The sequence below is a fragment of the Blennius ocellaris genome (assembly GCF_963422515.1).
Source record: "Blennius ocellaris genome assembly, chromosome: 21".
NCBI classification, from domain to species: Eukaryota; Metazoa; Chordata; class Actinopteri; order Blenniiformes; family Blenniidae; genus Blennius; species Blennius ocellaris.
Window position 1 is genome coordinate 9,065,230 of NC_137670.1, and position 120,878 is coordinate 9,186,107.

At 39.9% G+C, this 120,878-nt stretch overlaps 3 protein-coding genes across 3 annotated transcripts; all 3 read right to left on the reverse strand.

Moving 5' to 3' along the window:
- Window positions 1–34,105: 34,105 nt before the first annotated feature.
- On the reverse strand, window positions 34,106–35,812 carry rasd1 (RAS, dexamethasone-induced 1). The gene is made up of 2 exons (XM_080517439.1): window positions 35,442–35,812; window positions 34,106–35,283 (listed from the first exon to the last, which is right to left on the reverse strand). Exons 1-2 carry the CDS (start codon window positions 35,710–35,712, stop codon window positions 34,754–34,756), a joined length of 801 nt encoding a protein of 266 aa, XP_080373565.1. The 5' UTR covers window positions 35,713–35,812; the 3' UTR covers window positions 34,106–34,753.
- Window positions 35,813–45,035: 9,223 nt separating this feature from the next.
- pemt (phosphatidylethanolamine N-methyltransferase) lies at window positions 45,036–111,033 on the reverse strand. Its single transcript, XM_080517237.1, has 7 exons — window positions 110,853–111,033; window positions 106,490–106,597; window positions 79,339–79,454; window positions 67,058–67,203; window positions 61,616–61,727; window positions 51,262–51,336; window positions 45,036–45,383 (listed from the first exon to the last, which is right to left on the reverse strand). Exons 1-7 carry the CDS (start codon window positions 110,949–110,951, stop codon window positions 45,329–45,331), a joined length of 711 nt encoding a protein of 236 aa, XP_080373363.1. The 5' UTR covers window positions 110,952–111,033; the 3' UTR covers window positions 45,036–45,328.
- On the reverse strand, window positions 89,661–98,417 carry LOC308146010 (uncharacterized protein; the record flags this gene model as incomplete). The annotated part of the gene is made up of 6 exons (XM_080517636.1): window positions 89,661–89,797; window positions 89,963–90,054; window positions 90,160–90,342; window positions 90,499–90,702; window positions 90,859–90,975; window positions 98,410–98,417. 6 exons carry the CDS (start codon window positions 98,415–98,417, stop codon window positions 89,712–89,714), a joined length of 690 nt encoding a protein of 229 aa, XP_080373762.1. The 3' UTR covers window positions 89,661–89,711.
- Window positions 111,034–120,878: the final 9,845 nt, after the last annotated feature.

The following is a 120,878-nucleotide window of genomic DNA, read 5'->3' on the forward strand; positions in this document are numbered from 1 at the left end:
ATTGCGGTTTTGACTTTTGCCTCCAGCTAACATGTGCTCTTTGTAATTTTGGAGTCCAAACTCCATCCACTTTAACTATTAAACTATTTTTACTCATGTCCTGCTGTCAAGTTCATTTCACAGGAGCTTGAGTGGACATAAACATTAACAATACTGCTGAAGCATGTCACTTCACTGGATGCGGATGGTCGTCAGTGGAGCTACTGCAAGTTTCATTCCAACCATGTTGTGCATGAAAAAGTTTTATTAGGTTGGACACAAACAGGAAAAAACCTGGGTTGATGGATGGGATTGACAATAATGGATAAGAATGGACTCTTGATGTCAAAAATAAAAATAAAATTGATTATATTTTTATTTAGCTTTTTTTGGGACAATCAAAATTATTTCCCAATACAAATGATGAGAATCAAGTCTCTATGAAAAACAGCTGTATTATCCACAGAAAAATAGAATTCGGTTTAGTATGGAGGAAATATTGTGTATTTATTAGTTGTTTGTTCCATTCAGGCACTTAAGTGTAAACAAAGCGATCTTACAGCCTTATATTAATAGGCACGTTTTGCACTAAAACATGACATTTTGAGAAATTCCCACAGTGGTTGAGGGACTTGGTCCCTGACTTGGTCTTCCAGTGAGACGACACTGCCAGAAGTCGCCCCCAGCTCATTAGAGAGCCCTGGTCTGCAGCATGAAGAGGCTGGCCAGTGCATTTTTTCTTTTTATTTCTCAGTTATAAATCCAGATGTTGGCTGTGTGCGTCATGTTAACTCCCAAAACAGCAGCTATTAGGACGAGAACTGTCATTTTATGCTAGAAAGAGGCTGCTGATAGTGGGTTTCTTTAGCTCCTCTATTTCATCTAAAGTCAGTTGTCAAGGAAATTGTTAGATCAGATTCACTCAAGTTCAAGAAAACTAAAGGGAAAATGTAAAATCGAGAACAAATCTGTTTGATTCGAGGTGATACACTCTAAAACAAACCTTTCTGAACAGTCAACTTGGGAATAAAGTTTTTTGCCAAAAAGGTTCATAGGGTCTTAGACAATCTTTGCTCTCACACTTGGGAAATGTTAGTCTTGGCTCAGATCTTGTCTCGTCTTGACTCGGGAGTTGAGAGTTGTTGATTTAGGGTCAGTGGTTAAAAACACTGCACTGTAAAATTACTCTTCCACTGCATTTGTACCACGATAGCCAGTAAAGTAGTCTTCACATCACAGTTTTCATCCACTTTTAGATTGAGCGGCACTTATTTTGACTTTATCTATAGTTTAATGATATATCAGCTTTGACTGCTGCAGCTTTTTTCAATGCAGGAATTGACTGGCTTTGTTGTCACTACAGTGCTCCATCTTTCTCTGGAACACAATAACAAAACAACAAAATTAACTGCTTATCAGGAAGAGCGGATATCAAAAATGTGCACAGCCTTGGGATAAAACGTGTGGCTGGGTCCGGACTACTCCGCTTTGTGCAGAAACAAAATCTGTCCTTAAGGGGCAAATGCGTCAGAGCACCGAGGAAATCCCTGAAGAGCAATAAAAACCAAATCTAGACAAGAATTTCTCGAGAAGATCAACACAGATTCCTTATAGAAGTCAGCTCATGTTTGACACAAGAAGGAAATGCCCCCGCCTTCGCTGTACAGTTTGTATTGTTTGCGCAGCGGAGATGTACAAGATGTCCTTTCTAGGACACTCCTGCAGTCAGCTCTTGTGGTTATAGCGTAAGAATCAGCGCAAATGTTTAGATTGGACTTAAGGTTAACTGCAAGCTGCTGATAGCCGAGGTTAATCATTACGAAGTGGCATGTTTCACTCCAGCGTCCGTGCCTGTGGAAGTCTTAACACATACCGGCGTGTTCGTTGATGCATGCAATTTCTCTAAAAAAATAACGTTTCTGCGAGAGGCATGGTGCCAAACTGCATGAGCGGAAAATAAGTGAAAGTCCAGCAGGAGTAAGATGATGGCATTAAACAACGGGGTCAGGTGGTCATCTTTTCCTGTTTGCTGAGTTTGTTTTTGTCCCTTCCATCGTGGAGCCCCAACAACAGCCGGCGATGGCCCCTCCTCTAACTCCTTCACACTCTGTTACCCTTTCTGTTTGTATTGCCGTCCTTCCGTTTGTGTAATTGCTTTATGGCGCAGGAAGGAAAGGTGTCTGCGCTGCACAATACATAACGTGTGTTTTGCTTCTGGAGTCTTGATTTGGTAACAGTGACAAAGATGCATTTTTCTCTGCATTAAAATCTGATCTGCAGATGTTAAAAAAAGAAAGAAAGAAAAAAAAAACTCATGGCACTTTATGTGCTCATGCAAGACTTGAATTATTCACTTTTGGTCAATAAGAGACTACAGAAATGTTTTATCTTTCAGGCATACTGAAGGGGCTCCAGGGCAAGAGGGTTTAAAGGTTAATTGGTTTTAATTCAGGCCCTGTTTACACGACAATGTTTAAAACACGCATCTTGGCTCGATACATAAGCCTTGGTGGTCTCGATTTTAAAAGCTTTGGGAAGCAGTTCTAAAACAGTCGAATTACACTACTGTTCAGTGGCTATTCTTTATTAGCTTTGTCATTGACAAAAAAAACATCTCAGTTGTTTTTAGCAATCAACGGACACAAAATCAGCATTCAAGTATGCAGGTGGTGGCCCATGCTGTGGTCAGATGAGAGGCCCCAAGAAAGCTATGCTACATTACTTAATCATCACTAAACTGCAGATGGACGCAGCGAGTGACTCACTATTGAACAAAGTGTTGCATTAAGCGTCTCGTGACAAAACCTGGGTTCATCCCAGATACTGATGAGTCGGTAGAGACTATGGCTTGCATATATATATATATATATACATATGTGTGTGTGTGTGTGTGTGTGTGTGTGTGTGTGTGTGTGTGTGTGTGTGTGTGTGTGTGTGTGTGTGTGTGTGTGTGTGTGTGTGTGTGTGTGTGTGTGTGTGTGTGTGTGTGTGTGTGTGTGTGTATTAAAGCTTTTAACCTGTTGCTGGGGTAAAGAAATCTGCCTGAGGCCTTCACATTCAATTCTGCAGGTGTCTGCAGCGTAAAACAAGTGTCGGTCATGCTGCTGCTTCAACTAATCAGATTTTGATATTGGCGAGTCTGGACCTTCTTGAAGGCCTAGCGTGATGTCGGTGTATCCAAGCCCTCTGATTGGATTGTCAGAGTTCACGCTTCAGTGTTAGCTGACTGCATCTGTAGCGAGCTGCACAAACAGAAATATAGTTGTGTTTATTTAATAGTGGTTTTGTCAATCTAGAATGCCTAAAGGAGAAGATAAAGACATTTGGTTGCAGAGGCAAAGGCTTTTAATACTGCATTTCTGCATGGTAACATGGTTTTTGTAACTATAAAGTCTTTGAGGGGTGGATTGATTCAAACCAGCATATATATACACATAGCATGCTATATAATCAATACATTTCATATATGTCATGAATTCCTGATTTGGGGATGAGGTCAAAACAACAAAGAAGATTTTAATTATTCCAAGAGTTTCTTTCTCTTCAGATGGCCACTCTAATGATTCTCTTGGTTCAATTTGCTATTTAGTGCAAAAAAAGGACATAATGGTGTGGAACACATCTCCAAACAATGTCAAACCAAATAAAGGTAAAGCAAAAAAAAAAAATCAGGCTTCAATTTTTTTCCTTGATTTTGCTTGTCTTTAATCATTCTAATTCTTGTTCAAGAATTTGACCCTTTGTTTGGGTTGATCATTAGCTCTGATAAAAACACGATGCCAGCTGCTCTGGTTTTGGAAAATCAGTTGGGTGAATGAAGGTTTGCGGTCATTCTGTCGTACGTGGTGAGACTGATTTGAAAAGAGAAGGCAGGTTGTGGATGGTGGGAGGATTGTGTTGTCTGTGCAGATCAAAAGAAATTCAGGAGTGTCGCTCTACCCAGTCAACATGACCGGGCCTGCTGATTTTCACGTACAGGACATTAATCGCCCATCGCTCATCCATGGCAGCGCCGACATTCTGGTTTGTTATTTCAACTCTCTTCTCTTTGATCTCCCACATTAACTTATTACCAGGATCCAACTGGCCCAGAACTCTGCTGCCTGTATCTTTATCACAACACCATAATTCATGTCCCGTCTCTTATTTATTACTGCATGGAGTTTTAATCTCTGCCTTATATAGTCCAGACCATTCCGCCAACCATAGGGACGATCCCACCGTTTGACACCCCTCATCCCTCCCTTGCTCTGAGCATTCTGTGGGTAAAAAAATGTGTGAGAGCATTTTACATGCCAGCCTTAGTGTGGCGTGTGTGTGTATGAATTATGTGACCAATGTGTCAATATCCACTGCCATTATTACTCTTCTGCTGTATTTCCTGCCATTTTCGTTTTCTTTTTGCCTTAAACATCCTGACAGGCACTTAAATAAAATGCATGACTATTAATAATAATAATGACAATAATTTTTGCTTCTTTTGTCAGTGTTGACACTGACAAACTTCATAATTAATGCTACTGTTGGGGAGTTCAAGAAATAATAACTATAAGTGGATTACTTTAACAACTCTGGACTCTTCATCAACAGGATTTTGAGCATAAAAAGAAAGCAATAAAGAAAAGTGAGATTGAAAGTGATTCATTCACACAAATTACTGCCTAATTTTAAAAATTATAATGGCTGAAAACCCAGAATAATAATACTAAAAGCAAATCAAATTGAGACTGAAAATAGGACTTTTCCAGAAAATGAACAGCATTGAACATGAATCATCTTGAAACAGGTTTGCCATTTACATGCTCAAGCTATTGAATATTTCTTACCTTACTGACTCTGTTTTTCAAGTCTTTAAAATAAATGGTGCTTTCAAAAAGGTCACGATCATAACCTAAAATCTTCAAATTTCCAGCAACATGTTGCCTTAAATGCAGGGATCTCATCAACTAGAGGTGCATCAACAAGAGTCATAAAGAACAATAACATACATGATTGGATATCAATGCCTTTGTGAGATTGGGTGGGTGACATCATATAAACCTGGTTTCCTCACTTTAATCACTGAACCTCATATGCAAATAACTAGAAAGTTGAGGGAAAGGTCATTTCTCATGTTATTCTTGGTAATTTTGTTGTTTTTTGCAGATCACATAGGGACAGCTTCATGAGCTCTTATGCATACATTTCCCATGCTTATGAGCGGTTCTCTGGGTGCTGCCATGGGGAATCTGAGTCAGTGAATCACAATGTTTTTTTATGGGACAGCCTGTTATTCTGGCTTATTGTCAGCTGATGCTTGTGCCTGCCTCTCCGCTGCAGCACCCATTCTTTCCAAGCGTGTGTGTGAGTGTGTGTGTGTGTGTTGCTAAAAGTACAGAACTCTTTGTTTTGATGAGCTGGTGTTACGGGTGGAAGTCAAACATTGGAGGTAATTACGGAAAAACACAGGCTCCCACAGCCACTGAGATTGCGGTAACACTGATAAGAGTGTTTTGTGTTGTTGGACATTTTTTTAATTCCCTTCCCCTTGATGTTTGCTACATGCGCTGTCTTTATTGACTTTGAATGCGTTTTCGTTTTCTTTGGTGGAACATTGCCCTTACTGTATTTCATGTCATCTTGTGCACAGAAACATGTTCCAAAAAATCTACAGTAGGAGCAATTTTCTGTCTTCTGTGTGATGGAGGTTAAGATCTGAGGGAGGAATGTTTTAACTGTAATCAGAAAAGGCTGTCAAGACACCGACTGCATAATGTGGGTTATGGGCACACGGCTTTCATGCAGCCTACCGAAATACATCCTCAGCGTGAGTCACTGTGAGGCTTTATTATGCTTCCTGCATGAGAGCTGGATTCCACAGAGCATTCCCATGTATTTACACATTTGCTTTGTACCAACACTGGTGCAGTGTGTCCCAAGCATGTATTTTCTGAGCACATGGGGGCAGTAGAGATAAGATAGGAATACTACTAAACTTGTCAGAAAAAGTTGGGGAATTTCAGCCAGGTTCAGGTGATAATCTATAGATTTCAAATATTGACAAATTTTGCTACCAAGCTAATCCTAGTCTTTGAGAAGTCCAAGATGTGCAAGTCACAAGAGTCCTCGTTATACAAAACTATTATAATACTGATCAAGGAGTCAGACAAAGGCACCACTCACGACAAAAGCAGTCCAAATAGATCCGTTCACCCTTGCGAAAAGATTGAAGAAGACACATGAGAGACCCCAATAAATAATAACCAAAACCAAAACAGATGAACTGACGACTCACAGGCCTGAAAAGGCATCTATGTATATAAAAACTGAGAAATAAGGCACAGATGACAGCAATAATGGGGTAATCATTTCAAGTGAAAATGCATAATTTTCACGTTCTCCGTGAGTTGACACTGTTGGGTTTTTTGGGGGGAGAATACCACACACATTCACATGGAGGACAAAACACTATAAACATTGCGAGTACACAGACATTCATATGGACAGTCGAAGAAGTTAGGGTTGGACTCTCAACCAGAAAACTGTCAAGTCCCAGGAGGATATGGGCTGGGAGTCATGCCTCCTTCAGTCATCATTGATCAAAGTGCACAAAAATTCCAATAAACATTTTACTTACAGGATGGAACATCAATGCTGACCGATCTTGTATTGACAGAACATTGATACCACCATATCCACTGAAAAGGCTGAGATAAAAAAAAATCCAAACTTTTCATATTGTGTGACGTCGAATCTAAACAACAAGCATGGCAACATTCAAATCTCATCAGTAACACCTTTATCTATTTTTGCGCTGGCCGAGAACAGATTGAAACCACTCACTGATCCAGATATAGATTAATGGGTCAGGCAATAAAGAGAACTACGCCGAATGAGGATGAATCCATCAACGTGGAGTAACTGTGAGTGGAGATTTTTATTGAATGGGCCTGTTAAATAACAACGTGTTCCTCTTCTTTTCCCCTCTGAGTCGGCAACGCTTTATAGCAGAGGCTTTTTTTTCCAGGAATAAAAAAGGTGCTGTGAAGAAACCATTAGCATGCTGACTTCTTACAAAAGATGGGCCCTGCATTGTCTCGTCAGAACCATACGGTACAGACTACTATGCAAAGTCTATCATTCCACTTTTTTTTTTCCTTTCTTCTGTTGAGACGGGAAAAACAGTCTCGCTGTCACACACTTCTAATTGCCAGCTGGCTTTGCTCTGAGTTACATCCCTGGAACTGTAATTCACTTCCCAGTAAGGCTTGATTAGTTCTGTAGAAAGGAGAAAAAAAAAATAAGTGCAGTATGTGTCCGAGAGCTTGGAGAGAATATCTGAGGCCAGTGTTATTTTTCAGTATTTTTAAAGTAAAAATAGGATTACAACAAGAAAGACTTCGAGCAGGAGTTGATCAGCTTTGTGTTTGTGTACCCTGCCTTTGTCGGTTTCAGAACTGAAAAAGAGAAGCGGGTGACTTTCCACGGTCGTGCTGCCACATTACTGAGCCATCCATCTTCACCCGGCACCGCAGATTTGCTGGCGATGGCTTTACTGAGGCACACGTCCCTTTATGGAGCGGCTTCACTTCCAGGTACAGGTCTGACCTGGAAAATTTTCACATCAGGCTTCTCACGTCACACACAGACCCACTCTTTAATTACGTTTTCATGTCTGAAGGACCTTCTTGTGGGTAACACACTAACCTTATTATTCCTAACAGCCGCTCACCGGCACACAGTCAGGCATTGTTTTGATATAAAGGGTGAAGCGAGACTACAGAGATTCAAGACAAAATCACAAAAGAGAGCTGCGAGGGTGAAGTCCACTGTAATCGGAAGTATTTCATCCTAAAAAAATAAAACGATTGAAGTAGCTCTCCTTCATGCATCACTACTAATCTTCAAGAAACTAAACCTCATTTGTTCATGTGGGTCAGTTTGAACTGTCTTCCCTAAAGATAATACTTCTTATAGCCAACCGCAGTCAGGTATTTTTTCACCCGATCAAACTGTTTCTTACTCAGAAAAAGGATCGGCTTTACTTCTCCAGGTTCTCCTTTAACCAGCACTGCACCTATTCCAGCAGTGGAACCGTCCCCCTGAACCACAAAGTGTTTTGTGAACTGTACAACACTGTTGAGATCCTGGGCAGAACAAGGAAGATGAAAGGCAGAGATGGAAGAAGCCCCTGACAACGGAGCAGAAGAACCTGAAACACCTGTGACTGAGAGAAAGAAGAAAAATGGCAGACTAAGGACGGAGAGGAGGTTTCCCCTTATTTTCATGACAAAACTACAGAACTGTGGCTCACTCACATGAGAGATTAATGTGTTTCTCTGGATTAAATGAGATATTTAAAATCCTCTTGTAGCAGCTACCGCAGACATACATGTGTGGTATTTAACAAGCATTAAAAAGCTGATTTTCATCAGCCAACTCTCTCCTGGCTTACAATATGAAGCATTAAGCAGCAGCTGAGAGCCTCTCGAGTTACAATATGATGGAGTTCAACAATCAGCCATCCATATCAGACCTTTTATTTGTATGATCTTTAATATCTAAGCTCAGGTTACATTTGCAGCGTGAATCAGCACACTGCTGTAAATATTTCCCAGCTTGTATTGAATAATAAAATGAATATTTCAGAAGGGGACTCCGGTAACAGGTTGTATGACTCAACAGGATGTCAAGAGGTTTCATTTGGTTTGAGTCAGGTTTCCCCCCCCAAGAGCGATAGCACTCTAATAGCCTCGCATCAGCTTTCGTTAATATCCATTTCCTTGACTTATTTGTTGGTTCAAACGTAAAGTTTTACTCCAATGTAAGATATCCAATCAAAATTTGAATGAGGTTAACTCAAATTGAAGCCAAATGTTGAGTAAATATAGATCTTCTCCACTGGTTTAACGGAAGGATTCAGGCTCTATGTGAAAACTTACACCATAAATAAGTTGCCAATCCATCATTTTGGGAACACAGTTAAACAATCACAATTTTGAGAGTAATTTATATAAGCTTAAGTTGGTTTATAAGATTACATGTGAGACTGTAGCTCTGCAACAGGCATCATCTATATATTATACTTTAACGATTGACTGTAAAAGTGGAACCAATTATGGTAAATTTTCATTTCAGATATGTTTCAGGCTCTGATAACAAGAGCAGTAATAGAAAACCCCCCCCACCAGAAACCCTGTAGTTTGCATGTCAGTCTACAAGATGATGTATTTCTTCATCCTTTTGGCCTGGTCATTATCCAGTGCATGTTAAAAAAAAAAAAAAAGCTTTTGATCTATTTTCACTTTTGCTGAAAAAGTATTGATGCGGATGTAAAAAACTGCGAGTTTCGGGAAAACGTACATTTTCGGAGGAAGCCGTTTTCACGTCGTCGTCATGGAAACGGACAGCGGAACCTCACTTGAAAATGTTGTTTGTACTGAGCCCAGGTCAAACTGCTACCAATTTCATGGTAGATTAGATACTCTGAAAAGATGCTCTCAAAAGAAGCGGCGTCACGGTAACTCATTACTTACTATAATGCAATATTCTGAAAGTCGCCCAGATGGTCCAGATGTGACGACAAAGCCTGTTCAATTGAAATGTCTTCAAACTGGGGGGCTCAGAGCAGTTCTACATTGAACAGAGCAAATCATTCATGGAGCTGTGAACCAGTGGAGACTCATAGAAGATGACGCAAGCAGCACACATTTCTGTGTGTGTGTGTGTCTGTGTGTGTGTGGTCCGCATAAGAATAAAGAAAGAACAATTTCTGCCTGCACGGCACACAGATTGACTCACGCAGTCTCTGGCTCTGTGTGTGTGTGTGTGTGTGTGTGTGTGTGTGTGTGTGTGTGTGTGTGTGTACGTGAGGATGAAAGCGAGTGAGCAAAGAAGAGGAGGGGGAGCTGCCAGCAGTAATCCTGAATCATGTGATCTGAAGTCAGGCAAAAGTGCCAAAACTGGCGGGAGAAAGCATTGGATAAAAATAAGTCACCGGAGGGGGGAAAAGATGATTAAAAATAACTATTTAAGATCATGAATCATGTTAAGTGTGAAAAAAAAAAGTTTATTGTTGGAGCTACTACTGAGTGGGTAGAATTTCACAGGAATGTCCCGTGGATTTTCAACTTGGGGAGGCGGGGGGTGTGCGGCGAGACAGGAATAGCAACTCGCGATAACTGCGTCTTCAGAGGATTTTAATTGTCAGTTAATTGGGTCTCATTGTTTTCTGCTGCTGGATTGATCTGACACGCTCCTGTGGGCTCATTAAAAAGAATAAAAGCTGCTGTATTTGTCTCATGTACACGTGCAGATTCTCTTTAATTATTCCTCATGTGACAAACCAAACAAAATATGTGGTAAAATCTCTTATGTTGTCTCGATTTTTAACGGCCTTTCGTAAAGTTATTTAAAAAGTTGATGTTAATTCCAATGAGAATTCTTCCATTCACCTGACTTTCACCTGTCATAATGAGTACAGCCACGGAAGGTTTTTACTTTTTTTTCAAAGCTCTATTTTGATGCTAATTGCTTTATTCTGATCTGGCTTCTTCCCACAATCGAGAAACATGGCCTGGGAGGCTAATTGGTAGATTGATATAAGACATTTGGGCGGCTCATTGTGCGTTTCTGTGTTTTGGCCTCAGAGGAACTGGCGAACCGTTCAGGATAAACGCAAATGGAATCTACCCACCTGTTACTGTAACCTCAATCGAACCAGTATAGATTGATCAATGAATATTTTGTTTTGATTACAGATCATCTTTCTGGGATAAATGCTTATTTGAAGCCAAAGAGTGAACAGCCAGATTAGTGATTTTGTGAGGTCTTTGGTTACAATGACTTGAGAGATGTTTTCAGATCTAACCAGGAACAAAGCAGATTTAGGACATTAAGACGTCGGCTCAGAAGAAGAAGAAGAAGAAGAAGAAAAAGAAGAAAGAGGCTCATTCCCCAACCATTGTTTCACAGAAATGCCATCCAACAAGTGGTTCATCCAACAAACAATCAGAAAAAACCCGAGCTCGGTAAGAAAATACAATGGCAGTTTCTGATTTGAGGAGACTTTGAAAAGGCATCAGCTGTGCCTTTAAATTCCAAGGTCTGCCATGGGAAAGCCCATCTTGTGTCCTTCAGAAGAATTAAACCAGTAGTGGCCTGCAATAGTATACAAGCACCTTGAAAGCCAGCTATTTTCATTGTTGCATGACTGTGTAATAGAATGAGTGGCTGTAACTGATAATATGAAGCACATTGAGACTGTTAGTAGAGTCAATTTATCACTTATCCATTTGGGTAAAGAAACCCGCTTTAGCCATTATGAAATGGGCCTGTTGACATGTTTATGTGTTTCAGCGGCTGTTCTTTGCGTCATCAATCAATCCATCAGTTTTCTAGGAATTGCTGCTTTATGCAATTCAAGGTTATGGGGTTGAGTCTATCACATGAGCGAACACAAAGTCAGATACAATCACAAACAGACCCGTGAGGAATTTGAAGTCTCCAACGGAATCTCAAAGAATCAAGAACACAAACCACAACACCACTGTGCCTTGCCCCGCTGGTGCAACCACCTCTATCAAAACAAACGGCCCATTGTGCCACGTAGGATCCGTGTCAATGGTTGTTGGGTACAGTCTGCACAAACCATCACTGAGGTCAGATCTCATGATACCTTGACGCATTTTAATCAACAACCAGGCAACAAGTAACACAATCTCACCCACTGTTGTTCTTAAATACATAGATCTACGACAACCGCCAAAGCAAAGAGTTGATTTCATGTAAAAAGTAAGGCATGCAACTTGAACCCAATCCAAGTTGGTTTCACTCGAGGGGAACCTTATACTTGAAATCTCCGACTCCATTTTGCCATTTGAACACTTCAAACCTCAGCCAACAAACTTTTAACTTGTCCATTTTCTTCACTTCACTTTAATCAGCAATACAGACATGACAAGCTGGAGTCTTTTCAACACTATTCAAGACAACACTTGGTGTGAAGCAGGGTAAACCCGAGAGTTTATCGGTCAAACAGGGCCAAGCATTTGAGAATAATAACAACAATGAAGCCTTTGAGTGACGATGGCGCTTGATCAATAAAGTCACCATAAAAAAATACAAGTTAATTTGATTTTCAATACTTTTCATGCAACATTAGGAAACCAATTCAATTGTCTTCAAAATGATTGACGATGAAACGAACTGTGTGGTTTCACCTCAAACAAACTATGGTGCAAAATGACATTGATGTACTTATCAAACGATGGAAATCAAATACATTATCACCAATACAAAGTTCTCAGGCAAAGATTCTCATGGCAGAAAGGACCCATTACCAGATGTCTGCAACCTCCATGATGATTTGAGCTTTTTTGTCAACTTTCCACAAAATAAATATATCTATAACTACAAAAATTCTTTACTTTTCAGCTTACAAACCTATGTGGAAGTTAATAAAGTATTTTCTACATACTCCAAACGAGAGATGAATGTGTATTTATGTAATGTGCAAACTGCAAATAACAAAGGCTGGGCCATTTTAGTAACTCTGGCAATTTCTGGTTTTAGTTTTCACTGCTTGGTTCTACATTATAACCATTTTAGCTGTTTAGGTAATTTTAGCCATCTCAGCTGGTTTGGCTTGTACGGCTGCGATAGCTGTTTTAGTTGCTTTAGCTGTTTGGCTGTTTTAGTTTGTTTTCCATTTTGGCCATTACAACTGTTTTAGACATGATAGCCACTTCAGTACCTCAACTTTTTTATTTTTTATTTTAGCTGTTGCAGTTGTTCTAGCGTTTAGCCATACTAATCTTTTCAGCTATCACTTAAACACTTACAAACATACAGACATATTAATGGTTTCCTTTGTTGTGTTGTTGTTGTATGTGTCTTGGATTTCTGTTTGAGCATTGTAAACCTAAGAACTACCAATAAAATCCTCACTTTACTCAAATGGACCAGGTGGTTGTTATTTCCCAAACCCACACTTTCTCCTCATAGAGCCGGGTCGTAACAATATGATATCCATTTTAGTTATTTTAGTATCTTGACTTTATTAGTAATTTTTGATTTTTTAGACTTAACCATTATTATCAGGCGTATCCATCAAAGCCACTTTAGATGTTTTAGCAATTTAGCTATTTAAACTGCTTAAGTGCTTTTTTGGCATATTACTGGTTGTCTTCATTTTAGCTGTTATAGCTGTTGTAATTGTGATAGCAATATTAGTTGTTTTAATTGTTTTAGTTCTTTTTGGAAATTAAACAATTTAAGTTTCAGTATTTATGTGTCAGTATCTTAACTGTTTTTGCTGTTTTAGCCATTTCAGATGTTAGCATAGAAGATAGAAGGTTAATGCTTTTGCTTTGTTGTGTTTTGTACTTATCTAGGTGTGGTGGGCAGATAGGGTTGCCAACTCCCTGAAAAATAAATAAGAGACACCTCAATGGCAGAGCCGGCCAACCTGATTGCTTACACCCTTCTTAGCAGAGTTAATTGTTTCTACCCGGTTTTTTCTGTGTGCGAAATTATTTTTTAACTATTAGAGTTGAGCGTGAATTTAGTTAGATGCATAGTTCTTCGGGTCATGGCCATGTTTCCATTTACTGTGGTTCTGCAGTGAAGTTCTCCTCAAGGCTGTTTGCAGTCACATACTCCTCATAAAGCTCATCCATCGGTATGTTCATTCTTCCAATAGAGATGAGAAGTTAACCTGAGTCATAATTGGCACACATGTAATTGACAATAGTATATACAATAAAATAAAAAATCATATTGTATATATTTATAATTTTGTACAGTATTTTAACTACCTGTGTAGTTGACCCTATTTTAAATTTATTTATTTATTTATTTATCCAACCATATATTAGGTATATATAGTATAGTTTGAATTTGTAAAAGTTGTAAAAAAGATTGCATATGTGTGTGTATACTATAAGGTAAGTTCATGATTATTGTATATAAGATTCTATATATTATCTATCAACTGTATTTATTTGGGTCTAACCATCGATAATAATGTCGGATCATCACAGATTGCACAGACTGAAATGTAGTGCTGCAATGCACCATAGGAATTTGGGTTGGTGGGGCTTTAAATGCCATTATTTCCGATTATGTTAAGCTGGCAGTGTTGTTAGTGATTGTGTTGTGTTTTTGTTTATTAGTTAGTGGAGTTAGTTAGTTGGTCTAGTTTAGTTTAGTTCTGTAGCATACCCTAAGTTTCCATAGGAAACGCCCTGATAATATTTCCATTGACATTTTGCAGACATCGTTTGATTTTCGCAATAATACGGGACATGTACATTTGTTTGTAAATACAGGACAATTCCCATTTTATCAAAGGACAGTTGGCAACCCTGCGCCAACACCAATAGCATCACTGTTGTCTGGGTTTACAAGTAAAACAGTACCGGCCTTTCATGCTTGGAGTTTGTTTATCCCCATTCAGCTGACCTCTTCAGTCTCGTCAGTATTTCATGCACACGGTCTCTGTGTGTACACTGTGCGCGCTTGTGGGTGGGAATGAGGAGCATCTTCGACAGCGGCTGCCAGGAAACTTCTCCCACTGACGTCTACACTCGACAGATTGAGGCTGCGAGGCTGGGGAAGGCTCACAACGTGATGTTGCCGAGCAATGCCAAGTTGTCAGTCTCCAGGTGCGTGCTCGTGTGTGTGTGTGTGTGTGTGTGCGTGTGTGTGTGTGTGTGTGTGTGTGTGAGAGCGAGAGAGAGTCCGCCATTGGTATGACAATCCCTCTGTTCCCCTGGTGTTTTGTCGTTTTTAGACTTGGATTGACGCCGAGTCTCGTCACGAGAAGATGAGAAAACCTATTGCGTCATAAAGTCAGAACACACCCTGGTCGTGTGTGCATGTGGATTATATGCTAATTGAGGTAAGTCTAGCGTAAATGCATCCAAACAAAAATAGCTTCCTTCTAATGCAACATTTAATCTGCTTCAGGCTAATCTGTGGGAGATCTTGTTTTGGATGTTAACTCTACTAATTCTTTGGTTATGTTACTTACCAAAGGTGCACAAGAACAGACATAACACCCATGGTGTAGTATTTACCAATGACTCAAAATCAAAGTGATAAAAAGGACTGAAACATTTTTTAACACTTTGCTCTCAGCATATATTAAAATCTCCCATATTACCTATCAAAACTCTGGAGAGGGCAGATGGTAGCAAAACAGGAAACTGGTAACATAAACCAAACCATATTAATTAGAGTAAACAAACATTAGCTCAAGGCGAGCTGTTTTCTTTGTTGTCATGGGCTGCACTGCGATATTCTTCCACATGCCACTGAGAATCGAACCAGGCAACTGACACCGGGTAAACACGACGAGGAGCAGACGTCAACAAACCACTTGCTTCTTCTGAATCAAGCAGGGTGGGGGAGGTAAAGATGAAACTAACAGCAGTGCAACACTCCATCAACAAAGTCGCGTATGACAACACATCAAACTATAAACACTTGGACCTTGGATTGACTATTTGAAAAACCTCAAACACCTTTCAGAATGACATTGTTGTGCCATGACTTGGTAGTTCTCAAGGAATTATTATAGAACCAGAATCTATGTCTTGCATTCAGCCAGTAAATGTCACCTTCTACTCGACTAAAGGGATCGGAGGAAAACATCAACGCTGACTGCTTCCAATGTTGGCACTCAGCACAACCTTTTCACAGTGTTTCGCTTTTGACTGGAAGTCATGTTGACCGTCACTCCTGCCGCTCTTTTATTTATTTTAGCGTGATGGATAGTTAGTTGCATACACTTACTGCCGCAAGTTTCATTGAATTTGATTAAAATTGGCCTTCAGATACCCACTTATTGGAAATATACTAATGGTGGAATAATTTACCTCACTTTCGTTGCCAGCCCTCCCACCAAACTGCTGTCTTTAGATGAGATAAGAGAGTCTGCAGGGAAGACAGCATTAATTCCTGGTTTTAAACCATCAATCATGATCTTCTTTTACATAATCGACAGTATACGCACCACCTGTATAGATACTGCAACTCTATTCAACGTTAACTCCCCTGCCAGTTTCTCCCCACACCTCTTGATTTGTTGAAGCTACGGGTCCCTCTGCAAAAACACAAAGTCCAATAAGTGATCCATTAGGATCACAGACATGCTCACGTGCACAAATCTCTCAGATATCGAACCAGAATCACGTGCACAGGTTGGATGTGCCCACTCCGTTTACTCCCACCTATTGACTGTCAAGATATGTGCACACATGCAGCGACCTGTTCAAAGAAAAACACGGATTTATTTTATTTGGTTTATTTTGCAAATGCTGCGCGGAATCTTCACTATTTGCGATTTTATATCTTATCAATTAAAGATTTGAGCATATAAAAAGAAGAACAGGCTAATCTACTGATGGGAAGCACTGAGGATCAAGTCGCACATTATCGATTTAGCGTATTTGCCTGCATGAATTATGGAATATCGGCCATATGTTCCAGATGGCATGAGTTTACTGTAATAGAATGGTGTGTAATGTGTTGTGTGTTTTACAATGTCATAAAGCATCATGTCAGGAACCTGGTTTCATTTGGGAAAAGGGGGCGAAAAATAAAAAACATTTCAAAATTGTTTATTTTCTTCTCTTCTAAACATAAAAGCGACACTTTCAGAACAATCATTCGTTAGCCTTGTCAAGGTCTCTGCATTCATTGTATTCGTGTTGGAGCTTTTATCTCTCTAATTTATTTTTCATTTTGCAATGCACTTAAATCTCATCCAAGAATTGGCTCTCATGAATTTATATCATCACAGGAAAATACATGATAATTAAAGATAAGCTAGAATTCCCCACATGCTTTTGAAATTGGCTTAAAGTTAGATAAGTAAAGCATGAGTCACACTTTGAAACAAAAAGATGGAAATTAAGGTCAGAGTGACTGAAACATCAAATCAAACATGATGTAAGATTATTACTTAACTCAAGAGCTCTTTTTTTCTCTCCATTAGGTTGAAGACAAGACAGCATAAAAATTATTTTTATCAGCGTAAACAAACGTCAGACATTATGATTTATGCAATGCGGCTTCAATGATAGGATCTGTGTTCCTCTCGGTTAAACAAGTACTTCATATCTTATGGAAGATGACACTGGAGGCAGTAAAAGTAAACACACTTAGTTTCAAACCGAGTAAAAAAATGGGACGCATGTGATTCCACTGCTTTATTGGATCAAGAGCCAACCGACACTTTGTGGTCTTTTGGTGACGGCTCAGCGACCCCTCGAACAGGCCCTTCATTGTTCTGAACCCACGTAACAAAAACAGTGTTCATCTCACCGGCTCACAGAGGGAAGTATAAAAGTTGCCGTGATATCAGTGTAGCTATGTGGCTGCGCAGCCTCGTGTTGCTGTCTGACGTAAACACCCGACTCCACAAACAAAACAAAAACCATGTTGGCAGGACCTCCAGTCAAGTGGATGGGCCGAGTGGAGGAAACCGGAGTGTCATCATGTCTGACATCGCAATCACTTACCTCGCTGCACCACTAACTAGGGTGATTTCCTCAAGTGCCTCAATGTTATTTCAAGCAACTGTTTGATGAAAAGAGGATGTCATCACCAGCCAGATTGTTTGACAGTATTGCCGTTTCCACCGAAAATGCTAAGCTCGGTTAAATATTTGGTCATTTAACGAACTACAAACACATTCCACGATTAACAGTCATGACAAACAAATCAAAATGCTTTGCTTCACAGTAACTAGCTTTTCCTGTAGCGAACATAATTGACTTTCATGCATGGACAAAAGTCTTCTGGTCAGCACTCTTCACGTGAAAAGAGATAATAAGGGTTCAGAGGACTTCCACTTAATTGAATTTATTCCATGAGCTCTTATAAATCCCTGCAGGACTCTGGCTGTTCTGGAGCTGCTGGGAGCTGTTTAGAATCTGGATCCTTCATCATGTCACAGCCTGCGCTGCCTTGGATGAGTAATACAGCTCTGAGCTGCTTGCTAAAAGACATAAAAAAAAATAGGCCTGCATAATTAAAAAGATTGTCACAACTGGAAAAATACAAAGGTCACTGTTCTGTGGCTTAGAGCAGTTACACATGCTGGAAATCAGTGTGGCAGGTGAAATGAAAGACACCAAAGAAATGAGGAAGAGTAGAAAAGGCATAAAGTTCACATTTGCAGAGCAGTGTCAATCCACATTTGCAATGGATATATCACACTTCAGTGACGATCATTGCCCTACTAACCTGCAAATCATCGTCAGAATGATGAGGGAAGATGAAAGTGTTGAAGCGAAGGAGATCAGTGAAAAAATTGAGTTCATGTGGGACGTCATACACGACACGTGATTATTATGAGCATGGTTCATTGCTCTTCCAGTCATGACAGCCATGAACTTTCACAGTGAATTGAAGGTTGGATTGATTTCCAAAATGTCCAAATTGAATTGCACATGTATATAATAAAACTTGGAACTTGAGAAAGTCTGCACACATGTTTGTGGAGGAGACAATTATAGGAATATTAACTCAAAGATATTCTCAGTGGTCGACATGGGATCCAAGTAGCATTGTTATTTCAGCATCACCTTTACAGGCTACGGGTGCAGGTGTCTGAGCAGGTGTCAGTCTAAACACACTTGATACTGCAACTTGATACCACACAAAACCAGGTTGATCAGCCTCTCAGGGCAAAACACAACACAAACTCTAAATATTGCAGCACAAGCACAAGAAATAGTCCATCTACAGAGCCAAGGTAAATCAAAAGTAAATCAAATTCTTCATCAAATAGGCATATTTCCAACCATGTTGTCTTTTGAAACTTGATGACAGATAACTCACACTTCACTTGGTGCCAATGGAGCTTCCAAACGTTTGTGACATGCAGATATTAATGTCTACAATACAATACATTGTAAAAGAGATTGCTGTTCCACCAGGAGACAGATACATAAAGTCGTGTTTCATTAACCGAGCTATTAAAAATGTTGCCATGAACACCACAACACATAGTTTCACCTTCTCATTTAAGTAAATCTGTGTGCAACCTAATTTCTGGGTGTTATACTGTCATTCTGGTTTAGATCATGGATGAAAAACTTTGATTATTGCAAGTGCGAGAAAAATTTTGTCAGCATTTGAGTTGTGTTTTTTTTTGGGGGGGGGGGGTTGTCCATCAAACTCCCATAACTTGTAAAATCAGTTATCATCAGTTATCATTTACGTTTGGGTAATAAAGCCACAAAGTGTGGGTACACAGTCGATGGCATGTCTGGAAGAGATGGAGGAGGTGGGGAGTTCATATGTTGATTGAGCACTTTTGGGATGCTGCGGCGGGTCCATCTAAAGCTACGATATATATCCTCATTCCACAAATGATTTATGCAGATATCCCCCCCAAAAAACACTTGTGCCTTGCTGAAATACCTGGAAGCTGTGCTAGTAAATTAGGCGTGAAGGCTTGCGTGTGAGCGTGTGTGTGCGTGCGTGTCAGTGGATGGCTCCATGCACTTGGTTAAAGTCTTTAACTGCGTAATCAGGCTCGTTGGGGCACAGCGTTCCCGACCTTGACTGTCAGCATGGTGACCTTCTCACTTTGTCCAACTTACCTCTCAGCTTCCCACAGCTGCACACATACACACACATAGACACACACACAGAGACAAGAGTTTGTTTGTTTTAGTTTGTTTATATGCGAAGACTCTCGGTGACATAACACTCACAACCACTGCAAACTAAACGCAATCCACCCCCCCCCCCCCCCCCCCCCCTGTCCTCCTACCCCACCTCAATACCTCCAGGAGTTCTGGTGAACATAAACCATATGGCACCAATCAATTATATAGCTACTCCTATCACATTAAACACACAGTATTCACAGCCACTGTGTAAACTCATGACTGGGCATGAAAGGTAATGAGTGTACACCCAAGTCTACTGGCTTATTATCCTGGACACATAAATGACTGGCAATAATTCAGAGTTTAATTGAAATCTGGCCGGTGCGAGCTGGAATTTTACCAGTTCGTTCGTGTTCCTCTTTCAATATTAGGTCCAGAAGGCACGGGCCTGGAGCTTTTTCAGTGTGTAGTAGAACTTAAACCGATGGAAGATCCCAGGCTAACCTGGGACAAACTGACAGCTGTTCAAAGGCAGCGCGGTGCGGACAGAAGAAAGAAGAACTTTTGAGTCTGCAAAAGCAAACAGCTCTTGATCAAGAACTTGTGCCATAATAAGGTGATGTAATAGATGTGACACTATCTTTATCACACACACACACACACACACACACACACACACACACACACACACACACACACACACACACACACACACACACACACACACACACACACACACACACACACACACACACACACACACACACACACAGAGGTAAACAGCTGGAAAAATACTGAACTTCTCACCTGGTAGCTCGTTTCACTTTTGTAATAAAGCCATTAAAATATCTATCAGAGACATGCTGAAACATTGTGTAACAATGTCATCCAACAAACATAACAATGCCAGGTATACAGCAGCAGACATCAGAATGGGATGTACTGTACATTATATTTGTTATTGACTCTGTAATTTAAAGATTTATGACCAGGAAGGTTACATGTCGCAGTGAGCTATTCATTCGTCTGCTTTATTGATTGGTTTTAACTCGGCTTTCATCTACACTCACTCTGTTTGTGAGCCACGTTGATCTTACACATGTTTTGCAAGTGTTCATGCAGGAACAAAAAAAAGGCTCTGAGACAATCCAACACTGCTGGACTGAGCTGCACTGTGGATGATTTGCTACACTAAGCCTAAACTTGTGCATTAAGGAAAGATATTTGGATCCTTTTGGGAGACCATGGACAAGTATTTAGCTTTGTTCTTCGCAGGCAAGTAGTTGTTAACAACATACAATTTAACATGCTTGAATAGGAGTAGGAAGGAGCATGACCTTATTAAATCCTAAAGCCTCCATTGAGACATGTCAAAGGTATGTCGTAAAAACCTACTTACCGGTAAAAAAGAAAGCAAAATACTTATGAACAACCTAAAGGCCTAATGAACTTAATTGAACTATGCACGAGACAACGTGGTTATATCAGAGGTTTCTGGTTTTTTTTGTTTGTTTGTTTGTCAAAAGATGCAAAGACATCCCAGGAGACATCACAATCAAACACTCATATGTAATAAACACTGTATATTTTGCACATGTAATGACTTTTTCTCTTAAAAATATGTCATGAAGATACATGAAGTTTTGAGGAAAGCTCCTCAAATGTAACATGAAGACAAAAAAATGACTTTTTCAAGATTATTGTAGTTTTTTGGTAATGTTGTTTACATTTAGTTTACTTAGACTAACTGAAACATCAAGATGACATGAAAAAAGTCTATGTCAGCAGACAAGCAGGGACTAATGTACAGATTTACTGACAACACAAGTCTGTTAACTTAAATCTTTTTTGTGTTTCTGTTGTGTTTTTTGTGGGGTACCTTTGGTTGTTTACATTAGATTTGCATTAGCGTTCATTTTGCAATTAATTGAAAACTGTAATGGTGTTGTCCCTGATACCACCATGATAACCAACCTCAATGCCCCAGATCATAAAGGAGATGTTGCAAATTTTCAAAATAAAACACAACAATAAGCTGTTAAACCACTGGTGGTACTCATAGACCCAAAATGTGTTTCTCACCCCTCCTAACCTAAAGTTTAGAATGTTTTTGCATTAATGACCACAGAAGTGTTGTGGGCATCTTCAAAACCAACTGTTCTAAATGATGACCTATTAAGGCAACAAATAGAGATGTATGATAATAGTGTAATTGTTATTAGTTACGTAATTAAATTTTTTTCCTGTTTTCACAGCACACAACTGACTTCATTTTAGACTTTAAATCACAACAAATGACAGTGCATGAATCATCAATTTGCAACCTTTGTGACGTCCTCACAGTGGCAGAGTGGAGACATTTCAAGCAAACATTTCTGGAGCCATAGAAGTTTAACAGTCCAGAAGATTGTACAGTCGTATCCCTCATGCAACTCATCGCACAATATTGTATTTATGCTGCACATGTGTGTCACTTCAAGTATTTCCTGAATGAGCACTTGCTGACCATCTCTCTGTGTTGGTGGTGCCGGTTTATTTTGACGATAACAAAGCATCAAGGCGGAAGCAGTGGCATGCGGGTTCGGCGTGCTGATCAGTGAGAAAAGATTAATGACAACATGCACCTCTGTAACCTCGCAATAGTGGGCCATGACTACCGGTAATATTTCCTGCCTCTTAAATGTCATGCAACAGGCCTTTTCTGATCTGTGTCCAAAACAAATCCAGGTATCAGTGAAGTATGGTGGTTTCCACCGCTGGGAGTGATTAACCAAATCCTGGATAAAAAGGACTTTTTTACTTGTGGAGTGGAGACATCTTCATACTGTCCACCTTTCCACCATCTCCTTGCTTGCTCATGTGGAATTGTCGGGTTTTTTCTCTGTGAAGGTGCTTTGAAATGACTGTGTTGCATTTGGAGCTCTACAAATAAAATAAGATTGAATAATGGTGATCTAAACATAAAATCAAATTGGAGAGCATTATTTTATTTGTATTCTTTTATTACTATTAATTGAAGAGCTATTGTAAGAACCCTAATCAAGTTCAGCTGGTGGGAAATAGATGTTCTAATCTGCTATATTCTGGATACTGGCATTTTCTGAAAGAAATGGACCCATGATGCAATCACAACAAAGACTCCACGAGGATATAAATTAAAGCTAATGCCACTTTGAAGGGTACGTGTGTCATGTTGCTATCAGGAGGACTGAATTCGATTAATCCAGTAAAAGGGTGTTTCATTTAGTGCTACTACAACTTTGTTTAAAACTAATAGTTAGCTCGTGAGCAGGATGTTTGTGCAGAATATTGGGAGATTGAAGCTCTACTATTGTTTTAGCAAAGAAAAAAAAATCAAGCAATAAACACATTAAACCATTATAATGGAGTTTTAGCCTGTAGGGCCACTCGTGAGTATGTATGTATGTATGTATTTCACGAAAACTATTCACCCGAACTGCATGAAATCTTTAGGTTTGATTTGTCTTCATCCAAGGACTAATCTATTAATCAACAAATGGAGCTGCTGTTTTCCTCTGTTTCAAAATGTGTTTCATCTTGGAAGTCGTTTTCAAAAAGTTGCATTCTCAATGACAACGCTGTCATGTAAACAGGCACTCAAAATACAATGAAAGTTTTCCGTTTTCACTTGGAAAACGTCACGTAGACGGGACATGAGATCCAAACTATCTTGTAATAATGAAGAGTAATGGACTCTGATCTGTTTCATACCTTCATTAACTCAGTATGTTGACTGGGAACCAACTCTTAAACTTGAGATAAGAGCAGAGGTGTGTCCGAGACAATCGCTCACCACATGCTTATGTTTGCTATCCGAAGGCAGAGCATGCCTGTGAATCGAAGCAGCCGGAATCTGAACGTAAACACACAGGCTTCTGCCTGCCTCCTCGCATTCTCACGCAGCATATTTCAAAACAGAGGATAACACGTATTTGATTATAGCAGGCCTTTGGTGACTGTTTTGTTATGTTGCTGCTGTTTAATACCAAAAATATAGAATTACTAAACATCCAAACAGACACAGGCCCAAGAGTCCAGGAATGTTCAAGAAATTACAACAAAATAGATGCAGAATGACTGAAAAACAACACAAGACAACTGCTAAAGGATAGAAAACTAAAACTAAAACTAAATAAAAGTATGAAAAGTGACCTAAAACATCAAAGATTCTTAAAGGGCAGCAAACATATGCAAACATAATGAGAAATACAAGTAAAAAAAATTATGCAATATGACAGAGAAATATAACAAAATACAGTCACCAAAGACCTGCTTTAATCAAATACATGTTATCTGTGGGAGCCCTGACTAAAGCACTTCATGCCACTCGTTTACTAGTATTCCAAGGGAACCTACTTTCAGCCTTTAAGATGAGTCACTGGCAGCTGCCAAGGAAATTTTGAGACAACACAAGAGCCGAGAGTTTGAAAGGAGGCGTCGGTGCAACCTGCAGTCAACAGCTTGCAACCATTTTCCTTTCACACATTAAATAACTGATTAGCCTGAACGGAGCTGGCGCTGCGGAAAAGGGAACGGCAGCATGTGTCTGGAGACGTAAACATTCGCACGTGGTTTGTAGGATATCCTGGCCCAGCCTGTGAAGCCATACACCCACAGGTATTTACTGAGGGAGGAAGGACAAACCAAAGGGTTACTCATTGATCACTGCCCATCGTTTAGCTATTGACTGGAGATAGAATAATGAAACATTTCAGGATGGAAGAAACACACACAGTTCAACACAGAGGCACTCGGGAAAAAAAGACAATACTTGCTTTTGTTCCTGGAGCTTTAATAATGCGCTTTATTTTAATTATGGTATGTGTTTTTTGATATTTGGCACAATTACTAAATTGTCCAAACATAACAAGATTCATTTAGATAAAATCTTAGTTTTAATTTTCATTTTAAGCTATAATCTTAAGGGAGTACTATTCCTCAACAGGTTGACAAGTTTCCAGAAATAAAATCATACATGAACATCACTTGAGCCAAATAGTCAAATTCAACAGGGGGAAGATACTTTACAACATTTAAATTGAAAACACTTGATTTTGGCATTTTTTTTCTAAAAAGTTTTGCATTTATATGCCAGTGTTTTGAAAACAATGTCCATTTGAACAGGATGTAGTAACTATACCAGGCCACAAGTTGGTGTGGTTGTGTGTCATTTTACAAACAGTTGTACAACTGAAAATGTTGTTTTCCCCTGTTTTCACCAATTTAGTTCCTTTAGGTCATGTTTATACGACATTTTCTCGCAAAAAATGTAATCTATTGAATAAGGCATTCATGTAAATAAAGCCATCGTTTTCGATGAGAAGGTTCACTCAGTGTCTTAGTGTTTTATTATTTTCCCCTATAAATACAGAGCGCCATCTCTTCCTCCGCCCGCATGTGGTAACCATGCCAACAAAGAACACTACCGTGGATAATTACAGAAGTTACAAAGCCTGTACAACAAAATCTTCTGCTGTTTCTGTATTACCATGATCACCAAGAGGAAATATAGAACAACACACGTCACATGTTACTAGATCCTGTTTTGACTTTCATGGAGTATATGTATCATGTCTTCTCTCTTTTTGGTATATTTCTATATTTCTGTCCCCTTAAATAACTACCACTATAAGTTCAATGGTTTATTATGGACAGGGTCTTGGACTAATCACAGTCACCCATTCACACACCAATGAAGGCGGCGGCCATGCAAGTCACATCCATTGTGAACAGTTGTGGGTTCAGTGTATTGCTCAAAGACACTGAAGCATAGACAGATGGCAGATTGAGAGACCGACGAAGGCAACTCAGCCGTCGCCGTCCATATTGATAAATAGGATAAGATCATACGATTTGAAATGTGGATTATGCCCAAGCTTCTGGCTTTATTTAAACTTCAAAGACGATCTAGTTCTTCCAAATCAAGATAATGCTTATTGCCTTGAGGTTTTGAGGTAAAACTGTGAATGCTTCCAGGTAAAAAAAAAAGTACTAAAATGAAAACTCATCAGTTCAACAATGGCCAACAGTGACAAATTAAGCCTATGAAATATGTCAACACATGTTTTCACAAACCAAACATATCATAAGATGAGCACTATAATTATAACTTGTGTCCATCAAGATACTTGCTATGTAAACATTTAAGTCAATGAAATACATAGAAATTGCATAAATCAAAGCTGACTGTGACTTCACATTTGTCTCAGTTTTACACTGAGAGGGCTGCACGTGTGAAAAAGCATGACTGTATCATCATACCGAAACCAAAGAAAAGGCTACAACATTCCCCGAATCACAAGTCTGAGCCGATTATCCATGCGCAAATTGTCATCAGTAGTGTCGTCAACACTTAAACTGACCAAAAAAAGGCCTGTTTTTCTCCGCACGTGAGGTAGTAACACCGTTCTTTTATTAGAAAGCTCGCCTGATTTGGTTTGCTAGACCCGGAGCACTCAGCTCTGATTGAGTTTTGTGGATGGAAAACAAGGAACAAGCCCGTGTACTCTGCATTGAAATCGCTCACTGAAAGGGCTCGTTTCCAAATCATTTAAATTTTCATTAAAAAAAAAACATTTCATGCTGGAAATATTTACCCAGAGACACTTAATTCAAAATGGGCTACTCCACTGAAGGGTATTCACAAGAGAGAGCTCAGTCGAAACCACAACCACTCGCCACGTCCAGACCAATCATTCAGTAGCATATCATATCGAAGCTAATATATTTGTGTAAAACATTGGGGGGGTTTTTTCCTGGGAAGATTGGCTGCAGAATAACAGCTTGCTGATTGCAGTTTTCTAAACCAGATAACGATCCTTGTACAAGCTTTTTCTGTATTATAATAAACATTGGAAGACATCACCAAAGAAGCCTTCAGAATCAATGAATGCACAAACGGAGCAAAGCCCTGTTGATTTATAATCCATTCACGGAGGCTGTTTGTGTTTAAAGTTGCACTGTGGACAGTGGAGGACGTCTGTTCCATTGTGGAATTAAGCTCCAATATAGACTCGACAATCTTGTATATCAGCGATGTGCGTCAGTGTGTCTGTATCTGACCCTGCGAACACACACTCCCCAACTCACATCAGAGGCCACTTTGATAAAAGCACCTTATGTCACTCTTAATTGAATTTTTCACTCCTGTGTCTTGTCTGCTTCGGTCCAAAACCTTTGAAGGAGAAGATTATTTTCCACATGGCATAAATCACCTGTTTCTAATAACAAGCCCTGTTGCTCTGCTGCTGTCGATGTGAGACGTGATAACGGCCTTATACCGGGTCGTCATGAATCACGTGTTATTTTTCTGAAGCCAAACAAGTTATTGATCGATTCTCACAATGTGCATGAGTTGCATGTCCATACAGTAGCAGTTAGCAGATGAAGCTTGAAGCTTCATACCCGATAACACCCCGGGTGGGGTGGGGGGTGGCAGGGTAGCGTTAGCAAGCGGCTCACAAGTTTATGAAGGTCCCCATGAATACTACGTCATAAGAATGATATCAATGTCAACAGCATTCACATCTGTCTTGTTAAATCTGGCTAAATCAATGGAATTCAAATATAAAGTGCAATTATTTTTAACAAAACGAATTAAAAATTAAGGCCGATTACGTGAAAATGGACTTGAGAATGAGAATGAACTTTTTAAAAACAACTCCCAAGGCGGAACTTTTTGATAACACTCTGACTCTGTGTCAGTGGGGGGAAAAATGCAACTTTTCGAAAATGCTGCTACAGCCCATGTGCTCCAGAGTAAATAGTCCATGCGTGAATAGATGGACAATAACAACAAAGATTTCCTCCAGTGTCATGACTCCCAGTCCATATTCTCCTGGGACTCGTGCCACGTGTGTAGCGTGGTTTCATTACAAAACCATCATTCAGCACAAACTGGTGATATGGTCTGCTAACTACATTGTTTCCAGCCTTCATGTCACTTCTGAAACGCAAACTCAAAAACTATGTGTTTTTTCCTAAATGCTAATTTGTATCAGTAGCACGTAAATCAATTAGAATTGCTAATATTTTGTCCTCTTTTCATGCATAAACCTCTAAATGTCTAAAAAGACATATACAATCATTCAATGCACACCAGTAAGACCTATGAGTTTTGACTCCGGCTCACAGAAAGTATGCACGCAGAATTCGAGAGCGCGACGCTTGTCGCTCTGTCCTCTGCTAAGTGCAGCTGAGAACACTATTTACGAGAGCATGTGAGGAGGTGAACGCGGTTAACTCGTGCTGAACGCCGGTCTGAATTGATTCTTTTGGCAGAACAATGTTAAATTTAGACGGACAGACACAAACAAGCGGTTAGCACACACACACACACACACACACACACACACACACACACACACACACACACACACACACACACACACACACACACACACACACACACACACACACACACACACACACACACACACACACGCGCACACACACACACACACGCGACTCTGAAATTACATGCATGAGCAATTTTCACATGTTCATGTACGCGTGTGTGTCTGAACATGTGATTCAGAGTATTTTTTTTTGTTGTTTTTCTTCCTGAGAGAGAAAGAGGAAAATAGGATGAAGCACCTTTCAAGCTCAGGCTCAATGTTCTCTTCTGTTTCTAGGTTATGGTTTGAACGGTTTCCTCAGAGTTTACCTTGAAAGTAGAAATATTCATTTTGTGACTTTCACATGTGTGATTCCAAATATCCATCTCAAAATAAATACAGTATTTTATATTCGACTATAAGTCACACTTTTTTTGCTTTTTTTTTTTTTTTTATTAAATGTATGGCAATCAAATATTTCTACATTTTTATGATAATAATGATTTCATTGAGTGATTTCTTGAAGTTTGGAATTGTTTCAAGCAGATTGAGAACATCTTCAATGTCATGCTGAATAAATCAGTTGTAGTATTGTCTTTTGTAGCCCCCAGAAACCCAGTGATGTACAGGTGAAGAATCAGGCCCCATTTTTATAATTTACACCGGTTTCACTTTGGAATCCTTTTTTTTGGAAAGTTGCATTTTCAGTGACTCTGACCACTATTGTTGTACAAACGGACACCAAAAACACAACAAATATTTTCTATTTTCACTTAAAATTGTTGTTGTGCAAAATGGACCTTAACCAGCACAAACTCCCCAAAAAAAGGTTTGTGAACGAATTATTCTGGAATAAGACTCCGCGACCAGAGGTTATCATCCCCATAGTGAAGTACGGAGGAGATGGCAATATGTTATGTGGCTGCTTTCTTTCCCCAACACCTGAACCTATTACCATTATTATGTTTTCTCGATATATGAACGTGATTTCCTGTGTGCAGCAGTGAAATAATTACACTTAACATGGAAAAATAGGAATTATTGACTACCGTAGAATTTTTTGAGTGGTACATTCAGAGCTCAGACCCTAATTAACAAGGTTTATCGACTGTGCCTTGAAATGTCATTTTGTTTGCATTCGGTTGAGAACACTCAGATCAAACCCGACTTACAGAAATCAATGACATGAATGAATACAGGTCCAGTGGATTGACGATTTTAAATGATTGCGTTTGATTCTGAACCAATATGGCAGGTGCAGTACCTTCCGGTCTCTGAAGTTGTCTGGACTGTATAACTTCTGCATACGAAAGCAAACATTAAAAGCAAGCAAACATTAAAAGCACGTCGGTGTTACAGTTTAACTGCGGACGACTTCCTGTGGCTCGGTTACAGCCTAACCAGAATCGACCACTCCATGTGTTTGCCGAGTCCGGAGGTGGACGTGGGCGACTGCACCAGCCTGCTTTACAATGAATCAGCAGCCAACATCCACGATTCAGCCATCACGCATTCATACAATGCAGCTGCACGTGCATTGAAGTCCAGGTTGAACGCGGAGATGGGCTGCACATATGTAAGGAGAGAAAGTCCATTAATGTGTAAACGCTTCCTTTTTCAGTTTAGCATTAGCCATTCATGAAATAGTTGCTTCAGAGGTGCAAAGTTTAATCGCAGGTCGTTGAACTAAATGTTTTCACACTCTGTTAACTCAGTGGAGCATGAGGAAACACCAACAGGATGGATGTCTCTGGTTCCAGTGGGGAACCGTGAGATCCGATGATCATGATTATGGCCATTATACACCTCCATTTCCGATGTGGTACTGTGCAATCAAGTTTCCATTTTTAGGTTTCTTTTTTTAGGGTATTCTTGTATTGTAAAGTCCAACGCTGGATGATTATCATGTAAAAAAAAATTTATAACTTGGTTATTGCTCGTAACAATGGCAATGAAGACATCAAACGAGCGAACTACATTTTTCTCTTTAAAAGAGCTGTGAGAGTTTGTGACCTTACAGCTTTCGTCTTAACTTTTATCAACTTAAAAAAATTAAGTCCAATCACAAGTGATCATCACACACCTCCATCTGGCTCTCCAGCCCCTCCCAATTGGCTACCCGGAACGTTCACAAAATACATTTTTAACCCTAACCCTAATCTGATTTTCATTTTATGATCGCACACACGACTAACTTTCAAAAATAGCTTAATTTCCTGGCTGGAAAATGTCTGAAAATTTTAAAACAGCTGAAAAACCAAATACATCTGATATTGATAATATGATCAAAACCAATAAAAACTGAATTTTTTTTTTAATTAAAATATAAAGTATTTAAGAGTCAAAACTGACAGAAGATATGGCATAAAAAGGTGTTGTTAAAATGAAAAATGGATAAAGTAAAAGTGGCTGGAAGTGAATTTAATTCGGTGGAGTGTGACCTAAAACAGCTGTTATGGTCAGAAAAGTAGCAGATCCCTGTACTGGAATATCCCTTCTGCTCCAATACTCAATAAAATATTAACATTCAACATATTCTGGGTTTACAGAAGCTCACAATGCCAATAATTGCAAATTTTGGATTAACTTAGCAGTGATGACCATCCAGCTGATGTTGGGAAAATAAACTTGCACTTTTCTCCACTATTTCCAGACAATACAAGAAAAAGACACAAAAATAAAAAAAAGTTGAATTCCTGAAATCTAAAACAACAAGCTCTCTCAACACATTAGTGGGAATCAGGTTATGTCACTGTGTTTCCCAGGCCCATCTTGTCCGTTTCATCCGAGCCATGTCCGATTCTGCTGAGGAGCTCTGTGGAAACATAAATACATTACGGATTAAGACCGGCGCTGCCAGACACCCCGGGCCACACATCCTGTATGCGCCGCTCGGTGACATCTCAGTGTGGTAACAGTCGGCCCGTTGAGCCCAGCGTTGTGTAACGAGTGTCCACAGATTGGTCCCGTCAGCCTGAAAATAGACCTGCAACTATCAGGAGGCCGAGATGTTTCAGCTGCTGGTTTCTTCAAAAACATTCCACATTGATCTCAATCGGTCTGCTCCAGCGTTTGAGGGGAGACGTTACATAAAGATAACTTTGAGGCCACCGATGAATCTGGATGAGCTTTTAATTTGTTCTGGCTCAATGACAAGTTTGAGTAAATAGTTTTTCCGCTTGACTAATCAGTTCAGACAAGAATTCATTCGAGGAGAGTGCAAGGAGGATCCTCTCAGACGACGGCCGGAAGGACTTAATCGGTGGAAGCAAAAATGCATTGATGTCAAGTATCACAGGCACCATTGGCACGACATGTTGTGTAATTTTCAGAAATTATCCAGAATTAAGAGAACTCATTACAATAACTTGTTCAAGCAATCCTGATTTGTTTGTATAAATACTGAAATGCGGGACAGTCTGGCGGCTCCATCGAGACATTCTGCATAGTTGGAGTCAAGGGCCCTGTTTACGCAAATGTTGTTGCATTTTTGTCTCAAAAACACATCATGTTCACTCTGAAATGTTTTGAAAATGATTTCTATTGACATGGAAATGGAAATAACGTTGAAAATGATGTTGTAAACATGCCAGGCAAAAGGTTAGAGCATTTTAGAAAAGTTGCATTTGCCATGAGGCTGTGTCAATGTATTGACCTTGTGTAAGTCTGGGAGTCGAAGGCTGCATCTGAAAGTTCATGTTTAAAGCCATTTCATCCTGAAATGTGGAGACACAGAACAATTTCAGACGATTTCAATGAGTGTATTTATAACTGAGAAACTAAGTCACATTTGAATATTTTCTTCTCAATCTTTGCCACTCTGGATCAATAAGGACACGACGTTGAGATATTTTTACTTTTCTTTGTAGGCTGTATAATATATGTCAAATCAGCATGTGTTGGTCAGGTAGCATGTGGTTTCCTTCACAGCATGAAAAAGGTTGAATTTCTGTGCAACTCTATGATTCAAGGATTGTTTAAAATGACTTAAAGCGGCCTGAACGTGAACACTACATTTAACCAGACATTTTCTAAAGCACAATTTTAAATATCTATTGGTACAATCCACATATTTTCTTCCTGTTGTTCTTCTACTGGCACATTGTGTCCTTATGATATCGTTGCGAAATGGAATAAATCGTGTTACCATAAACTCATGGCGAGAAGTTGTGATCCTGCCTCCAAATATTTGATATTTTGGGAACTACTTTTGTTCGCCACATTAAAGATCGGTGCATAAATTTCATTCAGAGGGAAAACAATGTTACTCTTGGGATAATAGGCACAGACATGCATATTAATGCCGGCTGTAATTCCCAGAACGAATGCAGCCAGGAGTGGAGCACATGGTTGGAGGGCAGTGTTACAGTACGAGTGTCCCTGGCTCCTCACACCGTTCCTCTATCTGCACCATGCATCATGTTCTTCAAGGTGTACTGTATACAGGATTACTGAGAGTGGCGAGCAGCGTCATTGACAAACAGGGTGGGAAAAAGTACTGGACATCGTGTCTCTGGCTCATTTTCAGACTCCAAAAAAAGAATTAAAACTGTGATGAGAACAAACTGCAGGAGGTTGTAATCCTCCGAGGTGCTCAAAGGTTGTGTTTTTTTTTTTGTTGGGGTTTTTTTTGGCTGTTGCTCCTGCTCGCGGCCTGCAATTAAAATGCATGAGTACACTCCGGGAAGGATTCAGTTTTACTTTTCATGACGTTCAAGGCTTTTAATCTGCAAATTTGAAAGACAAGTATCCACTCTGTGATGCAATATCGAGTCGAATGTTGAGTACACAACAAGGTTTGAGGTCAGGATTTAGCAGAAGAAGGTGATTTGAGTACTTTCAGAAGTTTTCCATGATGGTTTAAAATAGACGGGAGCAGGGATTATGCGCTCTTCTTCCATTAAATTCATTGGAGGTTCACTGACAGTTTCAGATTACTGAAGAAAACCAGAAAAAGTGTGAGGATTATTTGAATTGTTACATTTTAACAGACATGTCAACCTAAATACATTCATCCAAAGTATCATGGCTGATATATTTCAGAAAAGTTGTGTTTCCCCCACCGTTTCCACACCGTTTCCTTGGACCGTTTTTGAAAAAGTCCACCTTTCGCAGCCATTTCCAAAAAGTTTTGTTTTCACTGATACTATTGTGTAAATGGACATCCAAAACACAGAAAAATTCTGTGTTATCACTTGAAAATGTTGTGACTGAGCCTTTCATTCCAATTAGTTGTGTTTCAGAAATGTAGTTGTTGTTTATTTTGAGTAAATTTTCTTCTTGATTCTTCTACTTCGCCTGAATTATTTCATACTTGGTGGAGTAGAAGTAGGCCAATTGGTTAAAATTTTCCAAATTGTTTGTGAATCGGTCCCATTTAATCAACATTTTCATTTGCCCATTTGCTCATTTATCATGTCATTTATAATTTGTATAGGATGAATGCATGGAAACAATTTATGGAATTTTACTCCATCATTGTTGATATATGTTGATATTACAATACGAATGATACATTTGCTACTGGTGCAGGTGTATAGACTTTGCTTTCACTGCAACAAAACAACTAAGTGCTAAAACTAATGTCTAACTACTAAAAGGGTGATACAGTTGTTGCAGGTTTCTTTTTGATTCCTCACAAACTGCTCTGAAGAAGAGGATTAAAGGGAACTTAAACTCAATAAGATTTGAAGTTGCTAAACCAGCAGATGGAGAATTATACACTGAAGCTAAACATAATGTGGATATTAAAGAGAGACGTCAGTCTTGGTACCCCCTCTGTGCGCCCCATCCCCATCCTTAAGACAGGGAAAGTGCAGAGGTGGAAATGGATCCTGAGCCCAAATGCCCCAGTGACACAGATGTGATGTTGTCACATCTGTTCAAACACTGGATTTATACTCTTCCTGTTCAAACACTGTATGTTCTTTATTTGGTGTTTGACTAAAAGGTGTGACATAACAGATAGTGCAGCTATAAGGATTTTTCATGATGCAAGATTTAGATTGCACACTAATAACATCCCAGTGTCATTTTACAACTATATGGGGACAATATGTTAGGCATTCTTCTGCTTTTAGCTCTCTTGGTGCATCTCAGAGTTGAAATTGAACACAGGTGTGGTGTTTGTTCCCTGTAATAATAAAGAACAAAAGAAACTTTTCCAAAATATACTTTTGGTTTATTCACGTTTTATTTTGTTTTCAGATTTTCTTTGACTTGATTGCAAAAAATGGAAAACAAAACTTTGACAATGACAAATAAATATACATTCACAATAAAAATAGATTGTAATAGAACATTCAAGTGTAGGTAGCAGTTACAAAATTCATGATAAGATGTAAACAACTTGATTTTCCTCACTATCTTTGCAACCTCGCCGCGCCAAGAGTCCCTCTCCTCTCTGGCTTGTGAAATGTAAAAGGCAAAAACGTCGACTAAACCACATTCTTTATTACGCAGCGATCGCGCGCGTATGAAGCCACGTCACACACTGAGCTCTGATTGACAGAACAAGCGAACATTCTCGGGTGTCTCGTGGGCAGTGCTTTGGACTGATGTTGGTTGTTTTATTTATTTATTCTTTATTTTTTGGCGGTTTAAAGCAGACTCGGTGCGTCCTCGTTTCAGTGTCTCTCGAAACGGGCGCTGCGTCAGAGCGCACGCCGGCACCGGGCGGCCGCGCGGCGTCTCCACACCTCCAGTGTCAGTCTGAGCGCAATCGGCCGCACAGGTCGCCTCTCAAACTGAGGCTTTATGTCTTCTCAAAAGACTTTAATTTTTTTCAACAAGTCTCGAGGTGCGCACTCAGCAGATCACGCATCTCTCTTTGTCCTTGCCCTGCCCGCCTCCTACCGCCTTCTCTTTAATGTACATGAGGTCGCTGTGCACGCTGGGTCTCCGCGCGCACGGCGTCACCATCCCGTATGCCTCCCCAATGTCCTTCATCTTCTTGCTTTTCAGGGACTTTCTGTGCAGCATGTCGCAGTACTGCACGGACACTTTCCTGTGCAGGTCGGGGCTCATCTCGTGAGGTAGCTTGGCCAGCGTGAACAGAGTCTGAAACATCTTATCCACGTTCTCGTTGCGCTTAGCGGAGATCTCGAAGTAGGCGCATTTCTCGTCCCCGGCCACCAGCTGCTCGATCTCATCCTGCTGCACCTCCCGGTGGAACTCTCGGTCCCCCTTGTTCCCGCAGATCACCAGAGGCACGTCGATGTTCTCCTTGATCTTGTTCTTCAGGCAGGACTTGGTTTCGAAGATCTGGCGCTTGAGCCGCTGCACCTCGTGGAAAGAGTCCCGGTTGTCGAGACTGAAGACGAGGATGAACACGTCGCCTGGTGGGAGAGAAGAAGGGGTGTTCAGGTTTAGCTCTCATTGCATTGAACGAAACGCTTTCTGTAGGTTAAATAACACACATATGTGCATGCTGCAAGCCGCGCGCTGCGAGACGCACATTACGCACGGCTGCACCAGGGAGGGAGCTGATGCCTACCTGTCAGGATGGAAAGCCTCCTCATGGCGGGGAAAGGATGATTCCCTGATGTATCCAGTATGTCCAGCTGGTAGACGTCTCCCTTGATGCTGTACAGTTTCCTGTGAAAGTCCTCGATGGTTGGCGTGTACTGCTCTTCGAATCTCCCGTTCAGGAACCGCGACACGATGGCCGTTTTCCCAACTTTGGTGGAGCCCAAAATCACCATCCTGTAGCAGTTCTTGGCGGGGATGTCAAAGTCGCTCTCGGAGGGTGACATTTTCTTAATCATCTTGTGTTTGTTTTGCGCAAAAAAAGGCGAGTGTGGTGCCTTATCGTTCTTTTTTTTTTAAATTCTCTCTTGATTAGAGATGTTCTGCTTTTCAGTTCTGTGCCTCGCTGTCTGAAATCCAGAGACGAAGCTTGGTCTTATTTAAAGCGCACGAAAGATCCCTCCCACCCGTGCACGCGTCACAGAACTATGCTGCTGTACTGAGAGAGAGACAGAGAGGGAGAGGGGGAGAGAAGGCGGACCACACTCCCTCTGGTGCGTCAGTCTGTTATTTCCAACGAAGGCTGGCCAGAGTAACACAACATACTGATCCCGTGGAAAAGTGCGCTTTTCCTGCAAAATAACTACTTACAGGGTACTGCTCCGAACTGTTTAGTGACGCATCTGTCCTGCATATTTGTTTGGACATCTGTTAAACTTGATGCATGTTCCCTGAATATAAAAGCAGAGCGCATTTTGTTTTGGTTTTTTTTAGCGGGAATTCATACTTTACACAGGAATATAAGATGCGTCTTCTCTGGTTTTGTTGGACTTGCATAATGAGAAACTGTACACAACTTCAAAATTGACCTCCTCAACTTCGTCGTTGACCAACTGAAAAATTTGATCTCCTACAGTCCCCCACGTGACCAGAAGGGGGCACTGATGCGACTATTGTTACCCGAATAAAAGGCAGGACAAATTACCTTGTGAGGAGGAAGAAGATGAGAGGGTTTGTGTGAAAGCATATCTGTCCATTTGTCTAGTTTAATTTAAAGCCCCACCCCAATGTGTTTTGTGTTTCTCTCTTCTTCACCACAGGTGCTGCAAATTATTGAAAAAGAAAATCTACCATTTCCACCTTCATTCATCTGTATTGAACAACAAGAGTCATTACTGGGGAGGAGAGAGCAGAATGGACGTGGTGGAGGGGGTCTGTGAAGGGTCTGCAGCAGCAGCAGCCCGTAATCCTGAATGGAGAGGAGGAAGAGGAGGAGGAGGAGGAGGGGTAATTGGGTTAAACCACAGGCGCAGGAACCGTCGATTCCTCCCTGTGACACACTGACACAGAATGGTGAAAATGACAAAAGATTAGCTCGAAATGTAACCGATTTCTGGTTGTTATGTTCCTCCGGGAAATGTCTATATAAAGTACTTTTGGGTGAAATTGGACTTGTATGGCGTCTGTCAGTCAAACAAGCTGCTGTACAAGGCCCTCCATATCCCCCTGGAAGCAACTTGGGTTTTAGATCGAGAATCGAACTACGAAACATGAAGATTAGATGACACCTACTGTATGTAGCTTCTCCTGACTTTCTCGGGGTCTTGGTGAATCATCACTCAATCCTACAGTGTTGTACACAAACCTTTGACTTCTAAGATTCTTCCTCTCAGTTTGGGGTTTTTTTCTGGGTGAAGACTCCATGTTCTTCCCGTGTGTGTGAGCGTTGTCCTCCACCTTCCGACACAGTTTCCCTCCTCAGTCAAGAAACATGGTTTAGAAGTTCATTGGTGACTTTAAAGTTGGCTGTAAGTGTGAGGTGATAGATCGTTGGTCTGATCCGGATTCTGGATACACCCATCAGCTGTGATGGGTGTATGGATGGATGGCACCCACACGGTGCTGCATTTTAAGAGCCCGAAAAAAGGTTTTTGAAAATGGGTTCCAGGGTGGGGAAATTTTGGCAAGGCGATATGTTGAATTTGTCAAATATGGGGATGAGCAGGAGTATTCTCTGTGTCTTTTCTATAGCAGTTACAGTGCTACAGAAAGGCCTGGCAAATGTACTACATAGTTTAGAGTTTTGGCTTGTGTGGACAGGGTCTTATTGTTGATTCTTTATAATCCAGTTTGTTGGATTGTTCCAACCAAGTCTTATACAACTTAGAATACCTTCCTTCCTATTTTAGAAAAATACACTGAATTACACGACTTTACAGAAAAGTGCAATAGACTTCACATGTAAGATTATAATGACATGATTTAAACAGGTCGTGATCCAACGTGGGCTGGTCTGAGGTATGAAGCTCCAGGGCTGAAAAGGAAAGTTCTCGTGAAAAGTCCCTGTTGATAATCGATAGTTGTTGCATGCTTTGTCAGCAGGTAAACTCCCTCTGATGTTTTTATGCGATTTGAAACCGCTGGACGATTCAATTCAGCTTGAATCAGGTTAAGAAAGTCGACTGCAGCTGCTGTGTTTAACCCGATGTGTTTCATGACCTCACCACCTGTAGGGGTATGTTGTCTTTCTGAGTCATGATCCAAAACCTGATCCAAAGTGAGTGTGTGTATTTTCGGGTACAGCTGCACTGCAGAAGGAATAAATTGTTCTTACAACTGTGACAGTGTGTTCCTTCTCCAGGGGGCTGTCTGCAGTGATCCCCAGTAGGATACCCAGACAGGGCAAGGACATGAACAAGGTTTGCTTGGAACAGAATCCAGCTCACGTATGAAATGAACGAGAGGTCGGCGTTGAAGAAGGGAAAAGGGGAGGGAGGAAGAAAAAAAAAGACAGGACGGTTTGTTTTGTCACAGCTACGTCAAGAGGAAACCAACAGAAGAATGAGCACGCACAGTTCAAGCCTCAACGGCGCAAAGCCGAGAGCAATGACTGGAACAGCAGGAAGTACCAGGATGTGAATGACTTCAGGTTATTAAGTGACGACAAAACGCATCTATGTGTCTGTCTTCTATACCTGCTTTCTCAGAGATAAATCCTGATGTCTGGATAATATCCTTGCCAACATCAACGCAAAAAAACCCAAAACAAAACCCACTAACAAGTGTCATTTTAAAACTTGTAAATGTCGAACTGACCTTTATTTCATAGGATGTTTTCCTCAGTTGCTTTGATCAGGTGACTCGAGAGACTCTATGAATTCTTCTGTCAGTGTAAAAGAATCAAATTAGCAGCAGTAGCCAAGATGGATAGAACTCGTCAAAATGGGAAAAAAAATTCTAAAATAGCCAAAGCAGCATAAAAGGAAACGATAGAAAAGAAACAAAAGAAAAATGTTAAAATAGCTTTATATTGGCTAAAATTGCAGAAATTATTCAAATCAAACTGAACAACAAAAACCCCAAAACCATCTAAAATAATTACTAAAGGAAAAAAAAACATCTCTAAAATGAAAAGAAAACAAAAAAGGTTCAACCACAAAAACCTCTGAAATGGCTAGAAACTGCTCAAAAGGGAAAAGACCCAAATAAGTCAAATTTGCTGACGCGGCCAAATGGTTATTAAAATAAATAAATAAAAGGCAGCTCAAACAGACCAAAAAAAAAGAAAGCTTCTTTGTCCTTTGTCCTGGTCTCTTTTCAATGTGGGTGAATTGCTACTGGGTTAGTTGCAGCATCATGACAAGCATTTTCTAATCAATGTTCACACATAGTTTCTTGTTTTTAAAAGTGCGTTTTCTCTCCATGCACTAGTTGTCGTCCACTTCTTTGAGGTTTTTTTGCAGCTACAGATTTCATTCAGTAGAAAGTTCCAAAAATGTCAATTTTGCTCATAAGTTTGTGTTATTTTTCCTCTTTCAGGAAACCTTTCTCCACTGTAACAATGTGTGTCACTTACATGTCACTTCCTATGGAGTCGGTCCACTTAAAACGCCTGAGTGAAGAAGCCTGGTGATGTGAGTGTCTTCTCTGTGTGAGCGCTGGTTATGAGGACATGGTGGCCTTTCAGGAAAGCGGAGGGCCTGATGGGTAATGATACTATGAGGAGGAAGTCCTGCCAAGTGACAGGAAGAATGGGTATGAATGGGGGGGAGAAAAAAAACAAAACTTAAGAGATTAAGAAAGTACTTTCTTTTCTTTTTTTAATCGCAGAGACAAATCCAACAATCATGGAGATGCACCTCAGCAGGGGATTACAGGACGGACCGATGGATTGAGTTCATATAATATAAGAACATTAAATAATGGGCACAATGCTAAATTATTAGTGTGTGAGTCCCAATGTAAAAACTCATCAAGCTAACTGATCCATAAGACTATTTAGCGTATTCCAGCCTGTGTGATGACCTTGTAAAGTGTAAACATGTAACAATTAATAAACACTTGAACTGAAATTTTTATACTTTTTAAAATGACTTAATTTTTCCCCCCAAAACTTTTCTAATATTTTTTGCCCCCAAGAATTGGAATAAATGTTAAGATTTTAGTTGTTATTATCATGCTGTGTTTTTATTAGTTTGGCCAGAAGAAGGCCCTGAAATGGAAAACACTTGACAACATTGCTCCATAATCTGGATATTGGCACTTCTTGAAAGACTTCAGATGTTGACTTTTCCTGAAGTAAACAGGAGTTTAGAGACATTTCACTTCACATCATGCTCACTGTCACTTTGTGAGCAGGAGAGCGAGAGAGAGAGAGACAGAGACAGAGACAGAGACAGAGACAGGGACAGAGACAGGGACAGCAGCTCGAAAACAGTTTTTCCATATGAGAAAATGAACGAGCCCAGGGAAGTAAGTTAGAGTACCTATGCTCAGTTCCAGAAGTGTTAAACCCAAAGCTTGTGCACTTATTCTTCTACCCACCTACTTCTTCTGTGACTGTAGCTTCCGCTCGTTGAGATACGAGTTTGACCTCTGCTATTTTTCTCCAACGCATCAGTGCAGCGAAAACCAAGAGAAATGCCAGATGGCTGAAGTAATGAAAGAGCAAACTTTCATTCTTATCCAAGGATGAGTTCAAATAAAGCCCAGTGAAGGCATTGGGACCTGTAAGCGGAGTTCCTCTCAAGAAGGAAGAATGACGGAAGATGGAGTCAGTTTGTTGCCGCTGAAACTCTGACCTACTTCTGAATGTGTGAGAAAACAGCTTTTTTTTTTTTTTTTTTGTGGGTCACCAAAGTACTGGGAATGCAGATATTATACAATTTGTCAATTTGGGACCACAGACGGAAAGTTTCATGTGGTCAGAAGATGTATGGATTAAATGTGAATAGGGGCTCAGTTCCGCGGTGGGACACTGTCTATCGACCCAATGCACAATCAGCTTTGTATCCTTTGTTGGCTCGGGAAGTTTATCGCCTTCTTTTATGTTCCCATCTCACGCAGGCTCCAATCAAGTCGAGGATGCGACAGATTAGGACCATCTTACTGGCATACTTAGTTTTTTCTTGTCTGAGATTAATCAGGCGGCGGAGGCGCATTTAAAACCGTTTGCAACCGTGAAGGCTTGAGACGTCTTTGTAAAATTGCTGCTGCTGACGATCAGTGTGAATAGAGCGGAGACTGAAAATGCAAAGAGAAGAAGACACCTGTTGAGATGCAAAGTCAAGAAAAATGTAAGGCTTGTCTTGCTGGTTAGACGCGTTCTCTACGGGGACCAATCAGCATCTTGACAACAGAATCTGAACAGTTTATCGTGTTGATTGTCATTGGTTATGACCTCTTTAAGCTTTTGTTTGAACCCAGTGTGAAAAGAAATGGTTGTGTAATGTCCACGTTATATATATATTTTTTTCCAGCTTTGACGGACCGTCCAATCACATAAGCCTGCTGTTTAACAAAATCACCCCGGGCTTTTTCCAGGATAAAAGATGTGTTGTCACACTTTCAATGCGGGCACAGAGGAGAGCAATCACAGACAGGCCTCGCAACTCTGCATATTGTATCATGATTGTAGGTCTTTGAAATGCGTGCACAATCCCGAACAACATCATTTTAAGGTTTTATTTACTGGATTGTGATTGTATGACTGTTATGAGTCTGCAAGGTTCCACCTGAAATCACCCAACCGTCAAATGGAGTGAAAATTATTAAAGTGCACGGCCAGTGCTCTTGAGTTACTTGAATGACTTCCTTTTTGCTGCATACATTCTAAGGTGCATCTGTGATGCTTTACGTTTTTGTTTGACACTTTCAGGTTGTTTCAATGAAAAGTGCTTTTATCCACTGGATTATTGCGGTTATAGAAACTTTGGTTCTTCCTAAAATGACAGAATTGCTATATGGGAGTTCAAGTTTTCGAACCTTACTTTTTGCTCAAGTCATTTTTATATCCTTATGCCCTATCAATAGCAGATTACAGAAATAGTAGTCTAAAAATAAAGTTTGATTTGACGCAGCGCAGCATGTCAGGCATGAGAAAGCAGACAATGAAGGTGACTTATTCCTGAAAGGCCCATACTTGTGTTGCACAGACCTTATTGGGTGTTTCTAATAAAGCGTAATGTTACTGGTGTTAAAACAAACAGGCTGCCACTGTCGGAAACATCGGGAGACTTTTTCAGCATCCAATTATTGCCGATTATTCGTTGAGATCTTAGTCCTTGTATGGATATTTTTAATATATAAAAAAAAACAACATAAAAAAAACCCAGCCTCCTCTCAATACAGAGCTTTCGTTCATCATAACCTCAGAAAATCTGTTGCGGTGTTGATTCAGTTCAACCAACCTGCTGTAATCATGAAGAGAAGAAGGGTTGTCCTAATTTTCCATGTAAAAGAATAATACATGTCCAAGAAATCCTTAACTGCCTGTAAATGGCAGATGTACCAGATCTTACCTAAAGTGCTTCCATTAGTGGTTTTTAATTTGTGAAGACGTGTTAACACCCTGACTCACTTTTCTATTAAATTTTCAAAAGGATCCCACGGACATTAAGGACATCACCAGTGCATTTCAGTTTAGGAAGCCACTAATGGTACAGCTGCCACGTTTAAAATAATGCCGTAATTTGTCTCATCGCCTGTCCTCATGACAAAAGTAATGCAAGTTCATCTCAAGAACATTTCATGACGTAAAAGAGTAAAAAGCAGATTTTTTTTTTTTAGATGAGTGCTCATGTTTTCAGAAAAAAGGAAAATCACATTTAACACATAGGTTGAAGTTTTAAAAGGTACAATGTGCACAATTTAAATGCATCTGTAAAATTGCTTGTGATGGCTACTGTAGAAACTGTTAAAGGTTGTATTGATGGTTAACACAGATTTCCCCCAAACGTTTGGAGACTATTGTATTGCTTAAGTCAAAGAAGCATCATGAAGAGGAAAAAACATTTAAGTCTCTAATTTTTCCATACCCAGATGGGTACCGGTATTTATTTTTTCCATATACAATTCCCTTCTTAATGCAAGTCACATGTCCAGCCTGACAAAATGAATAAATAAATGAACATATACTGCAGAAAATATCAGGTTTGGGAGTCTCCAGATGCCAGACACCATAGTTTCTGGTGAATACAATTATTTTACTGTCATAAACGGAAACCAAAAATTCGACACACTGAAGTGCCGAAGCACAGGAAAGCAGACACACAGAAATGTAGACGGACTGACAAGCAGAACACACAAGACAAACCCATTTTAAACCAGAGCCGCCAGGTGAAGGCAATCACACAGTCAGGCTCAGGTGAAAGACATCAGGGAGCAGCAAGCAGGCATGAGGATGGAAAGTCAAGGAGCTTGAATTCCTAAGAATCTCACAGAAAAAAAATTGATAAAAAAAATCCAGAGACACAAACATGAATCATCACAGTCACAAAATGCACATTTATTTATTCTTCCAAAGTGATAAACATGAGAAAGCATTGAGCTTCAGTGCTCAATGACGTTTGTTTTTCTTGTTATCTTTATCATTTGCTTGCACTGTGAGTAAAATATGGTAGGAATAGAGGTTTTTCTGTCTTGGCTTTATTTTATTATACAATGATATCAAGTAGTCCCAGATGGCATGTAATAGGAGTTTAAAAAAAATAAAATACAAATTGCTTGTGAATATGTTGCGTGACCAAGCAAACAACTAAAAACATGTGTGGCTTATAGTCCAGACAATACGGTAAATTAAACGTACACAAATAAAGATTACAATTAAATTGTGAAATATCTCAATTTTATCACTTATTGTTTCCGTTTTAAATAAAACAAGAGTTTATAAGAACATTTCAGCTAAAAGAGCCTCTTAAATTTTAAACATGGCATTTTTAATGGTGATTACTGTGACTGTGACGACAATAAGTAAGTGTTTTATATTGTGCTTTGTAACTTTACTAGCTGTGATAACAGTCATGCAAACCTGACTGGAATTGGAAAAGTAGTATCAACAGTAGATTAATGCACATTTAAAAGGAAAAATTATAAGATTCTGGGAAATACAAATGTGAATATTCGTTGATATTGCTCATGATATGGGGAAAAAAGATAGGAAACTGGTTTTCAATTAATTTATTTGAAATTACATAAAAAGGTACAAAAGAGCACAAAGCCTGGTGTTTGGGATGGAATGTTTTTTTTTTTTTTTTAATCACAACAAAAGTAAAAGGTAAAAACTTGATCACAAACCTTTCCTGAGGCCATTAATGTCACAGTCATTTCCTTTCCAAATCATTTGGTTTCTATCTCGATGTTATGCTAATTACTAGCTATATTGAGATACTTATAGACTACACCCCTGAATTCATCTTCAAACCATTTACATCACAATGCAAACCAAAGACACTGAGCCTGATCTACTAAAGGACGGATGCATAAAGTAGGTAGGTAGAAGAAGGATGTTGGACACAAACACATTGTGGAAGTTGATCTAAGACTAAAATATCTAAAATAACACAATATGAAGTATCGGGCATCAGACCACACTGAAATACTGGTAGGACTTTATAACAAAAGATTCATGTCTGGAAATGTTTGTGTTGTTGATGATTCATTGTCTATTTGAGAAGAAGCTGAAAATCTGCTCCTATTAATGAGTTAAAAGGCATTCCCTCAGCCCCCCACCACTTGTATTTGCAAACGTTCATTATATAGCATTTTCTCAATTTTTACCCACCTTGGGTATTTCAATCTTTTCGGAATCTCTGCTGTTGCTCTTTTAACATCTTCTATATTGTGTTTTCCTTTCTTTCTCCCCAAATACAGATATAGGACTTGTTGAAACGACGTTTTCATGTGAAAATGGAAAACTTCCGTTGCATTCTGGGTGTCCGACCATGGCGGTTGGAGAAAGCGAAAATGCAAAATGCTCCGACTGCGTCCATGTAAACGGGGGGGGGGGGGGCTTCCTAAAAGGCTGCCACTGCTCAGCGCTCCATGGACACCAACCGTTTCTGTCAAATGATTCCTGCACGAGCAGCACTCAAACTAAAAGTGCACTTCAACACACATTATACAAGACCTTCGTAATCCAGGGCAATAGACTTTAAATGGTTCATGCTTTTCTTGTCCTTATCAAAGCAGGTCCCTTCACCACCCACAACACAACTCTACATATTTCACCCGATTCACCAAAAGTCCCAATCACACTTTATCAAATCAAGGATTCAGCATTTGCCCCCAAAGCCAATACTTCATAAAACTTTATTTTTACATATGCAATTATACTAAACTGGAGAAATTTGCAGGTACCTAATCGTGTGTCATCATTCCAAACAAATGAGTAGTATAGTGATGTACGTAGCAGTCACGTGCGTCAGAATCCATAAATGGCTCCGTGTGTCGTCCCCAATCATCAAAACACTTGTAACACTAGTGTGAAGATTTCTTCCGTCTTCGTCTGATGTTGATTAACCAAGTCGTTCGCTCAGTCCGTCCATCGTTCACGTCTGTCTGCTTGTCAGGATGGGAATCCCGAGCCGGTCCCAGGAACAGGAAGCATCTGGGAGGAGGAGGAGGAGGAGGCGACGATCACTCATGCTTGCGCCGCTGACTCCTCTGCTGATAGATCTGCTCGGTGAATGGTCTGCAAATACAGAAGAACAAACAAGTAATGGGACAATAAATCAGCGGCCGGCGCGCCGTACCAGTCCGTGCCAGGAGCGCATGGGTCTGTTCAGCCAACCTTGTGTTTCCATACGTTTCCCTGGTCTGCTGCACATGGATGTGCAAACAGTTACGAGCCCATATAGAGGGAAGAGCTCTCGCAGCGAGCAGCACCTCTGTTCCAGGAATGTCACTGAGGGATATCGTATATTACTGCCCTGATGGGCCAGACAGGAGTCTGAGAATGAAGTCGGTATTAGAGCGTTTGCTGGTTGTCCAGTGGCAGGTGACTTAGGCACACATGTTGGAAAGGCAAAACAGGCTACCGGTAGTATTCTCAAACCTGAGCTGGAAAACTAGATGATGGTCTGACTATACTTTTATTTACATTCATTCAATAATTCATTCATTCATTTAATTCTGGTGTGAAATGCCTTTGAAATACGGTACCGATTGAGGTTTTTAAGTGGGACTGTGTAGCAGCAGTCTGTTGTCATCTAACGGTCCCAAGGGGTAGGTAATGTAAGATGCAAAACTATAAAAGTGTGACTTATAGTCTTGCAAATATGCAATTGCTGTGATTTGATGCTAATTCACAGACACATTTCCAAGTATACGTCAAGATTTTTCAAATAAAAGAAACGCAAATTGTCAACTCCAATCTTAAATGGTGCTATAATTCAGCTGTCGGATGCTAATGAGTTTGAAATTGTTTTTTTTGTTGTTGTTTTTTTAAATCGGAGCAACATGCACCTCACTCTAAATTCCAACTGTAGACAATCACATCCATTTTTACATTACATTTCTATTACTGAACCCAAAGGCAGGGATGTGATTCCAACAAACAAACATGGTTTAAATACTGTAACCCTGACAACAAGCAAATTATAAACCCCAATGTGGGTTTTTCAGCATTTGAAAATAGCAACGATATGTTTTGAGGAGTTAACAAACAAGAAATTGGCAGATAAATATTGACTTGAAATGAGAGGTAGGACTTGATTTTAAACCAGTTGGACTAACTTATTGAGAGGGCATAGCATTTTTTAATTGTAAATCAGTGCAAAATAAATCAAACAGATTTTAGTCGATGACTGATTCGATAAAATCGTAAGCCTCGAGATAATAGAGAAAATTTGAAGAGCTTCAGCTATATGCAAATTCTTTGTGTGCACTGCTCTTATTCTATCCATCATTTTTTTCAAACTGAAACCCTCCATCTGTCTCATGCATCACACTCATTTAGCACGCTTCCACAGTTGCCACTTTAGATACGCTGCTTTGTTGTCTGACGTTCATGGCGGTGACACATCTGGCGTAACTGTACGATCAGCACGCTGGGAACTGAAAGGAATGTCGCTCAGGTGCACGTCATGTTTGGCGTGTGAATGTAAAAGATGATTAAATGTGTCGTTTTGTTGGCAACATGTCAATTTTACATGAATCCACAGTAGCAACTCTAACAATTACACAAACTGTTTGGCATTGTAACCATGGCAACAAGAAGGTTGCATGTACACTTTGAATCCAAATAGCAGTTGTGTGATCAAACAGTAAGTATATATAATGCTGATGTGTGTATTTATTAAACCGAGCCCAAACTATGACCCAGAATTAAAAATTTTTTTTTTTTTCAATTTCTAGCCAAATTACAACTTTGTGATTCAAATGAGATGCGTCTGATGGTGTAACGACAAAAGTGGTGCATAAAATTTCACAACTCAATTGTTCAGTAGTTGCACATTGCAAACAAACTCAAAAGGTGTTTATTGTTGACAATAACACGTCGTCACATTCCCCCCAAAAAAACAGTCGCCCTGAGACATTTATTGTAGTATGATGCTGAGAATAAGAGTTTTGGCCGTTATATTTTCTTACATCAGACACAGTCCAGGCTAGAAGAAAATGGTAGACCCCTTCAGATTAAAAAAGAAAAAAGTGAACTCCTCTGACAAATTGTGAGTATAAAAGGAAAAAAAGGCCAGGTTCCATTTAGGTCAATGATCCTAGTAAAAGCATTTCCCATTTTAATCAATTTTAGCTATATCTAAATTTGATACAGAACAATGATACAGAATTCAACAATCAAACGTCACATCACCAACAGTGGATATATAAATAGGTCCATCCTCAGAAAAATAGAAACGCCACTGTTTTAATCTCGGTGTCGTTTCTCACCGACGTCTCTTTGTATCACAGGAGACGAGGTGTGAAGAAAAAAAAAAGAAAGAAGCTGCAGGGTGTCGTCTGATCTCTCCCAGCATCTGTTTTCTTACACCGCATGGTTTCCTGCATCCATCCCATCTGCGCTTTACCCCCCGCCCCCCATTCTAGTCACTGTGTGAGGTCACATCCCCGCAGAACACACTTTACCTAAATGGGATGATTGAGAATCTAAGCTTGAGGGGAAGGATAAATATAGCATACGGATCTGATCCCAGTCGCAGCGTGGGGTAAAACCTGGCACCTGTCGTGGGTTCTGGCTAATCGACACCAAGGCGGGTTGGGCGTCGGTGGACACTGCAGCGGCGGTGGCGACACGCACACCTGCGCTTCCGATCACAGCTTGAGCTCAAAAAGAGGCCTTTGCCGGTCGAGCGCGCCTTGAACATTTCAGTTACTTTCACCACTTCAGGTGACTCTTTTGCACTTGAAGGACAAGTGAGGCCACTGTGCACAAAAAGAGCCCTGCATCTTTTCCCTCCATGACTGGGAAACTTTTTCAGCAGCATCTTGTTTGCAGGGAAGAAATTAGGGGTGCAACGACAAATCGATAAAAATTGTTTATTAAAAGTGTTGGCAACTAATTTCATTATCGCTTCGTTGTGTCGCGTGGTTTATTTATATTATTTATGTATTTACCCTCGCCATGTTGCGGAGCCGCCAACTTCACCTTCCATGCGCATTACATAACGCAACGATCTCGAAAATATCTCCACTTCTGCTGCGGTGTTTGGCTTATTCAATATCAACTGGTTCTACAATTTGAAATGTTTTTTTTTGGTTGTTTTTTTAACCAATTCATCGATTAATCGAAAAAATTATCGACTAATTAATCGATTATTAAAATAATCATAAGTTGCAGCCTGAGAAGAAATTAATGAAGTAGCTAATTAAACTGGGAGAATCAGATGTTCAACAGCAATAGTGAATGGATCATTAACGCTCTATACCCTTTCAAGAGATTTAAACATTATTGTTTTTCATTCTTCCATTTGTCCACTGCATTGGAATGAGCATTTGACATTAAATAAACGTATACCAAGAAAACAAGGTTATTTTTTTTTTTTTTGGGGGGGGGGGGGACTTAATGATAACTACTATGGTAGCATTAATAATGATATTGAGAAAGAAAAACTGACAAAGGCAACATTGCAAGTGGCGGTGTCACGATTCCGTTCAATTGAAACAGCTCCCCAGTTTCTTACTTCTGGTTTTGATTCCTGACAATTTTGATCATTTGCCTTCATGTTCAGGACTACCAACTGCTTGCTATAGGTCCTCGCTCTCACCCCAACTATGAACATCTGGCTGCTATGGTGGCGCGTTCTCAACATACGTTTGAATCCCGATTACTAACACCTTCACTGACACCTCAACTCTTGCTGGGAAGATAACAGAGCGAACAGCACACGCAAATGCACAGAAGGGTACTGATGAGTAACTCGAGCAGCTGCTTTGAGGCTCGGCTCAGTCTCATCTGTGACGGTCGTGGGTCTTTGGTTTATTTCCATGCGTTTGTGTTTGTAAACGTGTGCGCCGCACAGACATTCAGAACTAGGTCACTTTGACCAGTCTGCTTGGCCTCGTAATCTCCAAAGAGATTCTGAGAAACACGAGGCAGCGAGGGTTTGACCGTCAATGCTGAAGGTGTCTGGAAAGGTTTCACACTGTTAGGTTGGTATCCCTTCGCCTGTCCAATGAATACTCTGGTGAAGTGATGCAGATGACGCACCCAAGGAAAGCTGCAGCAGCAACAAGATTTAAAGTAATATATCATGGCGTTACTCAAGGGGGGGGATGTGTGGGCGAATGCGGGGCAATCGTATGAAGCACTTAAGACTGATAGAAAGCCAACTAGTCAAGTGACGTGTTCCCATTTCAACTGTGTGACGACCTGCTTTGCATCAGTGTGTGGGCCACAGACGGAAAGTAGATGAGCTCCCGATATAGAATTAATTACTGTTTGAAACAATTGCAGAAAGTCGACAACAAGAGGCCATCAAGAATCTGTAACCTTTGTTTCACCATTGGTCCATGAATGTATAAATGCCTTTTGTATAGTTTAGAAAGACAAGAAATCTTTCAGGGACTGTCGAGCAAAACAAGAGCAGAAGCTCATTTGATCTTGATTTTCAGTATAAATACAGATGAGAGTCACACCACAGCCTTTTTGGGTTTTGAGCGGGAGGTGTCAGAAAAAATTAGCACAGGGAGAATTGGCTTGTGGCGGCCAATCGTTTATCGCAACAACACTTTTTGGACTTTCGATGTCGCCTCTTCCTAGCAATTCAGAATTCAACAAGTGTTGGATTATTCCCCCACGATTAGGGAGCATGAGCTCCGGCTACACAACAATGTTTCAAGCGAACTTGCATCATTTTTGCATTTTGGTTTCAGACAACTTCCACAGTTACACTGCAATGTTGTCAAAACAATGTCTTTTTACAGAGAGATGCCAGAAAGCACAGAATAATTATTTACTATGGCCGTGGTGCGCATGTGCAGTAGGAAGTAGGATGCTCCAAAATATAGGCAAAAAAAGTTACCAACGTTGATTGAATTTATTCCTTTTGCCACTGTGATGATATGTATAAAATTTCAGGTCAATTTCTTCAGATTTAGAGGTAGCTCATCACTCATGAAGTTTGATCTATTTTCCCATAATTTGCCCACTTCGTGATAGTTAGAAACATCCAAATTTGAGCTGCAAATGCTGTAAAGATGCGGTATGACTCATATTTATTGCAATATCATTACAAAAGTATGGATTTCGGGCAGAGGAGACAATTGATTTCATACAAAATAAGCATTGTACACTGAAGGATCTGCAATGTACTGCATTTCCTAAGTAAGCTGTTATTGACAAGCTGTTCCATTAGGAAATTGAATGATTTTTGCAATGAAAGTTGTCTTTCTTTAAAAAAAAAAAAAATTCTATCAAATTATGGTAACATTTCCATGAGCCACCTCTTAATATTATTCAACTGAAAAAATATTTTGGGATATTAACTTGAACGGTAAAATAATTATTAGAGGGCACCAGCAATGATTTACTGAGTTGTTTTTATTTTCCGACCACCCTAATTCATGATAGCAGTGTTTCAGAGAGGTTGTGTTTGCCCCATTGCCACTTACAATACATTTTTATGTCTTCTTAGTATTTGAAATCTACATTCGGATCATGTTTTATGTAGATATAGTTATAAAGTTGTTCGTTTCTTGACAGATTTGAGTAAAGGCCTTGTTTGAGATGGATAAGAAGTGGGATAAAACATCCTCTGCTTTATACGTATGCAACAGCCAGTATTACCGCAATGCATCAGAAATTCACGCAGCATTGACATTATCATTAGTACAGCTACACTTTTCAGTGTAAAATCTTGAGGTTTTATGTTCTGATACAGCATATATCCATCATTAGCTGAAGCTTCAAAAAGCTTTATCACCCACATCAAACCTTGAGTGTAGTTACTTCTTGAGCTGGATGTAGAAAGATCCCCACTACTTGGAGCATGCACATACAGATTGATACACTGAAAGAGGCTTTAGATGATTCACCTTAAAGATTCTTCTTTCATTTCAGCTTCACACAAATTATTAAAAGTACATTGGAACCAAGTCTGAGACGGACTTACCCCTCAAATCTTATGGCCACTTTGTAAGAAAAGGCTACTATGGCAGTCAGGATGAGACCAACAGGACTGGCACCACTGGGAAAAGAGAACAGAAAAGAAAAGAATAAATAAAGCACTATGTGTGATGTGGTCTGGATATGGATACCATTTAGTTCCTGAGTGCCTACTCGAGGCGAGGCCGTCTTGTTTAACTTGTGCAATTAGAGAACCAGAGAGGGCGAGGAACAAATCCAGCAGAACAAAAGGCAGAGGCTCTTGAGATTTAATACAAAATGTGTAAGGATAGTTTTTTTTTTTTTTTTTTACAAAACAACACAAAGGAAACTAAATGAGTGTCCATTAACTGGACATAATAAATTAAGTGAAAAACAGCTGAGCTGTGGAGAAAAGAGAAAAGACACTGACCTACATATATGTGATCAGAAAGTGGCACAGAAACACATTCATTGAAAAAAGAGAATTAAAAAACCAAAAAACACATGTAGTCACGGTTTTTCTATAAAAGCATGGCGACATGTAAATAGAAGTAATGCACTGCACATAATACATACAGTAAGGTCTGACCGTGCCAGACGACGAATCCTTTCGTGAGGCAGGATGTTATCAACAAGTGTCACAAGCATGCATTTTTTTACACACTTAATGCGGCACCGCTGTGTGAGCTGCATCGCAAAAAAACCAAGCATCTGCACGGAATTTTCTTCCCACGTAGTAATAAGTTAAGTTCACCTTTGTAAAGTTTGCTGCCTTGCCGGGGGTCGGCGCATCACCATATCCGTTAAAGCAACAAGACAAGATGTGTGGAAAGAGCCAAATGTCTTGCGATGAGGCTTATATAAATGTTCACCATGACCTAGTTAAAGAGACGGTAACAGAAATGCTGGGATGAAAGAGAGACAGTAAAACAGTCCGGTTAAATTTGGCTGTTTCCTGGACTTATTTAAGGCAATATCACCACTGAGGACAAATTACTTGCATATGAGCTCTCTGTGTCTTCCTGACGTCCAAAAACTAATTTTGGCCTGAACGGTAAAGGGAAGAAATATTGTCCTTTGGCTGGTTTTGCATTGTTCTCTTCACACACTGGTGCTTTTTTCATAAGACTATATTGATTTACTTTGTAATAATGTCCAAAGTATTGTTGTTTTTTATCTTGTAAAGAACTTGTGTCATCAACTTCTCTGCACCAATGATCCCTTCTCTATGGGAGTGAGACTGATTATAAATGTTTGCTTTTCCACTTTTGTTACGTTCTCGGATGGCTTCCATGTATCAGAATGGGGGACTTGTTTCTCTGCAGGCCATCATTGGACCATCAACTTGATGTATCACATGCATGTATGGCGTCGGTTGACTGAAGTGACCCTGTAATGGCACTCATTATATTTATATGTGTCATGGAAGATCATTGCCGAGTAATTGGCTATGAAGAAAGAGGGAAGACTGTTCAACATGAGATACGCGACGATCGATGCAATAATGTCAAGGATTGATTACCCGTTGAACAATCAATTATTACAGCTTAAATGCTAATTTCTAGTTAACGCATGTTCTATTCATCTTAGGAGAAGGTGACTGCATTATTTACAAGGTTGGTATTAGAGCACCAAGGAGGTATGTTAAGTTTATCAATGTTGATGATGACCGGCCCAAAATTAGACTCTTCTTTTGCTTTGATTTCCTCTCTGAAATCATGAACGTTTGGCTTTGGTTTTACTTGGTATCAGACTGGAAACGTCGGATATTGTCCATCCCAAAACAAACCTATCAATCTGATGGCATCAGGTGACAGATGCCTCAGATTGTAAAGCATTTGTGAACAAATATATTGCAACTTAACTATGTAATTATTTGCTATATTACATTTGCTATATCAAAAGTCGTCCAAAGTATCCCCAGATACTCTACAATGAGTTGCAACTGAGGGTCAGTGGTTTTTGTCCTTCATTTTCTCAAATGATCACATTGTTCTATCAATGAACCTGCCACTGTTTTTGGCTGCCTTCTGTGTTCTGTGTTGAAATATAAACAGAGCAGATAAAAAAAAATAAAAGGCTTAATTTGTTTTGTCATGAATTAATAGAAATGAACATGTTGAGCTCTCAGGCCTACTTTCTGATACTCCACCGCATTCCAGTTAAATTGGATCTCTTCAATAATTGGAAAGCAGCAAAGGTTTTGTTTTTTCTTCTTCCGTTTTGGGACATCAAATTCATGCAACTTGACTTTATTGCTCTACCCTTTTTGAAAACTCGTGTATTGAAATACTGGGGAATCAAAGTGGCTTAGATTTTCTTTCAGTAAACGAACGTGTCTCACAATGGATTCACGTCTTTCGTCAACGCCAGCTTCAGTGCGGCCCGACAATGATCGTGACACACCCGTCTGACACGATGAGTCAGAGGACTTCGCTTGGTGTCCTCTTTTCTCCGTTGACCCATATTGCGAGCCGCCATAATGACCAATGACAGGCTCAACGCCCATCAGCCAGTCGGCTGACTCTTTTGTGCCACATCGAAGCGTTACCTCCATACACGTGGCTGACACAATGCTCCAGTTTTTTTTCCCCTTTCTTTTTCCTGTTCTGAATAGAACCAAAGTAAACAAAAAAAACAATAAACGAAACAGACCCAACTTATTCTCTCATTTCACCTCAAATTGTACCTGATGGTGTTATTTGATGATCATGATTATGCTCCGAGTGACACGTGCCAGTTAGTTTGGCCCAAAGGTGTAAATGGCTGACGGCATCAGAATAGTCATGTTGTTTTCCCAAACAATTCATCTGTCCGTCTTGGTCCACATGCTGTTATTCCAATTTGCATGGGAATCTGTCTGTGCTCTATTATCTGTGTGAGTCACAGTACTCCCTGTACAGACATTTGTTTACTTTATGAGCATAACACTGATTTAAAATTTCGGTCATATTTTTCTCTTGATCCTTCACCCACCTGTGCGCTGACTTTCATAAATTTGCATAAATGTGTCAAATCAGAAGGATGAAATGGACAACATACGACAAGGCTGCTGGGCCCGAGACATATTAGCATTTTTGGTACACCCACATGGGAAGGCCTTGGTTATATATGCAACAAGAATATGCAGGTCAAACATTTTGCTCTGTGGCTCCGTTGAAGATTTGAATTGTTAATGTCAAAAAGCATTGGACATATAACTGTTTCAGATACAGCTACAATCGACAATCGACTTAAAGTTTACTTATAAAATATTGCACAAACTGAAAGTACAACTTTACTAATACTGTAAACGCACAAGTCAAGATTTTTGTTTTGCTTCGCAGATGGTCAACAAATGATTACAGGGTAGGACGAGTCATACTTATTTTGATATTACAGATCTGCAGGAACTTATAATAAACTTTACTGATTTTGCATTTTATAACTGATCAGCTGTTGGAGCAACTTATTTTTGTTTATTAACCGATCCTATTTAGTCACTGCTGCTGATCAGTTATGTTGTTTAATCTCTCCCTCTTGGATTTTAAATGTTCTATGCCATGTATTGTGGTATGATTTGCACCGCTTTTGTCAAACGTGTTAAAACTGGACTTAATCAAAGAGACTGCAGACATTGTAACTCACCTCGTACACATTAGCCAATATCCCAGATTCATGAAGGCAAATGCATTAAATTGTTGGTTATTTTGTGCATCCGTCAGATTGTTGCATTTGTTTGAGCACAATTCGTATATATCAGCTACCACATAATATCAATGCTGCACTAGGTTTTATCCATGTAAACCTGGAGGGTGAAAGCAATCTGTTGGTTCAAAAGAATTGATCATCTGAAAACTATGAATGTTTGTTCAACTATAATTGATTAACCTTTGAGCGGCAGGGCAGATGGTGGTGTTAAGGTTCTGGCTGACAAATGTTAATAGGGAGCCCCGGTCATATATATCTCCCAACTTTGTGTACACCTTTAACAATCTTCGACTGAAATTTTTACTTTTTTAAGTACTTACAAGTCAAACATTTTGTCTCCTCAAGACATCATGAAACTCTTCGTGAGCCAACTTTGTCCTGCCTGGAGGGTATAATGATAAAGTGTGGGCATGGGAAACAGCAAATTTCTATTTGCAACACTTGTCTCGCACAACAAGGAATCAAGTAATGATAGAATGAATGCTTGGAGTGTGGATATAGAAGAAGAGATTGAAGAAGCTGAGTGGGCAACAGCTTGTTTAAACGATCAAACACAAACAAATAATACAAGAATGAAACTCCTGCAACATAAATGGTTAATGAGGACGTACATAACTCCAGAGAAACTCAACAAATGGAACCCAGAGATTCCAGAAACGTGTGAAATGCTTGACTGAGAAAGGCACTTTAATCCATTGTGTATGGGAATGCCCTAAACTGGTAACTTTTTGGAAAATGACTGTGCACACTTTGAGTGAAATCATAGGTATACAAATACCTTGCTTAGTAAAACTTTGTATTTTGGGTATATACCCAGATAACTTTGTAATAACTATGTTAATACCAGGCATAAGACTTTGATCAACTTTTGACATTTGGCAGTGGCCAAAGTGATGCAGGATAAGTTGGAAGAAGGAATCTCACTGCAGGTTACATAAACACTCCATTTATGTCTACTTCAAGGTTTACAGTCTGAAAACAGTGTTGTCTTTGTCTGTTTTGTGATGAACGTCTCCTTGATCTGAATATGATAAGAGGAGCTTGGCACAGATTTTGGAAGAAGTGATTTAAAAACAACAACAACAAAGCTCTATTGATGTCGACTTTGTTGACGTAGACAAATATGTACAAACTACTTTCAAATCCACATCAACGTTTGATTTCTCCAGTGAAATTATTCTGAAGGTCAACAGTGGATTGACTTGTGAAGAAAGTTAAACCGAATGTCAGTCAGGAAATCTCATGCAACTTTAAAAGTGTTTCAACGATTTCCCGTTTTTTGTATTTATTTATTTGTTTTTCTTGACTAATCCGGGTAGACTGTGGAGTAATAAGGCAGTTTGAGAACGTTATGTTGAAAACTGCTTGTGACAGAAAGAAAAAGAAATGTGTGGCATTTTAGTGGAACTGCAACCGATGCCTCATTCTCATTATCAGGACAACTATTCAAAAATATTTTCTTTCATAATTTGTATGCTTTGAATTTGTAATGTTTGAAATATTTAAAATGCATCATATGCTGATATTAAACTCAGACACTCAGAGACATTTTACATTATAAAAACATGCAGAAAATGGAGAAACTTCATAAGAACATAATAAAAGAAATAGATTAGTGCAAATGATCAAAGTCGGTTCTGAACAAAGTGTGGGGGCAGATATGGAGAAGGCTATGTCGGCCCCAGGTTCTAAACAACTCTCCTTCTTGTGCGCATGTGGGTCACTTTGGGGTCGGATGATCTTCACACTGCAGTCTGGTGGAGGTCGCATTTAAAATGTAGCGTAAACGATCACACACAGAACTGGGATCGGAATTGATCATCAAGGCCTGCAGTGTGAATGTAGCCAAAGTGATATGCGATATTCTTTGCTGTCTAAAATAAAAAGACATGCAGTAGAGGCTTAACATGACGACATCAAACATAAATAAAAAGCCTTAGAAGTTACAGAATTATTGTTTTTTTTAAAGGCTGTTGTTGATATCAGAACTTGCAGTTATTATTTTAAAATGAGGCCTTGAACAGAAACAGAGGTACAGTACTTGACCCATTTCAACCATGTTACAAAATTGGCACCTTTATTGAGAGGCACGTGACCATGTCCTCATCAAATTGCCTATTTTGTCCACATTATCATTTTATAAGCTCACCTAGTTTTATTTCAGATTGAATGACGGGCTTTCCAATCCCAAAAAGTGGGTTAATAACAGACAGTTTGGGCCAGTGGGCTATGGGGAGCTCTCAGATAAAGCGAAATTGAACACATCAATGAAAAATGACACAGAAGAACCACAGGGAGAGAATTTAGCATGGTACAGCAGCTGAAAGAAACAAACATCTTTTCTAACACATGGACATAACACATTGGATTCTGTGAGTTGTCCTCAAACTCAAAAGAGAAAACCCAGGTCTTAACCCTTGAGTTCCTAAACGTAGGAATGTCCTCGCATTGACAGTTCAAACCTGAAATGATTTCACACATGAAAAGGCAGAGGGATGATACAGAAACAGAGGTTTGCCCTTGTGTATTGTTAGTGGATGAGTGGGAGAACCAAACTTCCCCACACATTGACCTAGTTTTGACAGAGTCCAACTCATCCAGAACTGTGAGGACTGTATCTGCTCTAATTATTCAGACAGCACGCAACCGTAAGGTATATGACAAAAATGTAAAATTGATTTCAGATTGAAGTATTATTGAGAAGTGATTCATATTTGATGGAAACAAACTGACAGTTTCTATTCTTGACACTTATGTGCTCAACACTCCATCGAGGTGCCTGACCAGGACTCCTAGAACACAAAAACTACATGCTTTTGCTTGAAATGTTGCCGAGATGAGGTCCTTAGTCAATTGAATAGGCAGATCAGAAATGATCAGCTTCTAAGTTTAAACCTGATTGAGTCGACATAAGAATGTTTATGATTCAGAATAGTCCTCAATAAACACTTTTCCTCTTTCTACACCCAGTTACTTTCATCTTATCTATTAAGTTCCTCAGACATTTCCATGAATCTTACCTTCTTGCTCTAGTTGACCGTGTGCTCAAATGACTTTCTATGCCCTTGTATTGAGGATTCATCAAGACTGAGAGAACAAATAATCAAGGTGAGGTCAACACACTAGGAGAATTCAGAACACACAAAGAAACTAAAGGGCGTCAATACTGAAAGTATTCCAATGCTTCCACGAGTAGATAGGCTAGATTTGCCCACTGTGTTGCCAAGCCTGAGTCATACAGTTAAAAAGAAAAAAAGAAAAAGAAAAACCACCTTTCTCAAAATAGAGTTGCATAGGTCTAGTCCTTCATCATCTGTTGTATAGAAGGACTGTAGGGGAAAAAGAAAATAAAGAGAAAATCAATAGCAATCTCAGTCTATACAGGTCATGGCGGCAAAGAACTGTTAAGTGCACATAGCTTCTAATGTTTAAAACTGAATTGCTTCATGAATCGTGACTGAACAGTGATCAAAAAGAGACAAGTACTCAAAGGTATCGAAGAAAAACAATATAACTGCCTGCAGGAATGTAACCTGTAAGTCTGGTGTTATGTAACCGCACTATCTCATTACAAGCACACAATCACACATCCAGTACAACGATACCCATGAATATGAGCTTTGTTCACAAAACCGCCTTGAGAGGCATTTTAGTGTTTTTGTGACGGAACTCTCCTTCTCAACGTATGCACACTGTAATATAAACCACGACGCAAAAGAGACACAGTATTGCCGAGTTGACATGAGAGGCAATGTGATTCTGCTCCAGGCAACGGGCGACCTTTCGAAAGCCACAGCGCCATTTCTCTTTCTTGCTGAGAGATTTGTACGGGCCACAAGGACAACACATGATTGTGATCCATGAGGCAACATGATTTACTCCGTGGTTTGTCTCTTAACTCATGTCTAATTAATGCGAATCCTGTGATGAAAGCAGGTTTAGAATTGTTACACTGATTACCGTATTTTCCGCACTATAAGGCGCACCTAAATACCTCAAATTTTCTCAAAAGCTGCCAGTGCGCCTTATAGCCTGGTGCGCCTTATATATGGAAGAATTGCTCTACTCGAGACTGCTATTTGACAGCTGAACAACCAGAAGCTTTTATTTTGACAACTCTAACTTCGCAACCGGATCTTCAGAGCGGACGACACTCCGCACAACACATTCATCACTCATGGTTGCACACCAACATTCTAACAAACCAAAATAAACTAGATGAAATAATTACTCCCTAAACTGGGGAACAAAAACACAGCATAAACACAATCAACACAACACCAAGCCCAACAACGACCCACAAAAACCTCCAACAACACAAAACATGAATTCCCATCATGCCTTGCATCCTGAGCTCCTCAGTGCAGCCGATAGCTGCAATGAATTATGGGAGTTTCTGTTTGTGGTGTTTTAAATGCAATTATTGGGGGTTATATTTGGTTTGTGGTGTCGGTAATAATTGTGTTGTGTTGTGTTTTTGTTGCTTAGTTCATGTAGTTTAGTTTATTACCGGTAGTTGTAAGTTGTCAACCAGCAGTGAAGAAGGTTTTGTGTGTAGTGTCTTCCTGGCATAGGCTGCAGGTAGGACTATCAAAATAAAGTGCGTGCACCTCTCTGGGTGGTAGAATCAGTGGAAAATGTAACCTAATGGCTTTGATCTATAAAGGTTCCTGACCACTGGTCTATTCCATGCGCCTTATAATGTGGTGCGCCTTATATGTGAACAAAGTTGTAAATTATGTCAATCGATGTAGGTGCGCCTTATAATCCGGTGTGCCTTATAGTGCGGAAAATACGGTATACGAGAAGTGTCATGCAGCCCGATATAATCTTGAGGGGGCCGGACCAGTAAAATAGTGACATAATAATCTTTTAATTTAAACTTTAAAAATGGTCTTTCTTGTGGTTCTTTAAGTGCAAATAAATGCTTGTCAGCAGCTTTGCAGAATAGCACGGACTTGTAATGGTAAATGGACTTCACTTTTAAAGTGCCTTTTCGCTGAGCGCAGTGCCAAAGAACGATTCATCACATTCACACATACATTCACACGCCATTGAACAATAGAAATTGAATGCTAATGCTAATGATTTACCACGGTAACACATTTCAAATATAGAAACACTATAAAATGGCAAAAGAAAAGTTAGGCATAAGTCTAAGCAATGGCATGATGGATTACGAAAATTTGACATTCCACACAATCAGCTCTGCTGCTCATCCCACAAATGCATGTTCCTTACAAATGTGGCAACATTAAGATAAATAGAAAGGGATTTCATGAGTGAACTACACATTGCCAAGACAGAGGGTGGTCCAACTAGTCCATGTCTATATTCCAATTCAAGCTTTTAAAGTACTTCTGATGATCGTGAGCTAAATTCATCTTGAGCAATCAACACTGATTCACTGTCAATCACAACAGACCATAGACATTTCAAACAGCCAGAAACTAAAATGATTAAAAGAAGCTGAATTGCAGTAACCCATAGTGTGTTCAGGCCTGATTTAAAGCAGTGGACTGTTTGAACAGAGATCCTGAAAGTTTGTTCCACAGGTGGGGGGTGGGTGATTATTGCTCCATCCGGTTTGGTTCTGGCTCTGGGAACACTAAACTCGTCCCAGATGACCTTCAGAGTCTGAATGCGTCACGAGGAACAGAGCAACGCCGACATGTTTTTTTGGGTTCAAGGCCATTTTCATGCTTTGTCGACAGCCTTGCACCTCGTCGACATGCATGTTTGAATTTTCCAGGGGTGCTTCAGTTGCTTCCCACACTCCACAAATTGTGTGTTTGAGGTCACCTGTGGAGGAGGTTGCAATTGTTCCCTCTTTCACACTTGGTGTTTATCCAGATGTACAACATGTCTGAAAACCTGGAGCCTGAAATGTTTCCGTCAAAATGAATAATAACTCTTTTACTCCTATTATAATGTTTCTTTTTTTTATTATTCTTTTTGACGATAACCTATATTTTAGGGAAGTTACGTGACAGTGTGTGTCAGCTATTCTTCTCTCTAGGTCACAGACAGGCCAGTAAGTGGCCTAATGTCTGGGAAAGACAGCGTGGCACAGAGGAGGGCTTAGGGGAGTAGAAAAGGTTGAGAGAGTATCCTCCCTCCCTCCCTCCTCTACCATGATCCTCAGTTGAAAATGCGAGCACAGAGAGTTCTTTGTGTTTGCATTCAATGACGTGAGCGAGAAACTTCTGAATAGCTCCAGGTGACACCGAGAGACATGAGCTCACCGAAGGGTGGCGGAGGTAAAAAGACGTTCGTTGAAGCCGGTGCGAAATGGGGCATAATGAGGCACCACAAAAAGTAGGCTTCAGGCTGCTGTGAGACTACGAATGGCGGTAACTCTCTGTGAGGGACAATGAGAGGCTAATAGCTTTTATCGGTCCGCTGGCTCATTAAGCAAGCAGTGCTCGCCTAGCAACGGTGCACGCCGAGCTCCCCACCAACGTGCTCGTGAATTGAATCCTCACCTTTTTGTTCGAGGGTGTCCCACAACTTTGGGAAACAAAAAACGTTTTCCATATTTACAGATCACGAGTGCTTTCATCAGCAGAATTTGAAGTGACGTGGCGGAAACTCTTGCGATCAATGAAAAACCCCCGGTCCGATGAACCAGCGCCCAAATCAGCCGCACATCCCGTTAGGCTCGTGACCATGTGCAGATGCACACTTACATAAAGGCGAGGCCGAGGTAGTTGGCGGTGCTGCCCCAGTACATCGGGTTCTCTGTGAGGTTGAAGGGAAAGCCCGTCACCTTTTCGTCCATAAGAATGCCAAAGTAGTCACCTAGAAGAGACACACATGAGATACACTCAATATCAGGATGGGACACGGGGGTCATCCTGTCACAATAAAGTACTCTAACCCAACTGTATATCATCAAAAACACATGTCTGGATTAGTTTTGTACCTATATTTGCTAAAGAAAACAAGATGATTGCCATTGTTGGCAGTAACTTCAGTAATCGATCTAAAAAACATGACAATGTTTCAAGTGAAAGCGCTTGCCAACTTGGAACCTCAGAACAAACCTGATGGTTCCTCTTGATTTTAGTCAGAAAGACCGGAATGTCACAAGAAAATAAATCATTAAAATTTAGCTTCAGAAGGCCATGTGGCAACTTTTGTATTTTAATACACCTCAGTCAATCTTTATCAAACCTTGTTCAAACCTGAAGAGGAGCATGTAAACATCTTGGGTGTGCATGGTTTCCTCTTTGCACGACTGACTTTTACTTTACAACTGCAGTGGTTAGCTGTGTTCACAGACAATGGTTCATTAAGTTAATTATCACCCTTGTGAATCCCACACACATTTAGGCACAGAAACTTTATTACAGTAGTTGATCACATCAGGAATGACCCTGTCATTTTGTTCTTTTTACTATAGCTCAACCTTTTGTCGTGATATTGCTATTTTTGAATTTAATACACCCTTTTTTTGGTAACATATTGACTTCTCTGCGTTTCTTTTTAAGGTGTGACATCTGCCAGACTCTGTCCTCATTTATCTATTCCAGCTTGGGAACCCTACCAAAACGTGTAAAAGTTCGACTCATAATTACCGTCCAGCGCGGTGCCAAGTTTGGCAGTTCCAACCTGTTGCCACGGTTACCGCAAAGTCATCTGTCTCTTTTCCAATGTCAGACCAGTGGTGCTTATCACAGTAACACCACTTCTTGCACACTTCTGACAAAACAGCGGCACACTGAAGTCGAGTTTTGGCGCCACACGACTGTGCTCATGCTGCCATGTTGAAGCCGCGCCGCTGTCACCTTGCTGTTAGTGCCAATATGCCAAAATAAATATATATATATATGACCATAAAGCTTTGTAATTGACTCCAACAATGCCTCCAAATCAAGATCAAAAAGGAAGGACATAGAGCAATTTAACTAAGTTCACGGTGACAGTTGTAATGACTTGCAGGGGGGGAACTCCACAAATTTTAAGTAGTACCTGGTGTAAGAGCAATACAAAAAAGGTTGCAATATTTACCATTACCATTACTTTATGATTGCCATTTGGTTTTAGTCCCGTTGCATGGAGCATAGTCATGATCCACACAAGATAATCCCTTGGTCATAATCTTAACTGTTGTCATCAACATTATTCAATACATTTCCGTAGCAATTGTATATAAAGTATGCATCGAAAACAAAACATGAATGTATTTGTAAAAAAAAAAAAAAAAAAAAAAAATCTTTTCATGTGGTTTTAGGGAACTTTTTAATGCCTGGCTTATTTTTTTTTCCATCTGGTGTTTCAATGACTTTAAAATGGCAATCATAAAGTTTTCTACCATCATGGCTTCAATCTACTGACTATAACATGCGTGTGTAATACAGTTAGAGAATGTTACAGCAAAATATACTGCATAACAGCAATAATCACTGCATGACCCATGGAATTGTAACTCAAGTGGGATTGGATCATTCACCTCACTGGAGCAACAACCCCTTTATCTTTGAGTCATATTGTAATCCACAGCAGGTATGTTAGTCATGGTGGCACATCAACTGCAATCTGATGTTTCTGTTCCCGTTCCTCCTCCAGTGGAAGCACACAGCCCGCCACATTCTGGATCACTTAACCTTTGGGTGTGTGTTGTGATTTGGCATGTCTTCTCCGCTCTATATTAAGCCCCTTGAGTCACGGTGACCTGGTGATTCAAACTAATGGCTCTTGGGGCAGAAACAAATACCCGGATAAAATCAAATCACACGCAGTGTCAACGTGGCGGGCAGCTGCTCCGCTATCCCAACTCCTACTCCCAGATGCCCCAGAGCACGAACCACAGCTCCCCATCCAAATCCCAGTCGCAAATTTTCGTAACCACAATGAAACAACGGTGACACGGGGCCACGTTCGGCTTTCCTCTCAAATGTGACACCAGTCGTCACTTTGGAGGTCAGAAATGAGGTTAGCACATTGTCTGCAGTGCCGGTTACCTGCAGGCTCTCTATTCAAAACCGAATTGATTTGTTTACATAATCTCTTTTTATCCCGTCGTACCTGCAGCATTTCAATGAGCATTCATAATGAAAAACTCTTATATAACTTGGGCACTAACAGCCTGGCTTCAGCAGAGAACAGGGCCAGGAGCAGCGCATGTGTAATTCAACAGGTAGGTTATACTTACTGGAGGGCAGCGTGTGTGATGCGTGTCTTGGGTAGATATTTTGTGTGCGAGTGTGTGAGGGGGCGGAAGGCACAACTTTTTGAATGTGAATGTCCCGCTACGCTTCATTCCCAAAATGGGTCACGTAACATCCGTGTGTGCAATGCCGCAATACAATTATTTCACAGGAAACCACAGCAGGTGCTCAGGTTACAGTGAGCGGTGTCCCAGTTCAGCCCGTCTCAACGTTTTATTTGTACATTAGTGTGACATCAACGGCTTGTTTATCCGGAGGCAGTACAAACAGGTAAACACCTCCCAGTGACGTTTATTCAAACTTAATTTAAATTTTGTTCAGGAGTCACTGATCAGATGATTTGTGTATTTATTTTTCTGAAATTTTAGTAACATGAACAGCTCAGACTCAAGTTATTATGCATGTCTTTGTCCAATCTCCGGAAATATCACGGGTCGTTATGTAAACAGAGCCGAAGATAAGGCATTTGTAGAGGATGGAATGGCTTTGCTACATATGCAGCATGGTTAAACCTCACAGTGGCCTTTCTGGAATTCTCAGAATTGTGATAGTGTGTCGTCATGTTTTCTGCAAAGTGATGATTTGATCGTAAGTAAAATGTATTTATATACCGTAGTGCCTTTTACAGATAAAGAAAAAGGAAAAAATAGTGTAGGGGTTTCTTACCTCATAAAGATCACTAGGTACCATTTATGTTGTGCGGTCCACCCACAGGGTACCATCTATGTTGCGTTTGGCTTTTGAAAATGATTTAGAATTATCGAAGATAGTTATTAATTATGTTATTGAACATTTAATCTGATCTGTATCAGAAACCTCGGAGCGCCACCTGTTTAACAGGAAATGATAGCCAATTCAGTTATATCAGTCTCATAAGATATACTAAACAGTTAATTAGGAAATTGAATTAATAGTTAATTACAATTACCAGAATTAACCGTAAAGCTTGAAGGATTTTGGAGTTCTTAACACAGAAGAGGTCGACATTTCATTCACCTTAGTGCTCATTAATTAAACAGCAAGTATGATTCCAAAAATGATATTTACTTACAATGAAAACAAATAAAAATACACATTCTAACTACCTATATACAGCTTTGTGTGTGTGTGTGTGCGTGTGTGTGTGTGGAGCGAGAGAGATGGAGGGAGTGTGCGTGTGTGTGATGGAACTCCAGAACAAGATGGCGGGTCACAAGAAAGTACATTCCTAATGGTGGTTATCAGAGAGCAGGGAGTCTGTCCTGGGTCTCCACAATGTGCTGGGAGAACAATGGAACATGGACGCTTGTCTTTGGCGTCTGCTTCCTGTGTGTCTCTGTTCGAGGCCCATTTCTAGAATGAGTTGAATGCGACTTGCTTTGTAAAACGTCAGGAGTCGTCAGATGGTGTTCTGTTACTATGTGATGTTGTCTTTGATGTGATATGTGTAGGACTGCGAGTTAACAAGTTAGTAAAGCAAAGAGTTTAATCTTTCTGCTGCCTTTCATTATGCAATTTTTGTTCTGTATTGTATTGCATTGACATTTTTTGTGTTTTGTTTTGTTTTTTTACAATGAATAAATTCAACAAAAGTAAATAAAACTGAAGCAACAAAAGTTACAAAAATTTATGAATTTGGTCAGTTAATAGCACTTAGAGAGTTAAAACAATTAGAAATGCTCTTCGTCAAGTTAAAATGATCAATCCCAAGTCATCCCATCAGAGCTCTACGAAGGCTTGATGACACCATCGAGGATCCAAGCGAACACAACTACGCCTCATGAAAACACGATTGACGCACAGATGAATGGGAGTACGTCGGTTTTGATTTTTATGATGCACGAGCGTTCAGGAAAAAGACAAGTGAGTAATTCTGCGGCCAGCAAAGATACTGACTCAGGTGTTACTGCTGGCTTGACTCTGATATAAAATAAAATAGGAAGAGTAACAACATCCAGGGAATTGTTTAATATATCCAGCCAGATGAAAATAGGGCTCTCTTGTAAGTGTCCAATCATACAAATTGGTATAGCGACAAATAGTGGCATCTGGGCATCCTGATGACAGCCATTTGTCTGAAAAGGATTGCACAAATGAAAGTCCACGTACTCAGAAGTGAATGCAAAGTGATGCTCCCCCAGTGGAAAATAATGATCAATTTTCATCCGCCTGCTTTACGGGGGTCTTTGTTGCCTGGGATGGTGAAAGGAAGAAACATGCCGGCGGTCCTTCTTGATTGGTTTCGTTTGGTGTGCATACAGAGTGTACCAGTTCACACACACCCATAAATTAACACACTTCTGTCACTTCCTTCTGCTCCTCCATGCTCCCCACTGCCATCACAGTTGAGGATTAATTGTATTGACGGACAGAGACGACACCAGGCCTCCGACAGTCTGCCCGGACCTTTGAGGTGACTTAGTCATAAAGCTGACCTACAAAAAAGACTCTGGTGTCTTGCCAACTGATCATTAAGGCTGCACTGCCTGCATTTTCTTTTGAGAAGGTTCCCAAATGTATTTGAGGTGCATAAAAACTAGGTTAATCTCATTGCCAGATACACAGATATTTGCACGGCACTTGCAAATAAGTTTTTCCTTGCATAGAAATGAGGAAATTTGAGTTGAGTTACAGTTTGCATGACTTGGAAATATAAAGACGTGCTTGTTGGTTGTATTTGTAACTCTAAAGTTCTCATTGTTATGGTTGTGTCCATGTGTTTGTTTTTTCTATCGGCAAATCACTTGTAACAGCAGTTCATCTTGGTCGTCTACCAATAAAATGTCGATGTTCTCACGATTGTTAATGTTTATAGCGTATTGTTCTCTGTGCACACGCGTATGGTTTCTTTACAAAAACAAACAGCACTCACTCGTGGTCCAACATGAAAACTGGCGTAAATGAGAAACTTTTCTGAAACAAAACTGCAAAAATGAAGCATTTTCACTTGAAACGTAGTGTAAATGCAACCTCACTCACCAAGAAAGGTTCCTGTGAAGCCGAGCGCCAGGAAGCTGGTGACCACCATTAGCGTACCCAGCACCATGAGGGCTATCCCAGTGTAGAAGATAACTGGTTGATCCATCACTTCCCACCTGGGGTGGGTCCTCATTGCCACAGTCATACTAGAAAAAAACAAAAAACAAAAAAACAGTTCCCTTTATGAAAGGAATTCTCAGGAGCAAAAACACCAGTGGCTTAGCTTTGTTTGTTGACCCCTATAATCTGAAAGACAGTTTTATCTCCAATAAAAATATGTAAAGATTACCTCAGTATAGATCATGACAAAGACTGAACACTATTATTGTTCTTTTTATATCATACAACATAGAACAGTCCACTGGTCAACATATCATGAACACCAATTCATGACACAATAAGGCTGTAGACCCATGTCTGAATCTAAAAAATTATGGAAACATACATCAGATGAGTTAAAAGCTATAGAACTGACCCAGCAGAGTAGTAAATCAAGAATAATTCAAATTGAAGGAGATTACCTATAGATAAAGTTCTCCTGACCCAATTTTAATCAAACCAACGTCAGAAATCACTGCAGTAACAGCCATTAGGTAACTGATTTACTAACCATACACAAGATCTGGAGCAAGATATGCAGACAAAAGCAATGCAGAAGAAGAGACAATCGAGGCGGGATAAAGATGCTGAATGTGATTTACATAAGAAAAAGTAGCATTGACCCAATTTTCAAACTTAATTCAATGGCGATGGAAGAATCGAAAAAGTCCACAACTCATCAAAAGTGTTAGTATCCGTACAGGAGATGTAGAGCAAGGAAGCTGCACAAAAGAAATGCAAATAAAGAGACAGTTGAGGTGTGATAAAAAGCTGAAGGAGAATTCCGATTGAAAAAGTATTTTTGACCCAATTTCTTTGATACAAATTCAGAAAAAAGTATTCCAACATGAAACAGCAAAAAGGTCACGGTTGCGCTGCTTCAAAGTTGCACAAAGAGCAACGATTCAATTCCATCTACCTTTATTTGAATAGAATGGCTTCTTATGGAATAACTGAATTTCAAAAAGCACAACCGGAACAAACTTGAATAATCTATGATAATTAGACTAAAGGAATAATTTGAATTACGTTTGCTTCTTTAAAATAATAAAACGTGCAACCGTGTGGCGTAAAAATGAAGGTGGGAAATACAGCAAAGACTTGTCTGGAAGTAACGTACGTCCTCTTACAGTGGACCAAAAAGATCACATTAGTTCAGGGGTTACATACAGCCGAAATCTCATCTTGAGTGGGCCGAACTGGTAAAATAGTGTCAGTTTTTCTTTGCTGTGGCGCAACAAAGAGTGTATGTGGTTAAAATGTCTGTATTTTCACAACATCAAACAGTTATTACAGAAATGTATGACAACCGCAACATAAAGCCAATTTTTCCATTTTGGCCAGATTAGAGTCTCTTGCAGGCTGGTTTTGGCCCATGGGCCTTATGTTTGACACCCCTGATCTATTTGAGTGTTTCTTTATTAATGGGAATTTATTAAAGTATTTTCTAGTTGGCATTAAAAAAAAAGGCTCACACCTTTTTCTTGCAGAAAACATTTTAAATACTACTTTAACAGTGGTTTCATACATAGAGGTCTGCAACATTCTGGAATTTATTTCAAAATAGTCAAAAGTACGTCATCAAAGTAAGTGCTACGTTGTAATAATTGGTCATGGCTGAAAACCATCACTATAACATTTAAAGAGTCATCACTGCAATAGAGGTAAAAGAGAAGCAGCCCTTACGGTCCATTGCTTGTATTATTATTCTCCATGATACCAATTGCATTCTGTTTCTCAGGGTCATCAAAAGCATTTAGGCCATCAATTAGAGGCTTTTGCTTGGTTAATCATAGCATGCATTCACTGGGATCTCTCAGAAGGACACGATCTGCCTCTCTTGTCTCAATTCCACATTTCTGCTCCTTCGAGCGCATCAAACATGTGTATGCACGGACATGCTGACTGGAGAGGCAATCAGAGAGTGTATTTAACCCGGGCTGACGTCACTCCGGTGCCATCAGCACCTGAAGGTGATGTGTTGTCGTAGAGTGAAAGCATTTTCATTTTGCACCGCGATGTTCTGCTGCAGTCCTTTGGGTGAGAGGTTTCTGAAAGGGCCCCCGCATTTGAAAAGGTAGCCATTTTAGTTACAGCGGCCGCCTTCGGTGGGAAAATGCGACAGACACAAAGTGCTGTCAGATGGACGTGAAGGTCAATTGCTCAGTGTAACACAGAAAACATTCCTACACAATATTGCATGACATGAACAACGAAGAAATAATCAAACTGTAAGTATATGAGCTGGAAACAATATAAAAAGTGCTATTTTGTGCTTGTTAGTAGGCTTGTCAGAGGGAAAAATTGAAAATGTACCAATTTATGGGGGGGCGAGTTAACTATACAGTTTGTCCGCAGTCAGTCATAGTCACACATGCTCAATCCCTACATCAGCAATCATGAAGAAAGAGAATAACCCTAGTTTCTGAATGGCGCATCAAAATATAGTTCAGTTTGTAAAACAATGATGAAATGAAACGATTGGCTACTAGGATGCCTTTCAGTGGGTTTTCCATCGACCCAAATATCACATTGCTGAAGTTAGTGTCACTGCAAACAATTTATTTTTGAAGGTGGTCTGATAAACATGACATCACAAGACACAACAGAAACATAGACACTATTCAGAAGTAGAAGCAGGAGCTTTAAGAGTTAAGAAATAAAAAAAAAAGCTCCTGAAGTTGGGTAATAGATTAAAGTGAGATTACACCAATTAGTGAGCGCTGCATGTCAAGGCGCTGCCTCAAGATCTCAAATGTCTTTGAACATTCTAGGAACAAGGATGCTTCATTTATGAAAAGCCGTTGAAATGACGACACACGGCCAGTGAAGTATCTATATATATTATATATAAAGACAGTATTTTAATCCGCTACCATTAATAGAAAAGACCCATCACTCTAAATGAATTTGCAGTTTAGGAATTGTTTAAAAAGAAATGAGTGTAATATTAATCAGGAACACTATGCACCACTTCTTCTTATTCAGCTCGATCAGGTGTATCAAACACATTTTAGTTCAGGGGTCACGTACAGCTCAATGTCACCTTGAGTGGGCAAAATCGTTAAAATAGCGCCATTATATTCTTTAAATGGAGCAGCATATACGTGATGAAAATATCAATCAATATAATTTTTGCAAAACAAAACAATTACCACTGGAAATGATTGCAATCTCAACTTAAAGACAATTTTAATGATACCTTCTGGTGCAGAATACAGTGAAATATCCCCCAAAAAACTGTTTTTACAAACTCACCCTGACAGCATGACTTTGAGGCGAATGATACACATTGAGGTTTGCCTCTAAAAAACAAAATTAATTGCCTTTGCGGATATGGAATATTGTGTTCCAGATCAAGCAAAATCGTAGGAGATTATGCTTGTTGTTGCTCAGACAAGAAAATCTGATGGAACAAAACTGTTGAACCAGAAAAGAGAATCATTCAGAAGAAAATGGTTCTTCCAGACATTAATCAAAATTGCACAAGCCATCCTTTGTAAAGATTAAATAGAGAAAACCTGGATTTCGAAACAGATAAAGGACATTTTCTTCATCCATTTATCAATGTCAATTCACCACCTGTTGATCAGGAAGAATAATTCTTCAACAAATCTATTAATTAACACAAGAACTTACTAAAGCCTCAGAAATATCCCGTATAATTTGATTGAAAAGAAGAACTGCTCAGATTTTAGGAACACACCACTCCATGGGTATCAGAGAGTTGGCGAAAACAACTTTGAATACAGGGAACACCGATTAGATCAAAGAGTTCAAATGATAATGAGCAAGAAAAATTATGCGACAGAAACTCACAACAGCTTCTTGGAAAATATCTATTCCACCTCCCGAAAATCTGTGTTTTTCATTTGCAATTTCCAACGAACTACAGCAGCGCGAGTCTAATGCAAGCAGAATAAAATGACATCTGTGGGCAGTCTGTGTGCCGACGGCTCGCATCAGGGCCTCAAGCTGGCTTGTCTCTTCACAGAAACACACAGATTTCAAAGGGTTCCTTCTCAGCGGTCGCGTTGCTAACAAGGTTGTTGTAACACCAACGCCTCTGGCGGGAATTCTCCAGCTCCGCTCGGCCTCTGCTTTGACCGAATTTAGATTCCCAGCTTTGTGGCGAGTGAAAAGCAGCGGTGACGGATATTGCCATATATCCAAGGACGCGATCGCGCTAAAACATGTGGAGTATTGCCAAGTTATGGCAAGTACGAATGCACTCCCTCCATGTGTCCACACTGTGAAAGGTAAATAAAGAAAGTGAAAGAAAAACAAAAACATGGATGGTCGGTATAGAATTCAGTGCAAACGAGTCAAGATTAATCCAGTTTGGTATCGAGGCTGAGAAGTTAGTCATTTTCTTAGCATACTTTGAGCCCTGTATTATTAAGTAGAGAGGTGAGAGTATGTTGGACTTCCTCCTCATAACCTTATGGTTATGCTTAAAAATGTCACCAAAGTTGAAAACTTCTCTGCGCAAAACAGAAAGGGAATAAACACTCGCAGGTGATGGGGCAGACGAGGTGTGTATATGTGAACATTAACACACCTGTGAGGTTTCTGATTGAAAGTGGCGGCCTTCCCGCAGGCGAAAATCGCTCTCGACGAGAAACTGGGTTTGGGGTGAACAAGAGAGAAACTGGGTTATGAGGTCTGTGCAGCGAGTCTCATGGTGTACTTTCTTTGTCGAGGGAGGCAGGAAGTGTAATGTGATGCACCGCGTTGCTGCTGTCACATCGGACACAAAGGAGCGACTGCTGGGTTGGCCGTTAAGTAAGGTGGTCCGGGGAGGCGCACCGCTGGGATTTGTATTGGAAAAGAGATGGGAAACAAGGGCTGGGGGCTGGAGACATGGGCAGGGGTAAGTGGGTCTGTTGGACTGACCGCTTCTTGTCCTGTAACAACTGATGACGAATCAACGATGACTCACACGTTTTTGTAATTTCTTTTTTTTTCCTGGTATAATTTATTTGATGCCTTTTGTAATTGTTTTGTTTTGGCCCAGTCACTTAACACTGTTATGTTCTGTTGCTTCGTAGGACCCGGAGAAGGAAAAACAAAGATTACTCGATTGTTTCATCCTAAATTGGCGCTGAAAAGCTACACAGCACTCTCATGAACTATTATACAGGAATATTGTGCTTGTATTTAACCTGGAAAAATCCAAGGTCTCATGTCTGCAGTCGTTTTTGAGTGCACTGAGAAAAACAAAAATTAATAGACACTTTAATAGAAACAAAATTGTAGATTTTCTTTCTAGGCCAACTCATCCAGCCCTAGTTTGTACCAAGAAATGTTATTTTCCTCAACAATGGAGCCGAAATCCAATCAAGTTATGGCTGTGAGTTATGAAGTCAAAAATCATGTTATTTGACCAGACATTTTCTCTATTCCCATGTTTTGCAATGTGAAATATAAACTGTAATGATAAAAACAGCAATGTACATTGACGTCGAAGTGCTGCACAAAGCTCATGTGCAAGGCTGGTGATTTCTTATAACCACCTATTTATCTTTTATTCAATTAGTTTTACTTATAGTTTACCTGAGATGTTTAAATTCTATCATTTTCAGCAAAAACATGCTGATTAAATTATGTTTTTAAAAAAAAATCCCGACGTTTCAAAGCTGCTCCTTCATTTCCCATTCTTCCTCTCTGCAAACAAGCAAAAAACACTACTTCCTGGGTTTCTTTTACACCCTGCTTTCGAACACAATAGTGTTAGAAGTAAGTGTAAGTAAGTGTAAGGAAGTGATGAGTTGGCTGAATGAAGCGCAAACATTTTCCTTGACATGTCAAACCAATACAAATCAGAAATGCTCATCGATTTTGACCTTAACGCTCCATCCAGACTGTCGTCGCCTATTGACACTGCCACAACATATTCAATACAACTTACAGACAAACAAGAATCGGTTTCCTCTGGCATAGAAACTCCCGGAAGACGCTTAAAGGACACTGATTTTCAGCTTCATATTTCTCCACTGAGGTTTGCCCTCCTGAAACTACTGAAAACCCTGAACATTAGCGTTTTGAATATTGTGCCGCTCTTTTATTTCACCAGTTGACCAGAGGGTGACCCCTAGTGCCTACAGTAGTTATGACAGGAACAATTGAGATTTTCAGATAACCAGTATTCCTGTACAATTACTTCCAGGTAATAAAGTAATAAATATAGACTCAAAAAGAGCTGTTTTTATGATTTTTCTAAATACAATTTAGGAGCTGGGCTTATCTGGAATGAAGAAAAAAAACTAGGAAAAGAAATGCTAAAATGTAAAACCTTGAAAGAGACCTGAAATCATCAGTTAAAGTAAAAAGATAATCAGCTCATTGATATTTGACATCTTCGAAGTTGGATGAAATCCTGGAATATGGACTGGAGCTGGTTTTCCGGATCTAAATACTCCTAAAGAATTTGATGAAGGCCAGAGATTCCCAGGATTGCTTGATAGACCGTGACTTCACTTCCTCAAAGTGATTATTTTAGGAGCCTCAAGGCCAATTCTAAGTGCTGAGAAAATGATGATGAACACTTCCAAGTGCTTTGCCTTTTGCTTAGCCTTCACTGCCAATAAGCAAATTGTGTCCATACCCTTGAGTCTAAGAGCTCCTACAGAAAAAAGAGGGACCGATGAAGCAAATGTCTTCCATCGTACAGCGTGCATCTACATAAAGCTTTTTTTGTTATACTCGTTCAATAAAACCTAACTGGTTGTGTGGTTAAAAAAGAAAGAAAAGGAGGCTTGTTAACATAAAGACAGTGCACTTTTCTTTTACCAGAAAGAGCCTCATCATTACAGAAAGCTGCTGACTGCAGGAACAAGCCTGGAAGCTCAATCTATACTACTTTGGCCGATTGATTACTCTATTTTCACGCTGTAGAAGAGGTATCGGGAGTCAGCTCCTCTGTCATTTTCTTCACGAGGGCTTCTGTGATCGCCATGGTTACACAGCAAGCAGATGTAGCGAGATGGACCAATAATAACTCCGCTGGGCTGGCATAGACAGTTACAGCCTTGGTGGCACAGCTGCAGCAGTTGTTTACATTGGAGCGGCTCGACAGCGGTGACGACTGCTTGATGCAAGTGCTCTGAATATGTAACGGCCTTGAATGGCATCGGGTCACATGAGAGACACGTTATCATCACTTTCACTGTTGCGGGGTGGTTGAGTTCAAGTCAACCATCTAGTCAATATTGGCAGACGTGTATTAATCCTTTGTAATTATGCCAGCACTGAAAATGTGTGACAGTAATTTCTGCTTACGCACCTTCTGTTTGGCAGTTTGGTAATCATGGCCTCTGATAAAGACTAATTTACATACATCACTTCGCTATACCCATCGTTGTGGGCATGGTTTAAAGCAATGTGCTACTTTTGGCCACTGACTTGTTTAAAACTGATTAAAAGAGTGAAATTAGTGACAGATTCACAATTACTGAAGACTCATTGAAGTGGTCACTTGCTACATCCCCATTAAAGCTGCTGTACCTTTCTGCTCTGCTCATTGAGCCGGCGGCCAGTTTCACATCACTGATCAAAAGCTTTAGACTCCAGTGAAGAGTTACTATTTCACTTAACTCCAGTTTTACGTAAGTGTGCTGCTGCCTGCGTGTTGGTAGATTATCTCAGCTTTGTTGCTGCTTAATCTAATCATTAGTTCAAATCATTTCAATTCAAATTAATTTCATTGATATAGTGAAAAACAACACAGTCATCTCAAGGCACTTTTAAAGAGAAAAAAAACCAACAATTCCAAATGAGCACGTAAGAGGAGATGGTGGAAAGGAGAAACTCTTTTTCCAGGAATAACCCTGCAGAACCAGACTTTCTAATGTTATTTCAACTGAACCTATTGAGTTATTCATGTATGATTGATCCACACAGTACCGACAGCTCAGCCAACGTGACGCGCAACAACATGCAACACTTCAATAATACGGCTATTTGGAGATTAATGAGACTTGAGGGAGACAGACGTAAGGCAAATTCTACTTTCTCAAGTAAGTAGTCATTTTGTAGTAAAGTTATAAAACAAACAAAACACTGCCATTCTATAACCGCCGCTGTCTTATGTCATAATCCTGAACATACTCCCAATGTACATCTATTAGTCCACTGACGAACTCTGACATTCCATTTCTGTATTTCCATATATGGCACCTGATTCAATTGGCCAGTCAGCTTCTAATTTGACTGACTTTATTAGCCGTGTCGTAATAATATTTGTATAAATAGAATTTGCATTATCCTTCTTTATTTATCTTGTAATATTCCCCTCAGGTAAACACTGAGGGAGTATCAGTGCAATGTTGTTATATTAAGTGCTTCTATATTTATCACTCCCTGTCATTTCATTTGCCTTTCTTTTTTCAGAATGGGAGGCCAATTAAAGGCCTTGCTCGTTAATTGAAAAAAAAAATTACTTTTTGAAGCCTGGAAGCTTCTCCTAAAGGTTTATTGTTGAGCATAATCACTTTAGAGCATCGCTGCCGTGTGCTTGCCAGATGAAAATATGCACTGCACATCGTCTGCACGGCCGCAGCTAATAAAAGGATGTAACTGTCAGTCAGGCAATCAGCTCTGCGCTGAATTAGTCTGTGCATGAGAAAGTCAATTAGGCAGGCAATTTAGCGGCTTGACAATAAAGCTGTGGGGCATTTGTTGTGATGGCCAATTTCTCAGCCTGTCACTCGGCAGGGACTGGAGAAAGGAATGATGTTTTCTAATGGACTGATTTGAGCGTGCTGTGCAGAGCAGAGGAGAGATTACCCGTGTGTCTACTGATGACTTGCAGCAGGCGATAAGCCCGGGTACCAGGGAAAATATCAGCTGGGAGTCACGCCACTCTGGAGGACGCCATTGTTGCTATTATCCATCTACTTGCACATGTGCAGAAGTGTTTATTGCGCGTGCAACAGTAGCAGCATTTCAGAAAAAGTTGAGTTTTCCCCTCTTTTCAACGGAGAAGGAATGTTTTCAAAAAGTTTCACTCTGGGAGTTGTTTTCAAAAACGTGCTGTTTCAGTGGCTCCAAGTACCATTGTTGCGCAAACAGACACACATAAATGCAACAAAAGTTTTCCGTTTTCACTCGAGAACGTTGTGTAATCGGGGCCTGCCCGAGCATGGTTAGGTTTTGCTGTTTGTTTGGGTTTGGTTTGTACATCTCACCATAAGATGGTCCATGTTTGCACTCTGAGACAAGAGTGATAACTTCAATACAGGGATTAAAATGAAGAAAAGTATTGAACGTTGGTTCTCGTCAAGCATGTTGCTCCATTCCATGTGAGGAACACAAACCTAAATACATACCTATCAGCTTCACCAATCATGTAGCAACAAACAAAAAACAGTGACACCTGAAACTTTGGTTTAGAGTTACAAGGCTTTCTGAAATTGATGGACCAACACTGAATACAAACACGAGTCCCATTACTGAATCAGTGAACCCAACGGCTTGCATGTGTTTATTCATCTCGCTCTGCACGTGCCTGCAAGCTACCCACTCATTTCAATTAAGGATGCTACAAACAGGGCAGCGCTGAGTAATTTTTTATTTATCTTTTATCTCATTGTACATTGACCATTCTACCAAAAGCATGCCTTTATACAATGGGTGGGCATTTGTCAATCTGCAGAGAAGGTTAGGTAGGTGAATCATGCGTCGTACTGCTCGGCCTCCAGTAAAGGAGGTGCTTGCATTCACAAAATGCAATGTATTGTTGAGCATTGCCAGGTAGAGCATTTGGTCCACTAAATGCAATTTTTATAAATTGTTGATGATGACTTTAAAGTTTCATTATGATGAAACATGCAATTGTTTATGAACTTTGTGTTGATCACAGTCTACTTCTGTTGGTATCCTCAGGTTCGAGCTGGGTAAGTGTATTTGGATACAATTAATATAGCCTGTCTATCAAGGTATATATACTGTTTGAGTTTTTTCCACACGGGGACAGCTCTGCAGGATTAAAAAAACAACATTGACAGAAACTACAGTGTATGGAGGCTTTCTGTGAAACACTTGAACTCAAGAAACAAAAGAGGAGGAGAATCAATATTTAAATGGGTTTGGGAAAACAAAACAAAACAAAAAAATCAACAAGTTGTTGGCTCATACAGATATTGACTCAATTCTAACTGCTTAATTCGTCTGTCCATAAAAAAATTAACTTGTGCTCGTCTCAAAGCCAAAGCAGTGCCTCAATCGTTGCAATTTACTCCCTGCACTTTATTTTGCTGAATCAGTTTTCCCTGCAGTCTCTTTAACATTTCCTATCTATGTCCACCAAAATGATAATATGCAAAAAGAGAGAGAGTAAACCTAGCAGCACCCCTTATATTTCACAACAATTAACATCTTCCGATCTCTCCTGATAAGTGACTTAATCTTGTGCCGTACAGCACAATCTATTACACAACAAGATGGTGAACCGGATAATTAATTACGGACAGCTTACTGCCATTTGTTGTGCAGGTGCATAGCAGTTATCTTACATCACTACTGTATGAATGTACTGTACACAACTAACCTAAAAAGTACAACAAATCACTTGGGAGCAATGTCACTCAACTCAAGGAAGCATTGAAAAAAATAAAATCCTTTATATTGAGTCTTCTTACCTCCTCTCTTTCAAAGTCACATTTCCACTTCATCTGTTACAACTGTCCTTCTTGTATGTTTTTGTTGTGTACTTACTGAAGGTTGGATTAGATTCGACAGAACACTGAGGACGCTGAATGACCTTCTCCACAAACCATTATGAAAGTAGGTTTGGAAAGGTACCTAAAAAAAGCCTTTTTCGGAACAAATGTTTTTTTTGTCAACAAACATTAAAATGGTAAAAGCAATGGGGCTTGATTCGCCTCATTCACATTTTCAGTTCTCAACTAAGTGAATGAATCGTGTAAGAGGACGAGAGACTGAAACGAGGTGCTAGAAAACTGCATTCGTGTGATTTGGTTTTCTCTGTCACTGTCTTGGTCCTGATTGGGAGGTGTGGGAGTGTGTACTTCCAGTAGGAACTGGCACCATGATGGGCGTGGAGCGGCGCTGGCACACACAAAAGCGTGAGTGCGGATATGGATGGGAGGATGGAAGACAAGCGGAGCAGAGAAATGGACGAAGGGGTGGAGGGAAGAAGAAAAGTGCCAGAAGTCGGAAGAGAAAAAAAGGATTTGTGAGTGCGAGAAAACGGAAAAAGACTCATTACGGCTCAGCTGGGGGTGGGAAATTTAGTTCTAATATGAAAGCAAACAGAAATCTGGGTGAGTGTGATAAACGTTGCAATGAGGGGAGTCATTTACTTTGCATTTTACACAGTGGGTCATACATTGTGTGTGGGTAGATATGCTAAATGTTTCCTGGCTCCTTGGTGAAAGGTAAAACCAAATATGCTCATTCTTTTGATGGCATAAAAACACAGCAATTGTGCAAAAGTTGACACATTTGGGTTGTTATCCTTTGATTCTTTGTGCAATTCAAACATAAATGTTTTTATATACATCATTGATTGCACTCATTTCCAAAAAACCCTTTTCACATTATGAAAAAAAAATTTCACTCAGGAAAATTAACCATAAAATGCTGAAATGGTGGACGCTTTAAATAAACTCAGCTCAAGGGCAAAGTGCTTGATGCATAAAGACATAAAACATATAATCAAAACATCTGCAAAAAGCTCTTATAGCTGTTGCCGTCAAAGCAGAACACACTTGGCTTGGCTGCACTGAGTATTATGGAAAAGCCTTTTCTGCACAAAAACTAAATTTGCTCTTGACAGATTGAGCTCAGACTCAGTCTTGAATGTTAATTAGCCTACATTGTTATTGTAGCAAAACAAAAGTACCTTTATGTAATCCAAGATTCCTACGTCAGACCTCATTCTGGCAGAAGTTTCACTGTTTGTTTAGTGGAATCTTTAAGGCTTGATTAAAATAATAAAAAAATAAAAATAAAAATCACAATTCTGTTGAGAATTCAGTCCGAAGAAAGTTTGTGGTGGTAACACACCTTTCCAATTTCTCAGATAAACATGGAATCTGGAATTTGCACTGAAACAAGATCGTTGGACAGTGTCCCAGTTCAAATTACAGTGGATTGCAAAGTAACAAAATGTGGAAAAGTTCAAGGGGTATCAATAGAAAGAACCATGCAGGATTTACCTGTGGCTGCGGTAAACATTGAGGAGAATGATGACAAAACCCAGACAGTAACAGGCCAGGTGGGGGCCTCCAAAGAGCCTGGAGAGAGTCCGTGTCCGATACTCCCATCTCGCTACCTGGCAAATAACAGCAAGACAAGAGAATATAATTAAGAAGTGCACCAAACTTCATTGGGATACCTTGATCTCAACATGGTCCAACAAAAATAGAAAGTTGTGGAAGTGTTTTTTTTTCATTTATTTTAGGAAATGTATGGAGGACAGCTGCTCATTGATAACTTCCATCCTTGGGGGAAGCCACAGAAGATAACTGTTGAAAGAGATGTTAATGCCAGAGGAGTTTCAGGAGGAGTGGATCGAGGCTGGAGTCAGAGCTGAACGCAGGAAATGCAAATCCACAGTGCAAAAATCCTTCTCAACCAGAAGCTCCTTCAGAAGGTCTCACAAGAAAAGAAGAATTTAATTATTGATCCAAACTTCTTTTATTATGTGGACAATTGGTAAAATTGGAACATTAACCCTAATTTTTGCATTTCCACAACAACATTTCAAGAGAAAATGCATCATTTTTGTTTTCCATTTCAGTCGTCAGTGAGGGTTGATGTCTTCTCACCAGCTGCTGTTGCTCGATTGCATTTTGTCAAGTCCAAACTCATGTTTGGTTCTCACACTTCGGCAATGGCGATTATTGTGTCAATGCTACCAACTTCATGCATTTGCTTTCTGAAACGACAACAGAAAAACTATACCTTTAACAGCAGATTGCTCCTGTGTAAACAGGAAACTGGTTTCAACAATGATGAATCTGCATTTGCCGAGTGCATTTTTGGTCTTAAAGTGTGTGAATGGGGGTATTTAGCGGGTATTTTTGCCCCCTCTCGAAGCTTCATCTTTTAAAACAAAAAAGCAGTCTTCTTTCAAGAAAACAAGCTCCGCACAAACCAGTTTTTGCTTAACACCTGTGACAACTGGATGAAGGGCATAATATCTCAGTTTGGTTGCGTACCTCGACGATAACATCTGATTTAAGATGTTTATTGTGGATGATATCAGAGACACTGCAACAGTGTGCCACTACCGCTCACTCTGTGACACATGCTGCTCTGGCTGGAGGCAATCATCTGTTCATATTGTTCTAGTTTACATGCAGCTGGTACATGACTACATGGCCGAGCCCCCCCCCCCCCCCCCCCCCCCCCCAAGAAAAAAAAATAACGACTTGACTGTGGGCTGAGGAAGTGCATAGATGGCTGTGCACAGCATTTAAAAAAAATGAAGGGAAAACAAGACAGAAGTGTTACCATGGAAACTGATTTTCGGTGTTCAAGAAAGGAAAGACAGGAGGAGGAGGAAAATGAACAAAGGTGAGAGAAAAACTTCATGTGGTGGGAAAAGAAGAATCGGCGGTTTATTGAGTGCAGGTGCGGAGACGAACTGAAGTAGTGTTTTTCTCGCACAGTCGAATCCAATAGCAGGTGGTTTGGCAAGCAGAGAACACTTAATGGCCCACTTTGCATCTTCAGAAACAGAGTGGAGAATTATGCCTTTTCAAGTTCCCCTGCAAGCCCGGTCTGTCTGACAGCTGCCAGGAGACTTGTTCTTAATGCCTTTTCTTCCTTGGCGAGGGAGATTTGCCTCGGCTTAATTAAGGCCCAGCCGTTAAAACGGTCTTTTTTGACTCTGGCTTATTGTTACATGTAGAGGCTGACTGCATTCCAATTTGCTCCACAGGACGCCGACACACAGCGAGTCACAGAGAGACGGAACAATACTGATTACAACTCGGGGGAATAACAATTACTGTGGCTTTGAAGATAAAGCCGTGTCAAAAGCAAAACTGATGACGCAAAAAAAAAAAAAAACAGATTTCGCTCATTATCAATATGACAGCATCACGATGGATAAAAGTTGCTGGTTGCCCATCCATGACATGAATCTCAACGACGCTATGTTGGACTGACATTAACTGACGGTGGAGATTGGAGTCCTTCTTGGCAGGGTTTGATATCCTGCAGGAAACAACCACCAGAACAAGATCAATTTCAAAAAGTTCTACCTTCGAGATTTCAGTGGCTCAGAGTGTAATTGTTGTGTGAGTGGGCCCTCAAAACACAACTTCTCTCAGGTTTCACTTGAAAACACCATGTAAACAGGGCTTCGATTGTTTTAGGTCGTCTGATAACTATTTCAGATTTGAAGCCAGGATCAAAGATATGCCAATGATTGCCCATTTTTCATCTGGGACAACCAAAGTCATACATTTCGGGATGCCACAAATAAGATACCTGGAGAACCACAAAAGGTTGTCCTATGCTATTCCTGATGCTGTGTCTAAATTATCATCCATCTATATCTTTTCTTAATTTCTTATGATCACCAGTTTTGTATATGCAAAAGATGTCTTCCCTTTCAATAGGATACCATTTGCCTCAAAAAGCACATAAAGTGCTTTTAATAGCCGAGCACTGACATTAAAACAGATGTAACGGCTTATTTGTCTTCATGGCAGATCCTCTTGCAAATTGGAGAAAACAACTCATCCTTTTACCAAGTGGACCACACACCTTCCACCATCAACATTAAGAGTTCATTTATGCCATTTGTCATTGACTATAATCCACGGGGTGCACTAAAAATACTTGGATGTTCTGCATGCTGATATCAAATCATCAATCAAACCATGGAAATAACAGAAGGCATGGACGGGGGAGAGAGAACGGGCAGTGGCGCCAGATTGGCAGAACAAGCAAATCCAAGACAAATTCAATCAGAGCTTAGGTAACAGGCTCCTCCTGAGTCCCCTTTGGCCCACTTAAATCACATACATTGCCTCCAAGCAAGTAGATTAGGAAGACATCTCAGGGAGATACTTCAGATGTATAATGTCCCAGAATGAGAGAAAATGTCAGCAGCGCAAAAGAGCAAAACGTAGCTAAAAGAAGCTCAGACTCATCCTCACCTCAAGGGTACAGACACTTGGGAACATAATAGCCGCCAAAATACAAATTACATAATACCAAAATGTTCTTTTTTAAGTAACTTGAGCTGTGGGGTTTTTTCAAATCCTCCACCACAGATTGTGATTTTTTCTCAGCCGGGTGCGTCCACTGCGTAAATTTACAGCTGTGTTTTAATAAGAGGACAACCTGCACAACACAGACACAGCCAATTGTATTAATGCGTGGACGTGTGCTGTCCCAGACTAATGAGGAAAAGGAGAACAAGAACATAGAGGGATCACATGCACACATGCAAAACTGCAAAGAAGAAATACACAAATGAATATTCAAAGATCCAGGTTTATCTGACATTTTGTCGGCTGTCTTCCAGAGAGGCAAGCTATATTCATATTGACAACAGGAACTTTCATCTAAGAACTTACTTTGTTTGGTGATCTAGTATCGATTGATAAAAATGCTATTGATTTTAATTAATAGATGGATTCATCTCCATATTTAACTGTTCTTTGGTTACTTTTTAACACAGTGTGCTGATACTGTCTGACAGGGCAGCTTGTCTCCACTTCCTCTTTCATGTCTTCTCTGCATGAAATGACTTAAAGCTGGTTACTATACTTCCACCTAGAGGTAAATGAAGGAAGCACTTTTAGGCGCCATTCACCAACCTCCACATTTTCAAGAGATAACCAAAAATGTTTGTTCCTATTGAGGTTTTATACTATAAATACAAATTCTGAGGGGAAAAAAAGTGAAACTGGAATTGTTTTTTTTTTACATAAAGTTGCATTTTAAAAGCTGTAAATTATCAGTTGCGCTATTATTTGGCACTCTTCTCTTATCAGTTTGGCAAAAGCACCAATAACTTTCCATCAAAGCCTTATAATACCTGCAATAACTCTTCTCACTTTCATCAACACAAGGTTTTCACTGCTCCAAATCCACAAAGAATGCCACTTTTTGAAAATGGCCCCAGCTCCGTCTCCATGGAAACAGGGGAAAATGCACCTTGTTTTGAAATGCTACTATTGCACATGCAAAGTGTCATTCATTACAAAAGCAAACAGCTGCACCCACGAGTGGCCCTCCATAAAAACAACATGATTTCTCAACGTCTCTGCAGTTTCCTGATAAACAGACATGGTTTTCAAAATGTTGCCATCTAAATTCAAAACTTTTCTGAAGTCAAAAAAATGTATCCTTCAGAATAATTACTTCTTTAGAAGTATTTCACATAAATCCTCACGGAAAAAACTTGACTGCCCCCCTAATAGAGGTTTATATAATAGCAAACTAACTTGACCTTTTGTAACAACTTTTCACATGCAAGCACAACAAATGATTAGTGAGCTACGTGCTTCTCTTCGTCTTGACAACCTCTTAAATTTGCAGCTGGCAGAGTAAATTCATTGAATTCAATTTAACTGACAACACCAACTCTGTTCCCAAAGTGTCCCTAATCAGACTAAAGTCGAGATTATGATCTGTTTTTGAAGCAGCACAGAGATCAAACCCATCATATCACTCGGCTTACATCATCTATGACGATTCAACCGAAATGTTTACTCGCTACAAAGATCGATTCAGTCATTGAGGTTGCCGATCTGAATAAATTCTGTGTGTCACTGTTGCCGACATAAAGAGATGGTGTTGCCTGAATTGCCGCTTATTTGTATTGACAAACTTATGTGACACTGCCCTCGGGATTGGGAAACATTCTGGCTTCACAGTGGCTTATTGACACATGTTTATTAGTTTATTTTCTGCTTTTATGTTTAGGAAAGCTGCCAGCCTCCCATAACAAGCCGTTTCATCTCCACAGCCTTGCAAAGTCTATTTTAAGCTTTTTTTTTAAAAACTATTTAAAGCTCTTAGATTCTTGGAAAGGTTTCACAAAATTTGGTGTTAACTGTACGATGTTTGAAAAAATATCAGTAATGATTGAACTATATTTAACCACAGCAAGGAAAAGTTGGGAAAAGTCTGTCAAATGTCAAAGGCTTTTCTCGGATGCAACATTCAGAAAATTACATGGTTGAGTTGAGATGACCCCAGCTTGAAGACTTTTAATTTGAATATTCATGTTTGCCCTGTTAATTCATAAAATGTCTTTGACTCCCAAAATATAACCAGACTGATAGGGAATATGTTGATCAGATTTGATGAAAATAGTTGACGATAACTTGGAAGACATTAAATCATATTGATATTTTATCTTTGGCCTTCAGCCACCAAAGCCTAATCAGTTCATAAATGAGTGAAAATTAATGAAAATAACTAAAATGCGGAGGGTGAGAAGAACAGTGATGGAGGCAGTACAGAAACAGGAATCTTTTAATCATACTTCTTGGAAAAAGATACGTCCAACTTGAGAAATATTTTGGGTTATAACATTCTTAGTAATGTCCTGGACGTGTCATTCCGTGACTTGAAAAACAAAATGATTATGAAGGCAGATTAGTAGTGGTGTGAAATACTGTTAATTACCTGTAAATTAAACAACCACAAATAGGCGGTATGAATCCGAATCCCCAGATATCAATCAGTGGATCGACTAAACTACACCCAAAGGCTGTCGGTTGTTGAGTCCTTATATCTCTATGCAATACACTAAGCAAATAATGGTTACCTAAAAATCTCATGTGCAATTGAGATTTCCTTCAAGAGCGACTAAACTTTAAGGTAAATTAAAATGGTGAAGAGTCACTGCTGTCGTTGTTCACCTTCACCTCATGGCAAATCAAGAAGCAGCCGCAAAAAACAAAAATAAAAGACTATCACGAGCAATTGATTTTGAGGTGATTCTCAATCTGGAGAGAACAACATCATGGTTTCCAGGGCCCACCAGTATGAGTCACCGCCATACGCAAACATTCACACACAAACTTCAGCCTCCACTGTGTGGGTACATCTAAGGTCACCTCACCCTTTCAATCAGTGTAATTGATGTCCGGTGAATAAAAACATGGAGGTAATGAACTGAATCTTTATTTCTCCACCGAAGTCATGGTTACAAATCGCAGTATCTCCGACCATAGCTGAACCAGATACATATGTATCACCAAGAACTTAATTAAGGACTTGGAACAGCCACTGATCAGTTATCTTCAGCATCCCGGGCCATCTGAGGCCAAGCTGCATTCAGTCATTTTTTTTTACCAGAAAGACTCCAAAACAAACAAAACATTAAGCCTCAGTATGTTCTAAAAGGGTCATTTCAGTGCTCAGCAGGTGAACGTATCCAGCAGACACAAAAGGCTCAACAAAACTTACTGAACAGTGTTCAGTTCAATTCAAAATATTTTTTCTCTCCAATTTCCTTTCAACCTAAACAGTGCCCTCATTTTCAATTTTCCTGATTCATCCACCTGTTTAGACCCGGCTATCCCAACCCCATCGATTGGTTTTTGGATGTACTTGACCGACAAATACTGGCACAAACTGCTTTTTATCAGGAGATAATTTTATCATTGAACAAAATTGAAGTCAACTAATGTCTCGACCCTGGTGGCCCCTTGGGAAAATAAGTTGGGCTCTCCTGGGCTACGGGCTCGTTTTCCCAACAACATGCATGCTTGTCTGACCACTTGGGCTTGTTGAATCGCACAGCAGTCCTCAGCCCACAGTGACACCAAAGCCACTGTGTCCCCCCCCCCAAAAAAAAAACAAAAAACACCCGACCAAATAAAATCCTGAAGTTCTTACAAAACTGGATTTCCGTCAATTGAGGAGAAACCAATCTGGAAATAAAACCAAACTGAAGCATGTTAGTGGGTCAGCAAAACCCCGTCTCCTACTTCCCTTGGCGCCGAATCATCTCGTATTACTTATGATCGCTCCGGACCCCTGCTGTCAGACATCGATCATAAGTGGTGTGAGAGAACCTGCTGGCCTGGCAGACCCGGACCGCTAACCCATTTGTTCCAGTCATATGTAGGTCACGGAGGCGGCGTGGACCCGATGACTGACGCTCCATATGCAAGGAGAAGATCACATGATGCTTAATATGCTTTTTAATAAGCCGCCCGCTGTATCGACTTCATCTCCACTGACCGGCAGGTTGATGATGCGCACACCGGACGGCATTCATTTATTCAACCGAGGATGACCCTAGCATTGAGGGGAAAGTGGGAAACCGCAAGACAAATGAATTGAAACAGAAGGGGAAATTAATAAAAAAAGAAACTAAAAGATTTTCTGAATCATTGTTTAATCACAATAGAACTGTGAGATATTGTTCTCCGTGGAACATCCAGGTCGTCTGAGGAAATTCTCCAAACAGCTTGGAAGGTTGAGTCTTTCGAACTTGAATCTTACAATCGAATACAAAAGCAAAATGACAATATGGCCTTTGTGTGACCAGGCTCAGGGGGGATCCTTTACCAGAAGGTTTTCTGTGAAACTGCATTCATCAAAACAGAAAAAAAACCAAACCTTAACCTCAATTGACAGAATTAAAGCAGTTTATTCTTGAGATCTGAAAACATTGTGTTCAAGTGATCCTCGTTGTTCATGCATGGTAAAATGAATTAGAGGTCAACAAAACCAAACCAGTTCATCCTCAAACCTGAATTTGGAAGATTTTCACAGATATTTTGTAATTATGGTACAAGCAAAAGGTCATGATAACTCTTGACTGTTACACTATAATTAATGGTGGAACTTTTCTCAAGAAATGCCAGAGAAATTGACAGCATTGCAAACATGAGATCACGGCAACCTTCCCTAAGAGGAAAAAAATTCTAAAGTAATTTCCCTATAACAACTGGAGTACTGGACAAAAAAAATGGACATTTACTCCTGAAATGTCTTACTAAAGAGTATGGAATGAAGGGAAAAGCCATAAACCTGTCCATTGAATGTAGATTTACTCCATCCATTGCTTGTTCAAGTGTATCTTAGATTGCTGGACTACTGCAACTGCCGGAATAAGTTTATCTATGAGAAGCAGGCATGTTGCTCCATGTTGGAGTTTGAGAGAGAAAAATATGACTTTACCAAGGAAAAGCAATCAAATCTCAGTGTGGTAAACGACATGAAGGCCATGGGTTTATACTTGCATTGACCTTTCAATGCAATATGTACAGAGTTATAATTCAATTAATACAAATATGCTCCAGTAATTATTTAGGAATCTAATCGTAGTAAACTATAATCTTAAGATGCGACAACTGCTATACTTTCATTCAATCAGAACCACGCTCTCTGTATTCTAATTCCAGTCAGCCTTACATATCCAATATCAACATCAGAAATCGAAACATGTTAAGCAACTCAAAATAAATAATTGGAACTACAAAAATAAATCCTATGATCAACAAGTGATCTTTATTGAAACCTTTAGAATTTATACTTTTGGAATGTATTGCAATATTACGTTGGAATCTTGGTCATATTACATACTTGGTGGCCACAATGCAGAAGCATAAAAGACCAAAATGATGGAAAAATTATCAAAGACAGCAATGTTGACAAACTGGCGGAAAAAAAAGATTTCAGCCCAATCACAACTAGTGTAAATTCGTAAATTCAGGGAAAGAGACATAACACATTGGGAAGAACCTCAAATACCAAGGCAAATGCATCTGCCACTATTGTAAATCATAACAGTATTGCAATACTCAACAACAACAGCCCTAATTAGAAGATAGAAATCTTGTATGAGGTGAAACATTTTAGGGTTAACGGATTTAAAGCATAGCCTCTGAAAGTAATCTCCGACAATGGATGCTGAAATGATGGCTGCGTCACGGGTATAAACGCGAATAGCCTGTGTGCAGTGCTGAACGTGAAAACGTGACAGTCTTAATCAAATAAAAGTGACTGAGGAGGATCTGGCAAACATTCAATTGCACAAAATGTGTGTAACAGTAGTGCCGCTGAATGGAATAAGATATTCTAATTATCATAACCTTGCCTTTCTGTTAAAGTACATCTGGGGTTGTTTGAGAAACAAGCCCCTGTAAAGCCTCAGAGGTGGAAACACACGCACGCACGCATGCACGCACACACACACACACACACAAACACACACACACACACGCACGCACACACACACACACACACACACGCACACTCTGACACTTTAATGCGCGGTCCTCAGCTGACGCAGAGCTGCTAATAATCCCCCTAAATATAACCGCCATCAAGTTTGTGTTTGAAGTCAGACTTTATGCTTTCATGTGTGCGACACTCGTGCGTCAGGACTTAAAAATAATCAGACCAAATGTTGGTTTGTTGAATTTCATTGTGCTGGAAGCTTCTGTCGAAGTTTGTATAGCAGTGGGATGCACACAGTCTATATTATTTCTTCTGCATGTAAATAATGTCACAGGTGTGAGATGAGAACTCAAGATACCTTTCAAGATAATTCAATGTGGGACTTTCCACCATGTTTAATAAGGGATCAAAGCGGGGGTGTCATTTTTTCAAAAATGTAATTTCTCTAACTTTCCCAATGTGACTGATATAAATATAACAGTAATAACGGTCTTCTAGTGTTGCTCTCACGTGTGCTCCATCTTGCCTCCCCCTCCCCACTTTATTATGTAGTTTCATCTTTCAGTCACCCAGCCATTCATTGCAGAGTTGTTTTTCAACCTTGCCATCCTTAAATTAATTATGACACTTTTTCACAAAGTGCAGGAGACCCTTCTTTCTCATCTGCACACTTTGCAATTATTCTCTTCCTTTTCTTGGTGTTTAGATTGACAAAAGTTATGGGGCGATATGCTGAAGGTCACACTGACATCACGTTGCACTGCTCTTTTGTTTGCACCAGATAAGCCCTCTCGCCAAATGGGAGGGCGACATGGGTGTATTACATCACTGAGCGTGGAACCGTTTTGTGTGTTCTGGGGCGGTCACTTCTTCAAAAAGTTCAAGCGAGTTTGAAATTACCCCTAATTCGCCCATTCAAGTCTTGTTTTTTTGTCAGCTGAATTAACTTTTTGACGTCTTTATATCGCTTTTATCTTGCTCTCCATAATACAGAGTAAAAATAGACTAAAAATGTGACATTTTCAAAGGCGAACTTTGTCTTAAACTGCTACAGCAGTGTTTTTCAACCACTGTGCCGCGGCACACTGGTGTTCCGCGAGATATAGTCAGGTGTGCCGTGGGAAATTGTCCAATTTCAAATTTTTTTTCTGTATTGGATGTGTTTAACAGCCATACCACAGCAAGAGTCACATCACATTTGAAACACACACAACACGGCCACCCCCCTACCCCCCACCCCCCCGGGTCAAAATGTGTATAAATGTGAATAATGAAGCAGAGGGAAGCTAAAAATATCTCCCAAAGGCATCAAATTACAAATGAGACATTCCCATGTTGTCAAACAAAATTGGGTTTTATTTACATGCTTGAGTAACAGAAAACAAACAACAGGCTGCCAGAAAATGGTGTCTCTGGTTCACCATCGTGAAGCTCTCCTCTTCTTCTGTTGTTTTGCTTTCTTCTCTTGTCTTCTGGTCACAAACTTCTTTCCTTGCCCCAAATCTGAAAAACAAAATGTGTTTTGTGTTAAACAATGCTGGTTAAACAGCCTATCAATCAAGGTTAGTGCAGCTCTCCAATTAACTGGATATAAAATAAAGCCCATCCAACCGATCCGGTCACTTTTCAATGATGAATGACAGCTTGTCTTGTCATTGAGGTGCTTACTTGGATTATTGTTGGGCTGGTTCTTTTCCGTCGGGTTGGAGGAGCAGTCAGAAGTGGTGACCTTTGTCTCCTCTTTATTAGGTTGTGGTGATCTTTAATAAGCAAGAAGGAAAATTGTTAGTTTCAGTTCAGTTACCGGTAGTCTTTTTTTCTTAAAATACTAAAACTCCTCAGAGCTGTAGAGTTTGGACAAATACCTGTTGACAGAGGCTGAAGGTTGTTGTGCGACATCTTGTACCGGGGCCTGGTCCTGCTTGTTCAGGTCAGACGGACTATATTTGGACCAATATTTGCATCCGGGCCAGGTGATGCTGGCAAGTAGTGGCTCAATATAGTCATATTCATAAGAACTGCAGCTGTCACACTCCTCCAGGGGTTTGCTGTAAGATTTCACATTGGAAGATTAACAATCATTACACTGAACAGCTTGCAAAAGCACAATGATGTTAAATATGTGTAACACTTAGCAGCTATTTCATTGGTCTGTTTGTTTAAAAAGACTCAAAATCATCAGAGATAACGTTTGGACAAAATACCTGTTGACAGTCTCTGCAATGTCCAACTCCTCCAGGTGCTTTTCGTCGTTTGAAGTCTTTTCTTCAGTGAAGGTGATGCTGGAGAAAAGAGGCTGAACATAGTCATATTCGTAAGAGCTGCAATTGTTGCACTCCACCACATGGTTGCTGTTGGACCTGGTGATGCTAGCAAGAAGTGGCTCAATATATTCATCCTCCTCAGAGCTGCAATCATCAGAAAGATAAACATTACAGGTCAATACACTCAACAGCTTGCAAAAGCACAATGATGTTAAATATGTGTAACACTTAGCATCCAACTCATCATTGGGTCTGTTTTAAAAGACCAAATCATCAGAAAAAGGGAGTTGTGACAAATACCTGTTGACAGTCTCTGCAATGTCCAACTCCTCCAGGTGCTTTTCGTCGTTTGAAGTCTTTTCTTCAGTGAAGGTGATGCTGGCAAAAAGAGGCTGAATATATTCCTCTTCCTCAGAGCTGCAATCGTCACACTCCACCACATGGTTGCTGTAAGAGTTCACAGTGGAAGATAAACAATCATTACATTGAACAGCTTGCAAATGCACAATTATGTTAAATACGTGTAACATTGACCAGTTATTTCATTTGGTGGTGTGTTTAAAAAGACTCAAAATCATCAGAGATAAAGTTTGGACAAAATACCTGTTGACAATCTCTGCATGGTCCAACTCCTCCAGGTGCTTTTCATTGGTTGAAGGCTTTTCTTCACTGAAGGTGATGCTGGAGAAAAGAGGCTGAACATAGTCATATTCGTAAGAGCTGCAATTCTCGTACTCCACCACCTGGTTGCTGTTGGACCTGGTGATGCTGGCAAGCAGTGGCTCAATATATTCATCCTCCTCAGAGCTGCAATCATCAGATAGATAAACATTACAGGTCATTACACTCAACAGCTTGTAAAAGCACAATGATGTTGAATATTTGTAACACTCAGCAGCTACTGTATTGGTCTGTTTGTTTTAAAAGACCAAATCATCAGAGAAAGGAAGTTTTGACAAATACCTGTTGACAGACTCTGCAAGGTCCAACTCCTCCAGGTGCTTTTCGTTGGTTGAAGACTTTTCTTCAGTGAAGGTGATGCTGGAGAAAAGTGGCTGAATATATTCCTCTTCATCAGAGCTGCAATCCTCACACTCCACCACGTGTTTGCTGCAAGAGTTCACAGGGGAAGATAAACAATCATTACACTCAACAGCTTGCAAAAGCACAATTATGTTAAATATGTTTAACATTGAGCAGCTATTTCATTGGTTTGCTTGTTTGTTTGTTTGATTGATGATTTTGTGTCTTTTAAACAAACAAACAAACAAACAGAGAGAGAAAGTTGTGACAAATACCTGTTGACAGTCTCTGAATGGTCCAACTCCTCCAGGTGGTTTTCGTCGTTTGAAGTCTTTTCGTCACTGAAGGTGATGCTGGCGAAAAGCGGTTGAATATATTCATCTTCCTCAGAGCTGCAACCGTCACACTCCACCACGTGTTTGCTGCAAGAGTTCACAATGGAAGATAAACAATCATTACACAGCTTGCAAAAGCACAATGATGTTGAACATTTGTAACACTTAGCATCTATTGTATTGGTCTGTTTGTTTAAAAGACTCAAAATCATCAGAGAGATGACGTGAGGACAAATACCTGTTGACAGACTCTGCAAGGTCCAACTCCTCCAGGTGGTTTTCTTCAGGTGAATCCTTCACTTCTGGAAAGAAATCTTCTCGCACCGAGGGAAACTCATGGCTTGTTCTTTCCTTGCCATTTTCCACCTCTTCATGCAGGTCCTTCAGCTCTTTTTCCAGAGCACCGATTTTCTCCTGCTGGTCATTCAGATTTTTCAAGAACATTGCTGCAACTTCCATCACCTCCGCCGCGAGGGTCTGTCTGTTAATAGTGGGAGCGCCACTAATGTACTGTAAAACACAAGCAAAGACCATCATTAGACCTGCTCAATTAAATTTTTGCCTCAGTTACCGTAGAAAACGTTATTATGGTCTTCAATCTTCCTCTCATTTCATTTACATCCAAAACTACGTGGTTCTACTCGAATTACTTGTATTTAACAACAACTTGCATTCAAAATCTGGACCACTCCGTGAAGCACGTTCCCCTCTCCGGTCTCCATCTCTGGAAGCTGTGGTGGGACCGTCAAGTTGTTCATCGTGTTGTCACGACAATCTGCAGCAAATATTTAGAATAAAATATTGTCAATTTTTCACACAAAATTGACAATTGGTAAGGTTACCAAATGTACTTTTTTGCATTCAACTCACAGTTTTGACGGAAATGGAGAATGTTGTCTGAAATCAAATCCTTGAGAAGAATCTCGCAGTGGCTGAAGTCTTTCAGAGAATCGCTGTCGCGTGTGTCACAATCGCTGGAGGGTGAAGAACTGGAAATCGAACTGGAACCTGGAGAGAAACAAGTGACTGCCAACGCTGAACGAAGCTCATCCGGACTGAAAGGAAAAGGCCAAATGGGCTCTATTTATCTGTTTGTCTGTCCTTTGATGTGTCATAAATGGCTCTTTAAAAAACTGGAGAAGATCAAAGTGATAAAAGGTCCTTTGATATCCTCCATGAGGCTCCTCCCCCACGAGGCCCCACCCCTTGACACATCAAAGGACACATCAAAGGACAGACAAACAGATAAATAGAGCCCATTTGGCCTTTTCCTTTCAGTCCGGATGAGCTTCGTTCAGCGTTGGCAGTCACTTGTTTCTCTCCAGGTTCCAGTTCGATTTCCAGTTCTTCACCCTCCAGCGATTGTGACACACGCGACAGCGATTCTCTGAAAGACTTCAGCCACTGCGAGATTCTTCTCAAGGATTTGATTTCAGACAACATTCTCCATTTCCGTCAAAACTGTGAGTTGAATGCAAAAAAGTACATTTGGTAACCTTACCAATTGTCAATTTTGTGTGAAAAATTGACAATATTTTATTCTAAATATTTGCTGCAGATTGTCGTGACAACACGATGAACAACTTGACGGTCCCACCACAGCTTCCAGAGATGGAGACCGGAGAGGGGAACGTGCTTCACGGAGTGGTCCAGATTTTGAATGCAAGTTGTTGTTAAATACAAGTAATTCGAGTAGAACCACGTAGTTTTGGATGTAAATGAAATGAGAGGAAGATTGAAGACCATAATAACGTTTTCTACGGTAACTGAGGCAAAAATTTAATTGAGCAGGTCTAATGATGGTCTTTGCTTGTGTTTTACAGTACATTAGTGGCGCTCCCACTATTAACAGACAGACCCTCGCGGCGGAGGTGATGGAAGTTGCAGCAATGTTCTTGAAAAATCTGAATGACCAGCAGGAGAAAATCGGTGCTCTGGAAAAAGAGCTGAAGGACCTGCATGAAGAGGTGGAAAATGGCAAGGAAAGAACAAGCCATGAGTTTCCCTCGGTGCGAGAAGATTTCTTTCCAGAAGTGAAGGATTCACCTGAAGAAAACCACCTGGAGGAGTTGGACCTTGCAGAGTCTGTCAACAGGTATTTGTCCTCACGTCATCTCTCTGATGATTTTGAGTCTTTTAAACAAACAGACCAATACAATAGATGCTAAGTGTTACAAATGTTCAACATCATTGTGCTTTTGCAAGCTGTGTAATGATTGTTTATCTTCCATTGTGAACTCTTGCAGCAAACACGTGGTGGAGTGTGACGGTTGCAGCTCTGAGGAAGATGAATATATTCAACCGCTTTTCGCCAGCATCACCTTCAGTGACGAAAAGACTTCAAACGACGAAAACCACCTGGAGGAGTTGGACCATTCAGAGACTGTCAACAGGTATTTGTCACAACTTTCTCTCTCTGTTTGTTTGTTTGTTTGTTTGTTTAAAAGACACAAAATCATCAATCAAACAAACAAACAAGCAAACCAATGAAATAGCTGCTCAATGTTAAACATATTTAACATAATTGTGCTTTTGCAAGCTGTTGAGTGTAATGATTGTTTATCTTCCCCTGTGAACTCTTGCAGCAAACACATGGTGGAGTGTGAGGATTGCAGCTCTGATGAAGAGGAATATATTCAGCCACTTTTCTCCAGCATCACCTTCACTGAAGAAAAGTCTTCAACCAACGAAAAGCACCTGGAGGAGTTGGACCTTGCAGAGTCTGTCAACAGGTATTTGTCAAAACTTCCTTTCTCTGATGATTTGGTCTTTTAAAACAAACAGACCAATACAGTAGCTGCTGAGTGTTACAAATATTCAACATCATTGTGCTTTTACAAGCTGTTGAGTGTAATGACCTGTAATGTTTATCTATCTGATGATTGCAGCTCTGAGGAGGATGAATATATTGAGCCACTGCTTGCCAGCATCACCAGGTCCAACAGCAACCAGGTGGTGGAGTACGAGAATTGCAGCTCTTACGAATATGACTATGTTCAGCCTCTTTTCTCCAGCATCACCTTCAGTGAAGAAAAGCCTTCAACCAATGAAAAGCACCTGGAGGAGTTGGACCATGCAGAGATTGTCAACAGGTATTTTGTCCAAACTTTATCTCTGATGATTTTGAGTCTTTTTAAACACACCACCAAATGAAATAACTGGTCAATGTTACACGTATTTAACATAATTGTGCATTTGCAAGCTGTTCAATGTAATGATTGTTTATCTTCCACTGTGAACTCTTACAGCAACCATGTGGTGGAGTGTGACAATTGCAGCTCTGAGGAAGAGGAATATGTTCAGCCTCTTTTCTCCAGCATCACCTTCACTGAAGAAAAGACTTCAAACGACGAAAAGCACCTGGAGGAGTTGGACATTGCAGAGACTGTCAACAGGTATTTGTCACAACTCCCTTTTTCTGATGATTTGGTCTTTTAAAACAGACCCAATGATGAGTTGGATGCTAAGTGTTACACATATTTAACATCATTGTGCTTTTGCAAGCTGTTGAGTGTATTGACCTGTAATGTTTATCTTTCTGATGATTGCAGCTCTGAGGAGGATGAATATATTGAGCCACTTCTTGCTAGCATCACCAGGTCCAACAGCAACCATGTGGTGGAGTGCAACAATTGCAGCTCTTACGAATATGACTATGTTCAGCCTCTTTTCTCCAGCATCACCTTCACTGAAGAAAAGACTTCAAACAACGAAAAGCACCTGGAGGACTTGGACATTGCAGAGACTGTCAACAGGTATTTTGTCCAAACGTTATCTCTGATGATTTTGAGTCTTTTTAAACAAACAGACCAATGAAATAGCTGCTAAGTGTTACACATATTTAACATCATTGTGCTTTTGCAAGCTGTTCAGTGTAATGATTGTTAATCTTCCAATGTGAAATCTTACAGCAAACCCCTGGAGGAGTGTGACAGCTGCAGTTCTTATGAATATGACTATATTGAGCCACTACTTGCCAGCATCACCTGGCCCGGATGCAAATATTGGTCCAAATATAGTCCGTCTGACCTGAACAAGCAGGACCAGGCCCCGGTACAAGATGTCTCACAACAACCTTCAGCCTCTGTCAACAGGTATTTGTCCAAACTCTACAGCTCTGAGGAGTTTTAGTATTTTAAGAAAAAAGACTACCGGTAACTGAACTGAAACTAACAATTTTCCTTCTTGCTTATTAAAGATCACCACAACCTAATAAAGAGGAGACAAAGGTCACCACTTCTGACTGCTCCTCCAACCCGACGGAAAAGAACCAGCCCAACAATAATCCAAGTAAGCACCTCAATGACAAGACAAGCTGTCATTCATCATTGAAAAGTGACCGGATCGGTTGGATGGGCTTTATTTTATATCCAGTTAATTGGAGAGCTGCACTAACCTTGGTTGATAGGCTGTTAAACCAGCATTGTTTAACACAAAACACATTTTGTTTTTCAGATTTGGGGCAAGGAAAGAAGTTTGTGACCAGAAGACAAGAGAAGAAAGCAAAACAACAGAAGAAGAGAAGAGCTTCACGATGGTGAACCAGAGACGCCATTTTCTGGCAGCCTGTTGTTTGTTTTCTGTTACTCAAGCATGTAAATAAAACCCAATTTTGTTTGACAACATGGGAATGTCTCATTTGTAATTTGATGCCTTTGGGAGATATTTTCAGCTTCCCTCTGCTTCATTATTCACATTTATACACATTTTGACCCGGGGGGGTGGGGGTAGGGGGGTGGCCGTGTTGTGTGTGTTTCAAATGTGATGTGACTCTTGCTGTGGTATGGCTGTTAAACACATCCAATATCCCCCCACCCCTGATGTGTTTCTCTAGGATAGTGTTTTTCAACCACTGTGTCGCAGCACACTGGCGTTCCGCGAGATATAGTCAGGTGTACCGTGGGAAATTATCCAATTTCACATTTTTTTTCTAAAAAAACATTGTGTTGCAGAGTAATCATGTATTAATACTCTTCGCCAATAGATGGCAGCACAGAACATTGCCGTTGAAATCGAAACTTAACAGACGTCAGTCTTGTTTATCACCACCACCTGCGGCTGCTCCCATCTTGTATCAAAGTACTGTGTCAGTGACAGTGATAGAGCTGAGATCCTGGTTCGATTCTTCCTTTTCAAAAACTTCTCCGTGTTCATCCATCAGGTCCAGGTTTCACACTGAGTGAGTACAACTAAAAAAAAGAAATTGGGAAATACTTTTTTTCTGTATTTATAAAGCATTGATAAGAATGACTTTATATTGTTAATATAGGCTACAGAGTGTAAAATGTAAAAAAATTTTGGGTGGTGGTGTGCCTCGAGATTTTTCCAAAGAAAAAAGTGTGCCTTGGCTCAAAAAAGGTTGAAAAACACTGTGCTACAGTATACTGAACATAGAACATACAGTAGGATATGAACAACATTTACAAGTGGTCCTACAATTTGTCCTCGTGACCCGTCCCTCCAAAGCGAGGGCACCTGTCTTGAGGGGACACTTGGCCTTGGATTTTATGGCATCCCTACATCAGAGGTTTTACTGTATATCCACAATATATCTGTATATACCATCTGGGATCACAACACATCACTGTTTAACAACAGCTGCTACAGATGCAAAAACGAAAGTAAAAATGATCAAATATGCAGCAGAAAGAGTCCAGTGTGTGAGAAAGTTTGTAAGGACTGAAGAAAAACAGAAAATCTGTTAGCCTGATGAAGAGGACAGAGTTGAAGAACAAAATCACAGAAGATTCTGGATTTTGGATTTGATGAAAAAAAAATATATATATTGCACATAGAATACATCAGACATTGACTCCTACCCAATGAGGAAACTAAAAGACTTTCATTTACATCTTTGTCGTATTACCATTGGTATTCATCACATTTCAAGGGCCCAAACTCCAGAACTCTTTGAACTTTTCTCTTTAGCCAGTTTTAAGCGTTCCAGGACTGAACACATTTAAATGAGCATTTCAAAACCAAATAACATTTTCTGAAGTATTTCTCCACCAAGAACAGTATTTTGAACACTATGAATCGCCCGGCTTCAAATTAAACTGTCAACCAACTGTTATGCCTTCAACCCACTGACGACTTCTCGCTCTGCAGCCTTCCTGCTGGATTTTCACTCCGTTCCCACATGATTTTTATCTAAAGCCCGGCGTCAAGTCCACGCAACCCAAGTCAAGATGTCAGCTGAAGGTGGAGAGATAAAAGGAGAAAGAACAGGCTGACCACTTTCCTCCTGGTGGATACATGTCAGCGTGACATGTATCTCATGCAGCCGCCAAACTCCCATCTAATCTCATCCAAGAGATTCCAAATCTGAGTTTGAATTAGTCATCGGAAGTCTGGTGCTGGGACGGCCTGCTGCTTTACAGACAAAATGAGAGAAAGAATTGTAAGTGGAAGATGGTGCCCATTTTTTTTGGGAGGGGAAAACATTAGAAAGGTAATTTATGCAAACGTGCTTAACGCGCGGCAGATCCTTTACCTCGCCATTCTGGGAACATAGACTCCACATGCCTGCTGCCTTGGTAACTGATTCAGCAGGGCTCAAATACAATCACATTTAAAATATCCATGACACTAAAGAAAAGATAGAAGCAGCATGCAACGGTCGCCGCAAGCTATTCAGATATTAAGATATATGTGCGAACGCTCGGAAATGTGTTTGATTCACAACGTTCCTAAGTCTTGAACGAGAATGTCAACTTCCAAATAAAGGCCCGAAAAGCTTTTCTATTTATTTTTTCTGAGGTTTACTGCTTAAAACTCCCAAACAACTTCAGGCCAGCTCTAAACAATAAAAGATGTATTTAAGATTCAAGATTTACCCTTCACATGACAGTTAGATTACCACTGTGTTAAAAATATTTACTAGTTCTTTATTTCCAATATAACAAATGTTGGGGTGCTTTTGTTTTTTTTTGTATCTGGCAAGCCAAAGATTGACCAAATATTTACTTTTGTGCATGATTAGTGCTTTGTCCAAAATTGTCCAAATATGACTAAAAATCATTCAGCCGTTAATAAAATAGTCTTCTATATAGTGTATAAATCACGTGCCTAAAGTGTAGATTGATCTTTTGATTCCACATCGACCCTCTGGAAACCAGAACTTCATCCTCAGAAATCACCGGTCAGAGTGAAAACTGTCTGCACACCACAGTGTCAGGAGAATTTAAATTCAACAACATCTCAGAAAGTGATAAGACTGAGATTGGATGAATGTTTGTGTTTCTTACCTAAAGTGAAGTTACAATGGCTTTGGCACCTTCTGCTGAGATTGTCATCATTAAGATTGTCTTAAGGCTTGTATCATTGGAGGCACAATCGGGTCCTGAAATCTGGAGCTGTAGAGGTGATCAGCAAGAGGACCAAGGACAGCTGACGCCATCAAGCTACAGACAAGGCCATTTATTTCAAAAATGGGTAGAAGACCAAGTGCATGATAGGGGAAGTGGCCGGTTAAGGATTTGCCAGCCAGTACCTGAGCAAGGCCTATGGCTCACTGGGCATAACAGGCAACAACCTGAGAAGAGCCATCTGGAACACTGTGTGGAGGCAGCAGCAAAAGCATCCTTATAGCTCTGGTTGAAGAGGGGAGAGCAGTGGGGGCAGTGGAATGCCACTTGGACACAGGTTGAGGTCTACTCCACTTTGGTTGAGTTGCCTGAACGAAAGCGTCTGCTGCAAGACCCAAAACACCCAGTGATTACAGGAAACAACACTCATGATGTGTCCAGATCAGGAGATGTTTCTATATCAGTTTCTACTTGTAGTAGATTACGCAGAGTATTCATTACACAGGTTTTAATAAGGGACTTTGGTCATTTTAATCTATATTTTCCTATAGTAGATCTTTTTTGGGAAACAAATAATTCCTAAAGGTGAACTCTTGTAGAGCTATCTGACATATCTATGTCTGTTTTACATTTGCAATGGTGTTAATATCAATAGCAATAGAAAACATAATGCACTTAGTCATTTTACCAATATATTGTACCTCAATTCAATGGTAAAATGAGCAGTACATGATATTTCTCAGTATCAGGAAATTGAAATTTATAACGCAATATGGTGACTAACACAAGACAACAGAGGACCAGGGTGATCAAACAGAAAAGTAAAGGCCGAAGAGGCTTTGAGGGTGACGGATATGTAGCAAAGAAACTACCCAGCAGTAAGAGAGAAAGTTGTAAGAGTACGGATGAAGGCCTGGTCACAGCAAAATGAGAAAATTACCACTGTGTGATTCACCAGCCTCCCCTGACATAAAAAAGGAGAAAAAAAACTAAACTTTTACAGCCAAAGCTAGTGGGACGGACTGAAAAGACAAAACTGCAGGAGGCTCAATGAAAAAAGAAATTGTACAGTGGTGAAGTGAGAAAAACAAAAGAAATGAAGAGCTGGCCGAAGAAGGTGTAGTAGAACTAGATGACCGAGGACAACTGTGATGACACATCTTTGCGAGCAAACATAATATTGACTTTTTTTTTTCCACCTTTGGCAACATGAGTTACATGGAGGAGGGCCACATGGGACTTCCTTCTCCATCCAGACAGAGCAATACCCCAGTTGAATAACCTCTTCAGTACACAGGAAGTGATGCGAACTATTCATTATGTAATTAAGATAGGAGGCATAAACAATCCCTTGGATTTGATGAGGTGTGCACCGACAAAAGTCTTGCTTTGGTAGCCTTTGTTATATAAAAAACAAAGGTCGACCTCTGTAAAATCTCTCAATATCAGGTGACGCTTGAGCCTCCTACAGATGAGGTGGAGCCTTGAAACCAGAGCAGATATGTTGCAGACGCTTCTGTCAAACATCCCCAGAACTGACATTTGGCTTGTGAGTCAGAAAACTTACCAAGTGCATCACTTACCAAGTGCATTCAAAAATAAAATGACATCTTAACTGGTTATATTGCATAGATTGCTATATTATAGCAGTTTTGTACTGCATAAAAAAAACAAAAAAAACGCCATTTGTTTGTGCTGAGCAATTTAAAAAAAACATTATTTTGCACTCATTGTTTGTCTGTGTAAAAAAAAAATAAAAAATTCCCGAACAAAAACTCCTACAGACTTTTGATTGACACGAGATGACAGTCCAAAACTGCACAACAATAAAAGCTGCAAGTCCAAAAGAAGAAAAATCCTGTGACTAATCACTTTTGTCTTTGTGGATTTTGTCTTAGCATACAATAAAAACTAAGTACAAGATGCATTATTCAATTCTGATACACAACAATTTTTGATAACGGTATTTGATGACGCCTCATCAATGTACATTCTATTGCTTTTATTGTCATTGTACAATAAATTGCACAACGAACATGTGCAATAATAAGCGTCAGAGGGTGCAGCAGTATAGTAATGTGCTGATTTCAGGCGTTTGAGCTGAAAAGCTGCATCAACCAAGGCCTTCATTGTGTGTTCCTGTTTAATTTCCTGGTTGTAACGGCACACACTAATATTACCCATATTAATCTTTTGACCCATTTACTGACTTTTATCACATAATGAAAGACAAAGGCATGGTTAGTGCTGTCTGTGGGAAGACAAAAAAAGTCAAGCTGTGGTAGTTGGGGGCAGGTCAGTTCTGATCTGAACACACACACACACACACACTCAAATGACAGACCACAGTGCGTCCATGTTCTTGTTGGAACCCTGTGTTCAGAGTATCCCCTGAACACTATAGGAGAGGTTATAATGCCCTTTTAATGTTATCTGGCAATACATAAAATGCATGTCAAAGGGGGATCATGTAACCATGAACATTCAGTTGAATGCTGCACAAGTCTTGACAACTCCTGGGGTGCAGTAGTTTTTAAAGTTTCGCAAATATTTGTAATGATATGAATGACATCAGATTTAGACTAATTAAAAAAAAAAAAATAAACATGGATTTCTTGTAGCAAAACAAAACCAAAAAAAGTTATTCAATCTGAATGTGCACTATGGGGCCAACATTCAATATTTTTGTTTTTTAATTTAACTGTTCTTAAATAGCCATCTTAATTGAGATATACCTTAAAAAGCTTTTATATCAAGACCAGTAACATTAATCACTTGATCTGAAGACAATCAATCAATCAATCAATCGTTTTATTGTCATGGTCCTATAGATATAACGAAATGTTGAGAGCAACACAACCCACATAGTATGTTGTAAACAAACAGAAAAAGGGCAATAATGGTGCAGAATCTCACGAACACCTTAAATACCCATTAAGTAATAAGAGTCCAGTACAGGCACAAAATGTAGACAGTCTTACTTTTAGCAGCAAGAGATAGCAGCTTGATTTGCATACGTTTGTTTCACAGGCCTTAGTTCAGAGGCAAGCTGATCAAAATAGCATCTTTATTGCTGTCACTGATGGTCTGCTTCAACCCTGGCAGCGACTGATAATGTTGATGAAGGAGGGTTTGGGTGAGAGCTCCATGGCGAGTCCATTAGAGTCAGAAGGTTGATGCTTCCCTGAATAGGTACTAGGGTCATAAAATTGTACAGAAATTGATGAATGAAAATTGAGACACAGGTCGTGGAATTACATTACCCAGCTAAAATAGAAATGCAAGAAGATCTTTTGACTTTTGTATATCTTAACACAATGGCCCTGATATGCACTTTCAGCACATCGATTTGGCTGAAACAAGACGGAACATAAAGCACTTCAACCACTTTCTTTCATAAAAGTGTCGTCTATATACATGTTCCTTAGACCACGTGTAGGAAAAAGAGGGTACAGGTTAGCTCCTTGAGGAGCTAAACCAATTTCTTTGAGCCTCTAAACCTGAGCCCAGCACGTGACAGACATAATCAGAGATATTAGAACACAATGGCTCCAAATACCTAATTTCAGTATAACCACTTCACCTACATATCTCGCCTCAGTTCAGATGAGAAGCCCGATAAAATCAAAATGGGTCGCCATGGCACATACAGACAAAACGCCGAGATGTTTCATTATCCTTGTGTTTATGACACTTTCATCAGTCCTAGTGGTGTTTGCCTCAATACGCCCCATTACAGCCACTTCCAGCTCATCTTCCAGCACAATGCTTGAAGAAAGGGTGATTTGGAATCATGTGCAGGGCCAAGAACACCTCAGTGACATTTACTTGAATTCAAATAACTGGCCTTAATTTGTCCTCTCCTTTTAACAAACGACATGTGATTAAATGACCAACGTTTTCCCCTAAGCTGTAGATGATGGTAATTTTCACAAAGAAATTGCATTATTAAAAAAAAGCATGATTATCATCATTCCAAAGAATGAAAAGTAGAACACAATCATGAAAACTATTAAATTGTAGCCCACAGAAAAGTAGCAAATTGTAAAAAAAAAAAGGGACTACTTGACCCCAATAACATTTGTCATCAATCATGAAGTGATTCAAAAAAACTCCAATATGCACTTACTGCGGCTCTTGTATTGAAGAATGCAAAGAGCTGTACAATGCAACCGCTGTACAATGCAAGGTACAATGCAACCAAGACACATCATTGGGATGCTCCAGATCTTAAAATAGACATCACCATCACAACCATCAACTATCACAATATAAATGTTTTTCCGTGATCAGAATGGTGAAATCTGCGTTTTTATTTTACAATTTCCGTCAAATGAATAAAAACAACTGCCTTTATGAAAGACCTAAAAATGCATACATTTTGAAACGACATTTAATATAAAACACGAACATGTGCAGGTATAAATACCGCGGGCGTTCTGGTCTCATGGAGAATAAATTGTCTACCAACAGTCTGTTTCCCATGTGAACAACTATTAACATAAAAAAAAAAAGCTCTGAAATACCAAAAAACAGATTTGGGATTTTTGTGAGGTCCAAGATGTGAATGCAAGTGTGTGTGGTTGCATATTGAGACATAATAGCTGCTTCAAGTCTACCCGTCTTGTATACCGCTTATATCACCAATCCATTACAGGACAAATACAGAGACAGACAACCACATTTATGGGCAATTTAGCTCGCAAATTTGGACTGTGGGAGGAAACCAGAGTACCCGGAAGAAACCCACACACTGCAATGCTCCTTGTCGTCCTTAATGCTTTGACCTATCAGCGTGTCACCTGGCCTGTACGTCCCAAGTTATATAAGGTTTTTCTCAACAGCGAATAGGATTGGCCGACATTAACAATGAGCCGAGACATGCAGAAAGTCTTTCGGTTAAGTCAACAAACAGAAAACAAACAAGTGCTTGTACAGTAATATGCCATGTCCAAATGAAATATTATTGCACAATAACAACACCTGCTGACGCTACACCCTGGCTTTAGGATTACATCAGAAGACAGACAGAAACTACATGCAACACCAATATTAACATTCCCCAGGAGTCTGGGTTTAGAGATTTCATCCGGGTGGTAAAGTAAAGGTTGTCACACGGTAATTAAAGGCGTTATTCAAGGTGAAAAGATCACGCTGACCACGGGCGGCTGGAGCTGCCACAGAGGCATCCGTGAGAGTCACGAAGAATGGGACGTGAAAGAGGTTATTTGTAAAAATGACTGAAATTTCCCAAAAAAAATGTTACTCCGAGTTCCGAGCAACAAAGATTAGCCCTCAACTGCAATTGACGGAGTGACTGATCGGCTGTTGTATTTTTACCTTTCACTGACAGAAGACTGCAGGATTTGTAGGACTAAGATTCCTTAAAGATATTCAGAGAAGCTGAACTTAGTTAATTTCCCTGTTGCATGCCAAAATATATTATCCACTAAAATCACTACCAAGTAAATATGTCTATGCAATATTTGGACCCTGATAACATGTTAAATATGTGGTGAATATACATGTTTGACATTTGAATTGTATTAGTTTATGGAACAAAGCCTAAGATTATAAGGAATGAAACTCATACAAGAATGGATTACAAGCCTTTTAATACACTGCTCAATTACATAAAAATAAGTCCTGTGGATGAGGAATAAAAGGTGCAAAGAGGTTTTATGTTGGGGTTTTTTTCAAATGGCTTTGCCTAATTGTAGTCTTGTGTAAGACTGCAAGAACACTTAGACTGTACCATGTTGGCATAGTTCACTCACTAATTGTCATCTTGGAAAAGATGTGCAATGACTAAAAGCTTAAGTGTGACCTTGATATCTAGAATGAGAATAAAAGACGGCGCTACTTCTCTAAAAAGGATCCATGATGTTGACCCTTTCAACAGTGGGCTCCAATCATTGGCAACCATATTATGTAATATATGTAAGATTTTTGAGAAATACATTGAAAAGTCTGAGATCAAATTCCGACGTCCGTGCAATCTGAAAACAGGCTTGTGTCTTTTACCAGTTTCGGTGAGGATGGTCAGACACTTTGCCCTGATCTGAAGTTTCGATTGTCCATCTATAGAAGTAAAAATGGTTTTCAGCTCCAGACGGAACACAGCAACAGGATGTTATCCGTGAATTTGCATAAAACTCTCGAATTTGTTCAGATGGCCAGACCAAAGATGGGAGTTTGCTCGGCAAAATTGAACAAATTGAGACGTTTTGATAGATTTGTGATTAGTTTTGGAAATCCTCACTTCACCTTTATTCCCGGTTCACATAAAGTAGTCTTTTAGTCTCTCAGGACTTGCTGGCTACGGCTCCATTTACAGGGCACGTGAAAATGCATTGTGTTTTGCGTTTTTCATTCGAGAGAAACTTTGAAAACGATTGTTTGTTTACATGGAAACTGCAGAAACGCTGTAAAACGATGGAGTTAGCGTGCCAGGCCGCTTTGCAGTGATTTGTCTTCCCCCTCTTTTCCCATTAAAAAAAAAAAAAAGATATCAATGGCATAACAGTCAAAAGCAAGAGCAAAGTTTCCCTTGCTTTAATTAACTGTAAAAAATCTATCAGTGACGTCAATGTGGTGATCCTCAGCTCTGATTAAGTGGCTGTCTTACACTCAGACTTGATGTCGAAACAAGCTTTATGAAATCCATTTTCCGCTATTTAGAATTTGATAAACTTGTACCATTGTTAAAATCAAATGGTCTGAAAGGGCCATAAGAGCATTTCTATATAAAACATTGATCAGCAAATACTGGAAACCAATCAGAGTAGAGCAAAAGTAGGACATAAGGGGCCAGATATTATTCAATTCACAACAATAAGTTCTTCAATACTATAGGAATAAATTATTTTGCGTAAAAAAAAATAATAATAAAGCCTTCAGATTGTAATAATGCAAATCAAATTGTAAAACATAAACAATGATTCCCTCATTAATTTTTCATGAACCGTACTTGCCGTATCTTCTCAGCTCTGAATGATAGCTAATTTTCCTCAGTTGCTTCTGGCAAAAACAAACAAACAAACAGTCCAGCATTTACAGTTCAAACTCACACACGTGTAGGTGTGAAACTTTTTCTAACGCAGTTTTAGTTCATCGTTTTTTCACTTGTAAATACTGTCTTGTAAATGGGACCGGAAGCTTCAGGAAACAAGGGTTCGACCATCACAAATTATAAAACAACTTCATAAAGAGGTTTTGATGCAATTGTGTGTAATGTTATTAGATAAGATCACCAGAGGTTCTTACCACGTTCCAGAACAAAGGATTGAAAACGATGGCGATCACAGCAATGCAGAAACCGGAGTCCTGGAAGTTGATGCGTTTTAGGAGTTCCTCCATTGGTGCAAGGTCTATCTGTGAAGGAAAATCCACAAGGAGCTAGGTGTTAGGAGAAAATAACAGAGAAAAACCACTTTATATATGAAAGTTTATTCGAATACAAAAGGTTGTTTTGTATAGGCAAGATGTACAGACATGAGAGGTCAGCACAATAACATTTTCCACCTGCTTCAAATTGAACCACTTGAACCGTCATGTTGATGTTCAGTTCTTTAAAATGTCTTCTATCAACCAAAACATTCCACTGAGCAGGAGCTTATATGTGCCACAAATGATCTTGCATTTAAAAGTACAGTGAGTTAGACTCTTGATAACACGAACGTTGGCAGCCATAAAACATTTCCTTCATGTTTCTTTGGGAAAAAAGAAAATCAGGCTCGACCTGAAACACCTCGATTCGCTCCGTCGCCTCATTTCTTCTCTCAAACGACGATCTTTCAGGTTGGATCTCCAATCTCCGTTTCCAGATTTCACCAAGTCATCAACTTGCGCTCTTTAATCACTCCTGCTGTGACGTCTATAGCCACTAGCGAGTCCAATAAACCCTTTAAAGAATGATTATTGCGGGAAGTTGAGACAGGACCCGTTGGGTTGACGGTGTTTGAAGCCATTCAAGTTTCCTCACATGTTTTATAGATATTGTTTTATGTCCACTAAACCTGTTTCCGGGGCTTTCCGTTACATCTTATTTTTAACAATAAATGGTCTGTCTTGTCGCGCGCAATTTTATGACGGGGCCTTAAGACTCTGGACAGTCATCAGACCCGCTCCCACTTTATTTCTCATTTCACCTACTTGCCATAGAATGTCGCGAACATGCATATACCCTTCATTGATTCTTCACAAGCCTTTTAGGCTCTACAGTTTGTTTTTGTCCTTAATGACGTTTGATCGTCTCCGGCCTGCAGAGTGAGAAGACAAGACGCCTTTGCAGCTCAGTCACCGCAGAGCGCTGCGACATTGATTAAATCCCATAATGAATATTAGCACTGTGAGCGAAGCAGGGCAATATAACCACTGCCCTCAAGTGAATCCCATATTTTGTAACAGAGCACAGTGGTGAAAGGAGATTTTTCTTGTGATCACACACTGGAGCCTCTCCTCAGTGTGGTTTTCCACTTTACACCGGTTAATGACAGCAATGAAGAACACCGGAGTTATGTCTCTGGGGTCAATGTCCTCAGGTTGCATCAGTTCTGTCGTTTGCATGAGTTTCGTTTCTGCATTAAAGGCCACAAGGGCATTGGTTCCATCAGCCAAACTGCTGCTCAAGGATCCCGATACCCTCTTCATACAGAAAATTAAAGCCGAATTGGGTAAAGAAATTGAGATCTATTTGGTTTGAGCCTCAGAATTGAGAGTTGCTGAACAGTTTTTCACAAACTGCTCATGGTGCTCACGAGGACATGGACAGCTCATGCTGACGTTCATATTTAAATTATGTGACGATGATGTGGAATCATTTCGTTCAGGGGTTTAAAACTAATTTGGATTCACAGGCCATATCCCACCGAATGTAATTTAAACAGAGCTACGGCAGTGGAAAGAATTCACAACAACCTATGAATATTGAAATAACATGGTCCTTTACTTCAGTGCAAAAAAACATATATAGCCTGAAGATGTTGATATTTTCTAGAGTTGACAAGATCTGTTATGAACAATTATAACTGCATGACATCAGGTGAACATGCATTGATCCATTCCAGGCATTAATAAAGAATTTCCACAGTTTTGAAGTCTTAATACTTTAAGACAAATAGACACAGACAACTAATTTGACGTTAACTGGAGACTCTAAATTGTCTGTCGGTAGGAATGAGACTGCATGTTTCTCTGGTGACCTGTTCAGCTCATGTCCATCGCCCAAGAGATCAGCTCCAGCGCCCAGAAACCCTGAAGGTACGAGATGAATGGACACTTTTGTTCATAAGGCCTGGTGTTGTATTATCCATCTCAATTCCGGCCTGAAAGCATGAAGTCCACGTCTTTTATGCTTGCGGCAAATTTCAACATGGGAAACAAGACAAGTTGGTTGTCCACCTCTTTGTTGACGGTTTGCTTGCAACCTTGCATAACTCTGCAGTGGCCATTGAAAGTCCTTCCTCGACAAATTGATTCATATCATGCCAATCCAAACACAGGACACTTCACATTACACAGTTCTGCCATCTTTTAAATCTATGCGGAATATGTAGAATAGAAGTTGGCTTGTTTTAAAACTCCCTTTACCCATTAATCAAAAATAAGTCAAAATCAAACTGTTAATTAAATAATAACTGACTGCTGAAGTAGTGTGTCAGTAACTGAAATGTGTTTACCTTCTCCAAAAATAAGGCAGAATGCATGCTGGGAAATACAAGTCTGGTAATCAAGTCATGTTTTCTCCTTTTTTGCTTGCGTCTAATGATCCTTGAGAATTGCTTTTTCTTTTAAGACTCTGTCAAGGTTAAACTGGAACGTTTTTGAAAAGCTGCGTTTTCAGTGGCTCCACCAGCGTTGTCACGTAAATGGACCCCCAAAAATGCAAAACAAGAGTTTTGAGTTTTCACTTAAAAATCAATGCAAACGGGGCCTTAGAGTCCAGGAAATGCAGTAGGAGCCAACTGTCAGCATGTTCAAATTTAAAAACGCAGCCTGCACATGTGCCACATCAGCATTTTCAGAAAGTTGCATTTTATCTCTGTTGACAGTTGGGAGGCATTTTTCAAAATGAATGAAGCACCATTGTTGTTCAAAGAATTCTGACAGGTAAAGGCACATGTGGGATTTTCATTCAAATCAATCACAAGATTAGTCCATCTCCTGGAAAGCTCTGATTTATGTCTTAATAAACACTTGTTTTCAATTACTGTTGTGGCTGACCAAAACCCAAAGCCTTCAGTAGGCAGGTACAGATGAATACAGGAGGTCTGTCAAGATGCTTGATGATTCCATATGACAGAAAGGAGATTGGAAACACGGTTCAGGTTGCTTCGTCACGCACCATCTTAAATCTTGATACTGTGCACGTGAATGAAAGATCATCGCAGAACTGATTCAGCAAAGGGCAGCATTGATATACGTAGGCTCTGCAATGACGAAAACATGGAATACTTTTGTTGGGGTATTTTTTGGGGGGCTTTTTGTTTCCATGACAACACAGCTCGATAAATCAGTGACAGTGAATGAGCACAGGCCCTTATACTTGCATCCACTCATGTATTTCCTTTATTCACTTACTCAGCATCAGGAGGTTTTACTACTTTACTAATTTAATTTAAAAAAAACTGAAATTCAACACCTACATGAAGACAATAACAAAATTATCTTACTGCCATCTGAAAAATACTCCAAGAATTAGAGGATTTCAGACTGAACAAGATTCAGAGAATCTTGTGTATCTATTTTCAGGCTGTATTATTTGAACTGTAAGTTTACGGGCCTCAGTAAAAAACACAAATCTGCAGCTCATCCGGAGTCCTCACCAACACAAAGACGGTGCAGCACATTACACCTGAGCATCAACCTCTGCACTCGCTATCTGTGTGTTTAAAAGGATCCACTTCAAAATTTGACTTCTGGGCTATAAATCTTAGAACGATCATCTTGGGCCTAAAATCATCTCAGGTTTATTCGTAGAATATGAAACATCCAGACCTCTGAGGTCTTGAGAAAAAGGTTTACCAAGTGATTCATAGTCAAATGAAACAAGATGAAGCAGCTGTTAGTTCCTATGTTACGCACTGGACACATTCACTTCCTTTAAATTAAGATTTAATGCAGTTATTAGTTCATGCTGATCATCTGACAATATATTTGACTTGTTTTATGATAGTTTAATAAATTGTTTACATTATTTATTCTCCTTTGCATGCCTCTTGATCACGTTGTTTTCATGGATTTAGACTATTTTGATGCAAAGTACTGAACTGCCATGTGCAATTGCATTTCTATAGCACCATTCGAACACAACCGCATGATTTATGTGGTGTAATACAAATATCTTCATATCAGATGTGTTTTGGTTGTTTACGAGTGATGAAGTGTCTTCTGTGGTCATTGCGCTCATTTGTTGATTTATGTCATTGTTGTCATTACTGTCGGTTTAATTTCATGTGCCCATGACTCTCACGGGTTTTGGCAACCAACCCAGTCTATGCCACGAATCTCGCGAGATATCAGCCACACCGTCTGCCTTCCCTGCTCGTGTTGTTTACCTTCACTCCGGCGCATGCATGCGGCTCATCGTCCAGCAACAACCCTTTTGTCACAGTGTTTTCGGTTTTACCTTCGAGTAATCGACGTTGTTGAGCCCTCCGCAGCAGTCCAGCGGCTCGGCACGGGGGTCTCCGGTACGCGGGTCTCCGGTGGTAGCGGCGACGCTCATACACGCGGAGTGACCTCTGACACCCCCCGGAGCTCACGTGCGAGTGTATTTGTGGCCGCGTTGCACAATAGAGTGCAAAGGTCCAAATTGTCACTTCACGCAGCCTGCGGATGTCATGATTAGTGACATTTGGTCCAGATAGCCTCTAACCCCGCGCGGTGCATTCTGGGAAATGTAGTTATGCACAGCAGCACACTCAGTGCACTAAACCTGTTTTCGATTTTTGTTTTCATGTTTTTGTTATTGTGCAGTTTATTCTCTATCTCCGAAAGAGTTTTAACAGTGTCTTCTATTTTTTTTTATATTCCACTCTTATTCTGTTCTGTTTATTTAGATTTTACGCCTTTGCGCAGCAGTGACCCCTGCAGGCTGAATGTGGTCATGGCACCTTACCGTCATTACATTTCAAATAAACTTTATTATTCCTTTGATGAAAACTTTTAATAAAATTTGAAAAATAGGCAAATTTTTGGCTCTGGGCTCAGAAAATCAACATCAGGAGTGTAAACTGAACTTTTGTTCACAATTTGTTAATGAATATGCAACTATATCATAATTAAAATAACTCACCAACTGTTATTAACACTAATAACACTAAAATAACTAGTTATTTGGGCCTGTTTTTCTCCACTGTTGTGCCTGTATTTGAATTGTATTGCTATTATTTTGGTATAATAGTTTTCTTTTTCTGTATTCAACCATTTCTGTGTTGTTGTTTGCGCTCACCTTTCTTACATTTGCTTCTCATCGTTATCCGTTTCACCCCCCCTTAATGTCTAGTTTATCCTCCTTACACGAATATCATTTTCTAATGAATGCCTTTTCCTTTGATTGCTCATTCACTATCTCTTTATATCTGTTTAAAAAGTTTTTCCTTTCCTTTTCTAATTTTCCACCTAAACCACATTTTGATTCTCTCCAGTCTTCTTCCTTCCTTCCTTATTTACTCTACTTTTCTATTATTAACATTTTTGTGTTCCGTTTTCTCAGTCTCTTGATGAAATACCAGTTCGAAACTACTTGTGCATCTTTTCTTGATTCAGTCTCCATCTGATATGTAACCGTCCACCTCAACTAAATTCTTTTATTCCCTCAATTCTTCCGATTAAATTTATTAACTACTTCATTTACATGTCCTCCTTTCATCCTCACCCTTACTTTTTGTTTTTCCTCCCTCATCTTTTCCAGTCCCGCTCCACCCCCCGCCAATTGTTTGGCCTCGGTCTAACCGGCCAGAGGACGCCCCATGTGGAGGGAGAGATAGAAGGAAGCGTGGAACAGCCAGCGAGGCCTCCTGACCGAGCATACAGTCGCTTCATCAGAGCGTCTAAGGCCTGAGCGCCGCGCCGCCAAATGAGAGGAGCATGACATGGAGCCGGCAGGTGAAGATTACTGCTGTAATTGAGCTCTCTCTCCTCCCTGTTACCGCTGCAGCAACACTTCTTCTTCATCTTGTTGTCTTGACATGAATGCAGCATGTGCATCAAGACACAGGTACAACTGTGATTCCAGAAAAGTTGGGACGTGATTAACTGTACCCAAATCAGGATTTATTATATGAACAAATTAATCCAAATACAGCTCATTTATATCTGCCGGGAGGTTCATGTTATTACTATTCATGGTTTGTTGGTTGTGCCAGTAGAAGCCTTCCACTTTGTTCCTGCTTTGCGAGATTTTTTGTGGATTGATGCACATGCTTATGAATCCACTGAGCAAACAACGTCCACAGACATGCAAGACACATCTGTCCTGGCCATAATCTAGACTCTTAAATGACACATAAAAACCATGGACATCTGTCAACCAGTTCTGCCTGTCAAACAGACACCCAGAATCAGTTAAAAGTGACAGGTCACAACCTGTCTGTGAAGTCCAACTGCCTGCATAATTATTGATTTGTCATTAAAATAACGAGGGAAGTAGATCATGACAGACATTGTGCATTAAACTTCACATGCTGTCTCCTCTTGCCTGAGTCATGGCCAGTTAAATGGTTCAATGCCTTGTGACCGAAACGTACGTCTTCATGGAGAAACTTGGGGAGGTCATTCTGGCCCCTCTGAGGACATCTTCTGGATGTATAGAGAGGACGTCTTTTAGATGTGTTTTGGACCACTTTTGGCTCAGTGGGAAGTTTTATTGTGCATTAACGTCAACTCACGTACATCGTTAGTTGCAATTCAGTTTGAGTTTTCATAGTGCAATCAGAGCACAGCAAACTTCATGTCGTGCCCAAAGTTTATTAGATTAATGTCGCATAGTGTGGATAGCTGTGCTCCAACACCACCAAGCCCCAGGAGAATATGGACTGCGCAGTGGCAGCGTTTCAGAATCATTACACTTTCCTCCGTTTTCATGGAGACGGCATCTAAAAGTCTCATTTGTGTAAATGGATCCCCAAAAAGCAACAAAAGTTTTCCTTTTTTCACTTGAAAATGTGTAATTGGGACCGTATAGTCCAGGAAATACGGTAGGGGCCCACTGTCAACATGTTCAAAGTTAAAAACACGGTCTGTCCTCATGCTCTCCCACTTCAGTCGGTGTAGCCTGGAGCTATGACGTGTGTCTTAATAAACGCCGTTGTTGTCTTTAATTACCGTCACAGAACAAAAGCCAAGGCCTTCAGGAGGCTGGTGGATCAGTGGCTTTTATGCCGTGTCACCATCTGTTAACAACGTGCGTTTGTTTGATGATCCCACATGACAGGAGTGGGAGGGGGTCTGGAAGCGCGGCTCGGGCCGCTTAGTCACAGTCACTATCTCGCAAACCTCATTACCGCTTCAGCATGTTCATCACGAGAGCGATTTAGCGTAAATGTACAGAGGAAAGAGCAGCGATGATTTCACATCCAGTTAGTGAACAGTAGATTATCCCTGCAGGAGGTTTTTTTCGGAATTCATTAAAGGCAATATCACTGTGTGTGTTTGTTTATCTTGAAGCATTGAAGCAAGAGATCCATGATGCAGCAGTGAAAGGTTAGATATCGTAAATTAGCATTCCACATCGTTTTTGGTATTTACAGTTTTTATAGACATAATCCAAAGACAGTATTTAGCACATTTCATTGGATCGTGCATTGAAATAGATTCTCAGAAGTGGCATAATGTTGAATTTTCAAATTGTCAAATTTCAACTTGATCAAGTTTTACCTATTTTAACCAGTCGGTCATCAGATCATTAAATAACATTTGTGTTTTAATCCCCATCACATCCTGTCTTGTTCTTTTGCATGTCATAGTGTGTTTTAGTTTGTGGACAATTTAAGAAGTGTATTTCCAAAGCTGTAATGCCAATATCAACATATTTGCTATTATTGTGGTTAATGGCAAACTACAAAAATGTACTTTATTTAACTTTTATGGTTTAGGAGATGATATTTGACATTTCTTTAAAAAAATATGTGGTGTTTCATATAATATTTAATCAAAAAGTACAAAGCATACTTTCATAATGTTTCTGTGAAAAGCAGAAACCACAAACCTGCATTGTTGCTTCAATACTCAGCCATGATACCACACCCACTCAGAGTTTGGTGCAGGTAAGCACATTACAATCCAGCAATAGTCTCAGTGCGTTTCCAGTCGTCTAAAAGAAGCAGGACTGGGCAGAGACCGTATGAACGAGACAAAACCTCTTCTTTTACTTTTTGCACAATATCTCTGCCCCCGGTGAGAGCACTGAATCATCGGAAGTGGAGAACAAATAAGCATGACGTTGCCCAAGAACACACACGAGCCTCATCCTTCAAAGCACATGTTCCTGATTAAAAATTGGAAAGCGGGCACATGCACACTCAGGCCTCGCCCTCGTGTATAAAGGCACTCTTAAAAATATACGTTTGAGAGACTGTTTCTTTGCACATGGAGCTGTAAAAACATGACTGAAGTGCCGTCATTGGGTATATCAGACAAGCAACCTCATTACAGACATCTGCTGTTTTTGTACACGAGAGCAGCGGTTCATTTCAACACAACAGTGACATCCTCACCATGCAGACGGCTTCTGACATGGTGCAGTCGTTCACATCGGACATCGTTTATCAAACAACATTGCTGTGCAAATGTAAAAACCTTTCTGAAACGAAAATGCCAAAACGATGTGTTTTCACTTGTCGTCTCAACTCGGCCTCACATTTAAATGCAGGAAGAAATGTTAAGTCATTCTAAATTAAAATTTTCCATTGGAGTACAAATAAAGTGTAAATATATCGAAAATGCTCATCATAGCTTCAGAACCCTTGAGCACATAAGATGTTTATTATATGATGTGCGTTTCTCTCGATGTGTGCAATGTCGTTCTAAAAATAGCTCCTTTTGAATTTCATAACACTGACCCATACCATCTGTCAAGTGTTCAGAAAAAAATGCATCCATTGTTAAAGAAGACGAGATTCAAAATGTAACAACAATCTGGTGATACAACATATAATGACTGCCCTTGTGTGTATGAATACACGGCACTTATAGCACATGCAATTTTCACATCTTTAGCCTGAGCTATTTTTCTCGTGTGTGTTTCTGTTGTACAGTCAACACACACGAGAGAGACCACCAGAGAAGAGATGTTCAGTATGGGCAGCTATCAAAGAATGCTGCAGAGATAGAATTTCTCATGTAAAAGCATGAACATACATGTCAGAAAGAGCTGAGCACCATGCACTAGCCTGAGGAATTGCTGCAATAGTTATGACAGAAGCAAGGTCGGAGGAAGAAGACCAAAGGTACTAACACCACATTTTATTTAATTAAAAAAACAAACAAACAAAATTATCATGTGAACTAATCTTCGAAATATGTATCATTACATTGAATATAACAGTTGCATACATGTGGTAGATTCAAAGATATTCAGGTATAATATTCATATGTCTATTTAAAAATGTATTTTATTGCCAACAGATTGGATGAGAAACAATGCAATCTGTCAATGTTAGATGTTGGTGGGTTGTGATTATTGCAGAGCAAACCACACATAGGAGGGCTGGTCAGAAAATAATTGAGAAAGTAATATTTATATATATTGAGTGCCCTGCCCTCTTAAACATCACTGCTCCTCTTGAACGTGATTGAATTTCAGATCATAGCTAGGAAAAAGAAGAACACTCCTTCTGTTTAGATAGATAGATAGATAGATAGATAGATAGATAGATAGATAGATAGATAGATAGATAGATAGATAGATAGATAGATAGATAGACAGATAGATAGATAGATAGATAGATACACACTTTATATTATACTATAGGGTAAACTGCATATATTCCAGGATTTTTCAATTATAAAGGATGAGTGAAGGCCACTTTACAAACACGTGCAGTATTCTTTCATGTGCTGAAACTAAACGTGCTCTTGTGTCTCGTTCTTTTATTTCTAATATGTACTGGTTTGTTTTCCTCAATGGGACTGGGTGTGCCTGTAGAAGAAGTCAGCTTCATCATTCATGTGACCAGCCCTCTACGTTCATTGTCAATCTATTTTCCTGCTACTTAGAAATCCACCCACTCGTTTCTCTGGCTGGCAATAATGTATTTATACATCCATCAATCCATTCACTCGGTTTATACATCCATCATTCTAGTTGAAAGCAGTTATGAACATGAAAGCAGAGACAGGCCTGTGTTTCTTGTGGAGACGTAGTCTGTTGCACTCACCGCCGCCTGCCAGGCAGCCTATTGTTAGTGCAAGATCACAACAGCAGTAGATCTCAATAGTCAGAGATGAGATAATCGAGCACGGAAATTGATAAAGACGGTAAACAGTGGCGGTCATCCTCTTGTATGCGTCTCGGGCCATCCCACTGTGGTGCCGTCGTCAGGTTGACTAATTAGGACAGAAAGCTTAAGTGCAAGTTACGCACAGAGCTAATTTGCACAAGTAATTCTCACAAAGGACACATCGATCCCTCCATGGCGAGACTTACTCGATGTACCGATGGTGTGCGTCTGTTCACTGGAGTTTCTTGTAATCAAGGCAGAAAGCCATTGCACACATAATGGCCATTACGCAGGATTACACATGTTTGGGTACAACACATGGTTCCATGTGCTTTTTCCTCCTTCTGCTCAGCAGGTAAACAGAGAAATCATCATTACGTTTTGGCCGTGATGGCGATGTTTGTTCCTTTATTTATTTTTCTGAAGAGCTTTTAATCAGGGCCAATCCTCTTCCCATAAAAACCATTGAGCAAATACTGTATGCTCGGAAAGACGAAAACAGCTGCACGTGCAATAAAATCATTTATGCATGGGAGAAAAACAATAATGGAGCACAATAATAATAATAATAATAATAATAATAATAATAATAGTCATAATAATAATAGTTACAACAACTGCATAACGGAACATCATGAGAAGGTATAGAATGAATCCTGTGTTATGTCAGCCAAGCTAATTATTCACATGAGCACAAGGAAGGTAAAGGTCAAATACACCGATATGCATGATTACTTTACCAGAGGAGCCTTTTTTTTTTTTAATTGATGACTCATGTTCCCATACTTATATCCAATTAAAAGCTACATCTCATGATGGATCAGAACATAAGCCTTGTGAGTTTGAGAGATCAGATATAAGTGATTGAGCTGCTTCTGCCCTCATTTCTTATCTTTTTATGTGGAATATGTACATTTCGTACGGGGGGTGGCATTATTCACCGTTAGTTTTGATCACATGAGTCAACCTCTGCTGTAAATAAGCATCAGTAGCTTTGGGCAGCTCGGTTGCTGTCACCAGTTTAAGGGTTGGGTTTAACCACTGTATAATAAACCGATGAAAGGACCTGCAGTTTGTGAGATGGCTTGGCCTTTTGCAATCATCCATCCATGCTTAAAGACCCAGACATGCTCTCTTTTCACGCATAAATTGCAATTTCAAAAGTTGTCGTGCATCCTATATTGTTAAGCAATATACGATGCACGATATTATACTCCTCTTTACATCGTAAAGAGGAGTATAATATCGGCGATCAACAGCCCCAGCTTATTTTGCCTCAATGCCCAAGTGACATAATGTCCGAGGTTTGCTTGAGTACATGTCTACATTTGTAGTGTTTCCTCCGATTCTTGTCCACTCCTTTGTTCTTTTCATGGTTGCACATGAACTATGCTGTGTAACACTCCCCCAAGGTCATCAGTGACGTTACTCCATTCGCTATGCATCCACAAGCGCCCTTGATACGTAGCAAACTATGCATGTAATGAACACAGAAGATAGAAAGAAGGCTTAGTTCATTTAGGGTCACAGGTTTCTAGTGCGATGGAGAGGCAGGGTCAATCTTCAACAGGAAAACACAAAAACAGACAACCACACACATTGACACCTGTGGAAAGTACACAATCACCAATGCTTTTCTAATGTGAGAGGAAACTACAGTATAATAAAAACTACCTTGCAACAAAGAGGTGACAGATGCAGTCGACAGGCCGGAGAACCGAGTGGAGTATTTAGCAACCAAAGATCCAGATATTGACCTCAGGGAGTAGCAGAGACTGAACCCGAATAACAGGCTGATCTATTCCTGGACTTGCATCCATCAGCCAGTCAGGAACAAACAACTGTCGCTCCCACTCTGATTGTTGGTATAAGTAAATGTTTGATCTTGATATGTTAAGTATGTTATCAGTGATTTTCCTACTCCTAAATTACCCCACAAGTCATTTCATTAATATTTAAAATAGAGGGAAGCTCAAGGCAAGAACACATCGTCATAAGAGTGATGCAGTAACGCTTTGTCAAGAAGCACTCGACAATGAGGGTCAGTCAGAGTTTACATTTGTCCATTATGTTTTCTCTTCCGTTGTTGCACAAGTATCAAGTAAGTTTCCTCCATTTGTAGAGATCGGTACACCTCAAATCCTGTCTTGGGCTTTGAGGACATTATACTTTACAACATGTAACCTTGTTGGTGTTCAAAAGAAATAGATAACATCCAATGACATGCACCCTTCAAAAAATTTTGTGAATAACTGAATAGAATAAATTATTTGAAGGGCAACTGAACATTATTCCTGAAGAAAATAAGGTTTTGTGGGCTGGAGCCTGTCAAATAGTGTTGTTGCAAATTACCACCCAAGTGATAATAATACACATAATTATAGCATAACAAAACACATAGTTCACATATGCGCTCATTTGCATCATTGCTTGATTTAGTTTTCCCAATGTGGTTACAATAAATAAACATAGAATGAAATAGCAGCAGTGAGCTATTTCCTGTATATCTGATGCATGGTCACACGGCAAAGTGCATTATTCCCATTTAGCACAAAGTTTGATGCCAACCTCGATAAGATATGGAAGCTTGACATTTACTTTATAATTAGAAATGCAATCAATAATTGTTCAAATATGCAAAAATTCTTTATACCGGTAACTATTAGTGAATTTCCAGAATTAAAAAAAAAAGGCTGTCATTCTTTGCTACTTTTCCACTTGTCTGCCCATTGTTCCATCCTTTCCCTACCCTCCATCCAGTCATTAGAGTGTAAATGAGGCTTGCTGTGATTGAACTCCTTCATGTAAACATTGAGTCACCTCGTCACCGTGGATCGATCGGAGCTGATGGTTGGCGCGTGATTGGGGCCACAGATTGATGGGAAGTGACACCGGGCCTTATGAGAGATCATTAACTGCTGTACCCAAGACAAAATAAAGCAAAAACAAACATGCCTGCCTGAGTCACTTACAGACATTTGCCGAATCGGCCTCCTCCATCATATATGAGAAGCAAAACGGTGCAGGAGTCTTCTGTATATTTGTTAAACCACGATTGCATCTAAAATAAGCTATAAATAGATCAAGGAGTGGGGTTATTTCGACTGCAGCCCCTGGTACAATTAAAAAAAAGCAACAACTAAAGCCTTGGCATTTACCTGAAGATGGGTCCCATTAGTTACCCTACACGCTACAGTTGCACAGGACTCGATTAAAACTGAAAGGCACAGACGAAAAGGTTGATTCTTCCTACACTTTTTCTTCATTTTCACATGGAAATGTGCGTCACCTCTCAGCAGGGGAAGTCTTCTCAGTCCGCCCGGAGATGAAGATGAACAGGGTTTTTATAAATTGATCATAGTAATTTTATGAGTCTGTCGACCGGGGGCCTCTGCGGCAGTGACGGAAGCTTGTTGAGTGGCCTTTAATTTTGGCTGCCAGTCTGAGGAGGAGAATGAGTCACGCAGACATTCCTCCACACTCTGTAGGAAAAGGTTTACATCTTAAATGATGAAAGACTAATGAAATCATAGTGCTTCTCCATGCCACATTACGTTTATTCACTCTGCAGAGAAGTCTCCTCGTGAGAAAATGATCAGATTTTTATTTGGTCATTAACTATATTGTTCATGTTGCTCCTTTATGTTTTGGTGTTTTTTGGTCTTCAATTCACTTACTTTCAAAGATTCCATTGATTTCTCTGCAAGCAATTAGATTTTTCTAACATCTTTGCACATATTCATTCACCCCACACCTTATTCATTTTAATTCATTTGATTGTTGTGCAATGTGTCACCTGGATTTAATTTTAGAGCCGTTGTCCATCTGTATAATTGCAAGGTGGAGGAAAGTTATTTTTGTAAAAAAAAACAAAACAAAAACACATTTATGCTCACAATTCTATAATTTACAGGTTGAACGTGGTTGTATAAGCTACAAAAAGCACGATATTCTTCATGTTAAAATTATATAATATTTGGAAAATTAAGGTCATAATGCCCTGGGTAGCTCTACTACTGGTAGGGAATCATAAATCCATCACAGGGCTTCCACTGTACGAGTACCCGTGCAAAAAAATTAAAAATAAATAACTAGCCTTCACTGACTTACTTTGGGGTTATTTAGGGTCCCTCAGGGTTCAGTTTTGGTGCCATTTATGTTGTCTTTAAGAATTCATTTTAGAGGGGGACATTTATTCAAAAATACAAACG

Bases quoted from the DNA above. Each gene is read 5' to 3' on its own strand.
- rasd1 (XM_080517439.1), bottom strand. From the start codon at position 35,712: ATGATTAAGAAAATGTCACCCTCCGAGAGCGACTTTGACATCCCCGCC. The intron at 35,284-35,441 runs GTAGGCATCAGC...CTCTCCCACCAG, and splicing joins GAGGCTTTCCATCCTGACAG to GCGACGTGTTCATCCTCGTC.
- pemt (XM_080517237.1), bottom strand. From the start codon at position 110,951: ATGAGCGTCGCCGCTACCACCGGAGACCCGCGTACCGGAGACCCCCGT. The intron at 51,337-61,615 runs GTAAGTGTGCAT...CTCTTTTCCCAG, and splicing joins TACCTCGGCCTCGCCTTTAT to TGGTGCCAGTCCTGTTGGTC. The intron at 45,384-51,261 runs GTAAGTCCGTCT...CTGTATTTGCAG, and splicing joins GTGGCCATAAGATTTGAGGG to ACCATTCACCGAGCAGATCT.